Genomic DNA, 144,179 nt, shown 5'->3' on the forward strand with positions numbered 1-144,179 from the left:
AAAAGAAACTTAAATATTTTATGACTTCTTAAAAAGTACCTTGACCTAAGGCATTGTGTTTACTGGACAAACAGATGAGTTAGCCCTGCCTCTACCTTCCTGCTTTCTCCTTTATCTCTATACCCTGCTGCCATTCTCTTCTCCTAGCCAAAGAGGCACATCTCCCCTTGTTCTGGATCTGTTTCCTTATATATATTCTTGCATAATGTGTATTTGTATATTGTTTTATGTATTTAAAAAATTAAAAAAAGTTAGAACAGTTTCAGATTGATAGATTTTAGATTGAAGATTGCAAAGATATTAGATAATTTCTAAATATCCTACATCTATTTGCCCTATTAACATATTACCTTGGTGTGATACATCAGACACAATTAATCATCCATTATTGATATGTTATTAACTAAAATCCATAATGCATTCAATATCCTTATTTTTAAAAATAGGATGTACCTTTTCTGTTTAAGGATTCCATCCAAGATACTACATTGAATGTAGTTATCATGCCTCCTTAGACTCCTCTGGTTCTGACAATTTCTTAGACTGTTTTTAATGACTTTGACAGTTTTGAGGAGCACTGGTTAAGTACTTTGTAGAATGTCCTTCAAATGAGATTTATTGGATGTTTTTCTCATGATTAGATTGGAGGTACAGTTTTAGGGAGGAAGATGACAGAGGTAAAGTCATTCTCATTACATCACATCAAGGGTCCACACCATCACATAACTTGTCACTGTTGATGTTAACCTTGATTCCTGCCTGAGGTAGCATTTGGTTTCTTCACTATCAAGTTACTCTCTCCCCACCTCCATTTACTTCCAGACTGTAGTCTTTGAAGACAGGTCATTCTGTATAGCCCACACTTAAGGAATGAGAAGTTGTGCTCCCTTTCCTTGAGGGTGGAGTAGCTACAAAATTATTTGGAATTCTTTTCAGGAGAGATTTGTCTCTTCTCCTCACCTTTATTTATTTGTTTAATCATTTATTTATAACATGGATATTTGTATTATACCTGAGTAATAATCCAATACCACTTTATCTTATTTCTCAAATTGTTTCAGCTTTGGCCTCTGGGAATGCTTTCAGCTGGCTTCTTGTCCTTTTAATATACCACCATCTCTCTCTCTCTCTCTTTCTTTCTCCCTCTCTGTCTCTTTAACACTTCCTTCCTTCTGGAACTACAAGATGCTCCAAGTTCATTTTGTAGATTCCCTGCTTCTATCCTAGAATCAGCCATTTTTATAAGGATTCCTGTTTTGTTTTGTTTTGTTTTAAATTGAGAATAGTATTAAAAGCCGAAATCTTGGCCCTATGTGTATGTGTTGCTCCTGGGCTGTTGTTCCTTCTAGGCCTTCTCAGTTGGCAAAGCAAGGAAATACATATGTGTATGAATTTACACACATTTAATATTTTTGTAAATATGTAAATATAAACATTATGTATATGTAACCGTCTATATCTCTATTAACCTCAATATGTGCTCTACTCAATTGATGTCTCCAACTACAATCTGCTATTATATGGATCATTCAGGCTGCCTCCTCTTGTCTATAACTTCCCACTTAATGATGAGAAACCTGGCCTCTACCATCTACTCTTTACTTATTTAACTGTCCTATTCCAATATACCTGTATTGCAGTATCACAATTATTAATAATCACTCCCATGGAAAACAACTTTATCAACTAGAGTACAGTATTTATATGTGGTTTCTTTTTGCCATTAACCTTATAGGCTTCATTTCCAGAGTTACTTATGTTAGTACCTTTTTCTCCCGATCCCTTCAGGGAGATTCTTTAATCGTCTCATAACACGGTTAGCATTCTTTGTCACAGTGTGCATTCTATCCTGGGATGCCCTGATGTCCTAAAGAATTTTCCAGATTTGTAAACATTAAGATTCTCTCTTTGTGCTATAAAGTTCTATACAAATGTGTAGTGTCTTTTATCCACTGCAATAGTTTCACTGTCCTAAAAAATCTTCTGTGATTCACCTATTCTTACCTTCCCCAACCCCCTGATCCACCTGGCAATTATTGATATTTTTACCACCTCTATCGTTTTGCCTTTTCCAGAGTACCATATAATTAGAATTATACGGTATGTAGCCTTTTCACACTGACTTCTTTCACTTAGCAATGTGCATTTAAAATCTAAAATTCATCCATGTCTTTCCATCGCTTGATACTCATTTTTTTTTATCATTGAATAATATTCTAGTGTGTGGATGCGCTAGTTTCTTTATCCATGCATGTATTGGAGGATACCTTGTGCTTCCAGCTTTTGGTGACTATGAATAAAGCTGCTATAAACATTCATGTGAATTTTTTGTGTGCGGTTGTAAGTTTTCAAAGAAGTTAGATAAATACCTAGGAGTGTGAATGTTGTATCATGTGGTAAGTCTGTGTTTAGCTTTGTAAGAACTGGTAATCTGTCTTCTAAAGTGGCTGTACCATTTTGTATTCCTACTCACAATGAATGAGAATTCCTTTTGTTTTGCATCCATTTCTGCAACTGGTATTGTTAGTTTTTAGATTTTAGCCATGCCAATAAACATGTAGCAGTATCTCATCGTTATTTTAATTTCTAATCCCATAATGACATGGTTTGTATGAATGTTTAATCTGTGTAAATTGATTTGTGCTGTATATCTCATTCTGTCACATTTTTCACTAAGCACTCCATATTTAGGATTCACTTATGTTACTGTCTAATCCATTGCTTTTAATTGCTGTGTAACACTCAGGTACATCCACCACATATCCCAATTCACTCTCTCAGTTTCAGACATCCCAGTTGCCTCCTACTTTCTACCTCCACAGATAGTACTGCATTGAACATCAGTGTTTACATCCCCTTATGAACCTATGAGGAAATTTCTTGGAGAATATACACACAGGTCAATTACTCAGTCATTCTATATGCACATTTTCAGTGTGACCAAGAGCAATGCTAGTTGGCTCTCCAGAGTGGCTACACCAGCTGAAGCTCCCACCTGTGATGTATGGGATTCTACATCATGTACTTGACATTTTCCAAATTTCTTTTTCTTTTTCCCTTTTAATTCTTTCTTTCTCTCTCTCTCTCTTTTTTTTTTTTTAGGCATAAGATCTCACTCTGTTGCCCAGGGTGGAATGCACTGGTGCAGTTCTAGCTCACTGCAGCCTCAAACTTGTGGGCTCCAGGGATTCTCTTGCCTCAGCTTCCAAAGTAGCTAAGACTACAGGTGTGCAGAATTTCACCAAGCTGATATATTTTTATTTTATTTTTTGCAGAGATGGGGTCTTGCTCTGTTGTCCAGGCTGTTCTTGAACTCCTGACCTCAAGAAATCCTCCCGCCTTACCCTCCCAAAGTGTTGAGATTATGGGTGTGAACCACTGTGCCCAGCCTAGCTTTCTAATTTTTGACATTCTAATAGGTGTAAGTGGTATCTCAGTACTGTTTGAATGTGCATGTCTCTATTACTGTAATCACTAATGATTTTGAGCATCTCTTTGAGTGCTTAGGTAGTCTTTTGCATTTATTTTCCTCTTCAAATTGCATGTTCGTATTCTTTGCCCATTTTTCTATTGGGGTTGCTATCTTTTTCCTATTGATTTTTAGGCATTCCTTGTGTATTATGGATATTTCTATTTATTTTGTCCATGCTGTTCTCCTTAGTTTTGATGTAATGACATTTATGAATTTTGTCTTAAGTTTTGTGCATTTGAACTCTTGTTTACAAATGCATTTCCCTGCTCTGAGGTCACAAAGATATTCTCCCGCATTTTTTCGTATTAATTATCTTCACATTTAGATCTTTAATTCATTTGGAGTCTACCATTTAATGAGGTATAGGAGGAATTAAATTTTATTTTTCTCTATATTGGGAGCTAGCTTTCCCCAAACCATCTTCTAAATGGTCCATCATTTTCCTATGGATCTGTAGAGACTTTTTTATGTTATATTTATGTTCCATTGTATTCATAGATCTATTCATTTTGTTTCATTGGCATGAGTCTTGCACCAGTTTCATGATGTTTTTATTAATTTTTTATTATGATAGTTTTACAACCTGTCTTGATATCTAGTCAGCCAGGTCCTTCTTCTTTATCATTCTTTTTAAAGGTCAAATGATGACCTCATTGAATTGACTTAATGGTTCATGGACCTCCCATCTAGAGGTTGCTTTAGTCACTAACTTCCAAGAGCATCCTGAGCTGGCCACTCTGCCAGAGTTCCCCAGACTTCTTATAGTACTAATGATGCACATGTTTGATCTCCCTCTGATTTCTCCAGTTTCAAACAGTGAATCTCTAAAGACCATAATGCTAATCTTAGTGTTGTTTCCATGATTTTCGCTAAGCATGAAAAAGAATTTTGAGGGCCAGCACTGGCCACAAATGATCAGCCTGTCCTGTGCTGTTGGGCAGCTGTAACAAGGGTACACTCTTGGCTCAGTTCTGGGCTGAGGATTTACTCTTGAGTAGTAGCATGGTAATATGTCTCGGTTCAGAATTACTGGAAGACCTCCGAATGTAATTCTGATACTATTGGAGCCACTCTGTATCCTGAAGATTTTGATGACTTTAGCTCAAATGTCCAATTTTCTCTGCTTGGCCAATTTCAAAGACTTCACCTACTTTTTTTTTTCTGAATTCCAACTCATCTTTCCTTACGTTTTTCTTGCTTTGAAGAAGTTAGTCTGCAACTTAAGGTAAAAAAAATAGAATAGTTTCCAAGATGATCCCTTTTGAATATCTTGGGAAGTCAGGGTGATATACTAACATGAGTGAAAAACTGAGATTCCAGTTCTGGTTCTACCACAGGTTATAATTTTAGGAGAGAGACTTTATGTGACATCTCTATTTGTCCCCATGCAGTTCAAAACACAGATCTCAGTCCCTTCTCTACTTTTCCTGAAGGAATCTATTCACAAATAAGGTTTTGTGGATTCAACAGCTTTACTGAAGATATGTAGATTGTTGTTAGCGCTTCCTACCTTGCACAGCCTCTTGTCCCCTCACTGGCTCCATGCATCTTCCTCTGCTGCCTTCAAGAAGCTCCAGATCCTGCCACAGATGTGCACACTCAGAGGACTGGAGTCCAATCCCCCGACAGTGCTTTTCTCTTTGGGAAGCACCCCCTCCCCCACTGCCATTAAACTTTTGGAATTCTATGGAATAAAGTAAACCTTAACTTATGACATTCTTATTTGTATTGACATTGTTATCATTATTATAACCATCACCCTGATAGCTAACACATACATTTAGAGCTTCCTTTGGAATAGTGAATAAAAAATACAGTCAAATGATGACCTCATTTGAATTCCTATGCTGGGACTTTGTTGTAGTGTCTATTACAGAGATCATGCTGTGGGACTATATAATAGGTGATATAATTAGTAATTAAAATAAAATTGACAATAATAAAATGAAAGTTACCTTCACTGAGCACTTAGCATGTGCTAGGAGCCATCTAGGTATGTAATATATTATTTTTGATTCTTGTGACAAGTTATTGATGTAGATATTATTATCTTCATTTGATGGGCTAAAAACTGTGTCTGAGCAAAATCACCAACTGGGCCATGCCTCTGACTGATTCACAAACTTCGTCAATTATAGTTCCCATTTGAGAAAAACACCATAATCAGGGCTCTTGGGGCTGTGATGATAATGATGCTAGAGCATTTTGTGAACAGCCAGGGCACTCAGTGATGGGAGCAGGCACATGCAATTCTTCCCTCTCCCACTTTCTTTTGACCAAAACATATGCTTCAATCTCCTGACCCGGAACTGACTCTACTCACAGGCAAGTAAGGGTTTGTGGGAACCACTTGCTCGGGACGGATAAAGCTATAAAGTGCAGGGGCATGTGGTTGTGGGCACGTCCTCCAGAGGACAGTCTTAAATGCAGTGTAGCCTTTCCCTTCACCACTTGCACATGGGGCAATGGAGACCCAAAGGGAGAAGGCACTCGTGGAGTCACAGCTGGTTACTGGCAGAGCTAAGACAGGAACTTTGCTTTAGCGGTCGTTGGACTCCTGTTACAGTGCTCTTTCCTTACTTTATATCACATTGCATTTTAAAATGCAGAATTTATTTCTCTGGGAAAATGTGCACATTTTTGATGATATTTATGTAGGTTATTTTGCTCATCTAGTTTGGAGGGGATGAGATGGAGGAAGGGCAGAAACAATTACTATTACTCTAAATTTTCCTTCACCCATCTTACTATTTAATATCTGTCCAACATGTATCATCTGGCACTGCTAATTACCATAAGGTGACATTTTTTGATTGTATAAAAGTAGATATATGTACATGTGGTCAGAGGAAAACAAGCCTGGTTTAAAGACACCATTTAGAACAGTGGTTGGCAAATTGTTATCTGTCAGCCAAATCTGACTCATCACCTGTTTTAATAAATAAAGTTTTACTGGAATATAATCACATCCATTCCTGACATATTTTCTATGACTCTTTTTGTGCTATAAAGAGCTGAGTTGCTGTAATTGTGATAGAAATCACATCACCTGCAAAGCTTGAGATAGTTACTATCTGGCCCTTTAATGAAAAAGTGTGTTGACATCTGACATTGAAGAATTAGCCTATTTTCAAGACCCATTTCCATGATCACATCTGTTGGTTTTATTTTTGGGGAGATAGAACATAATTATGGAGGCTTATAACTTTGGACCCAGAAAGGCCTGGATTCAAAACCCATTGTGACCATTTATTGGCCATAAGACCTTGGCCAAGATACCAAACCTCTCTATGCTTAAGTTTCTTAATTTGAAAAATAAGAGTAATAACATCAACCACTCTCTGCAGATATGAGAGGTGAATGAAACTATACATCAAAAGCACTAAGAACAGTGTCTGACACATGGTGATTACTAAATAAATGGGAGTGTTTACTCCATTGAGCCTTTGTTTGCTGACTTTTGTTACTACTGATGTTCTCTTGACATGAGGCTACTGCTTTTTTAGTCATTCATTTCCAGCAGATCTCCATATCCCAACCTTGACTTTTGGACCAGATGTTGAACCTTTGTCCACCCTCTTGTTTCCAGTGCTGCTGATAAATACCTCCAAGGTTTTGTCACTTCCCCCACAGGACCAGTACCCGTTTTGTATAGAACCTGCTATTCCTATTCAAAATGGTGAACTCAGTAGAGAGAATTTGAGACTTTTTTTTAGGTAGAAGTGACAAGTGCTATCTGATAGCACTTGAGATAGCAACTGAGATGTACGTAAGGAAGGAACAGTTGTTGAGAATGACTTGGAATTCCAACTGGGATAACTGGGCAAATTGTGACATCATTAATAAGGATTGAGAATACCAGAGGCAGGCATGTTTTTGCCTTGCAGGAAAAATATATCCAGAAGAGGTACAATCACCCTTGTAATATTGTTTAGCAATGTAAATATAATTTATATTCATCTTCACCTAAAAGTTTGTTATTCTAGGCTCATAATTGGTTGTCCCCACAAATAATGCATTTTTTTACACACTGATATAGCTCTCACCACACTAGGCAGTCTTCTAAGAGCTTTTTTTTTTTTTTTTGATGGAGGCTCACTCTGTCACTAGGCTGGAATGCAATCACAGCTCACTGCAACCTTTGCCTCGGGTTCAAGCAATTGTCCTGCCTCAGCCTCCCAAGTAGCTGGGACTACAGGTGTGTGCCACCACGCCCAGCTAATTTTTTGTATTTTTAGTAGAGACAGGTTTCACCATGTTGGCCAAGATGGTCTCGATTTCTTGACCATGTGATCTGCCCGCCTCAGCCTCCCAAAGTGCTGGGATTACAGGCGTGAGCCACTGTGCCCGGCCTCTAAGCCCTTTATAATATAATTATAATTTAATCCTCCTGACATTTCTATGAGATAGATGTTATTATTATTCTTATATTAAAGAGAAGGAAACTGAGGCAAAGAAAGTTTAAATGACTTGCTAAGGTGACATCCCTAGTATGTGTTTATCATCCAAGGAAGGCACTTATTGCAAACATGGCCATTTTTTTGGAGGTTCATATCACAGTGGGAACTGGCTGAAGCTGAACAGATCTCGGAGATATCCTGTGCTGATGACCCATAGCAAGGTTGTGCTTGGTGGTAGACGGCTGCAAGTATAGAGCAAGCAAGTGCCAAGAGAAATGCTTTGAACAGTTTCCTTCAGCGGTTGTAAGACTGATAAAATAGAATAATTTATGGTTGCTTTACTGAATAATTTACCAACCAAATCATTCACAAAAGCAGTAAGATGTGAAATAGGAAAACATGAGAGACATGAATTTGAACTAGGAAAGAATCAATAAGAACCAGTGGGGCCAAAAACTTCCTGTGAGGGCTGGGGCACCTTGGCGCTCACAGAGGGAAGGCAGGTCTCTGTTGGATTCAGCTCTGACTTCAGGAGGCAAAACAGAGCTTGCTGTTTCCCATGCACAGTGCAGCCTGAGTGTCTACATCAGCTTTTAGTGGACTCAGTTTGTTTTTTTCTCACTCATCTGCTCTTTCTGAATGGTTGTGTAACCTAGCTTTGTCTAGGGTGCAGAGTAGATCTTTGTATTAGGATTCACATTTGCATCATAGATTTCACTGGATCCTTGTTGCAAATTGCATGACTTCTAAAAATGATCCTTTGGAGAGTGCTATGCAGTTGATGAAGGATTTTGCATGTTATCTTGTCTAATCCACATAACTACTCTTATGATCAAGGTTGTGTTGTATCTCATAGATGGGCACCAAGGCATAAAGAGGGTAAACTGTCTTGCTCAGGGTCTCAAGTGTAGACTCTGACTCCTAGTCCCCTCTCTTTCCACTCTACCCCCATTGCCTTAGTCTCATTGGCCACAGGGAAAGATCAGATCCAATGTCAAAGAGCTGGGTCTCTGTGATAACCACTTCATTAATTGTAGTCCTTTCTGCTTTCTTTACCCCATCTATTATCCATGTAGACATCTGTGTAATATCACTTGGGAATCAAAAACATTTTCTTTGTAGTGTAACTGCAGTATTAAATGGCCATTCTGAACACTCATTTTTCTAATCTTGTTTAGTGCCTGTGCCATGGGCACCTTTGCTGCCCTCTAGGCTTTTGAGGTAACTTATCTTAATTAACTGAGAAGTCATGGTGACTGGCTAAAGAGAAATGATGTCAGCTTTAGAATCAACTCTGATAAATAAATAAAGGGAACCAATTTTTCTGAAATAATCTTGTAAATGGTCTTACTGTCTTGTTTAGAGAATCTTAGAGAATTCTCCTAAAGAAATTGTCAAGCCTGGTTTTCCATTTCTCACAGTTGAAACTCCGGATGATTATTGTACAGTAACAGTAACAACTACAAATTTTATATAGTGATTTACAACTCAAAAAATGCTTGAGTCAGAATGTGAATGCTGATTAGAAAGCTCCAACTTCCTCCCATCCTTATGCCATGTGCTGAGAGCTTGACTAGCTAGCAGTCTTGTCACTGTACCTAAATAAATGGGCCACGATTAAGTGCGTTAGATTTCTTTGCCCATTTTAGCAATTGAGTGGAATTTACCTTCAGTTGATCTATGTGTTGCAGCAATATTTGAACGTCATAAAATTTCCTATCAATGTGTTATGGCTCATTCAGTTATATTGTAATGACCGCCTAGCTGGATTGCAAACAAATTGGTTTGGGACCAATAGCCTTGAGATATGAATATTGACAAAGTAAAGAACAGTCTCATGAGAGTTACAAGAAGGAGAAATTTTGTTTTAAGATAACCAGATCCACTGTGCAAATCATGGGGTCTTGATTTGTTTATAGTTTCCCAATGAGATTAGTGCTGAAAAGAAAAACTTCCCTGATTTCTGTTACACATGTTCAGAATTCTGCTAATCAAAGTTTCAGCAAATGGTCAGAGGTCAGGTCCATTGTGGGCCATTTTTCTCATGTATTTTCCATAGATAATTGGCCATGATTATGAACCTATTGCCTTTGACCCTTTGACTTTTTGCTCTGGAGATGAGAGCTTAGCAAAGGTGGGGAGTGGTTGTTCACAACTGTTCCCATTGCCTATTGGAGGCACCACGGGGGAAAGAGCAGTTCTGTGTGTTTGATATCCTTTATCCCCTTTCTGGGCAGCTAATATTCATCTATTAAAATCCCCAGAAATTAAAGAGTTTGGGTGGGAAATAGGATTATTGCTTATTTAAGAAGCGATTCTTAGGAAGTTATTCTTTCAATCGCTTAGATTATCAACATCCTTTATTTCTGTAAAGCACTGTTTTATTATAAACTACATTGTGAAAAATTAAACTCAGAAGATGGAATTATTATAGTAACATGCAAGTACTCTCCTCCTGTTATCTTCTTTTGCCCTTAATTAACCTTTAGTAAGGACTTTTTAAAAGAAGGAGTGCATAAAGGCATTTTTTCTGAAATATTCAAGCACATAAGAGAATATGGAATTTTAAAGATAACTGGTAAAAATCCACTTTATTTCTCAGTCTAGACCAAATTATGTCACAGTAATAACCTGGCTTAATGACATACAGGGTAAAAGGTTTATTTGTCTCTCATGTTACACATCCATTGTGGGTTGACTGGGAGCTCGGCACCATTCTTGCTGAGGTACGCAGGGTGTCAGGGCTGTCAATGACAGTCACTAGATGAGACAGACAGAGAACATGGTGCATGATGCCTGGAGTCTTAAAGCTTCTTATCTGGAAATTACACAGGTCCCTTGTATTAACATTTCACTGGCAAAAGTAAGTCATGTGATCACACCTAACCTTAAGGCAGGTGGGGCAATGCACTGGTGCCCCATACAGAAGAGGCATAATAGAAATATTTGTTGGACAGCGCCAGTGACTATGGTATAGACTTTTATGTTTCAAACTGCAACACTCCTCTCTCCATTTATAGATAAACCTATCCAACATTATTTCAATTATAAGACTTCTCAGTACTTTTTGACATCTGGTAGAAAGGATCCTTCTCATCACTTAAAAATATTGGGAAGATACTTGTATATTGATAAAAGTTAGAATAATTATCTCAAGTTACATAAAAAAATCCTTTGAGGACCATGATTGGAATCGCTTTATATTTAGGAATTAATATTTGGAGAATCTATATCTTTCTAAGGTCTTCAGAAACATGAGGTTGCTGAATTTTTCCAGTTCTCTTTTAGATACCAATTTGGAGTTTGTAATATCTACACATTTCCCTGTAATTTTGCTTTAGCTCTGTCCCATGTATTTGTAATGTAGCATTTGTATTAGCATTCTATTTGTTACTTATTTTTAATTTATTGAATAAAATCAGAGAACATAGTATGTGTGATGTCTATTCTTTGAAGTTTATTGAGGTTTCCTTTTCTTACTTATTACATGTCCTATTTTTGTTTAGCTGGTTTTACTTAAATTTTAAATTTATTGTTGAAATATTGTACTTGCTATTTTTCATATTTTAAAAAATCTTCAGATTTTTCATATTTATTTATGTTTTCATGTTTAATTTCTTTGTATCTTCTCTCTTTTTTACTTAACATATGTGCCAAAGATTTATTCATTTTGAGGGGCAAAAGGGAGAAATTTTCCAAAGAAGAAGTTCTTAGTTTTAGTAAACAAGTGTTTCTGTTTCCTATTTAATTAAACTAAATTTTAATAATTATTAATTTATTTCTTTTACTATCCTTAGGTTCAACTTACTGTTCATTTTTCTAGCTGCTTGTGTTGAATATGTAATTCTTATTTTTATCTTACTCGTTTTATAACAATTAGTTCAAGGTTATAATAATTACTCTATTTTTTTTTTTTGTTTTAAGATCTACAACAGAGCACACATATGATGTGTGTACGCTAACATAGTTACTCTGAATAACACTTCGGCCACATCCGATAGGTTTATAACTGCACTGCCTTCATAGTCATTTATTTCTAAGTATGTCATTTTATTCCTGTTTTCCTGTTTTACCAAAAGGCTTATTATATGTTTTCTTTGTTTGTTTCTAATTTTTAAATGACCTGATGCATTTTTGGTTATCCCCTTATTGTTATTAACTTTGGATCCAGTGAATGTAGCCCTTTGGGATTTTTGAGACTCTTCTTTGGGACCTAATTATCAGAAGTTAGGAATGTCCATGTGTGGTAAAGCCAGCAGTTTTGTTTATTATGTCAAAAGTTTTATAAACATTTTTCCCTCTTGTATATATATCTATACACACACACATGCACACATTTAGATCACGCTTCTTGATGACATATAGCATAAAGAAAATAAGCTATATATAAATAAAGAAGTACATCTGACCCATGAAAAGAATGAAATCATGTCTTGCAGCAACATGGATGGAACTGGAGGATGTTACCTTAAGTAAAACAACTCAGAAACAGAAAATCAAATACTGTAGGTTCTCACTTAAAAGTGGGAGCTAAATGGCTGGGCGCGGTGGCTCACGCCTGTAATCCCAGCACTTTGGGAGGCCGAGGTGGGTGGATCACGAGGTCAGGAGATCAAGACCATCCTGGCTAACACGGTGAAACCCCGTCTCTACTATAAATACAAAAAAAACTAGCCGGGCATGGTGGTGGACGCCTGTAGTCCCAGCTACTCCAGAGGCTGAGGCAGGAGAATGGCGTGAACCCGGGAGGAGGAGTTTGCAGTGAGCCGAGATCGCGTCTCCGCACTCCAGCCTGGGCAACAGAGTGAGACTCCATCTCAAAAAAAAAAAGAAAAAGTGGGAACTAAATAATGTGTACACATGGGTATAGAGTGTGGAGTGATAGACATTGGAGACTCAGAAGGGTACAGGGGTGGCAGGAAGAGCTGGATGATGAGAAATTAGTTAATGGGTACAATGTACATTATTTGGGTGATGGATACACTAAAAGCCTAGACCACTACACAATATATCCATGTAACAAAATTGCACTTGTGCTACTTAAATTTATACAAATTTAAAAAGAGAAAGAAATATGTTCTAAAAAATTAAACTTTCTTATATTTATATATTTTTAAATTTATTTTTACAGAGGGAAGAATTTTCAAATCTAGATTTTTCAGTTTCTCTTTCACTTCAAAATTTTTACCTTAAATATTTTGATTTTGTATTGCTAATTACGTAGAGTTCAAGGATATTATAACATTGTTTTGGATTTTACACTTTATCATTACAAAATATCTCTTTGCTCCAGATTTTGCTTTTGACTTTATACCAATTTGGGTCTACATGAAGTTTTGCCATTTCTATTTTCCTTTTGTTCAATTTTTCAATTTACTTGGTTCATCTTCTTCCATCTTTATAATTTTTAATTTTTGTATGTTATTCTATTTTAGATATGTCTCCCATTAAGATCATAAAACTATGTTTTAATTTAACCCTTTTAAAACATTTTCTGATAGTTCATTGTTAATAAGAAAGTTTAAACCATTTATATTTATTATTACCGACCTCAAATTTTATGCTTGGTCTATGCAATGCTTTCTTATTTTCTTTTCTCATATTTATTGGTCTTCGTGTGTGTGTTTGTGTTTTGAAGTTAAGTGAGTTTTCTTAGTTCTAACTTTCTCTTCTAGCTTGAAATTATGAGTCAATATCTATTTTTGGTGCTATGTTTAAATGCATAATGCACAGTTAAAAACTCGTATTTTTCTATAATCATTTAGTCATTGTACTTCTCTTAAACCACTGAAAGAATTTTAAAATACCATCTCTTTTATTCTCACTAACATGTTGTGAAAAATATTTTCATCAATTGTTAAAGAGAATGTATTAACTATTGTTTAGAAATAACCATCATTACTTTTTGTGAGTATTCGTCATCTGTATTCTGTGATTAATTTTTTATATTTCTGTAGTGTATCATTGAGTGATTCAGAGAAGGTCTGGTTTGGTAAGCCATCTACATTCTTGTATGACCAAAATATATTTTCTTTTCTTTTTCTTTTTTTTTTTTTGAGACAGAGTCTTGCTCTGTTGCCAGGCTGGAGTGCAGTGGCACGATCTTGGCTCACTGCAATCTCTGCCTCCCGGGTTCAAGTGGTTCTTCTGCCTCAGCCTCCCAAGTAGCTGGGACTACAGGCGTGTGCCACCGCACCCGGCTAATTTTTGTATTTGTAGTAGAGAGGGGGTTTCACCCTGTTGGCCAGGATGGTCTTGATCTCCTGACCTCGTGATCCTCTGCCTCCGCCTCCCAAAGTGCTGGGATTACAGGCGTGAGCCACCGCACCTGGCCCTATTTTCTTTTTAAAAATCTTTCACATACATGGTAGTTTACATATAGAATTCATGGGTCCAACAATTTACCCTTGAAACTTCAAATATATTTGTAGTAATTGTGTAGTGATGTTGATGGAAAGCTGAGTGTAAATTGATTTCTTTTGAAGGGGCTTCTGTTTATCTTTGAAAATTGTATGCTTTTATTGTTACCCATGGAATTCCAAAGTTTTACTAGGATGTTTTTCATATGAGCTACTTATAAATCTGTTTACTTATTACTCATTGTGCTTTTCAGTATAAAGAGCCATGACTTTCTTCCCATCAAGGACATTTTTAATGACATTAATTGATTAATATATGCTTTAGAACTCTAACTCCATGGAAACTGAGCTTTCTAGATGAATCCTCCAATATTTAGCACAATACCTTAATGCATTGGGTGCATTATAAAATCACATTGAATTATAAATGCCCTCAGAAAAGAACACAATGCCTAATTCCTGACGGAGTTCATTTAGGAAGAGGTCATAGATTATGTAGCAGTTGAATACACCTTGAAGACAGAGCCAGATTATGAAAATTGGAAAAAAGTTTTAAAGTGTAAAAGTAATAGCCAGGGCTAAGGTGTGGCTTTGGAAAGGTTCAGGCAGCAGAAATAGCTTTGCTAGAATAAAGGGAATTTATGCTGAGAGGTAGTAAAATATGTGGCTAGAAAAATAGCCACCAGATTTTGCAGGGTTTTTTATCCCAGATGAAGACATTTATGTGTTTTATGAAGTGAACAGTGAGTAGCCACAGGAGTGACAGCATTCATGTAATGTACATGAATTTTTTTTTTTTTTTTTTTGACACGGAGTCTCGCTCTGTTACCCAGGCTGGAGTGCAGTGGTGTGATCTCGGTTTACGCAAGCTCTGCCTCCCGGGTTCATGCCATTCTCCTGCCTCAGCCTCCGGAGTAGCTGGGACTACAGGCGCCCACCACCAAGCCTGGCTAATTTTTTTTTTTTTGTATTTTTAGTAGAGATGGGGTTTCACCATGTTAGCTAGGATGGTCTCGATCTCCTGACCTCGTGATCCGTGCGCCTCGGCTTCCCAAAGTCCTGGGATTACAGGCGTGAGCCACCGTGGCTGGCCGATGTACATGAATTTTAATATGACTGAGTTGCATGAGTGCCTGGATTTGAACGGGAAGGGTTAAGTGGAGAGTAATTAGAAGGTTCTGTGGTTGTCTTGATGGGAGATTACAAGGGTCAGAACCAATGTAATGGCATTAATCATAGAAAGGAAGAAATGAATGTGAGAGATGGGAGGAGAGAGAGAAAGAGATAATGATGTGACTTATGTCAGCACGGGCAGGCTAACAGAAAGAAAAGTCAGAATTTCAAAGAAATAAGGCAGCCAATAAAGAGGACTTTGGGTTGAAAGATGATTTCAACTTTAGGTGTATTTAGATTATGGTTTTCTTTGAACATCTGTCTGGGGAACTCCAATGGCCAGATAGAAACAGGGCATGTACGTTTATTGCGGCACTGTTCACAATAGCAGAGACTTGGAACCAACCCAAATGCCCATCAATGATAGAATAAAGAAAATGTGGCACATGTACACCATGGAACACTATGCAGCCATAAAAAGGATGAGTTCATGTCCTTTGCAGGGACATGGATGAAGCTGGAAACCATCATTCTCAGCAAACTAACACGGGAACAGAAAACCAAACACCGCATGTTCTCACTCATAAGTGGGAGTTGAACAATGAGAACACTTGGACACAGGGAAGGGAACATCACACACTGGGGCCCGTCGTGGGGTTGGGGGGACACTGGGGGGCTAGGGGAGGGATAGTATTAGGAGAAATACGTAATGTAGATGATGGGTTGATGGGTGCAGCAAACCACCATGGCACGTGTATACCTATGTAACAAACCTGCACGTTCTGCACATGTATCCCAGAACTTAAAGTATAAAAAAAAAAAAAAGAAAAGCAATAGGGCATTATCAATCAGAAGGTGGAAATGCTTAATAGGTACAAAAAATAGTGAGAAAGAATGAATAAGACCTAGTATTTGATAGTACAACAGGGTGACAGTAGTCAATAATAATTTAATTTTATATTTTTAAATAAAAGAGTATAATTAGATTGTTTGTAACACAAAGCATAAATACTTGAGGGAATGGATACCCTATTCTCCATAATGTGATTATTATGTATTACATTCCTATATCAAAACATCTCATATACCCCATACATATATATACCTATTATGTACCCACAAATATTAAAAATAAAAAAATTTTAAAAAGAAATAAGGAAGAACAACTCTTAATAGCATGTGGTATATAGATGCTTTATAAAATATAGTTTTGTTTTTGTTTGCTCGGGGGCTTCAAATGTATTTGTGAGGTAAAGGTGACACCTTATAGGCAACAGTAATATAGGGAATATAATTTAGAGCTGACTTCGCATGACACATTTCCGGTGTTGTGAGCATTTAGGAAAAAAGGAGATTAAGGACTTGTTGAGGGTGGTTGTGGTGGCTCAGGCCTGTAATCCCAGCACTTTCGGAGGCCGAGGTGGGTGGATCACAAGGTCAGGAGGTCAAGACCATCCTAGCCAACATGGTGAAACCTTGTCTCTACTAAAAATACAAAAATTAGCTTGGCGTGGTGGTGCGCACCTATAGTCCCAGCTACTCGAGAGGCTGAGGCAGGACAATTGCTTGAACCCAGGAGGCGGAGGTTTCAGTGAGCCGAGATCTCCCTGCTGCATTCCAGCCTGGGTGACAGAGCGAGACTCTGTCTAAAAAAAAAAAAAAAAAAAAAAAAGGACTTGTTAAAGAGAATTTAAATTGGCCTTTGATGGATGGAAGGGTTTAGCTGGGTGCAAGCACAGGGAAGTTTGACATTGATGCCATCTTTTAGAATTAAGAGGTACCCATATGTTATGGTCATTATGAGTAAATATCTTGATAACCAATTAGGTCTGATGAAGGCAAGGAATTCCCATGTATTTCTGGGTTTCTGTACTCTGCATGGCAGTTTGCTGCTGCATATCTGTCATCCACACTAAATCTGAAGTAGATCTGTGTCTGTTTAGAACTGTAGCTGGCACAGGGTAGTGAATTTAATAACAGATGCAAAATGTAGGACTGACAGGATGTATGCCCCTGTAAACAGGATGGGGCTTAATCCCTTGGAAAGTAATGTAATGCAATTCAATGCAAGATTTCACAGGGACTTAGGTGATTTTGTTTCCCAGGAAAGCCTAACAGAATTATGCAGCTGTACATCCTTGGGATGGGCACCAATAGACCAAAAAAAAAAAGTATTATTTTTCAAAGAGCAGACTAAATCTCACTTCATTTCCCCCATGATATTTGCTCTCCGCTTTCTAGGAAGAAGAAGCAAAGCACACCATTGATGTGTGTGGGTGTGATGTAGCATCTTCTAAGAGGTCTAAAAAGAGACATTGCAAAGCCAGGGCTCTAAATGATTCCTCTGTGAAACATTGGGCCAAACATTCCGTAGCCCCTTCCCTCTCTGGTGATCACGTAAGTAGATATTCTGGAAGCACTTGCTCTACAGATGGAGAATTGTCACCATCTGCCAGGACAGCTCCTGCTCATCTTTCATGACTCAGCTCAAATGTTATAACTTCAAGGGGCCTTCAGCTCTCTGGCCCTACCTGCCCCAGGAAGGCTCTACCTGGTGCCCCCAACTTTGCTCCTTCGGCTGCATTTGAAGCACTTACCTCTGCTTGTTAATTGTTGGTGGAATTGTCTGTAGACTGTGACCTTGAGTATGCAGAGTCTGGTAGAGTCATCTCTGGATTCTTCACTCTGAGAACCATGCTTGGCCATTGCAGGCTCTCAACAAAGGCTTGCTGAGGGGATGAATGAATGAATGGATGACATGAATGTATGGGCTTTGGTGAATTTTTTGCCCACATTTTGCTGGCCAGCAGCTGCACTGGGTCTGCAAACTGAACACTTTGGCTCAAGGTATCAGAGCTGCTCTCCTTCCAGTGAAGACTTGGATGGAAGACTTGAGATGCAGGTTATGGGGATATGTGTCACCTCTACTCCTCATTCAGAAGGATACATACCTCACTGGACCATAAAAAATGAGAACTGAATTCTCTGAGTGTTTGAATAAACTCTCACCTTGTTACTCCACTACGGTCTGAGAAAACTTCACTGCACAAATAGAGGCAGTGTACACCCCTCACAGACACTTTCCTTTCTCCTGTTGAGAGGTGAAGCCAGCTAGACTTCTGGGTCGGGTGAAGACTTGAAGAACTTTTTTGTCTTACAAGAGGTTTGTAAAATGCACCAATCAGTGCTCTGTAAAAACGCACCAATCAGCACCCTGTGGCTAGCTAGAGGTTTGTAAAATATGCCAATCAGTGCTCTGTAAAAACGCAGCAATCAGCACTCTGTGGCTAGCTAGAGGTTTGTAAAATGGACCAATCAGCACTCTGTAAAACAGACCAATTGGCACTCTGTAAAATGGACCAATCAGCAGGACATGGGTGGGGACAAATAAGGGAATAAAAGCTGGCCACCCCAGCCAGCAGCAGCAACAACAGGGTCGCGTCCGTTTCCACGTTTGGAAGCTTTGTTCTTTCGCTCTTTCCAATAAATCTTGCTACCCCTCACTCTTTGGGTCCATGCCACCTTTGAGAGCTGTAACACTCACTGCGAAGGTCCGTGGCTCCATTCTTGAAGTCAGTGAGACCTTGAACCCACCGGAAGGAACAAACTCCAGACACAGCGTGTTTGAAAAAAATACCATGTGAAACCATGAGATACCATTGGCTCCCTTCTCTAAAGAGACTGAATCCTGCCTTCAATATCAAAGGTTTGGTGCACTGGCAATATCTTTGCATGCAAATTACCCCATTGCTGCTGTTATTTGCTGCTCTTGAGTAATTCCAGTTTTGCTTTCCTGGGAATGAAGTTCAGTAAAATGAGAAATGTGGATGCCCATGAACATTTCTGCTGTATCCTTGAGACAAATGATGGAACAAATTGTTCTCTGTGGGGTTCCATTCAGGAACCTGGAGGCATGGCATTGTTAGTGTTATTATCATTAGCAGCGTGGCGACTTAGTCTATTTTCATACTGGCAGCAAAAAAAGTAATATTTATCTACTTGGCCATCCAGAGAAGTGTTATGGGTTTGCAATTTTGCACTTTAGTGGGGTAATAGAACAGGTACAGAAATGGAAGCTGTCTTAAATTTTCATGCAAGAGTAGAAACACACAAGATCTGTGAATAGATTGAAGCTTTGGTTAAGAAATGGAGGTTGTATGTTTGATTTGAAGGTCTTGAGTTCTCCTCAGGCTAATTGTGGACGGTCTTTTCTTGACGAGCACGAATCTATCAGCCAGCTGGATTTTATATTATAGAATCAGCCTTTCAAAAAGGACAATGCATTGTTAGCTTAGTTACTATATAGTAGTGCAATGAGATGATGTATGAGGATGTATTTTGAAAACTGCCAAGTGCTGTGCATGGGAAGGATGACAGTGGCGGTGATGATCATGATGATCATGATGATTTATCAGCAGACATTCTAATCCAGATATATTTTTCCCCAATCAGTCCTGTGGGGAAATGAAGGTCTCTAGCCTCATACGTCACAGCAAATCAGTCCCCTGAGTCCCAGCAAAGGAGACACAGGTGTGGAATTCCACATGTAGCTGGGGTTCAGGAGCTCCAGGGGACTGAATGCTAAGAGCTTTGTATCTCTGTAAGAAGTTCTTTGTAAGAAGTCATCTCTGCAAGAAGTCACTCTTGCATTGAAGGTGCTGCACTAAAGGAAAAGCTTGATTTGCTATTCAGAGAATCTCACATGTCACTTTGATTGTGCAGACACTCCGCCCAGCTTTTATACACCATACCCACATACAGTCCCTAAACACATATCCTCACATTATACATGTACCCCATGTGCACACATAGACAGCTCCATGCACACACCTCCCATCTGATGTGCACACACCTGCGTCTACCACCCTGATAAATATATCCCCTCTGTATTTTACACACAGAGCCCATATACCCCCATACATGTTCTCTCTCTAATTTCTCTCCATGGCCACAGCCTCCACCCCTTATTCATGTACCCCTCACATCCTTCATAAATACACATCTTGCACATCTGTACACACCCCCACATACCCCACTCTTATGTGCTATTACATGTGCTCCCTCATCCTGCATACATACCACTACATGCAGACCCATAGGATGTACTCAGACACTCATATATAGTCATGCATGCTTGCAGGTGGTCACAGTGTTGTCTGGGGTAGAGAGAGGTACAATTCTAGAGGGACAAGTTAACCTGTGCATATTTATTACACTTAATGTGTCATTCTCTTCCCCTTTTTCTGCCCTTCCCTCCTGGCTGCCTCCCTGACAATTGTTTGTAGAGCAACTCTTTTCAGTTTTCATAAACATCCTTTGCCTAAAATGTAAGTATATGGCCTGAATTACTATCTATTAACCTTTTCAAAAAATTAATGAATTAATTTTTGTTTTATTTTTATAGATTTAGAGAGTACAAGTAGTTTTGCTATGTGGATATATTGTATTTTGGTGAAATCTGGGCTTTTAGTGTAACCATCACCTGAATAGTGTACATGGTACCCATTAATTTCTCATCTACCACCCCCCTGACACCCTCCCACCTTTCTGAGTCTCCAGTGCCTATCTTTCTACTTTCTAGGTCCATGTATACACATTATTTAGCTCCCAATTCTATGTGAGAACATGTGGTATTTGGCTTTTTGTTTCTGAGTTATTTCACTTAAGAAAATGACCTCTGGTTCCATCAATGTTGCTGTAAAAGATACAGTTTCATTATTTTTTATGGCTGAGTAGTATTCCAGAGTATATGGGTAGGTAGGTAGACAGATATCACATTTTCTTTATTCAATAATCTGTTGTTGAACACTCACAAATCTTTGCTATTGTGAATAGTGCTGTAATAAACGTACAAGTACAGGTATCCTTATTATATAGTGATTTCTTTTCCTTTGGGTAGATACCCAGTAGTGGGATTGCTGGATCAAATGGTAGATCTACTTTTAGTTATTTGAGAAATTGTCATACTGTTTTCCACAGAGGTTGTACTAATTTACATTCCTATTTTTTGATGAACTCAGATGAAGAAAGTTTCTTAAGAAGAATTCATTTGGGGGTATGTTTGTATTTATTCAGCTGCTCCCATTACCAGATCATTGAACCATTCTAGAGACTTCAAATGCATTGACTAATGCCTTTGCCTGCTCAGGCAGAGGACAGAATGACCATTGCAAGTGTTCATCAGCATTTTCCTGCTCTTAGATGGAAAGGCCGAGGCCACCCCAAGCATGCTGAAATTAATGGGCCGTCGTCAGGAAGGAGTTCACAACTGCATATGGAGCCAGGTAACTGCTTTTCATTTTCCCTTAGCTGAAAAAACTACTAGTTCAAAGACATTGATGTAAGTGGCACAAGGGGCATACATTCTGCAGTTTGTCTTTAGCAGCCTAGCAAGATGAGATTTTAAAAACTTTGTGGCATCTTCTCTGTCATCTAGAAGAGTTCTTTGATTTTTGCACAGCTGTCAAATGTTCAGTTGCTTGCCTTCTTATGCTAACCACATCTGGAGCTCTCTGAGACTACCAAAGGGCCTCCTGCTTCTTTGGTTTCTCCAGTCAAGAGCTTAACCCTGAACTGATTATTGTGGATGCCTGTGGAACCATTGCAAATTTCATATGATGAAGGTGAACTCATACCTCTAGAAGACAGAAAAGCCTTGGAAATAAAGCCATTGACCTCAAACAGGAAATTCTGTTGTATTTTCCCAGAAGGTTTAACAAGGAGGGAGCACTTTCTCAGAATCACTGCCTCACTAGTTCATGCCCACAGTTAGACTCATTGTGGACTAACCCAGCATTGCCAGACATGTAAGGATACCAGAGGTGGAGGGAGAGGAGAAAATGTGATCTATTTACAAGTGGGGCTCAGAAAGGCAAATGGAGATGCTTCAAATGCATAGCGTTTTGCTTCCTGTTTTTTGTTTTTGTCTAATTTTGTACTCTATTCCAGTTTTCCATTGAGCTAGAGAGGCTAATGCGTATGATCTAAAAGTGGAGCGTATCTAGAAACACATGCCACTTCAATTGCAGTGGAATGAAAGCTGCATGCAAGGACCTAGGACTGAGATCCACCAATAATATTGTATCACTGGAGTACTTGTAAGAATCAAATCACATTAGGGAGGTTAGAAGGATGAGAAAACTCATTGCAAACTGTGAGGAGATAGACAACTGTTCATTATTCTTCATCTGCCAATAGGCTTCCTTAAAATATGAAGGCTTTTTTCTGCAAATTTTATAAAGTTTATGGATCTGCAATTAATTCAAGGCTTCTGTGAAGATGGGGGAAATAAATTTGTCTTTACAACATCTCCAAGAGGAGACCAACAGTCCAGTAGATGATTAGAAAATCAGAAATTAATAGGTTGAACATTTTTATTCCCCTTGGGCATTTGGGCCCAGAAAAGGGAGGCAAAGAGACCTTCAGAGTGAGCAAAATGAGAAATGAGAGAGAAGGGAGAGACAGAGGAGAGGTCTGAGAAAAGGACAAGGGTTGTGAGCCAGAAGCTTCCTCTGTGCTAAGTCACTTAATTCTTGCTGTCACCTTGTGAGGAGTGTCACTCAGCTGTCCTCAAGTTCTGTACCCTTTAATATCCCAAAGTGGGCTTGGCAGCTCATCTACACAGAGATTCCAGCATTCTCTTTAATACCAGCATGGATTTGGGGTGTTTGTTTTGGTGGTGAGAGTGATGGGTTATTCCATCAACCACACAAAGTAGAAATGCCTGCAGTTAGGTTTTTGTATTAAGTAGCAATGGTTTTTTTTGGGGGGTTTGGTTTTTCTGCAGTTGTATTTGAATAGTCCATTTTACAAAAAAAGGCTCAATAAATCTAAATAACCTTCTCAGTTAATTATGATACTAATTACCAATAAAATACAGACCTAAAATACAGAACTGGAATTGAAACTCAGGGCTGTGGGCTTCAAGTCCTCTTATTTTCTGATTTGCTGCATGGTCTGTAGGAAGAGACCAGCTTTGGGCCAATTGATACCCTGGGACAGTGCTCCCTAGGCTTCATGAGCAAAAGATTGTTGCTTGTGCAATCCTGCCCTCAGCAGGTGGACACTTGGGACACATTAGGGATGGATTTCAATGGCTTCCTGCTTCCTAGAGGAGAAATGATGAGCAGAAGCCTTAGCTCCATGCAAAATATCAGCTACTTCTGACATTGCTGGTTCCCTGTCTCCCTACCCTGGGTTTGCAATAGATAAGGAAAGGGCGATGGTACTCAGAGGAACTTCCAATCAGCAACATGCCTTAAATCTTAGTAGCCTTGTGGCATTCGTGGCTAAACGTTGTCACAGGGAAACACTCATTTCAATAACTGTAAAGAAGTGTGCCTGAGGAATACTGAGCTCAAAACACATTTGAAAAAGGAATTTGAGAAGGGAAAGCAATGAAAGGAAGACAGTTTTTTTATTTTTATTTTTTTTAGTATTTTCAAGACTCTGATATTTAGTACGAATAGTAAATAATAAAAAATAAATTTAAAGTTCTTGAGGGCATAGAACAAAAGCTTTTGAGCTGGGATGAAATTCTAGCTGTTTTTATTAAAAGTTTTTGTAGAAATCCACAGGGACACTATTGAGACCATTTTAATTTTGGTTCTCCTCAAAAGGCCACTCTTCTCATCATTCACTGATTAGTAGATTTCTTGAGCTGTGAAAATGATTTCTTCTCATTGATATGATACGCACGGATGGAACTCTCAAAAGAACAGGGCACGTGAGTGACACCGCAAAGCACCTTGGAACTCACACCTAATATACTCTTTGATGAACAAGACTATAATAAGATTGAGACAGATGCGTTTTTAAGACCCAAACATAGGCTGGGGGTGGTAGCTCATGCCTATAATCCCAGTACTTTGGAAGGCCACAGCGGGCAGATTGCTTGAGCCCAGGAGTTCAAGACCAGCCTGGTGAGACCTTGTCTTTACAGAAATATAAACATTAGCTCAGCACAGTGGCGCATGACTATGGTCTATAGTCTTAGCTAATGGGGAGGTTGAGGTGGAATGATCACTTTGAGTCCAGAAGGTGGAGGCTGCAGTGAGCTGTGATTGTAATACTGCACTCCAGCCTGGGCAACTGAGCAAGACACTGTCTAAGAAAGGAAAAAAAAAAAAAGATCCTAACATAATGAGTAGTTTTTTTGTTTTATTTTTATATAGAGCATTTTAATTGATTTTTATCCTCCTATAACCTTAATACTCTTACCTATTGATATGGTTTGGCTGTGTCCCCACCCAAATTTCATCTTGAATTGTAGCTCCCATAATTCCCACATGTCGTGGGAGGGACCCAGTGGGAGGTAATTGAATCATGGGGGCAGGTTTTTCCTGGCTATTCTTGTGATAGAGAATAAGTCTCATGAGATCCAATGGCTTTACAAAGGGCAGTTCCCATGGACACGCTCTCTTGCCTGCCGCCATGTAAGACATGCCTTTGCTCTTCCTTCTCCTTCCACCATGATTGTGAGGTCTCCCCAGCCATGTGGAGCTGTGAATCCATTAAACCTCTTTCCTTTATAAATTACCCATTCTCGGGTATGCCTTTGTTAATAGCATGAGAATAGACTAATATACTTATTTTGTAATATTTTTAATTCTCTAGGAATGCAAATAATTTAAACTTTGGTGATCAATACATAGTTGTAAATATTTATTATGGAAAAGGAAAAAGGGGCTGGGCGTGATAGCTCCCACCTGTAATCTCAGCACTTTGGGAGGCCTAAGTGGGCGGCTCACTTGAGGTCAGGAGTTTGAGACCAGCCTGGCCAACATGGTGAAACCCCTATCTCTACTAAAAATACAAAAATTAGCCGGGTGTGGTGGTGGGCGCCCGTAGTCCCAGCTACTTGGGAGGCTGAGGCAGGAGAATCACTTGAACCTGGGAGGCGGAGGTTGCAGTGAGCTGAGATTGCGCTACTGCACTCCGGCCTGGGTGACAGAGTGAGACTCTGTCAAAAAAAAAAAAAAAAAAAAAATAGGAAAAGGATAGGGTTGTGGAATCAAACAGCCAAGGATATGGACATTACAAACATGGAATTACAATCACACAATTGTTCTGTTTAATTTCTTAACTAACTTGAACTTTTGTTTTCTCAATTGTGAGATCGGGATGACAACACCTCTCTAGTAGGATTGTTTTGAGGATTAAAATTGAGAGCTTATATAAAAAGAGTCTTGAATGCTGCCTAGCATGTAGTATTAAAATGGTCATTTTCTTCCCCCTTTCCTACACTGAAGTGCTCATAATTATGATCACTGCCAATTTGTTTTTCAACATAACATTTTGAGAACATCAGAGGCAACCAGATGAGTATTTAATGAAATTAACTGATCATCTCATTTATTTATTCAATTAATATTTAATTTTAGATATGATAAATGGAATAAGCTAGCATAAAACATATTTACTTGCTAGGGTAATTTCTTCCTGGAACTTAAGTGCGTTTGACTTTTAGTCAAAGAACTCTCTTTGAGAGTCAACTAAATCAAACTTATGGAGAAAAAAACCATCAACATAAGATTCTGTTACTTGGGGGGTTGATGTGGGAGGATGCCTTGAGTCTAGGAGGCTGAAGCTGCAGTGACCTGTGATCTTACCACTGCACCCCAGCCTGGCCAACAAAGTGAGACCCTGTCTCAAAAAAAAAAAAAAGTTTCTGTTGTCAGTTGACTGATATATTTTATTTCTACCTCCAGTGAACATATATTTGTAAACATAAATTGAACACATATTGCCTGTCTCATATATACATGTGCATATATATACACACACACACATATAACATATATTGCATATATGATGCAAGGTGCTTATCCCAGCAGGAAAGGTTTGCAGGCTGATCTTTGGAACTACATTGATAAGAGGTAGAGTGAACATGCATTTTAGTTTTTCTCTTTTAGGTTTAATTTGTATCTGTTGATGTGATTCAATTATTAATAAAACCTTCTTGTACCCTCCAAAGAGTTCCAGGAGATGGTAAGAAGTGTTTGGATGATATAGTACACGGTCATCCTAGTAACAGGTATCTCCTCCCAGGAATAGGGGCTTTGGCTCCTTTTGAAAGATCCTGGGAAGTAGTTGCCTTGAGCATTTCTTGCTCAGGGTCGGGGTTTCATTGTGAAGGCCTCTGGTGCAGCAACAGCTGGGCTATCCAAGGGGTTGCTATGATGAATGGAAACATGCAGGGCAGCGAAGGCTGGAGGGCCAGATAATGGATGTCCAGTTTTACAGGATGTGCTCATGTTAACAGTTGCATTGCTAACTAGTTAAAGATCAGCCTTATGAAAAATGACTTCCCACTTCCAGCCTCTAATGAACATAAAACTGTGCAAAGACAGATGAGATGATGCTTTGAGTAATCCTTAATGAAACTGATTTGAGAAATAAAACCATTTGTCTCTCCCATTCGACTGCCTCTTGTTATATAAAATCGCTGTGTAATCATCTTAAACCAGAATGGACTGGAGAGACTGAGGGACAGAAACTTCTGAGTCTTATGTTTCTGTCATCCACAGCTGCTCATCAATAAGGAAGAAGCAAATGTTGCAACAAGCCCTTTCTCATGACAATACTGAGCATTCATGCATAACTTGAGAAAAATCTTTCCACGGATTTGTGAGCACTTGTGCAATGCGTTTGGCCCAGTGATTTCACCTTGATCTAAAAAGTCAGGAGGCAAGTCTTTGGCAGAAACCTGTTGTTACCCTGAATAAAGTAACTCTGGAGCTCAGCTCATTTCCAACTGTTTACTCTTCAGATTCTTGGTGGTCTTAACTCCTGGCACCTGTGCTGTTGAATTTGCCAGTTTGACAATTCAGTCGGTTCTTAACACAGCCTAAACGACTGAAGATTTTAAACGTGGCCTGCTAGAGAAAACCCTGGATAAGGAGTCTGGCAGCATTATTTTCTAGTTCTCTTTGTGACTTGGAAAATTCACTTCACTTCCTTATGCCCCACTTTAATCACCTGGAAACAAGACTCACGTGGCTCACAGAAGTGCTTTGATCCAGAACACCAGCTGTTCCTTCTGCATGCCCTGTTCCTCCCTGCGTGCCTGACTGTACTCCCGGCCTGTCCTCTCTGCACCACGCTTTCTACAAAAGTCAATAGCATTTCGAGAGGCAGCACAGGTGCCAGTTTTGCCATATGAAAATTCCTGTTTTTCTCCCAGGTTCTTTGAAGGAAATGGTTTGTCTCCTTCAAGCTTGTTAACGTGTTCTCTCTATTCTTTCGTGGCAATATCCATGCTACTGCTTTGCACATTTTATTATTGTTCTCAAGAGCATACTAGCTGTGGGCTGGCTCTGTTGCACCTTCATTTACCTGGTTGCCAGAGAAAGAACCTTGCAAGTGTTCTTTTTCCTGTCCATTTTTAGAGCCATGTTACAAGTGTTCTATGTGATTCATTTCACTTGCACCTGGTTTCCTGTCTGCTGTCCTTCCTTTTCCTCTGCTCTTAACTTTCCTCCCAAATCCCCGATCACAGTGCAATTTGCATAACGATTCCTAATTCCTTTGTTTTCTCTTGGACCCTTCTGTACCTCTCCAGCTCTATTGCTACTGACTGGTTTGTTCAGGCTCTTCTAATCATTATGGCTAGTGCAATTTTCTTCTAAGAGGCTTTCCCAGGCCTCCTGCTAACAGTGATCTATAATGCGTCTGTAGATATTTTTATTTATTTATTTATTTTTATTATTATTATTTTTTTGAAACAGGGTCTCACTCTGTCACCCAGGCTAGAGTGCAGTGGCACCATCACAGCTCACTGTGGCCTCTAACTCCTGGACAAAAGCGATCCTCCCACCTCTGTCTCCTGAGTAGTGGAACTATAGGCACATGCCGCCACACCTGGCTTATTATTTTTTAGGAGAGACAAAACTTTGCCGTGTTGCCTAGGCTGGTCTTGAACTCCTGAGTTCAAGCAATCCTCCTGCTTTAGCCTCCCAAAGTGCTAGGATTATAGGCGTGAGCCACCATGTCCAGCCTGCAGTGATTTTTCTTAAAGACCTTTCTTAAATCTCATCAGCTTGTTCCTGTTTAAAGTCTATCAGGGACCCTTTAGTGCCTGTCTGCAGGGCTGGCTCCACAGGCATGTAACGTGAGCACTTGTATAGGACCCCTGTGCTTAGAAGGGCCCCATACCTGGTTTGTCATTCTGTAGTCACTGTTTTGCACTGAGATCTGCAGATTATGGAGTCAGTCCTGTATTTGGTGTAGAATCTGAGTCACATAAAGAGCCTTTACAACCATGTGGCCACCTCCCGTCATGCCCTAGTCACTGTTCTCTGACCCTAAGCCCTATGCTTTCCTGTTCCTTCCCGTGTAGCTCTCCCCCAATCATGCCATTTGGTCTAGTTGGTGTTGTTCATGCAACAACAGTTTAGTCCATGTTTCCTGTGTGCCAGACATTGTCACCCGGTAGTGGAAATACAGAGATGAGGGCAGAAACTTGATTTCACAGAAAAAACCAACTATATACACATAACTCCAATACAATATGGGAAATGCAATAAAAGACAAATAACTGATAAGCCAGTTCCACAAACATACACAATATATGGCTTCTGTTTGTTTGATGTTTACCAAAATAGAATTGTATTTTACGTATTGCCCGGAACTGGTACCTATCTTTTACAATCTTTCTACTTACTTTTGTAGGTTTTTCTCATTGTTTGCTTTTTAAAAATGACACACATTTTTATCTGCTTCTTTTCTCACTCAACAATTCCTTGTGCAAATTTCTCCTAAACCAATGATTAAAACAAAGTTTGGGATTATTTTAAGAATCTTCTTTTAATCATTTGTTTCTGTCATTAGCACAGCAAGCTTGAAGTTCATTTTCATTCGACTGCTTTAGAAAGGAACATTATATAGCAGCTGTTTTCCAACTTGAGCCTTTTGTGTATTAAAATTAAACATTCAGTTCTACCCTTGTATTTATTCTTTCAGTTAAGCAAACTAGCATATTATTTGGAAATTTTGTTATAAATGCTGGCTTTCCTTTACAATTTTTTTCTCAAAACATCTGTTTAGGGGAGGAAACATGTAAATCATAAGATAATTCCACAAATGATGTTCAGATGAAAACTTTTCCAGCTCGGCCTAATTTTAGAGCCCTGCTACAAATATTCTGTTTAATTAATTTCACTTGCGTTTGGCTTCCTTTCTCCTGTCCTTATTTTCCTCTGCCCAGCGGGAGTCAGATTTTTCCTAATGTTTCCTCTCCTTCATCTGTGTACCATAGGTCACTGCAGACTCCATGGTTCTCTCTCTGTGTTCGCCTGGATCTGCCTGCAAAAGTGCACTGTCCTCTCCTTTCCTCCTTAGGCAGGATGGCAGTTGGCAAATTGAGCCTGACATTTTCCTAGAGATGTGCAGAGGATGGCAGTTTGAATTTCATTTACATTTTAGGAATTAAAAGTCCTTATTTTTCCCAGTCTGAGTTATTAATATCTTGGGTAAAACCTTATTTCTACTGGGAGCCTGGGGATGTATCAGGGGCAGGATGAATCAGACAGCAGAATCTGTTTGAGGTTGAAAACAAAGCAGAGACTGAAAAGCCCGGAGAAATTCTGGACCCTTATTTTCTGTTGCTCTTTCTTCTTCTGTCTGCGTGTTGAATGCCTTTATCCCGATCCCATCCTGCACCATGCCACAGATACACACATTCTAGTGGGAAGTGATTCTTTCAGATTCTTCAGGCCTTCTCTCTAACCTCACTCCTCAACGCAGTTGTCTGGGATTATGTAGGCAAGAAAAATACTTGATGCTGTATTCTCTCCAAGAACCCAGGCCTTCCTTTGTAGCACTATCCCAAACTGTTATTGCTGATTTATTTGAGAGAGTTCTTGGTTAATGTCTGTCTCTCTACTGGGCTTCATGCTTCTAGAAGACAGAGCCCACCATAGAGACCAAAATACATAAGGTCTCAGGAAATCAGTACTGCCTGACAGAACCTTCTGCAGTGATGGGCATGTTCTGTATTTGTGCTGTCCATTATCATAGCCATGGGTGACAAGTGGCTGTTGAGTATTCAAAATATGGTCAGTATGACTGAAGAATAGAATTTTAAATTCTACTTAATTTTAATCCATTTAAATTTACATAGCCTCGTGTTACTAGTGGCTTCCATATTGGGCAGGGCAGACTGAACTAGGTTAGTAGATGTGCGGATGGAGGAAATCCAAGGAAGTAAGTACCTGGGTATGGGATTAAAGGAGAGTCAAAGTCATCACTGGGACTATTTTTGCATTTTTTTATTCTCACCATACACCACCACCCCTCCCCGCCCCCCTTCCCCCAACACACACACACCAGCTTGCTCCACTGGCTGGATTGGGTTGAATTCAAGAGGTGGAAATTTGTAGCCTCCCATATTGGTTCTGATGTCTTTGCTCTCACCAGAGAAAACACTATTGCAGTTGTACAGGGTGTAGTCATTCACAGCCCTGTTTCACCCTTACACGTGATCCTGTCTTCCTCTGGGTGCAACGAGGTTGTCATCAGTCTAAGCATGTTGGTGTGGTCCCCTGAGTCAACAGGAAGTGGCAAATCCTTGCTGAGTGAGTTCCCTGAACTGGGAGGATATCCTGAACATGCTATAACCTGAGAAAGCACATGTTTATCTTGCAGCATAAAAGCCCTCTGTTGGCCATACAGTGCTTGTTAATCCAGGGCTCTCTGTAAGCCTGACTCAGTAGGTGGTAAGTAAAGAAATGAATTTACCGTCCCTGTTCCTGTAACTCATGCTGACTGTGCACATGCCTCAACTGGAGGCTGGTTTTTGCTTTTCCAAGGGGTGTGTTTCTAAGGAGACATTTATCTGTGTGTGTCAAAGAATCACTTGCCTTGGATGACATCACTGGTCACAGCCCATTCTGCTCAGTTCCTTATTTAAAGGAGCCAAGTCTGAAAGGCCTGGCTTAGAAAGTTTCTACCTTCAAAAGTTGTGTCAACGGGAGAGCCTCAGCATGCTGTTCCGAATGGAGGGCCAGGTGCAACATGTACAAGCAGACCCAGAAGATAAAAGTTGGGCCTACAAATGCACCTCTTCCGCAGATGAGATGCCAATCTCACCAGGCCAACTGGGAGCGAAAGGGTTTTCTGACCTTCATGAAAACCCAACACAAATATCTCAAGAACTTTTTCAAAATATCTGTTTTCCTGCTGCTCTCCTGCTGGTTCAATCTGGGGAGCTTAAGTAGTTGTGATTGTCTCTGGGAAATCTGCCTTTTAGTATAACTTATTTGGACAGAAAAAAAGCCATCATCTATTTAAAGTTTAGATGCACTTGCCCCTTTGATCCAGCAATTCTACTTCTAATAATTATAGAAATACTTGCATATTTAAGAATATATATATATATATGGTTATTCATTGGTGTGAAAAATTTGAACCAAGAAAAATGCCATTAATAAATCAGGATGTAATAAATCAAGGTGTGCAGATGGAAATGGCAGAAGTTCCTGCTCACTTCCATTTCCCTTTCTACTTTTTATTTTCTAATCTTAATTTCTTATTTTTATTCATAATAAAATATGGCTTTATTCAAACAAAGATTGATAAGCATCGTGGTGAATAATATCAATAATATTTGAAATATAATCAAATTTATTTTTCATTTATTGATGTAAAGGCTCTGATATGGTTTTGCTCTGTGTCCTCACCCAAATCTCGTCTTGAATTGTAATCCCCACATGTCGAGAGAGAGAGGTGATTGGATCAAGGAGGTGGTTTCCCCTCTGCTGTTCTTGTGATGGTGAGTTCTCGTGAAATTTGGTGGTTTTATAAGGGGCTTTCCCCGATTTGCTGTCACTTCTGTCTCCTGCCATCATGTGAAGAAAGTCCTTGCTTCCCCTTCGCCTTCACCATGATTGTAAAGTTTCCTGAGGCCTCCCCAGCCATGTGGAACTGTGAATCAATTAAACCTCTCCTTTATAAATGACCCAGTTTTGGGTAGTATGTTAACAGCAGTGTGAAAACAGACTAATACAGGGTTTACGCTGGGGACCAGGTTAAAGGAATGACCATCACTAATGCTAACCAAGGCAGGGTTTAATGAGTAAGGCAAGATGATTGAGGCCCCTCAAGAAAAACACAGTATATTTTCTGTACCAGCAGACCGGACTGAGAAAAGGGGACTGGAAGAATCTGTAACAGACCACATTTTAAACTTGAATTTGACTTAGTAATTAGAACTGATTACTAAGAATGAGATTGTTTGAACTGGAAAGGGCTGATACTTTAAATTCTTGAGTAAGGAGGGTTTCATTTTGGTTTCGATTTTGCCCTCAGCAAAACTGGGGATCCAGGGCTAATTGAGTTCACTTTTTAAAAAATAATGTGACATTTCGGCATACTAAGTGTCTACTGCCATGGGTGACAGCAAAGGCAGAGAGGACATCTATGCAGTGGCCACCCTGGATTGCCACGAGATTCTGCCTTTTCACTTTCTCAGCCCAGGGCACCTCCAGGCAGTGAAATCACTGGTAACAAGACAGCAGGAACATGAGCACACAGATAGGGGCAGATAAGGGATTCTTTATACACCTGTGGCCATGGAACCAGAGGAAGAAAGAGCAGGTCTGCTCTTGGTCATGTGCAATCTCGATTCAATAATTTTATACAAAACACAGATTCTTTCCCTCATGAGCTCATTCTTTGCGTGGCATGATTTCTGGACTCCTCCGAGGTAGACGAGCCATGTGACAAATGTCTCTACAATGCTGATTCTTTCATTTTCATGCAGTTCACACCTTTTATAATATTACCATCAAAAGGTGAGGGTAGGAGTGTCTGGGCCACTGGGAAATCTTAAGGCTACTTGATCAAAACCTCATTGTGTGCTAGGTGTCCCTTCTACCACCAGGAGTTGAAATTATGCCAATTGTTTCTTATGTCCGCAGCTTTGTCTTTCTCTTACGATCTGTACATTTGTCTACATTTTGTTTCTATTAACATATTTTGTTACACTTCCTCCATCTTTTTCAACAGATGCCCTCTTCTGAACAATCCTGCCAACCTAATATTGTACATTTGCATTGTAACTAAGATTTTGACCCCCTTACTTTCAGAACAAATGGAGAGACCTCATTTAGTTGATTGATGGTAGCAACAAGGAAGAAAGCAAATGGAGAAATGACATCTCATGACCCAGGTAATTTATGGGATTACATGATATTGCAAGAATTAATGCTGGAAAGGACCTTGCAGATTACCTGCTCCAACTCTCACATTTTCATTTGAATAAATTAAGAATCTTAAGTGACCTTCCCAATACCACATAGGTAGAGTTGAAACTCAAGTGAAACCAACAGAACTCATTTCTAGAAAGTTCAAACAAGATGTTCACAGCAATCTTTGGAATCGACGATAAAATAAGCCTCTGAACTGAAATTTGAAATGAAGTCAGGGCATTGGGCTTCTTTGCATACTATTAGGAATGCAAAATACTAAAATTAATTTAGGCAAAATCATAGCAGCATTTTAATTTTACAAGCTGATTTATCCAAGCATTTTGGTGTAAATCCTCATTTATTATTCACGACAACTTTATGAAGCCTGAATTATTATTCTGATTTTGCAGTTTAATTATTCTAGGTGCAGAGAGGTTAACTGGCTTTTGCATCAACAGAGGTGGTAAATGTTAAAATAAGGACTCAGATACAAGTCACATCACTCCAAAGGCAGCACCAACCAGTGCCCAAACAGTAAAGGCACTTCTAATTCATATCAGAGATGTATCTCCTAATGTTTCCAGAAGAATCAAATCACTGACCACCTTCCTGCTTTGGTGAGGCTTATTTCAGGGTTCACTGGCCCTCATTATTGGTGTGATCCCAGTTATTAAAGGGACCAGAGAGCTATCATGGCACAGCATGCTTCCCCCAACAGTTATACTTGAAGTGTCAAAAATGGTAAAGGAAGCTAAGCATAGGGTGATACTGTATTAGTGTTTTTTTTTTTTTTTAAATAGCCCCTCTTTCTGGCATCTTTATTTATAATAATTAAATTTGAATTGGATTTTGACTGCTCATTCAGCCAGAATTACAGAATTGATTATGCATTTGAAAAGGGAAGGTATAAATAATGCAAAAATTATTCTGTAATTATAGGCAATTGACAAGGATTCGGGGGATGTGTTTAAACCCCTTTACCCAGCATCCAGAAGCAGCTACTGCCCCTTTTTTTCTCCTTTTAGGGTATTTCTATAATCTTTTTTTCCCAAGTCAGAATGATTTAATTTTGCATGCATTTTTGCTCATGATGTTTCTGGGTTGATGCCAACCATGTATGCCAGAGACAAAAAGAAATGTGCTTCTTTTGCTGGAGTTGTATAGGTTGTTCCTCAAAATGTTAGATTCCTGTAAAATTGGAAACGTAACGGTGATTTGTTGTGGTTTATGGTTTTATGGGTACAGAGCCAGAAGAGACCCTGGAGGCCATCCAGTGGTACCATTTTATGTCGTAGTGGATGGAACGAAGACTCCAAGAGAGTAATTGAGATAGCCTGGAGTTTCCTGGCAATTTCCTTGAGAAACAATGATACTTAGTGGCAGAAGTGAGTCCAGCACACATTTGTGCAGGTCCAAATTGTGCAGTTTTCCCCACCATGCCCCACTGCCTCTGGTTACAAGTTTTCATGTGCCCTCTATTGCTGACATGCTGTCATATCTGGGGCAGGTCCATCCTTCTCTGCCTGGCTCTCCTTATCTATAGATCTAATGTATGACTTCTCTTTGTAAGGGTGTCACAAATTTTCTTTCAAGATTATACTTCTGTACGCTTATTTTTAAAATGGCACTTTTCTATTTCAGCTCCTCTTGCAAATAAAGTAGACCCTTGAACAACGTGTTTGAACTGCACAGGCCATTTATAAAGAGATGTTTTTCAATCAATAGAGCCAGCCCTTTGTATCTGGGAGTTTTGCATCTGCAACCAACAGCAGATTATATAGTAGTATTCCCTCAGTGCACAACCTGCGGATATGAAGGGCTGACTTTTTGTGATACATGGATTTTGTGGAGCCAACTCTGAAGCTTGAGTATGTGTGGGTTTTTGTATCTGCAGAGGGTCCTGAAATCAATCCCCTACAGACACCGAGCAACTGTAGTTATTGTTTACAGGGATAAACTTGGCAATCATTCCTTCAAATTGATTACTGACTGATGTGTTTTCCTCACTTCCAGAGCGCATACCATATGGTACTGTAGTTGGGGATTTTCTTTCTCTCTAACTGCACCACGTCCACACATGGGAGAAACTCACAGAACGTCGGTTGAATCTTCCCAGCATTGCTTGTATCTGCATGATGCAGACAAACTGAATTGCTTCATATTGCCTTCATTTATTTCTAAATAATAGTAATAGCAAACATTATTAGGTTCTGACAGTGCCAGGCTCAAGGTAAGCAGGTGATATTTATCATCTTATTTAAAGAAGCTCACAACCCTGTGAGATAAGTACTGTCACTATTTCCTTTAAACAGATGAAACTGAAGCTGAAAGTAGTTAGCCCGGATCTCCTGGGCTGAGTGGTGGAACCAGGATTTGAACAAGCTGATTTTCACTCACTGTGGTATTCTGCCTCTGATATGAAGTCAGGGTATCCCAGTAAGAGCAAGGAATGCCTTGGCATCTAAATCTTATGCTTCGATTCCTTCTTCAACATTCCCACCAAGTAGCCGTGTACTCTCTGAACATTTTCTGGTTTAATTTGTGCAGTTCCATCTTTACCTGTTAGAAGGGCTGTCTCTATGTTAAGGCCAAACCTGCCTCCTGGTCCTTCATAAATATTGCCCCTGCCATCTGGAGTCATGGAGAAGAATCTTCTGAGTATTCTCCCATAGCACAGACTTCAGAAACTCTGAGACTTCTGCTTTCCTTGATTGATGTCCAGTTAGTGCATCTAGTCTTTGCTTGTTGGAATTTTAAGCTCCTTCGTAAACCTGCACATTTGCATCTGACACCCTCGGTTTGTCTGTGTGCCTCGTAATGACAGCATTGACACCCACCTCCCACTCAGTTGGGTTTGGTCCCCTTCCAAAAGTTAACCGTGTTCTCTTTGTCATAGCACATAGTTCCTGTTAATTCAACTACTAGCTCCTGTTAATTCAACTACTAGTTGTGCTCAGGGAGGTCAGAGTCATTGGTTTATGCTGGAGAAGGAGAAGAATAGGGAGCCCCTTGTCTGAAGCAGGTGTTGCCTGTGTTTCCAGATTCCCTTTATCTCTCAACTGGCGTGTCTGCTGCCCCTCTCCAGCCCTTTCCTGGCGCTCCAATACTACCCTGTTTCTCCTCTGGCTCTGGGTGGTCCTTGCCTACTTGCTGCTGGTCTGGCTTTGCCCTGTGTTCCTTGGGTTACTTAATATTTCAACATGCTCCCATCCCAGTGTTTTCTTTTTGATAATGATAGTGCTTGAGGGATTTTCAGAAATACCCAGAGGAGCTACTTTCCTCCCTCCCTTCCTCCCTCCCTTCCTTCCTCCCTTCCTCCCTTCTTTCTCTTCCTCCATCCATCCCTTTCCTCCTTCTTTCCTCCTCCCTTCCTTTCTCCCTCCCTCCCTCTCTTTCTTTCTTTGTGGAGTGTAGATAAGGAGCAAGAACTTGTAGAAAAATATCCCCAGGTAATTATGATATATAACATTTTATATCATTTCTTTATTTATACTCATTGTCTGTTACTTGAAGAAAGAAAGTATTAAGCAATGAAATGTCTGGAAGTCTCTTAATAATATCTGGTACAATATTCCCTATATTCTTTTTTTTTTTTTGAGACCAAGTCTCGCTCTGTCACCCAGGCTGGAGTGCAGTGGCGCAATTTCAGCTCTCTGCAACATCCACCTCCTGGGTTCAAGCAATTCTTGGGCCTCAGCCTCCCGAGTAGTTGGGATTACAGGTGTGTGCCATCATGCCCAACTAATTTTTGTATTTTTAGCAGAGGTGAGGTTTCTCCATGTTGGCCAGGCTGGTCTCCAATTCCTGACCTCAGGTGATCCACCTGCCTCAGCCTCCCAAAATGCTGGGATTACAGGTGTGAACCACCGTGCCTGGCCAATATTCCTATATTGTTTTCATGAAAACAAACAAAAAAATATTTAAGAGATTCGATGCTATTTCAAAAATGTAAAACTTCACTGAACTCTAGGCTAATGAATGAAGGAATGTCATAAAAGCATTGTCAGTATTTTAAAATCTTTGATGTGATTATCTCACTTTAGGAGTTATAAATTTCCTTTTTAGCATTTTGCTCACAATTATAGTATGCTGCCAACATATAATTGAGTTTCTTTGGTGATGTCATATTTTTATGCTAAACTTCACATCCAGTACTTATTAGACATCCTCATTCAATTTTAGTTATTCCTTTTTTCATAATTCAAGTAGTACTCTCTTTTAAAAATGAATCATATCATTTCATTAAATATCCAGCACAGAAACATTAAACAATACCACATTTATATATATTTTTAGAGTAGTAATAGTAAAAATAATAGTAAGAAGAAACTGTTAGGTTTCCCCACTAATCAAACTATCACTGATCAATTCTTCATAAAATTTGCTTAATTCCCAAATTTGAGGATAGTCTCTCAGACTCAGTATACATCTTTATCATAAAGTAAGAACATTTCATAATTTCCCTGTAGATAATTATTAAAAATCTTCAGATTTCTTCCATAACTCTCTTAGCTTCCTTTTGTAGGCAACTGAGGAGTTTATTTATCTTGCCTTGCTGTGCAAACACATTAAATGGAGAACCTGACTTTTTCCTCCAATGCACCACTCACCTCTCTCGTGATCCTTTTCTTGCATTCAGCTGCAGTGAAAGCGAGACAGGCCATCCAGGAAACCATGCAAAGACTCCCCAACTTGTCTCTGAGAAGTAGAGATGTTTCCTGCACTCAACTTGAATTTGAACAAGTTTCTGTTATCTTAAATTTGTATACTAATGCTTATTTGACAACTCTTATACAGTATTAAATACATTTTACTTAAGGAAATATTTTATTATAAGTTATAGCAATTTAACACCGTTTCTGTTTACTGAAAGAGATTGGTATGATTTCTTCTTTAAATATTTGGTAGAATTCACCAGTAAAACAAGTTGGGCCAGATTCCTTGTTTTTAGAAATGTTTTAAATTGTTGATTCAATTTCATTAATAGATGTAGGATTATTTAAGTTAGCTCTTTCTCCTTTTGTAACTTGGTAGTTTGTATCTTTCAAAGGGTTGGTCCATTTCATTTAAGTTATCAAATATGTGTGCGTTGAGTTATTGGTAGTATTTCTTTCTTATTCCTCGAATATCCACGGGATTGGTAATGATGAATGCTCTCTCATTTCTGATACTGATAATTTGTCACTTCTCCTTTTTTTCTTGGTCAGTCTGGCAAAAGGTTTTTCAATGCTATTTATCTTTTTAAAGAATGAGTCTTTGATTTTATTGCTTTCTCTATTATTTTCTTGTTTATAATTTTATTGATTTCTGTTATAGTTTTTATCATTTCCTTCTTTCCTGCTTACTTTAGGTATAATGGGCTCTTCTTCCTCTAGTTTACTAAGGGAGGAGCTTAGGTTACTGAATTTCTTCTTTTCTAGTATATGCATTGAGTGCCATGCATTTTCCTGTAAGCACAGCTTTCACTGCATTCCATAAATTTTCTTTTCATTTTTGTTTAGTTCAAAATATTTTTAAATTTCTCTTGAGAGTTCTTCTTTGACCCCCATGTTATTAGAAGTGTTGTTTAATCCAAACAGTTGGGAATGTTTTAGCTGTCATTCTGTTATTGATTTTTATTGTGTTCTGAGAGCATTCTTCATATAATTTATATTTTTAAAAATTCATTGTGTTTTACGGGCTAGAATGTGGTTTATCTTGGTGAATGTTCTTGTGAACCTGAGAAGAATGTGTATTCTGCTGTTGCTGGAGTACCCTATAAATGTTTATTAGTTTCAATTGATTGATAATGCTGTTCAAACCATTTATGCCCTTATTGACTAACCATTACTGAAAGTGTAGTGGATTTGTCTATTTCTCATTGCAGTTCTATCAGTTTTTGTCTCATGCATTTGGATACTCTTTTGATAGGTGCTTATACATTTAAAATTATGTCTTAAAGAACCAACTCTTTTATTACTAAGTTATGCCTTTTTTTATGCTTTATAATCTTCTTTACCTTGAAGTTTGCTTTGTCTAAAATTAATAATCTGCCAAGCTTTATCTTGATTAGTGTTAGCATGGTATATGTTTCTCCATTCTTTTACTTTAGTCTATTAGAGGCTTTGTACTTAAAGTGAGTTTCTTGTAGACAACATAAGAATTGGGTCTTTAAAAAAATATTTACCCTGACAATCTTTGTATTTTATTTGGTATATTTAGTCCATTCACATTTAAAGTGATTATAGCTATAGTTACATTGATATCTACCATCTTTGGACCTTTTATTTATTACATTTATCATTTATTTATTTTATTCTGACTTTTTCTATCCTTTCTAGTCTTATTGAGTATTTTTTATTTTATCTCCTCTCTATTTTATCTCCTCTCTTAGGAAAGCAATTATACTCTATCCTAAGTATTTTATCTATTCTATTTTATCTCCTCTCTTAGGATAGCAATTATACTTCTTTTAAAACTGTTAATATGTTTGCTTTAAACAGTTATCTTTTAGCTTATTTGAGAATAGGAAAATAAAGATTTTACTTTGCCTTCATATATTTCATAGATACTCTTTATGTTGATCTAAGTTTCTGCCCTATATTATTTTCCTTATCACTGAAAAACTTCTTTTTATATTTATTAAATTTTCGGCAGGGAAGTTCTCCCGTTAATGAATTCCCTCAGTTTTTGTTTGCCTGAGAAATTATTTTTCCTTTACTTTTGAAGGTTAATGTTCCTAGTTATTAGGTTTGAATTCTGAGTTGATTTTTTTTTTCTTTCAACATTACCTAAGTAATATCTGTTATTAACTTTGGCAAATTGTCGGCCAATATTACATCAAATATTTTTTCTTCTTTGCTCTTACTTTCTTTACCTTCTGGCATTCTAATTATGTGTATGTTACATCTTTGGAAATTGTCCCACAGTTCTTGGATATTCTGTTCTATTTTTAAATTTCCAGTCTTTTATTTTTATTTTGGTTCAAGAAGTTTCTACTGGCCTGTCAACAAGTTTATCTATTCTTTCCTCAGTTGTGCTAAGTATACTAATGAGCCTATAATTAGTGTATATTAGTATTCTTCATTTTTGTTATTGTGTTTTTTTATTTCTAGCATTTCATTTTGATTTTTTCTTAAAGCTTTTGCTTAGGCTACTTTTACCATTAGCACTCTTAACATATTATTCATAGTTATTTTAAATGCTCTGTCTGATAATTCCAACACCTGTGTCATATGTCTTATTCTAATGCTTGCTTTATCTTTTCAGATTGTGTATGTTCTTCTTCTGGCAGGTCTTCTGCTTTTTTATATTGAGTAATGGGGAAACAGGTAAATTGAGGACTTAGGTTATTCTGGTTAGGAGTTGGGTTGTGTTTAGTGTTGCTCATAGATGTAGGTACCAAACATTTCAATCTCCTCTAGCATCCTTGTTTTTGTTTCACTTCCTGATTTTGGGTTTTTCTATGTACTATTCCTTAAAGAACATTTTTCTCCTGCAGTTCTTACAGCTGCAAGCACAGTTATTACACTGGCCCCCTGTATAATCTTCTGATTAAGTCTCAGCCTTCTATTACCTCAATGTTTGAGGCTGTGATCTTCGCCAGTGTTTCTCCAGTGGTGTAGCTTTTGTCTCCTTGTCCCTCCTACCTTTCTGGCTGCAATATTCCTAATCTATTTATTTGAACTCTAATCTCTGTGAACTAGTGTGTTTTCTACTGCCTTAGGTGACATAGGAAAGCTGGAGACTTGAGCTGGAAGAATTTCTCTTCTCTTTCTGGAATAAGGGTTCAGAATTGAGTGCTGGCCATCTTCTTTTTCCTGGCAAGTGGGCTTTTTTTTTCCTTTAGAAACAGCTGGCATATTTTACACTGGCTGTTCTTCCACTCCACTTAAAGAGCCATGAGGACATATTTTTGAGATACATACAATGTCAACCTAGTGGAACTACTGAAGAGAAGGACCACAAAAGTGTGGGAGCTCCTTCTCAATCTCATGCTAGTAAACACTTAGCCTCCAGAAATTCATCAAAGTCACCATTTAAGTGTTTATACCAGTTTATGTCTCTAGAAGCTTCTGCTCCAAGTAAGTAGATATTCGTTGCTATATCTTTCTGCATGTACCTGTCTCTATATTTGGGAATTGGTTTGCCCCATGACCTCAATTCTCTTGGTGGGTCCAAGAAAAGTCTTTGATTTTTAGTTTGTTCAGATTTCCCTTGTAAGGATGGAGGTGATGACTTCCAGGCTATTTACATGTTCAAGCAGAAACCATAACTCCCCACATTAATTATTTTACCTCTAGTAGAAAAAGGTCCCACTGTGGTTGGCAAATCCTAAGAAGATATCTGTAATCTAGTGGATCAGAGTCACTGGGAAGTCAAAAGGAAGTGGAAGTCTGGTAAGTCCCTCTTTTGGGGAATTACTGGTACCTTGAGGCTGATGGTGTCTCTTTAGGCTTCCTATTTCAGATAAAGAACATACTGAAACAAAATAGTTTTCCAGAATAAGGGAAAAAAAGAGGGGGAAAAAAGAGGGAGAAAAACCCTGTTTTTCACTGTAGAAACTGAATATAGCAATTCTGACCTCTGAATTATGAAACCACTTTGCCTCCCTTTCCCTACTTCTAAAACTCCTCTCCACATGGAATTTCCTGGTGTTGTGAATGTCCACATTCCTGGTATTGCAAAAATCCGATAATAATAATAATAATACAAACATAAGAAACCAGCACCTGTGTAAAGTTATTATAAGAAAATGTAAAGTAGTATCAAAACCTTTAGCATATTAAAATGTTGCCAAAAAGTCATGAAAATGAAGAACATTGTAACAAATACTGTTTATGAATTAAATATCGTTAAATGAGCAATTGCATATGTGAAAGCATACATGACTCAGAGTAGAAAAAATAAAAAACAGGGAGGTATAAGACAAAAGTTGGTAGAGCTCAGAAAGGAAATGGAAGAAAAAGACAAAAACCATTTAAGAATAAAAGATAAATTATGAGGAAAGCAAGGATGAATAGATGCAATGGAGAGGACAATAGAGAGACAAAGATAAATGTAAAACTGAAATGTGGAAGAGGCTAAAAGAATTAGATAGACTACCTGTTCCTTCCTTGATGGAGTGATAGTTATAGGGTAATCTCCTGCTATAAACAATTATAGAACTGGATTAAATATTCGAAGCAACTGGTTTCAGATATTGAACAATAGGTAGTGCAAGGCTTTGATCCTTGAGCAAATGGAAATACTCAAGGAGAGCTCAACATTCACCCTGGATTTCTGGCTCATGCTTGTTCCAAACAATTGCACAGGGAATTGGAACAAGCAGAAAGTAACTGTCCTTCTGGGTAGAAGAAACAGAGATCAGAGTTTGGGGATGCTGCAAGGCTGAAATGTACAGATTATGGTACTGGAGAAAACATATATTCAGAGAAGGAATTTTATAAATCTGCATAGGTACCCCTTAACCCTTGGCTTAATACTAAACTATACTGGTACGGCATGCAATTTCTTCAGTTGTGGCAGAGAAATGCTGCAGGGGCACCACAAGCTGAACTAGTATTTTAGATATCATTCAGTTTTGAGAGATGTTAAATTTCTGATCAGGCAGCTTTGGGCATCTCAGCCACACATTTAGCTGAGATGCCAAAAACTCTGTCTTTGAGTAGGGTTACACCTTATTTTAGAATAAGGGTTACTCTGGACCTATACTAAGAAGTACTAACAATAAGCCATGGCAAGATCAAGCTTATCTTCCAGTCAATTACCTGCCAGAATAAACCTTAACATTCTTTAATGGAACACACAAAAAATTAGGTTCTCAACTATATAACATATACAATGTCTAGTATACAAAGAAAAATTACTAGATATGGGAAGAAATAAGAAAACGTGAGCTACAATCAGAAGAAAAACCTGACAAACAGGAAAAGGCTGGGATAGAAGGTATGTTGGAATTAGCAGGCAAGGACTTTTAAAAAAGTTATAGTATGCCTGAAATTTAAAGAAAAAGATAACACAATGAGCAAACTGGGGAATATTGATGACATTAACAGCAGATTGGATTATGTGAAAAAACCAATGGACTTAAAGATGTAGCAACAAAAACTATAAAGCATAGCACACGGAGAGAAACTTGCTGAAAAAAAATATGAGAGAGTGCATTGGTGACCCATGGGACAAAAATAAGCTGTTTAATAGGATTGTACTTGGGGTCCAGGAAGAATAGGGGAGACATTAGGACAAAAAGAATTTGAAGAGATAATGGCCAAGAATTTTCCAAATTTGATGAAAAAGAGCAACTCACAAGTCTGAGAAGTTCAACAAACACCAAGAAGGATAAACTCTAAGAAAACCATCTCTAACCATAAAATAATCAAAATGCTAAAACAGTAAATACGTAGAAGATTTTAATTCTTATGAATTACTTTTAGTACTTTCATAGTCCATTTAGTGTTGCTAAGGAACACTTAAGGCTGAGTAATTTAATTTATTAAAAAAAGAGGTTTATTTGTATTACAGTTCTGCAGGCTGTACAGCAAGCTTGACCAGCCTGCAGCCTGCAGGCCACGTGCAGCTCAGGATGGCTTTGAATGCAGCCCAACAGAAATTCATAAGCTTTCTTAAAACATTATGAGTTTTTTTTTTTTTGCAATTTTTAAAAACTCATTAGCAATCATTAGTGTATTTCCTGTATGGCCCAAGACAATCCTTCTTCCAGTGTGGCCCAGGGAAGCCAAAAGATTGGACACCCCTGCTATACAAGAAACATGGCACCAGTGTCTGCTTCTGTTAAGGGCTACAGGCTGGTTCCACACATGGGGAAGGTGAAATCAAGCTGGTGTGTACAAGAAAGGTGGAAGATGCTAAGATATTTTTTAACAATGAGCTGTCATGAAGATGAATAGAGCGAGAACTGACTATTGTAAGAATGGCAGCAAGCCATTTACGTGGGATTTGCCCCATGATCCAAACACCTCCCAATAGGCCCCACCTCCACCATTGTGGATCAGATTTCAATATGAGGTTTGGAGGGGTCAAATATCCAAACTATAGCAAGTACTATTTTTTTCATATTATATTTATTTATACTACATGCATTAATATTAATCACTATGCTTTGTAGTATGTATTAATATCATATTCCTATGCTTTGTATTTCTTCTGCAAAATTAATCTTAAGTTATTTTTGGCCTTTGCTGTTTCATATCAATGATATGAAAATGCCAAAAATAAGATTAATTTTGCAGAAGAAATATAACTCATCAAAGCTTGTCAAGTTCCACAGAAATTTTGTTATTATTCAGTTAGTGGTGTTTAGGAAGAGTATGAAGTTTTGTATATTAATCTTATTCTCTGTAATTGGTCATAATATTTTGCCAATAGATTAACAGCATCTAAATAAGGCGAATAAATAGAAATCTTTCAAATTCTTAAAATGTATTTCCTTTTCATATTGTTGTATTGGCTGGTAACAATACCTGTTTGTATTTGTACTCATCATGGCTTCTTTGGGTAGACACTTACATAATTCTAGCTTCTAAAACCATCCCTAAAATGTGAAGCAAAAAACCTGAATAACAACAACAAAAAAACCTGGAAGGCCGTAATGATCATAAAGAAAAGTCTTGGAATTAATGAACAGTTGAAAAACTGGGAACCTTCGTCTTGTCCTTCACTGCATTAAAGATCATTCTAAAGTTTCATCCTTTAGTTTGGTGATATCTGTAGGTTTTGATAGAAATGCGTAATCCAGCTGCTTTTGGGATTTTGTCTTTGTCTTCAGTTTGAGCTGTTTTACTATAAAGTTTCTAGGTTTGTTTGTCTTTAGGTTAATCCTGATTGGCTTCAACGGAGTTTCCTGAGTCTATGGCTTGATGCCTTATTTTTGTTTTAGAAATTTCTTAGGTGTTATGTATTCAAATATTGCTTCATACTTCTCCATCTTTCTGGTTCTTTAATTACATGTACATTAGAACTTTGCACTGTGTCTCATACATTTTAATACTCAGTGTAATTCATCTCTTGATTTGAATATACTAGTTCTTTATTCTTTTGTTAAACTCATCTTCTGAATTAATTTAGTTTTAGCCAATATTTTCTCAGTTCTGAAATTCCTTTGATTCTTTCTTATAAATACCAGTTCCCAGGTAAAATTCTGCACCTACTTCTTGATTGTCTTAATTATATTAATTACAGATTTTTTGGTGTCCTTGTCTAATTGTTTGATATCTGGTTCACATTTGAGTCTATTTCTGTTGTCTGTTTTTGCTCATGTGTTCTTGTTCTTTTCATGTTTGGTAAATTTCATTGAATGCCAGGCATTGCTTATAAAACATTTTAGAGTCTCTGGATGACGTTATCTTCTCACATTGAGAATTTAACATATTTCTGTTGGCCAAGCAGGATATTGGCCAATAACCAGGATTTAATCAAAGCTGAGTTTCAGGACTTATTAGGCCTTATCTATTTTCGATTTGACCTTAGTCCTGTATGATGTACTAAGATTTTATTTCCATTTTTTCCCAGACTGGTGAAAGATAGTAAGCTAGTCTTAGAGTGACAGTCTAACACTTTTCCCCAGAAATATAAAGTCTAGTTGTATTTGTATTGATTGTAGTCCCTGAAACTAAGATTCTTAAGTATTTTATAAACTATGGTGACTGATATCGTTTGGCTGTGTCCCCACCAAATCTCAACTTGAATTGTAGCTCACATAATTCTCACATGTTGTGGGAGGGACGAGGTGGGAGATAATTGAATCATGGGGGTGGTTTCCCCCGTACTGTTCTTGTGGCATCTGATTGTTTTATAAGGGGAAACCCCTTTCGCTTGGCTCTCATTCTTTCTTGTCTGCTGCCATGTAAGATGTGCCGTATGCCTTCCGCCATGATTGTAAGGCCTCCCCAGCTACGTGGAACTGTGAGTCCATTAAGCCTCTTTTCCTCAGTAAATTACCCAGTCTCAGGTATGTCTTTATCAGCAGCGTGAAAATGGATTAATAGAGTGCCCCAGTAACTTCACAGATCATGTACCAAATGTGAGAATAAGCAAACTTGGAAGGCCGTAATGACCATAAAGAAATGACGTTGAAACCTGGACTTCTTGGAATTTATGGACCAACAATGTAATAATTTGGATGGTTATGATCTCAACTTGGGGCTATTTCCTGTATCTAGAGTCACTATTTTTTGATTACATATATTAATGTCACAGCACAGTAAAATAAATGAACTAACTGTACAGTTGACCCTTGAACAACACAGGTTTGAACTATGCAGGTCTGCTTATATGTGGATTTTCTTCTGCCTCTGCCGCCCCTTAAAGAACAAGATAAATCCCTCTTCTTCCTCCTCCTCAACCTGCTAAATGTGAAGACCATGAGGATGAAGAACTTTATGATGATCCACTTCCATTTGGTGAATAGTAAATGTATCTTCTCTTTCTTGTAATTTAAAAATAACATTATTTTTCTCTAGCTTACTTTATTGCAAGAATACAGTAAATAATTCATACAACATATGAAGTATGTGTTAATTGACTGTTCATATTATCAGTAAGGTTTCCAGTCAATAGCAGGCTGTTAGTATTAGGTTGGTGCAAAAGCAACTGCAGTTTTTGCCATTACTTTTAATTACTTTTAATGGCAAAAACTGCAGTTACTTTTGCACTAACCTAATAGTCAAGTTTTTTGGGAGTCAAAAGTTGTATACACGTTTTTGCCTGTGTGGCAGATCTGCACCCCTTATCTTCACATTATTCAAGAGTCAACTGTATATTATAAAACCTTGGGACAACATAGGTATCCGATTTAAGTACTTTTCCTCAGACAAGCTTTAGAATGCTCACATTAGATACACATTTGCACATTTCTGAAGTTACTAGTTCATCTTTTGGCTCTCAGAGACAGCCTCTAGCAAAGACTCGTTTCAGTGTTTCTTGGTGGCATACAGTCCAGATGTGACCCACCACCAGCTGAACATCCTGAGGGATATAAAGCGCACTGTGTTTGTTTCGTTTTGTTTTTTGTTTGTTCCTAATTCTTGTTAATGGTTTTGCCAAGGCGTGATCTAAGCAATCTTTTTCAGCCACAAAATTGCTGTTGTGTTTCCTCTATAATATGAATAATTTGACTGCAGGCATGCATGCTGTCTGTTTATGGTTAATTTCAGTCTCTGACTGTTGAAGATGCTCTGCCCTAGTGTGGCAGTCTCTTCTCATGAATTCTCAGACACTTGTTTCATAGGAGGTGAAAATTCCAAGCCCCCAGCCAGAAAGCTGAAGAATAATGGAGAAGATGAGATGACACAGACCAGCATACATCCAGGGAAACAACTCTGGCTGGGCTGGAGTGTTAAGGTGGTGAGCTACTTAGAGAACAAAGTATATCAACTCCCTGATTTTATCCAGCTGCTCGCCAGCTCCAGATGGGCGGAAAGAGTTTGATCTCTCCCTTCTCCATTTAGACAAACAATACATTATTATAAATAAACGATTATTCTGAAATGTGCATAACAGCTGCAGGTTGGATGCAATTCTGATAAGCAGAAGAAAAAAAAGCCTGAAATGAAGCCTTAAAAGAAACCTAGAGAATATTCAGGTTCCACAAAATAGAGACGATTCACAAACTAGAGACAATTCACTTTGGCAGCATCCTTTGAGCTGCTTGGCAGTTTTGATGCTAAATCCTTATCTTTATAAGCATATTTTTGCCATTGCTATTACTTTATAATCTCTCTTCTCAAGAAATTTTATATGCTTTGTTCTGGAGATCATAGTTTGTAACAAGCCATGAGGGAGAAGCTCATGGAGGGGTGTGTGTGTGTGTGTGTGTGTGTGTGTGTGAGAGAGAGCTATCACGTCCTCTTTTGTTAATTCTCAACTCCTTTTCTATTAGTACTTGAAAAACTTAGCCACATGAACAAATGAGTTAAAGTAATTTTTCTTGTTCTTGAGAAAACAAACTCACCTATTACACTATGAATTTAATTTCTCTTTTTTTTCATTTTAAAAAGGCAGACTTCTGAGAGACCTTGCTTGGAAGAAACTAGAAAGTCTAATTTTTATTTCAAATTTGCATGAACCACATGGAGAATATATTAATTCTGTTGAAATCACTTTCTTTTTGGATCTGTCTGGGATAAATGAACTTGATTTAGAGAGCCAGGGGCACTGGATGACTTTCAGATGTATTGCATGACTTTCCCAAGGCAATTTCCCGGGTTAGATAGAACCCATGGATTCTCTTTTCTGTTGGTTCCCAATCTAAGGTCGTTGAATGCTTCCCCTCCGCTCTTTATTTTATTCCAGCAGAGCCACAAATGAGAAACCCAACCCATTCAATAGCTCTGAATGAGGTCACTCTGCTCACTTTGCTTTTTAAAATAAATAGATGTCGTCTCCCTACCCTAAGGTGGGGCTGAGCTGTCCTCAGTTTAGGGAGACAGTTTCTCTAGGGCAAAGATTTTTTAGACTTTTTTGTTAGTTGACCTAACCATCCATTGAGAATTGGACGGATAAATGGATTATCTCCCTTCCCCCCAACAAATACACACATTCCAAAACTAGCATGCAATATTGCAGAAGTTATGAAGCATCTTGGAGATATTTCATGTACACCAAGTAAAGAATCCCTGTGTTAGTGGCATGTGGAGTAAATGTTCAAAGCAGGCTTTGGAGACATACAAACATGGGTTTAAAACCCAAGTTCTGCTACTTAGTAACTGTGAGACTGTAGACAAAAATACTTAAAATCTTGTTGCATCAGTTTTCTCATCAATAAAATGAAGATTATAGTACATACCTAATGGATTTGTTATGGGGGATATCCAAGTGCCATATAAACCATGAGAAATGAAAACAGGAATCACAATCTGTAATCCTGCACTATGACTCACAAAACAGATAAAATGCTTCAAATGATGACATGCAACAGAACTATCAAAACTCCAGTTGTTGGAATACCAGTACCTTCAGACCCATATGTTCTAAGATTAGAGCATAAAAAAACTGTTTTAACAGTAACTCTGCAGGAATCCATGTGTTTCAAAGATAGAACCATTGCTCGTTCCAGCAAATCATCTGATTTATAAGTTCTGAACAGTCCCTGCCCAGGTCTTGATGAATAATTATCCTAAAACCAGTCTATAACTTCCCTTTCTTAATTCCTCATTTGAGATCCTATCATAGTTTACAACCATCCGTGGATTTCTTTAGTGGTCTTGGTATGTGGGCTTCCGCTACCCCATATACCATATCTTCTATCTGAAAATAGAGCAGAGATTGTCTATTTTCTTCCTTCACCTAAAGCATGTTGAATTTGTTTACAGTTATCTTGGTTAGGGCCACCATCCAGAGAATAAAAAGCAAGACTGAATGTGAGGCTGTCTAACGGTGGGCAAGAACAGCCTTGTTCTGCGAATTATACGTTAATATATTTTTGCTTATTTTCTGTTGAGTTGTTGGTCTTTTTATCTCTAGGAACTCCTTGTACATCAGCATTATTAGCCCATCATCAATGATATGAGTTGCAGAATGTTTATTGAAAAGATGCACTGTCTTTTGACTTTGACTCCGTTTATGGATTTTTATTTGTTTTAGTTCATCTTTCAGAAGAACCTAATTTCATGTAGACAAACATATCGTGGTATTAATGATTTCTGCATTTTGAGTGGCATTACAAAGGTCTTCCCCACGAAGGATAAAGTTCATTGTGAAAAAAATAGGTGAATAAAAATGGCAAGAATCGACTTTTAAAATAAGAGCTAACAGTGCGGATAGTACTACCAGGTATAAAAACAATTTTAAAGATGTGGCAATGGCACATAAAGAGAGATTGATGGAATATAAAGAAATAGGAAACTAAAAGCAAAAACGTATAGGAATTCACTGTTCAATAAAGGTGGCATCTCAAACCAATAGGAAAAATATGTCCATTTCATAAAGTAAACTAAAACAATTGGGTCACATCTGGAAAAAAGTTGTAGCTTTACTGTGGATAAATTTCAAATGGACCAAAGATTTAAATGTGAAAAATCCCTTACAAGTCTAAAAGGAAGGAGGGGAGAATTTGTTTATAAACTTAATTTTTCTTTACCTGGAATAGTGGATACTTGTTCGTTACCTGCCTTCCCAGCATAATTCCATTTGTATAAAATGCTCAAATTGTATATAAATATATAAACACAGAAAGTACATTAGTGGTTGTATGAGACTGGCAGTGGGAACTCCGATTGACTAAATGTAAGTGGGCATGAGGCATCTTTCGGGGGTGATGAAAATATTCCAAAACTGTACTGTGGTGATATTATAATTATTGAATTGTATATTCTAAATGAGTGAATTTTATGATATGCAAATTATACTTTAAGTTGTTAAAATCAAGTACGATTTAGTGACAGCTATTCTTGGGCAGAATAAACCTAGAACCATGCTCACACCAAGGTCTCTCAATATGACAAATGACCGATTCTCCCCAGGATTAGGACTTGGGAAGAATAGAGGTGACCCTGATGAATGAATAAAGAAGACAGAACTAGAAGAAAGGGAACATTTTCTTCTGAAGGTCTAGTTTCCTTCCATTTGTTATCTTGCTTCCTGCAGGAACTGGCAACCTCTATTGAAAACGGCATCCTAGCTTTCTTCCACAGATGGTGACCAGAACAGCCCGTCTCATTGCTGAACAATCACCAACATCCCTTATTGACCTCAGCCCAGTTGTTGCCTCTCTTGTTTAATTGGCCTTACATGGAAGCACTTCAACTGAAAGCATGTCATTTTTTAGGGAATTGTGCCAAAAAGCAATTAATTTCAAATACACAGCTTTTATATTTGATGCTGCAGTTTCTGTCTGAGGCAACATTTATTTATGTTCCTGTCGGAGGGAGATAACACACCAGCTGAAGGAACAAGCAGATGCAGACCCATGGGAATCGCATTGTTGTTGGTCTAACTCTCCTCTTGGCTTTGGCATCCTACAGCTGTGGCTGCCTTTACAAAATGGTAGCAATCAGCTCTACCCAGGGACTGTGGCTCTTGTTTCTTTCTTTTTAAAAATTTAATTTATTATACTGGTTTATAATCTGGATAGAACTCTAACAACTGTGGGAGTATTCCCATGAAAGCCTACATGCAAAGGGATATTATTCCAATTCCATGGGGATTTTGCTACCCATCTCAACCACGGCTCTGCAAAAAACCATGCTATTTGTTCTGTTTATATCTCTCAGGAGCCTACTAAAGTTTCATGTACTCCAATATGTTTCTAAATCTATGTTTCATTATGCTCTACTAGGATTCTGTTGCTTTCACTGAAAGTTGTAAGGATATCACAGAGAAAGAGTGTCCCAGAGGGATAGCCACACAGCTGGGTGGGAGCTGAGACACTTGGGGCATTTGATATACCATTTGAGTGGTGGGGGTGGGCAGCACCAGGGAAGTGCATCTAATACAGCAGCACTGTCCCTTGCTGTCACTCCTTATGGCTCGTGTGAGAGCTGGTGGTGGAGGTCCAGAAGGGGCTAAAGGGTCCTTGTCCTGTGAGCATGCAATATGCAGAGTTTTACAGTTCTGCTTAGAAGAGAGCAACTCTTATATTGGTTTGGCCAGTGTCCTTCTCCTGGTCACCTATCTTTCACTTTTCTCCTTTGTGCAGGTGAAGCCTGCTATTACTATTTGGCTAAAATAAGCCACATAGCTTGTGTTAAAGAATCTTTTTTATTTCTTTAAGAAGAATTTGGTGCCCATGAAAGTGATCGAAGCTTTTTGTTCTCCAGTGACGTCAAGCAGGAGAAAAGGATATACTGTCCATTCGTGAGTCCTTAAATAGTCTAATCTCATTTCAACAAATTCCTTCCTTCCCACTTCTATTCTTCCCTCCCTTCTTTCTTTTTTTCCTTCCTTACCTTAGAAACCTAAGCAGTAAATAAAAAATCACAACCAGCAAGAAAACAAACCAGAAGAGCAATCCTTCCTTACCTTAGACAACCCTAAGGAGTAAATAGAAAACCACAACCAACCAAAAAACAAACCAGAAAAGCAATATGTAAGATCACAATACAGGTGGCCCACAGGCTTGAATTGAAAATTTGGCTTTGAGCTTCTTAGGTCCAAGCAAAAGAGAATAATCACAGTTGTATGGGTCCCTTTGACCACATAGAAAAGTAAAACTATTCTTGGCACTTATGCTGAAAATTCCCATCTGTGACTCTATAGGTTATAAGAGCCCAGGCAGCATGTAGGGTATGTAAGGCAATGACTGTATTTAAAAAAGACACTGGTTTTAACGACTTTGATTCTGTAGTATTCTCAGGAAACATTGAGGATACATGTAACCTAGTAGGAGTACTGTGAGAGCCTGGGCAGTTTTCTGCAAGTTAATGTGGCTTGTTGATGGCCTAGTTCAATCTACAGGTGTAACACAGTTATTTCAAACTCTCCAGTGTAAATATGGATTATCTTGGCAAAATCTTTTTTTTTTAATCAGGCAGCAGATAGCTCAGAGATATGTCTTCTGTTAAATACCATTGTGGCATAATTTCTCTTCTCCCCAACCTCCTACCAATTTGCTGTGGAATCTAAGTACATAATAAGCCTGAAACTAGAAGATGTGCTATAAAGTTCTTAAATGGTAAGAAGTAAAACATCATTGAAAAGTTGGCTTTACCTTAGAAAAAATGAGGAGGTGCTGGGATTTCTGGGTGTCTTCGATGAATGCTGGTTGCCTCTTTGTGACAAATGCAGTTGGGAGTCTGGCTCTGCACGGCTTTCATTGATTTTGTGGAGGGGTGACTGCTGTTTGCCACTTCAGAGCCCAGGTGAACCATCTATATTCATTAAGCCTGCTGGCATGGTGGAGAAAATGGATACATCATACTTTCTTAGGTCAAAAGATCTGGGATCGGAATTTTAAGTGTTCTAGAAAACTCTGGCTAATACCTGCACTTCTTGTCTTCTGTAACCAGTATTCAATATGGGCCATCCAGCTTTTTTATTGAGATTTGATCACTTAGCTTTCCATCAGTAACTCATTTTGACATATGATTGAAGAAGTTACCTTGCCAAATATCATCCAGAATCAATTTTCAGCAACCTGGGACATTTTTCAGCCTGGTCATGAATTAAGACTCATGCTCTTTTGTCTGACCATAAACTTTACTCAACACATGGAAGCTGCTCTCCAATTTCTTAGTACATAGTCGAGTTTCCCTCCTCCGCTATACCTGAGCATGGAGCCAGCTGTGTTTGAGACTGATTAATGAAGATTAAAATAGAAGAATCTTATCCAGTGTGAGTCAGTAGAGCAAGAGATTGAGCACACGGTGAGGGGTATTAGAATCAGAAGGGTAGAGGGGAAAGAAAGAGCTAGGGACAGTTAGGACAAAGCAAGCAAAGAAGAGCGTTCGAGTAAGAAGTGTCTTGAAGGAATAGTAGCTGTTGCTCATGATTATGTTTTACCTGTGAAATTCAGATAATAGTTTTGAGATATTAAAGCAATGACTTTTTGCTCCCACCAAATCTCTAATGAGTAGTGTCCCACACATTTCCTGACCAATTGACTCAGTAATGTTCATTATTTGAAGGAATGGGCCATACTGCTTAGAACAAGTTCAGAATTTCATGTGATATTTTGAGACTCATTGATGCCAAAGCTAAGCACAAAATTCACGTTTTATTAGTTTAAAAAGTTTTCCAAATTCTAGAAGCTTCCCTTTACCTATTGAGTAAAGGCTTGGGGATCTGTGCTGGTGAGGTTGAGGAGATATAAAGACATTGAGTTTATGATTTAAGTGAAGTCTCTACTACACAGGAAGGGAAAACAGAAAGGCCTTCTAGCCAGTTTTGGGTAGAACGGTAGCTTAAGGGAGAACAGGAGAACAAGGAAGTCAGACTGAACAAAAGCGTGATTCTGAAGAGCCTGGACAGGCAGAGAGACCCAGTCTATTACCAAAAATAAAAGAATCCCTCCTTACTTAAAATTACCCAGCAGTCCAGAAAGTATGCTTTTTATATTAGTATAGATACATGCAGAAACATCTGTATAAAATATGTATGCGGCCAGGCGCGGTGGCTCACGCCTGTAATCCCAGCACTTTGGGAGGCCGAGGTGGGAGGATCACAAAGTCAGGAGATCGAGACCATCCTGGCTAACACGGTGAAACCCCATCTCTACTAAAAATACGAAAAATTACCCGGGCGTGATGGTGGGTGCCTGTAGTCCCAGCTACTCGGGAGGCTGAGGCAGGAGACTGGCGTGAACCCGGGAGGCGGAGCTTGCAGTGAGCTGAGATCATGCCACTGCACTCCAGCCTGGGCGACAGAGCGAGACTCCATCTCAAAAAAAAGAAAAAAAAAAATATATATGCACATAAATATGCAAATATGTTAAAATGTAATATTTTATCTGAAACACAAATCTACACCTTTTTCTTTTTTTTTCTTTATTATTATTATTATTATTATTATACTTTAGGTTTTATGGTACATGTGCACAATGTGCAGGTAAGTTACATATGTATACATGTGCCATGCTGGTGCGCTGCACCCACCAACTGGTCATCTAGCATTAGGTATATCTCCCAATGCTATCCCTCCCCCCTCCCCCCACCCCACAACAGTCCCCAAAGTGTGATGTTCCCCTTCCTGTGTCCACGTGTTCTCATTGTTCAATTCCCACCTATGAGTGAGAATATGCGGTGTTTGGTTTTTTGTTCTTGCGATAGTTTACTGAGAATGATGATTTCCAATTTCATCCATGTCCCTACAAAGGACATGAACTCATCATTTTTTATGGCTGCATAGTATTCCATGGTGTATATGTGCCACATTTTCGTAATCCAGTCTATCATTGTTGGACATTTGGGTTGGTTCCAAGTCTTTGCTATTGTGAATAATGCGGCAATAAACGTACGTGTGCATGTGTCTTTATAGCAGCATGATTTATAGTCCTTTGGGTATATACCCAGTAATGGGATGGCTGGGTCGAATGGAATTTCTAGTTCTAGATCCCTGAGGAATCGCCACACTGACTTCCACAAGGGTTGAACTAGTTTACAGTCCCACCAACAGTGTAAAAGTGTTCCTATTTCTCCACATCCTCTCCAGCACCTGTTGTTTCCTGACTTTTTAATGATTGCCATTCTAACTGGAATCTACACCTTTTTCTTATTTTTCTTTCTTTCTTTTTTTTTTTTCTTTTTTTAACGAAGTCTCACTCTGTCGCCCAGGCTGGAGTGTGGTGGCGCAATCTCGGCTCACTGCAAGCTCTGCCTCCCGGGTTCACGCCATTCTCCTGCCTCAGCCTCCCGAGTAGCTGGGACTACAGGCGCCCGCCACCACGCCTGGCTAATTTTTTTTTTGTATTTTTAGTAGAGACGGGGTTTCACTGCATTAGCCAGGATGGTGTCGATCTCCTGACCTCGTGATCCGCCTGCCTCGGCCTCCCAAAGTGCTGGGATTACAGGCATGAGCCACCGCGCCCGGCTACAAATCTACACCTTTTTCTAGCTCAGTGTTCGTTTCCCTTGTACCTATACAAAGGGACTGCTCTCAGGTAATGTGCACCCGTCTCTCTATGCTCACACAGCAGCTCCCTCCAGAAAGCTACTAGACATTTGGTACCAAAGCTGATGGTAGGCCACATACACCAGAATAAGGAAACAGTCAGAAGCATGTATATTATTTGACAAGCATCTAGAGCATACATAAATAAATTATATTGGGAAAAACAGGCATTGAGTGGTTAGCAAAGATTCTCAACCCTTGTACTGTATACTTGGGGAGTTTTAAAACACTGATATATAGTCCCCACTCAGAGATTTGAGTTTAACTGGTCTGGCCAGGCACTGATACATATGGTTAAAAATATTTTACTTTGTACTTTAAATAATTCCAGACTTACAGAAAAATTGTAAGAATAATACCAAAGACTTCCGATTATCCTTCATCCACATTCCCCAGTAGTTATTATTATTATTTTTTTTAATTTTTAAGACAGAGTCTCACTCTGTTGCTTAGGCTGGAGTGCAATGGCACAATCTCTGCTCACTGCAACCAACCTCCGCCTCCCGGGTTCAAGCTATTCTCCTGCCTCAACCTCCTGAGTAGCTGGGATTACAGACATGCACCACCACGCCCGGCTGATTTTTTGTATTTTTAGTAGAGATGGGGTTTCACCATGTTGGTCAGGCTGGACTCGAACTCCTGACCTCAAATGATCTGCCTGCCTCAGCCTCCCAAAGTGCTGGGATTACAGGCGTCAGCCACTGCGCCTGGCGAGTTGTGAAAATCTTAACACATTTGCTTTTAAAAAAATTCTTTTTTTCACTCTATATGTGTTTGAGTACATTATTTTTTATGAAACATTTGAGAGTAAATTGCAAGTATGTTGTCCCTTTTCTCTTAAATACTTTATATTTCCTATGAATGAGGACATCTTCCTACATAACAACAGTACAATTATCAAAATCAAGAAATTAACATTGATACTGTTGAATCAAAGAACCAATGTAACCAGTGAACCAATATATGCATATTTGGGACTGTCTCTGCTTAGACAGAAACAGCTCTACAAATGCTTGCAGGTGATGCTGAAACCAGTTGCACTGGCAGCTGAGCTTAATTACTATTCATTGCCCATAGTAGCGTACCAGCTGAAGGCAATGGTGACTCTTCTGTTTAAGGGTAAACGCTTTCCAATAGGATTGCTTTTTCTACATCGTGGCAAACCTGCCCACTCAAAGTCTTTCTTTTTGGAGTATAAAATCTGGATGACAAGCAAGAACATCACTGAAGCTTAGCGCAAGGTCAAAATAAAGCTATAGGAGACCCCGAGGCCAAAGAGCTGCAAATGAGACCACATCTATCCCATATCCTGTTTTCCTGCATCTTCCTTACTGAGAGGAATAAGTACTTTCCTCCCTGCAATTCTGAGGAATTTGTCTCCTACAAAGCTGTAGAGTAAAAGTTTATTTTTTGATAAATCCAATATCACTGACAAAAAACCTGCTTCTGGACTGAAACATGTTTCAAAAGCTGTTTACAAGAACAATAGCCTTCTGTTCTGAATTAGTGGTAAGTAACTTAATGAAAAGCTGTATTAAATGGGGTTTATTTTAGCCTTTTGCTATTAAAAGTGTGGTCTGTGGACTGGCAGCATCATTATGGATGAGAAATGAAAAACGTGGGGTCTTCCCTTACATGGATCGGTATCTGCAGTCTAACAAGCTCCCGAGGGGTGAGTGTACATGAAGGATTGAGAAGTATTGTTCCAAATAACCAGACCAACAAGGTAAGTGTGGTGCTTTTTGGTTTTACCCGATTACAGGTGTCTACTTAGTTGTGATACAGCAACAGACATATTCATTCCTTCTTGGCTAAATCTTATTGATTGGCAAGATATCTGTATTTATGCACATTACTCTGGTACAGTGGTTCTCAAAGTGTGGTCCACGGACTGGAAGTATCAGCCTCACTTGGGAATCTGTTAGAGATGCAAATTCTCTGACCACATCCCAGACCTACTGAATCAGAAACTGTGGGACTGGGGCTCAAAATCTGTGTTTTGACCAGTGTTCCAGATAATTCTGATGGGCTATGGTAGTGAGACCCACTACTGTAGTACCTAGCTGCTCCAATAAGCAGACAATCTTGTCATTATAAAGCAATCTACCAGAATTTGAAGCAGTAGAAAATCAATGAGTAATGGAGAACAGAAATGATAATCCAGCTCAGTTTCATTTTTATCTTAGAATTAATTGGAAAATGTATAGGTCGAGTGTTTCTTTTTTAATCTTTTCTTTTAAATGCTCGGCCAGTGCCTGGATTTTTGCCTTTAATTCTAATGTCCTCCTTGCTCAGGGAGGATGCCTTTGGTGGACATCAAAGTTACTGCCTAAAAGACCAGTTTACTACAAATATGTAAGAAGAAACCTGCCTAAAATCAATCACCTACTTCAGGTTAATCAGATGTTCTAAGTGGATGATTTAAATGATTCACAAAGGGCATTTCAAAAAAGTTGCTGTGGACCCAGCTTCAGCAGTGAATTTTGTGTTCTAGATAAATAGAAAGGAAAGTTTTGCAAGCAAATGCTGATTTGCAGATGGGCAGGTACTGTAGAGTTCATGAACAGGAGGCACACCTGCTCTGAAGTTCTGCAGCCAACAAAGCTGTTTAAAGAGAATGGGAGAAGCAATCAGTATTACCCACTGGTGCCTCCAAGAAGTCCCAAAGGAGGTACTTCCCATTTTAAACAAGTCGAATAATGAGGTGCAGATTAGAATCAAATGTGTAGGCAGTCCTTTCTCCTGGGCAGCACTGCCTCCACTCAGAGCCGGTCACAGATGAGCAAAATTGACTTCTCGGCTTATCTCATTTTCAGTTGAAAATATTATTGATGCATTTGCTTCTGTGAAAGCCAGGAAAGTAAAATTATAGTAGATCCAATTTTAGGTATGAAGAAATACTTCAACATAAAATAATGTGAGCTTTAATACACTGGTCTTTCAATTTTTTAATAATTTCTCAACTTCTTTAATGGCCCGGAAGAAAAGAACTACAAAAATATTTATAAAGATATATGTATATCAGGTAGACATTTTCAGTTTTGCCTCAGACTCCAATAGAGATTGACAAAGTATTGTTGGGCTACATCATTTATGTAAAAATCTCGATATTTTGTTCATGAACATTTTTCCATTAAGTTTTTAAAAATTTGTTAAAATATTATTTATCTTCATTACTGATTTTTGGCACCCTCTTAAATTAGCCCAAGGCTAGTGCCTCCCTTGTCTCTACAAAGGACATGAACTCATCATTTTTTATGGCTGCATGGTATTCCATGGTGTATATGTGCCACATTTTCTTAATCCAGTCTATCATTGATGGACATTTGGGTTGGTTCCAAGTCTTTGCTATTGTGAATAGTGCCACAGTAAACATAAGTGTGCATGTGTCTTTATAGCAGCATGATTTATAATCCTTTGGGTATATGCCCAGTAATGAGATGGCTGGGTCAAATGGTATTTCTAGTTCTAGATCCTTGAGGAATTGCCACACTGACTTCCACAATGGTTGAACTAGTTTACAGTCCCACCAACAGTGTAAAAGTGTTCCTATTTCTCCACATCCTCTCCAGCACCTGTTGTTTCCCGACTTTTTAATGATCGCCATTCCAACTGGTGTGAGATGGTATCTCATTGTGGTTTTGATTTGCATTGCTCTGATGGCCAGTGATGATGAGCATTTTTTCATGTGTCTGTTGGCTGCATAAATGTCTTCTTTTGAGGAGTGTCTGTTCATATCCTTTGCCCACTTTTTGATGGGGTTGTTTGATTTATTCTTGTAGATTTGTTTAAGTTCTTTGTAGATTCTGGATATTAGCCCTTTGTCAGATGGGTAAATTGTAAAATTTTTCTCCCATTCTGTAGGTTGCCTGTTCACTCTGATGGTAGTTTCTTTTGCTGTGCAGAAGCTCTTGAGTTTAATTAGATCCCATTTGTCAATTTTGGCTTTTGTTGCCATTGCTTTTGGTGTTTTAGACATGAAGTCCTTGCTCATGCCTATGTCCTGAAGGGTATTGCCTAGGTTTTCTTCTAGGGTTTTATGGTTTTAGGTCTAACATTTAAGTCTTTAATCCATCTTGAATTAATTTTTGTATAAGGTGTAAGGAAGGGATCCAGTTTCAGCTTTCTACATATGGCGAGCCAGTTTTTGCAGCACCATTTATTAAATAGGGAGTCGTTTCCTCATTTCTTGTTTTTGTCAGGTTTGTCAAAGATCAGATGGTTGTAGATATGCGGCATTATTTCTGAGGGCTCTATTCTGTTCCATTGGTCTATATCTCTGTTTTGGTACCAGTACCATGCTGTTTTGGTTACTGTAGCCTTGTAGTATAGAAAGAAAATTCTTTTCTTTAAGAATGTTGAATATTGGCTCCCACTCTCTTCTGGCTTGTAGAGTTTCTGCCGAGAGATCAGCTGTTAGTCTGATGGGCTTCCCTTTGTGGGTAACCCGACCTTTCTCTCTGGCTGCCCTTAACATTTTTTCCTTTGTTTCAACTTTGGTGAATCTGACAATTATGTGTCTTGGAACCAAAAAAGAGCCCGCATTGCCAAGACAATCCTAAGCCAAAAGAACAAAGCTGGGGGCATCACGCTACCTGACTTCAAACTATACTGCAAGGCTACAGTAACCAAAACAGCATGGTACTTCTTTCCCCATTTCTTGTTTTTGTCAGGTTTGTCAAATATCAGATGGTTGTAGATGTGTGGTATTATTTCTGAGGGCTCTATTGTCTCTCTGGAATCAGTGAGTTCTTGCTCTTTTGGAAATAGATTAGTTCCCACCAAAGCAGGTTGTTATAAGTAAGACTGCCTCTTGCGTTGGGTGTTTTTGCACATGCTCACTTGCTTTTTTTTTTTTTTTTTTTTTTTTGAGATGGAGTCTCGCTCTGTCACCGAGGCTGGAGTGCAGTGCACATCTTGGCTCACTGCAAGCTTTGCCTCCTGGGTTCATGCCATTCTCCTGCCTCAGCCTCCTGAGTAGCTGGGACTACAGGTGTCTGCCACCACGCCCGGCTAATTTTTTTTGTATTTTTAGTAGAGACGGGGTTTCACCATGTTAGCCAAGATGGTCTCGATCTCCTGACCTCATGAACTGCCTGACTCAGCCTCCCAAAGTGCTGGGATTACAGGCATGAGCCACCGCACCCAGCTGCTCACTTGCTTTTATGCTTCTCTGCCATGTTGCGAGACAGCATGAGGCCCTTACCAGAGCCTGAGCAGATGCTGGTGCCATTCTCTTGAACTTTCCAGCCACCAGAATCATGAGCCCAATAAGCCTCTTTTTAAAATAAATTATCTGGTGTCAGGTATTCTGTTACAGCAACACAAAATGGACTGACACTTTGATAGAGTCAAACTCACCAATTTTTCCCATATAGTATATGCTTTGAAGAAGATATTGAAATTTCTACTTTTATCATCCAGTACTCCTACCTTTACTCTTTCTGACCTCCCTTAATCTTATGTGCTTTTAGAGGTTTTCCTTATGAAATCCTTTCCTTCTGAGATAAAAAAAAGTCATTTTTAATTAGTTTTATAGTGTATGTTTCATAATTAGGACTCTAATCCAAGTTGATTTTCTCTGTTGGATGATTTCATTACAACTTCTTTTAAATATATTACTCCATATGGTCTGAGTCAAATATTCTAACACTTTGTTAAAATCAGTTTTTTCTTTTTTTCTACTGATTTGTGATGCAAACCCTCTCATATGTTATGTTCCCACATATACATGAGTGGTTAACCTCTCTATCATGTTCAGTTGCTTTCCTTGAATGTTCCTATGCCACAGTGATACCTTTTTAATTACTATGGTTTTGTAGGGAATTTTACAGCTGAATTAATGTCCTTAGTTAGTTGGCTTTGAGTCACTCAAAAGGGAGATTATCTTGGATGGACCTGATCTATCAGATGAGCTTTTGCAAAGAGCATCTAGACATTAGAATCTTGAAGCAGCAGAGACTCTCTTTATTGCTGGCTTTGAAGAAGAAAGTTTCCATGAATATTACTGCTACAAAGCCATTAATTCTGCCAACAACCAGAGATTGCTTAAAGACAGATACTTTCTGAGTCAAGCCTCCAGCTGAGAATGCAGCTTGGGTGACACCTTGATTTCAGCCTTGTGAAACCCTGAGGAGAGAACCTGACAGAGCTCTGCCTAAGCTCTGACCTTTAGAGGTCAGACTCACTTATTATCGCAAATGATAAATTATACTGTTTTAAGCTATTAAGTTTGTGACTATTCGTTATATAGAATAGAAAGCTGGTATGCTATCTAGGGCTAATCAGTATTTAAAACTTTCTACTAAGATGTGCATATTATTTTCTTTCTCTTCCTCATCTTCCTCATCTCCACTGTGTTGGTATCATATATTTAGTTCATGATTGCTGTAAAAATTTTAAAAAATGGATAATTCAGACACTTAAGTTTTTTTTTTTTTTTTTACAATTAATACCTGTAGCTGACATTATTTATTGCTCAATAGCCAAATATCACTTCCATCTTATCTGGATGTCCTGGCTTGCCAACAGAGACCTAATTTTGTTCAGTTGGCAGGTGCAGAGCCCTTGGAAAGTAGGTTCGTCTACCAGCTTCACAGGTAAAATACGATTGATGTAAGTTAATAAGGACTCATTCCTATATTATATGGGGCAGTTCCGGCCAATGAGATATAAAGTAGCACTGGGAAAATATGTTTTCTTATTGATACTGTTTGGCTCCCTTTGTGCCCTTTCAGTCTAAGATCTTGAATCTTTTTAAGCTCTGGGATGTAATTAAATATAATTTCTTCAAGTGTAGCCCACACTCATTTTACCTTTTCTTTTTACCCTATAATTGCACTTAGTTGGATATTGAAATTTCTACTTTTATCATCCAGTACTCCTACTTTTACTCTTTCTGACCTCCCTTAATCTTATTCAATGTCCTATGGGGAGTTTCTGAAAATCCCCTAGCTCTCTAGTTCTTTCTTCAGTTGAGTCCATTCTGTTATTAAAATCATCCTCTGAGTTCTTTATTTCAGCAATTATATTTTGAATGTCATATGTCTCTGGTTGGTTCATCCTAATGCTTGTTCATGCTTCATATTGGTAAGAATTCTCGTTGAATACCTCAACCCTATTTATTAAGCTTATTTTGAGTTACTATTTTCTTATATCATTAACCCTGCTTCTGCTGTGTTACATTGCGATTTTTATTGTCTTTTTCTTGTAACTCTTGGCCCTTTAAGTGTCATATAATTTTTCCATGGGAGGTCATTTATATTGCCTGGAGCTTTCCTTACTGTTACAACTACCTTTGGGGAGGACAGAAAGCTTGGATGCTGCTCAGGGAGTTTAAGGGTTGGAGACTTGGAGGTTGTAAGGGTATAAAGCCTCCCTTTGCATTCTGGAATCTACTACCATCTGCCTCCTGCACCCCTTCCCTTTTCAATAGCATCCTTTGCCTCTCCAGGAAAACTCCCAGTATCTCTGTCCTAGGTACTGCTCTTATGAAATTGTAATTTCTTAGCCATAAACTGAAAAATATGAAGAGAAGTCTCAGAATCTGATCAGGCTGCCTTCATGTTTTGGTGTTGGTCTCCAATCCATTCAGGCTCGAGAGCTGCCCCATGGCAACTGTGGCCTTTGACTGGAGCATCTGCTCTACTGATCTTCAGACTTAGAGCAGGTGGGACTTCACCCAGAGCAATATAAGGAGAGAGGGGTCCCCCCAGGAAGCTCTCTCCTAGTCTAGCTCCTTGTCCATACACCGAGGATGCGTCTTTTCAGTCCCTGGGGTAAGATTCCAAAATGGAATACTGCGTCCTGGTCATGAGTAGAGAGAAGGAAATGATAAGGTGGACTGGATACACTGAAAACAAATTGTATCAGACTAGTCTCATTCAGTGCTTTTGAGATCTACTTTGCTGAAGATTCAGAAAATGAGGTACCTCTAGGAGAAATGAGAAAGGCATGATATCTTTTGAAGCCTTGTCGACTAGATGAAAAAGTACAAGAAAGATCAATGAGTTGTAGGTATTTTTAGATGGCGGTTGACTGGCCCCAGCTAAGTCAGTTAATTGATTAATGTCTACCTAAAGAGGATTCTAGTAGTGTGCTTCAGGGAGTTGACCTTAGCCCTATCCTGATAGTTCAATATTATTATATTAATGACGTGGTGAAATATAAAGGCATATTCATATTTATAAATGTTCGAAAGCTAGGAGGGGGGACTTTGCCTATGTTGTATTTGAGAATCTGGTTCTAAATAAACATCAAAAAGATTAGACAGACTAATGTAATAGAAATTAATAGGAATAAATATACAGTTCTAAAATTTTCCTCCAAATATACAGGATTAGCACCAGTTAATGTTGAGAATTTTAGTTCACGGTAAGTAAACTTAATACTTTGTCAGCCACATTACCCTTATTAATATTATTGCCAAAAGTTGCATGTAGAGGAATATATTAGAAAAAGGGAGGTAAGATCTTGCTCTTCTCTGTTCTGGTCAAACTATACCAAGACAACTTAGTTCAAGTCTGAGTATCAAGCTTTAAGAGGCAGAATGATGCATTCTGGAATCTGCTACCCAAAATCCAGCCTCTGCAGTGAAACAGAGTATATTCATGGCATTATCAGAGCAGTGAAAATGCTCACAACTACGTCACATAAGGACTCATTTAAGGAACTTGTGATTTTCATCCTGTAAAAGAGGATGACTGGGAAGGAGATGAGCATCCTCAACTAAGCGATGTTGGGAGAAAAAAAGAGGAATCAGCTGCATTTTATATGAATCTTCCAAAGGGTAGGGTTAAGAGCAGTGAGTGGAAGTTGCAGAAAGACAGATTTCAGCTCAATGTATGGAAAACATTCGAACAGAGCTTAGCCATTGGACACTTCATCTTTGGAAAACGGTTGACTGATAAAGGAGACATTTAAACATAAGCCATATGGTTCACGAAAACCACACGATGGGCAACAGGAGAAGGGATCATCAAATGTGCCTATAACTCAAAATTGCTTAGCTTATTTGAGGAAACTTCATGGGGGAGATAAAAATGGAGCTGTGCCAGGAAGGATGGACAAATAGGACTTAGTTCGTGCATTTTCAACGTGGTGACATTGCCCTAAGGGAATGAAATCGGTTCTTGGAGGGTGAAAAAGATCTTGGCTATTCAAATTGTGACCCTTCTCAGCCACAGTACATAGACAGACATACAATATATCTTTGATATTAATATTTCATGCTGGAAGGAGAGTGGTTAGGGAAATGCTCTAAAAAGTTTCCTTGGCCAGGGACGGTGGCTCACATCTCTAATCCCAGCACTTTGGGAGGCTGAGACGGGCGGATCACTTGAGGTCAGGAGTTCGAGACCAGCCTGGCCAACATGGTAAAACCCTGTCTCTACTAAAAATACAAAAACTAGCTTGTTGTGGTGGTGGGTACCTGTAATCCCAGCTACTGGGGAGGCTGAGGCAGGAGAATCGCTTGTACCTGGGAGATGGAGGTTGCAGTGAGCTGAGATGGCACCACTGCATTCCACTCTGGGTGACAGTGTGAGACTCTGTCTCAAAAAAAAATTTTTTTTTTCCCTTAAGGAGGCCATAGTGAAAAAAATGGCATATATATGTTTTCTTTTCTTTTTTTTTTTTTTTTTTGAGATGGGGTCTTGCTTTGTCCCCATCCACAGCATGGAGTGCAGTGGCTCAATCACAGCTCATGGCAGCCTTGAACTCCTAGACTCAAGTGATCCTCCTACCTCAGCCTCCCCAGTAGCTAGGACTACAGGGCATTGTTGCATAAAAAATTGCCACAAACTTCTCACTTGAAGCAACACACATTTATTATCTTATGGTTCTGGAGGGTCAGAAGCCTGAATGAGTTGGCAGAGCTGCAGCCCTTCTGGAGGTTTTAAGGGAGAATTCATTTCCTGGCCCTTTCCACCTTCTAGAAGCTGCCACAGTTCTTGGATCAGAACTTTGCATTATTCTAATTTCTGCTTCAGTTGTACATCTCCTGTTTCTCTGTTTCTTTAGAAAGCTCCGTAATTACATTAGTGCTACTAGTGTTACATTAGTGGATAATGCAGGATAATTTCTCCCATCTCAAAGTCTTACATAGGCAACATTCTTTTGCCATAACAGGTAACACAGTCACAGGTTCTGGGGATGAGGATGTAGATATGTGGGGAGGAGGATATGCATTCTTTTGCCTATCAGTTGGGAAACACTGACCAATGATGTATCATTAGTCACGTGTTAGGAGGATCATTAGTCACATGTTAGGAGGATCAAAGAGAACACATATGGTTCTGCACAATCATAACTGTGAAAAAATGGCTCAGGACAGAGATAGATCCAGAAGCATGCTAAGCCCAAATATGGGCACCATTATTATAATTTGAACTGTTGTTGTCATTCACCACTGTTATCATTGTCATCATTTAGACAGGGCTAATTTTTAAGTATCATTTGCACATGTAAATCCAAAAGCCCCAGTCATTCCCTGTGGTAGTTTTGTAGGGCTGCCATAACAAATTAATATAGACTGGGGGCTTATAACAGAAACATATCCTCCCACGGTTCTGGAAGGCAGAAGTTCAAAATCATCGTGTCGGCAGGGCCATCTTCCCTTTGCAGCCTCTACGAGAGAATCCTTCCCTCCCTCTTCCAGCTTCTGGGGGCTCCAGGTGTTCTTTGGCTTGTGGCTGCGTAACTCTAAGCTGAGTTCTGCCTCCACCCTCATGTGGCTTCCTTCTTTTCTCCCTCTATGTTCATGTCTTCTTTTCTGTCTTTTACAAGGACACCTCTTTTCTATCTTTTATAAGAATACTTCTTTTCTATCTTTTATTTATTCATTTATTTATTTTTCTATCTTTTATAAGGACACTTGTTTTCTGTCTTTCATCAGGACACGTCATTGGATTCAGGATTCATCTTATAATCCGGGATAATTACATCTACAAAGACCTGTTTTCCAAGTAAGGTTACATACATAGTTTCCAGGGTTAGCACGTGGACTTATCTTTCTGGGAGACACCATTCAACCCACTAAGTTCCTAAATCAGTGTTGCCTCAAGGGAAAGAAATGGTAATTTTATCCTTAAAGATAAACACCAGTATGCTGGGCTTAACCATTAATCATTCTCTCAGTAGTGTTCCTAGGTGTTAGTGGGCAGCAGCTTATTTGGTGGGTAGGTCCAGGGGGCACCTAAGGATCTATACTATTTGCAGACTCCCTGAGTGGGGAGTAGATTATAATGCTATTTCAAAGTGCTTGTCTTGATGCTTCTCATTTCTCTCCTGACTTCCCTTCTCCCCTCCTTCACACAGTAGCTGGGGTTGCACTTTTAAAGCACAGCCCTGAACGCAGCATTTCTTCCTCAAAACGGTCACTGATTTTTTTCCTTATTTCTTCAGACTAAGTCCAGATTGCCAGCTGGGCATTCAACCCATTTAATGAACCTGTCTCATACTCATCTCAGTCTCGACCCTAAGCTCCAGTTCTTTCAGACGTTTCCCTGCTCTCTGTAACCATCTGCTATTTCCCTGGGATCACGTCACTGCTTTTGGGGTTCCTTCATCCTTCATCCTTCAGGAAGGCTCCTCCCTGCTAGCATGTATTCTTCCTTCCCTGTGCAAGCACGTTGATTTCCCATTTTCTGTGCTTCTCAGACTTTACAGTGAACAGGAATCACCTGCGGAGCGTGTTGAAATGCAGATTCTGACTCACTCTATCTGGGGTGGGCTGGAGACGGTGCATATCTAACAAGCATCCAAATGATGCTGATGCTGTCCTTTAGTAGGCATCTTTAGTAGAAAAATTCTATAGCCCGCCACTGTCTGCCTTAACTGGTTAATTATGGGTATGTGTGGAGGGGAAGGTGTCCCTCTTCCTCTCCCCAACAGGCTCTGATCTCTCAGGGATGAAGAACAGTGGTTTGTTTGTTGAAGCTGATGAATGTGAGTGGAGGTAAATTACATTTGAGTAAAAATGGAGAGTAATTGCTGTAATTCGGCTTGGCTGTATTCCTTCTGCTGTTGCACGGTGGGCTCTGGAGAGAGAGGGATGTCCAGTGCCCTTAGCTAGCTAAGGAGATGGCCATCACCACTGGTTTTCAAGAATCAAAAGCCTATCTGAAGTGTCTTTATGCACCCAATCAAACTCTCCTTCCGGCAAAAGTAACTGTTTAAGCAGATAACATCAGCAGCAGATCCAGGCCACAGCAGCTATTCAGAGAGAAACATTTCCCATCATGTTTGGAGCATCAGGAGAAAGCATATTTTCTCCTAAAAACAGTGTCCATTGGGAGCATGTGGAAAGAAATGGTAAAACTCTCATTTTGGGGTGGGCTGGCTTGTTCTGCTACTTTCCTTTAGAAGTAAACTGGAGAAAAGCTTAATAAAAATAAAATATTTCTATAGGCGCCAGCGAACTACTAAGAAACAGAGGTCACTTGGTTCTTCCTATCCCTCTGCATGCTTGGTGGAAACATTAGACAAGTGAAAAAGATGGAACAGCTTTAAAAAGAGAGAAGACAAAGTGTAGTTTGGTAGAGAAATACCACCACACCCCAAGAATGAAGGGTACAGGGATTTCACCAACAGGAGCGGGGTAGGTATAGTAGGCTGACCAATTCATCTTGGCTGCCTGGAACTGTCCCGGTTTTAGTATTGAAAATTCCAGGTCCCAGAAAACCCCTCGGGTCTGGGAAAACTGGGAAGTTTGATCGCTGTACATATAGGGAAAGCCACCATAAGGAAGGTTTTAAAGCACTTCATTTGGCTCCTTCTTGTCTAAATTCTTCAGCTGCATTCTTTCCTCCTGGTGGTCCCCATCTGCCTTCCCACCTCCCCAAAAAGAGGTGACTTTGAGGGTCCTTCTGAATCTGTCCCAAGTGTTTAACACTGAAGAACACTTGAAGCCTTTTGCCTTCCAGGAACGTTGTAGCTGTGAGCCCCTGAGGCTTCCTCCAGTCTCCATGCATTTTTACACGCTTGTCTTCATGTTTTCATTTGTAACAAAACAGCACATTTGCATACAATTTTGTTTTGCAGAATGTTTTCTGATATTATCACATTTGCTAATCATTACAAATCCCTGTGGAATCTGTTGGGAAAGGTGTTGGTGTGTCTAAGTTTCACTTAAAAACAATAGGCTGGGAAAGCTGCACAGGTGGCCTAAAGTGACACAGGTAATCAGAGATAGAGCTGAGCTCTCAAACTCAGGAGTCCTGACTCTAAACATAGGACACATTCCACTGTCACCTTATTAAAAATATTTTGTTTCTATCTGTACAATGGTGGTATTTTCATTCTCATGTTATCTCTATGTGAAAGTCAAGTTCTGAATTAGGCCATCACCAACTACTGAAAAATGCCACATCTCATCTCCGGTGGAGGAAAGATGACTGGGCTTTATAATTTTTTATTTTCATCTTCAGTAGCCTCAGCGCTCTCAGGCCAGTTGGGAGAATTTCTTGTGTGTGATAACTCCAGTTTCAGGCCAGAGGCAGATGTCTGCTCCTGCAGCCAGGACCAGATAGAAAGAAGAGCAAGATAGCCCAAAGCCCACCCACTAGGCCGGTTTAGATCCTGGGTAAAAGGATTCAGATACAGGCTCATCATAGCCTTCCAGTGAGGCTGGCAAAAGCCAATGTTTAAGCAGAGGACCAGATCCAGTTGTAATTGTGGTCACATTTGGTCCAAGGATCTGTTATACCTGTGGTGGGGAAGGCAATCATATGTCTTACAAGAAGTTAGGGTGTCTTCATCCAAATGGTCTGTGCAACATTGAAGGGTCCCTGTTTGACCCTTCTAGGGACACTTGCTGACAATATTTGATAACAAGTAAAGTACAGATGTATGTTATATTTACTGAGTAACATGGATTTTAGCATGCAAACAGCTAGACAGTAACCCAGACGAAAGTAGAAATGATTCATTTGATTGCTCTCCTACATACAGTTGTTACTGGACTGCAGGATGTTTTGTTTATATTTTAAGAATTTTATTTAACTGTAATAGGTAAATCATAAATGAGGAATTATAAAGGGGAAATTGACAGTAATTGACAGTTGGCTTTAAAATTCTTTTGTTATTTTAAATTAAGGCTGGGCATGGTGGCACATGTCTGTAAACTCAGCACTTTGGGAGGCCGAGGTGGGCAGATTGCTTGAGCCCGGGAGTTCGAGACCATCCTGGGCAATGTGGTGAAACCCTGTCTCTACAAAAAATACAAAAATTAGCCAGGCATGGTGCTGTTCCCCTGTAGTCCCAGCTACTCTGGAGGTGGTGGTGGGAGGATGGCTTGAGCCTAGGAGGTCAAGGCTGCAGTAAGCTGTGATCGTGCCACTGCACTCCAGCCTGGGTGACAGAGTGAGACCCTGTCTCAAAATAAATACATAAATAAAATAAATAAATTACACCTCTGACATGTATTAGCCAACAGAATATTCTTAGAGTGTGTATTGTTCAGGTGTCCAGAAGAAGCAGATGGTACATTCAAATTAGGATGATTTGAGTAGTGTTTAATAAAAGGCCTCTTAAGATGGTGTGAGCAGGATATGGAAAAACCACAAAGGATGAAGCAGGACCCTGAGCTAGTCATAAAGTGGGGGACACCATTATCATCCTCAGGCAAAAAGGGCTCAGGGGAGGTAACAGTTCCTGGAAACCGCCATAGAGGGTAGGTGGATTTGGTGACCTGCAGGTGCTACCACCTCAGGGCAAAGGACATAGCTAGCCTGGGATGAGCTTGCCAGGTGGGAGCCAAAGAAATACACTCCCAGCCCTACTCTCGCTCCTCCTTTTGTTCTCCTGCTAGTGCTCTTCATTGCCAAATCTAACCTGAAGTCACAGTGAATGGAGCCCAGTGGATGTGGAATCTATCCAGGTATCCAGGTGGGTACCTCAGGGCAGAGAGGAAGCTGGGGAAGTGTACAGAGGGGATCACGGGGCAGAGGGAAGCAACTCAGCAGACAATTTCCATAATCATTCCAACTTTTGAACCTTACAGTGATCTTATGAAAAAGCTGTACAGTTACTATCTGCATTTGTAAATAAGGAAACTGAGGCTAAGAGATAATCCCGTCATGTCAAAAACATCAGACTCATATCTTTTTTTCTACAAGCGCTGTGCTGTCTCCTCTGCTTCAGAACAATGAGTTGGTGGGCTACTTCATTACAATACCATGCCCGATGGTGCATAGCCCAGAGAGGAATCATTAAAAACTCAACTAGCTCCCAAGATTTTAAAATATCTCTAAATCACCACCTTATTTTCTTTGGTATCAGGGCTGAATCACTATAGTGTCTGCCTTTGGTGAGTTTCAGTATCAATCTGACCTCTAGTGAGCATCTCCGAGGCGGTTTAAACTCTGGCATCATATTTTATAAACTCTTTTGGGGCTGGTTAAAAACGTTTCACAATGTGGGGCTTGTTTTATTTAATGGCTTAATGTGCCCATTTAAAAAAGATTCTCCTGTCCAAAGACCTCTCTGAGTTGCCCACACTCCAAGTCCTGTAAAATGCAAGAAAACTATTCCATTGCCTGTATTTCCCAAGGCAAAGCGACTTTTCTTCCTGCCTGGACAAAATGTTCCATAAATTACCCAGACCAAGATGCTTCCATTGTGACAAAGAAGTCAGCTAGTATTTATGCAAAGGTGAGAAGGCATAGTTTTCCTTCCTCATCAGGTATATGCAATTTGCATATCCTATTATCTGCTTATTAACCAGAGTGTCTTATAACAATGGCAGGTTGTGAGATGTGCACACATGGGCAGTTAAGCAACAAGCTCTCAGGGATTCATACTTCGATTACATCCCTGTAATGAAGAGGCAAAAGGCAAGGTTGTAACGATGGGATACTTGGCAATGAAATGAAATCAGAATTTGATCTAACGCAACATGACTTGCTCATGGCACAGATAGAATATCAAATGATTCGTGTGAAATTCAATCCTTGGAATAATCTTCCTATTACATCCATTGTTCTCTCATTCCCCTGAATGCTATACAAAACAGTATGTAAATTAGGATGGCATTAACACATTTTCCTTTATTTTAATTCAGTTTAATTGGGACTTCTACGTTTTAGCTCAGTTTACTCTGGGTATATGTATGCCGTGGTAAACTTAGTAATACGATGGGAAGGCAAAAAATGATGCTCCCTGTCATCTAGGTCATGCCCACTGGAGGTGGATATAGAAAAGCTGTTTCTTTGAAAGCAGGTGTACTCAGAGTTAAGGCATGTAAAATGCAGCATGGTTTTTGGAGTTTGCCGTGTATTATTCTTAGGAACTTCTCAGAAATTAATTGTTTGGACTTTATCTGATGTTAAAATAACAGAAGGTATACAATGATATTTTGCAAGGAAGAGAACTAACAGTTAAGTAGTCACTTGGGGCTACGTACTCCGATAGATACTCAGAGTATCTATCGGACATACACTATCTGACTGGATTTCCATGAGAACTCATGAGGAGACAATTACTGTGTCTGTTTCTGCTCTTTCAGAGCCCTTCTCAGCCAAATCAAGATGCTCACAGTGGGGGATAAGGCAGTCTATGGGAAGGGTTATTCAGCAAGTATCCTTTCTACTTTGAGCTGCCAGAACAAAGGCTCTAGAAGTTAGGATCCTGTTATTTGGGGCATTCAGACCCAATCCAAATCTCTACCTCCGGGCTTTGGTTCCTCTGCCAAAGCTGCACATGCTGCTCAGCAAAAAATAGCTCTTGTTTCTTTCCGGCACCTGGATTATCATTGCCAGCTTCATCCTCAGCTTGAGTGGCCTGGGTACCTCTCCAGCCTTGCTGCTTGTCTGCCCCCCGACTCCTTGTGTCCTTGTGATAGGATGATGGGATGTAGACCTTGCTCCAGGATTATCAGGCACGTCATCCCTTTCTCAGTCCTCTCCCAGGAGAGGAACACATTGTACATGTTGTATTAATTCTAGAGTTAAGTCTCTATCTCTGGAGTGTTTTTGATCAGACATTTAGAACATTAGTTAGCTTCTCTTTTTTAAAATGCAGAAATATTAAATGGGCAAAATAAAACCAGAGTAATTTAGCCAATCTATTGATTGTCCTAGAGAAGACATTTAAGGCCAATAAAATTCAAATCGATTTCTTTGCTTAAAAAGAAATTTAAGCACAAACAAATGAGCTTTTTTTTTTTTTTGAGAAAAACAAGGCTGTCAGCTTCTCTTGCCATTGTAGTGTGGCTGCGTTGCCAGGTCCTGCTTTAAATTTGAAGGTCATATAGTTAACTTATGATAAATGATACTACATTGAGGTTTGAGCCAAGGCAAAGAGTGTGGGAAAGCTTATAAGAAAACCATTAAGCCTCCAAATTTGCTGACCTGTGAGGACTCTGAACTGAAAATGTAGAGATTCTTGTGGTAAGTACGTACTTGTGAAGAAGCCAGAGCGGGTATTACTGGCTGAACCAAGGTCAGAGGAAAACAGGGTATCAGAACCTGACAATAACCCCATTGAAGATTTTTACAAACTTGTATTTACAAACCTGTCTTCTGAAATTTCAGATTTGCCTTTTTCTTTTTTTTTTTTCTTCTCTAATTGGATAGAAGACCTGCTATAAACTGCAAGCTTAAGTGAGCTTTTGAAAAGCACTTTCTAATATTGCTTTTTCTGTACAATATTTTGTTTATGTTTGATAGGGCTTTGCAGCCAAGCTGATTCTAAAGAGCTGACTATTGGCTTTCTACTCATTTAGTCCTCAGTTTTAATATTACCAGCATACTTTTTTGTTGTTGTTTGTTTTGCCTTGTTTTGATCTTAAAATTTGTAGGCTCAAGAATAAACAGTTTAAGTTAGAGATAACTACCAGCTATTTAAGATGAATCCTATCCTAAACTTGAGTAATTCACATCATTTCTCATGTCCTTAGATTTCTTGCCTGTATAATGAAGGTGTATCCCCCTTTTGTCAACTATGAGAATTTCATAAAGGCTTTCTGTGTGTCAAGAATGACCAAAATACTCTACATCCATATATACATTGTCTCATTCAATCTCCAAGTCATCCTACGAGCCAGTTACTACAATTATTTCCAATTCTTTAGAGGACGATGCTCAGGCTCAGAGATGTTAAATAACCTGGAAGGCATGGAGGGCAAATTTGGGCAGTATATTAAGGCACTGTACTAAAATGTTTAAGTACCTTCCTGCCTGAACAGTCTTTGACTTTGTTTTTTAATATAAAGATTCACATTGGTTTAGCTATACTAAAATATTAACTCTAATGATATCCTCTGAATAACAAAGGAATACTTGATTTCTTCAAAATTTAATGTGGCTTGTACGTTGATGATGGCTGCCGAATATATTTTCCTACAGATGAAGTCTTTCTGTGAAAGAGAAAGGCTGAGTAGAGACATCCCAAGCTGCTTGGCATCCGTTTTCAGGGAAGATACTTAGTAATAATGGAAGTAATTGTATTTCTTCACTCCATAAGCAGAAGTAGAAATAAAAACAACACTTAAAAATATATATAGCATATTTTGAATTTTAAACCATCAACGGTGGTTTTTTATTCTTATGACAATACAACCATAGAAGCAACATTTTTACATTTGAGGAGATTGCTGCTTTGATTTTATTTGGATTTTTATTTTGGGGTCTCAAATTGTTACACCTCTTACCTAAGGTGTCCAGGAGAACACACCTCTAAGGTGCAGGGGAAACGGGGGAATGGAAGGACCTTGAACATATTTGACACAGTACATTATAAGACAACGGCCACTTTACTGTCAGAGGCAGATGGAGACTGGCTTGGAAATAGATATAGTAGCTTTGCTATCATCCGTCTGTCTATTCATTAATTCAGTTCTTTAATAAATATGTGTTAAGTGTTTACTGTATGCCACGGACAGGGCAAGCTTTACCATTACCAAAATACCAAAATGTATGACAAAGGTCTTAGTCTCAGGAACCTGCCAGTCTAGTGAAGCAGACAGATAAGGGAAACAATAACAATAACCACAATGAAACCACCTTTGCAAAAATTATTACAGTGAAAATTATTACAGTGAAAGAGATCTGACCTAACTGACACCATATTGTTTGTAACCTCCAAACTCTCCTTGTCCATTCCTAGGCATAGGTTAAACTAACTTTGGGAGGAACTTAGCTTGTAGTTTAGCTTTGAAACAAAGACAATGACAGCCCTTTCTCAAAACAAACCTCCTTCCTGCCTGGGGACTAGACTGCCTTTGCAGGACTAACAAATTAGCCACAAGATTAGAAACTATGGTTTAGGAGTCACGCAGCTGGAGGCTGCAAGATTCTAAACCTCTCCAAATTGCTTCTAGGGATAACATTATTATTGTAACACCTAAGATCGGTGCTTGAGATATTTTGCAGACCCTGCACTCGAAGGATCAGCTGGCACCACCTAGATTGATAAAGTGGCTCATCTGGTCTTATGGCCCCCACCCAGGATCTGGCTTAGCACAAGAGGACAGCTTTGATTCCCTATGATTTCATCTCCGACCTGACTAATCAGCACTGTCAACTCACTGGCCCCCTGCCTACCAAATTATCCTTAAAAACTCCAGTCTTCAAGTTTTCAGGGAGACTGATTTGAGGAATAACAAAACTCTGGTCTCCCGCATGAATTAGTCTTTCTCTATTGCAATTCCACTGTCTTGAGAAATCGGCTCTGTCTAGGCAGTGGGCAAGGTGAATCCACTGAGTGGTTACAATGACAGATTACTAGAAAGTGTAAATAGAAGTAAGAGAGAAGATGGTGCCAAATATGGGGATACTTATTTCAACCCCTGTGATGGCCAGGGCATGCTACCTAAATCAGTCTTAAAAATTGGGTAGGTATAATATTTTCCAAGTGATGAAGTGGAGGGAAACTGTTCTAGACATGAGCAAAGAGATAAGGATTTGGGTAATGGCAACAAACTTAATTGAATAGAGCTAGAACTTAGGGTGTGCATGAGAGAATAGGGAGAGCTAGGAGAGGTGGCATACGGGAGCCAAGTCAAAAAGGGCTTTGCATGCTGTGCTGAATACCTTGAACCCTTTCTTAGAACTAGCAAAGAATATTAAGGCAAAGGATGTCATAATATGATTTTTAAAAAGGCAACATTGGTGGATAGTGTAGAGAAAGAAACGCTTAATTTTTCAACTCAACGATTAGACTTTGTATGTGGAACTCTTGTTAATCAGCAAGGACTTTTGAGAGGCTTCTAAAAACCACTGTCCTTCAATTGGGAGGCCAGCCGTACCCAATCTGGGGGAATGCAGAAAGCAGGAAATGGGCAATTGACCGACAGCTTGGAGGTGAGAACACTTGTTTGCATAATTTGGAAATGAAATATAAAAAGTGCATGACCATAATGGAAGCAATCATGAGAAATCATTTGTTGTCTGATTTTGGCCAATAAAATATCAATGGAAACTTAAATTTGGTTCTACTTTGCTAATCTTCATCCTGTTCTTAGAGACATTAATTATAGATTTTTTTTTTTTTTGAGAGTCTTGCTCTGTCGCCCAGGCTGAAGTACAGTGGCGCGATCTCTGCTCACTGCAAGCTCCGCCTCCCGGGTTCATGCCATTCTCCTGCCTCAGCCTCCCAAGTAGCTGGGACCACAGGCGCCCACTACCATGCCTGACTGATTTTTTGTATTTTTAGTAGAGACGGGATTTCACCGTGTTAGTCAGGATGGTCTCGATCTCCTGACCTTATGATCCGCCTGCCTCGGCCTCCCAAAGTGCTGGGATTACAGTCATGAACCACCGCGCCCGGCCAATTATAGATTTTTTTTTTTTTTTAAATGTCAGCACCATATGGCAGGGCCCAGAAGCCAGGTTGTTCATCACCAGCCCATTTTTATGATATTTCCTCATTTAAAATTTGAGCTGAGGAATTGGCAAGGGAATGGGGGAGTGGAGAGGGTAGGTACTTGGCAAGTTGCTTTAGTTTGGGGGTGTTGAGATGAAAACAAATTGGCAAATACTTCATTATTTAAGTCACCACAGCTATTTGTACAGTTATAGTCCTAATTATATGTTTGTCTGTGCTACTGGATTTAGTTTAAATTGCATTATTCTGGAGAGAAGGAACTAGATTTATTCAACATGACTTTAGCCTAATTATGGATAGATGCAAAAAGGTAATATTTAAACACAACTTGTCATTCCTGTTAATAGATTTCTTTTCTAAATCTCCTAAACACTAGTGATTGAATAATAACTTCAATAATGAGTAAATAATTTAAACCATCTTGTATAATAAAAATGCCCTAGAGTTCTATAATAATGTATTATTTTAATATTATTCTTACATATGTTGTTTTATATGATTCTCTGAGACCTCTACATCAGTAGACTTGATTTTTAATGTAGAAAACTGTAGGGTAAGGGCTTTGAAGAGTCTCTGGGCTCGTCCTCTTTTTTCAAGGGCCTTGTGCATCTTATTTCTTCTATCAAAACAAACCTTTGATGCACAGTTGTTCTAAGAGCATGACTTTGCAGCCACAAAATACTGCACTTGCAAATGCATCTTTTGCTCTGACTTGTGAATTACTCAGCCCATGCATAAAATGTCATGTTTGAATTTTTATGGATTCCAGGAGAAATCTGGCCAGTTGGAATCCCTTAATCAGTTCCCTTCAACTTGGCTGAATGGGGCTAGGCAATATTCTCTAACTGGTCTGCTGCATATGTGCCAATATTTCCCATCATGTGCCCTCCCCAGTCCCATGTTCCCTATTCCCATTTAAAAATATGCTATTTATGATTACAGTTGATTTATCCCAAAGGAGTACAGTGGTCATAATATAAAATGGAATAGAGAGAGAGAAAAAAATAAAGCCAGTGTAAGCTGGTTTCTCAGTTTCTGCCTATGGTGGGGGAGATGCGAGAGAAAACTACTTCAATCTGGAATCAATTATGTAGCATGATACATGACAAGAAAGGAACTAAACAGATGGAAAAAGGGGTGAATAAAGAGGACAACCCACCTGATCCTAATTATGTGCACCTACACTTGGAAGTCTTTTTGCCAGACATCTTGAATAGTTCAGGACTAGGTGGAGGAGATTTCCCAAGGATTCAATGTAAAAATGCAAACCTCAATGGTGAACAAAGAGTTCACATAAAAAGAATAGGAAAATCATTCCTCGATGGACAGCTGGAATGGAACATTTAAGTCCTTAAGTTTTATACTCATATATATCCTACAGATCTTGGCACCTTCTGAGAGCTAATACATTTTAGATACTACTTTAAAAAAGGAATATTGGAAGGCTTTGAAAACATGGTTTCCATTATTTAAAAGGCAAATTTAGAGGGCATGGTGTATTTAAGAATTGTTTTATTGGAGCATTTAGCAAGATTCTATGTGTTTAGCAGGTCATTGGTGGAGACCAGGGATGACACTTGGCCGAAAAATTAATATTAGTCTCCGAAGCACAAGGGCTGGAGGAGAGGAGGGAGGTGGAAGAGAGGGTGGGCAACATTAGTTGAGTATCTGTTGTCTACCGGGAGCTTTGGCTCATAATTTCTCATGTGATTTGCAGGATTCTTTGTGGTATGATTTATTATTCTTCATTTATAAATTAGGAAATTGTGTCTCATAGAAGTTAAGTAAAATTTGCCTGACATTATGCAGTTAAATGCTGATAAAGACTCAACTTCTGGAACTAGCATAATTCCCATTAGATTGGAGTGTTTTAATAAAGAGAAGAAAGAAATGTGGAGGCTGGGTTTCCCCAAGACCGGGCCCCTGGGTGTCCCTGCCACGCTCCCCCTTTCCTCTGCCTATTGTATGTTATTTGTACCATGGCTACAGTGCACGGTATAACTGGTTGTACTGCAGTTTTATTGTCAACACAGTTACACTAGGGTGGGACCATTGTTTCCCAGAATCTCTTTCCTTGTTTTGTTCCAAGTTAGAATTGGCCAAAAGAGGGATTTGTAATGGATTTGGGAGGTGGGAAGAGAGCAGCTGTTATTATTCTCTGAATATCTTGGTAAAATGTGGTGACCAGACCGAGGCTGAGATTTGCGGGTTCCAGTTTGTCCTTGCTCTCCACTGCTGTGAACTTGGCTTTCTTCCTGACTACCAAGCTTGCTGACCAACAGTGACCCCAGGCTCACCACCACATGCTTAGTGATGGATCTGCAGAGCCCACGGTTCCCCAGAGGCCACAGCTTCCCAGTGCCTTCTTCATAAATGCTCCCTTCACGGGCCCATATACCCTCACATACACCAGTTCTGATTTGCCCACCCTTCTAAGGCTTCAGGCAGACTGCTTAGTGATGTTTTCTCTGATCCTCCAAATGTCTGCTCCAGACCTTCTTTTCCCTTGGCAGCTCCCACAGTTGTGAAGGTGTAAGTCCTGCCACGAACCGCTCAGCCTGTAGCACTTCTAGTGGCTGTCCTTCCCTGACTGATTCCCGACTCATACTATTGCAGAGAACTATGCATTTGCTCATCTCGTTCAGTTCCTTGTTTGGGGGAGGAGCTCTGTTGTTCCACATGAGGTCCTGCACTGTTCTTTACATGTAGTAAGTGTTCAGTAAAGGTGTCTTAAATGTTCAGAATGGCCCATTTTAAGAGTTAGTGAAAGCTCTTCTGTTGAACTTAGGATATTGAGAAAATTTATCTCCAGAATTAGAAGATTTTATTCTCTCAGTCTGGCTTAATCACACCTGTGAGATTAATGTTTATAACATCATAAACTCTACATCCCTAAGTTTCTCACACCTTGTGAGTCTTGTGAGAAATGCTGAGAGTAACCATATTCCCTGGAACCCTTGCGGAAGTGCAAGGTAAGGTGGGGAAATGATGGCATTTGCAGTCAGAAGATCTAGATTGGGGTCTCAGTGCTCTTACTTGCTGGTAGCAGGATCTTAGTCAAGCCAATCTCAGGTGTGGTTTCTTCACATTTTGTTTGTGGATAATAATACCTAGTTTATAGTTTTTCTGTGTGGCTAAAAAAATATAAAAAGTTCATAAGTTACAAATGTTTGTGAACATGAGTTACTACTTTACCTATATACATATTTGGAAAAGTACGTAAAGCATTTGGGGGTTAGCGAGTTGTTTAACTAGTCCATTACTGCTATATAGTTTATGTCATCAAAATGCAGTTATTAATAATTTCTAACTTCATACACATCCACAGGAGTTCACAAAAGGGACTGTATCACCACATACCATGTAATCCCTCACCCCCTGCTCCATTGGGTTGACTTAACATGTAGTTATTTCATTATAGAATTTTTGGCCAGGATAATCATGAAGCTAAGCAGTCTATTATTTTCAGAATTCATTTTCTTCCTTTTGGGAATGGAAACAACATCTCTTCACTTAAAATAATTGCAGATATATTGGGGCTTAAGTCTGTTTATTGTTTTCCATTTCCTCTGTTTCTTGTTTCTGTATCTTTTTTCTTGCCTTCCTGTGGGCTACTCAAAAAAAGTTTGAGTTCTATTTTATTTTTTAATAATATTTTCACAATATTACCTTGTACAGCTTTCTCAGTGATTGCTCTAGGTATTAACATATATATATCTCAGTACGGGCTACTGGTATTGATGTTTTATCCATTTCAAGTATAGAAAATGTACTTTTATTTAGGTCTCTGTATGTCCCCACTTTTTCATATAATTGTCTCAAGTATTCCTTCTACCCTTCTACATACATTGAGCACATACTCTATATTGTTATAAGTAATAGGAATGTAAAATATAACTCAAGAAACTCATTAAGTGAAGGATATCCTACTATGTTTACCTTTATTTTTAATCCTTTTTATTCTGAATGCCGTAGCCTACTTAATGTTATCATTATCTTTCTGTTGGCGAGCTTCTTCAAGGGTAGGTGTGCTAGCAATAAATTCTCTTAGTTTTCCTTAATTTGAGAATATCTTAATTTCCCTCTTCCCAAAGGACAGTTTTGACAGGCATTGAATGCAGAGTTGACAATTCTTTTCGTTCTTCAGCTGAAAAAAAAAGTTTTGCCTCTTCCCTCTTAACTCCGTGATTTTAGATGATAAATCTGCTGTCATTTGAATTAAATTCTGTATAATATGTCTTTTCTCTCTGGCTGTTTTTAAGATTTTTTTCTTTAGTTTTCAGAAGTTTATGTTGGGTCTTGCTATAAATTTCTTTAGTTTTAATTTGTTTGGGATTCATCTGGCTTCTTGAACCTGTAGGTTATGCCTTTGCTTCTTTTGGGAAATTTTTAGCCCCCTTTTTTTTTTTTTCTTAATCTTTTCCATTTTATACCCTTTCTCTTCTCTTCTCCTTCTGGGATCTTTCGTTATTGTCCCGCAGATCTCCGAAGCTCTGTTCATTTTTTATTTCCAGTCTATTTTCTCTGTTCAGATTGAGTAAATTCTATTAATCTCTCTGATTTGAGTTCACTAATTCTAACTTTTATTATCTTCATTCTATTAAGTCCATTCAGCAAGTTTAAATTTTGAAATTTTTTAGTTCTATAATTTTCATTTGATTCCTTTTTATAATTTCTATTTCTTTTCTGAGATTTGCTATATTTTTTCCTTTTTCCCAGGATAATTTGTAATTGATTGTTGAAATCTTTTTACAGTGGGTACTTTTAGCAGATAATTTTAACATCTGATCTCCGTATAGCTATCAATTGACTGTTTTTGCTAATTCAAATTGTGGTATTCCAGGTTCCTGGCACAACTGATTTTTATTTTATCTTGAACACTTCATTATGTTAGGAGGCTCTTGATCCTATTTAAATCTTTGATTTCAGCAAGCAATGGCTTTGTTTAGGTTTATCACAGGTTCTAGGCTCATTCTGTGTGCTTTAATTCCAATGATAATAGTGTTCAGAGCCCTGGCAATGCTCTTCTGGGGTGCTTTGTTTTTCTGGTGCAGCTGGAACTTCTGCACAACCCCCATTGATGACAACTACAAGAGTGGAAGGCACTTCCCTGGGTGGCCTGGAGTCACTGTTCCACTTTCTGTAGAAGGGCAGGGGTCAGGAGACACCAAGCCTAAGACTCATGTCACTGGGTGGAGAGCAGGGAGATACTGGGTTTCACTGCTGCTGCTACTGTCAGCAGAGCGGGCTGCCCACCAGTGCCCTAATTGTGCAAGAGGTTTGCTGCTCTGGGGCAGGTGAGTGAGACCACCTGCTGGTTGTGGAGCAGAAGTTGAGCTTCCCTGACTTCCCAGTCCTTTAGCCCTAGAGACTAGGCTTTTCTTGTTTGCTTCATATTTTGCTTGTTTGTTTTTGTCTGTGCTTTTTGGTGGTTTGGGGTTGCAGATCTCTCCAGAGCCTAGTCTGGGGCGTGTGGGAGGTAAGACAATAACCAGAAACCTTACAACATCACTCTTCCTCAAGTCCTAAGATCTCTAACAAGTCTGCCTTCTTTCCAGTTCCCACAGTCCTTTTATTGTTACCTGTTGAATAATTTCCAGTGTATTTAGTTGTACTTAGGTGAAGGAAAAGCAAATCTGTGTTATCTTTTTCTAGAACTGAAGTTCTATCTACTTTTGATAAGGAGAAATGTTCATTATATATTATGTGAACTTCTAAAGTTTGAAACAGTATATATAGCATGAACCCATTTTTAAACATGCAGATTATATTTACATAGGCATAAAAATTAGTTTAAAGAAATATATAACAAAATATTAGCAATGGTAATTTTCTGGATAATGGTAATTTTTAAAGTTTTCATATTAATATTTGGATTTTAAACTTATTTTTGTAAGAACTTATATTGATTTTATAATGTAAAAATAAGGGCTAGATCTTTTCTAATTTTGACAAGAAAAGGCTTAGGGTGGGTAATATGCTTGTGGTTTTTAAATCCTTGAAGAACTGTCAAAGTAAAGAGGGATTAAACTTGTAATATGCTCTTCCCAAAGGCAAAATTCGGAATGAGAAATATTGCACAGAGGGACCTTTTGGCTTAATTTACTAGACAATTTTTGTGTAACAAATTTTGAATGACAAAAATTGCAGAGAGGGACCTTTTGGCTTAATTTACTGGAGAATTTTTTATGAAACAAATTTTGTTCAACAATGGCACAATCACTTTTCAGGTTTATTATAGAGAGAGTTTTGTGCAATGAAAAGGTCCTCCAAGGTGACAGTGTATCTGTCTGCCAAGTGCACCCCTGGCATCCCAATTATCAATTTGACAGGTGAGAATGCCTTACTGAAACTTACCATGCACTGGAAAATACATTTGTCCTGGTTGGAGAAAGTTAAAGTCTAAGACAGCGAACATTTAACATTACTGCTTTCTGGTTTATCTTTCCTTTGAAAGCAAAAAATATTACTTTGATTCTCTCCTGGTGCCAATCATGGGGATCTGATCTCCATTTTGGAGGTGAAGAATGGTAGGAAACCTTCTTTTCTTACCTTCTCCTTGTTGTGAAAGAAAGACAATATTCATCAACACATTATCTGGCTCCTGTCTTGTCCAGATCTTTATCCTTTTGGCAAATAGATGAGGAGTCTTTCCTGGAACTTTGTCCTTTATGTTGAACAGTTTGAAGCGGCTTAAGGTACCCTGGATTTCAGAGGTGTGGAAGAGACATAGGGACTGGAAATGGCACCACATAAGAGGGCAAGGGCCCCGGGTACAAATGTTTGTGCTGTAACCCATGTAGCGTACAACACTGAGTTACCTAGTAGATAACCAGTATATGAAGCATTCAGCAGATGTTTGCTGAAGTAACAAATAAGTGTGTGCATCTGTCAAATACTGTGGTTGATTTATGTCACTAGCTTTCAGATTGTGGTTAGAGTGAATGTAAGGATCCTGCAAATTGCTTCAAGACCCTTTTGTACGACAGCAAAGGAATTGCGTGAAAATTTTGGTTTTAGTGCTTTGCCTAAACCAACACACAGACAAAACTATGCAGCAGGGGTCAGCTTTGGAGGGGAATTCTGTGTAGAGTAAGAATCAGCTTCTTTGGGGAATTCCAAATAGAGCTTTAGCAACTCAACCTGTAGAGTTTTCCATTTTGCAGCTGAACAATTTAAAATGCCTCCTTTGAGAGCAAGACAAAACCAAGGCCATATTTCAGTATCAACAGAAAGAACCACATGCCTCCGTCAGTACAGAACTTGAAAGGAGCTTTGAACAGAAAGACTTTGCCTGCACCAAATAAAAATATCAAGTGTTGCTTAAGGAACACGTGGAGCTTAAAATCCTTTAGTCTTGTGATGAGCTTAAAGCCTGCTCTTTCTATCCGCTGGGAGCTCCAAGAGAGAGCCAGCATGGGAGCCCATAGATGAACAGACCTGCAAATGCGGAAGGTCCCTGGGCTTTCCTTTCGGTTTCAGTTCTCACAGAATCCAGCCTGCATTCCGTCCTGTGTTTCCATGGGTTTTTATCCCTATTTTCATTTTCCTGAAAAATTAAAAAAAATTTTATTGACATATAATGTCATCAACAAATTTTCACAAAGTGAACTCACCCATGTAATCTGTCTGTACCTAGACCGAGACAGAGATTGAGAGAGAGAGAGAGAAAGAGCGCGCTTTCACCTGGACCAGAACACTCCACAGGTCCCCTCCCTTCCCAGCGGTTGCCGTATGTAGTAATACTTCGTGTCCTCTCATTGCTCTGCGGAGCTCCATTGTATGAATGTACCACAGCCTATTTAACATTCTACAGTTGATGCACATTTGAGTTGTTTCCACTTTTTGGCTATTATGAATAAAACAGATACGAATGTTTATTTACATGTTTTTAAGTGAAGATGTTGATGCATTTCTGTTGGGTACATACCTAGGAGTGGAATTGCTGGGTCCTAAGGTATGTTTAGCTTGAATAGATTCTGCTAACAAATTTGCCAAAGTGGTTGAAACAATTTGCACTCCCATCAGCAGAGTATAAAGCTCCTGCTTCTTCATATCACTCCAAGCACTAGATATAGTGTCTTTTTAAATTAGGCATTCTGATGTGTATAAAGTAGTACTCCCTATGGTTTTAACTTGTATTTTCCTAACGATTAATAAATCTGATTCCTTTTTACATATTTATTGACTACCTCAATATAGTAAAGTACCTGTTCAAGCTCTTTTTCCATTTTTTTCAATGAGTTTATTTATCTTTTCAAAAATTGTTTAATTGGCAATCTTATATTTTTTGGATATGAGTCCTTTGTCAGATATATGTATTTCAATGTATGCATATATTCAATATATGTAAATATATGCATTTCAATTATCCTGTCTGGCTCTATGATTTGCCTTTTCAATCCCTTAATAATGTTTTGTTCTGAACATAAATTTCTAGTCCAATTTATCTTATTTTTTCTATGATTAGGGTTTTTATATCATGCTTAGAAATGTTTACCTACCCTATGGTCATAAACATGTTTTCCTCTGAAAATTCTATTGCTTTTGTTTTCATATTTAGGTCTATAATTTATTGTGAATTGACTTTTGTGTCTAGTATTAGGTCAGGTTCAAGATTCACTGTCTTCCTCATGGAAGTACCGTGTATAAAAAAGATCACCTCTTACCCACAGCACGGCAGTGTCTCCTTTGTACTAAATCGAGTTACTGTAAATGTTTGTATTGATTTCTGGGATCTCTGTTCTGCTCCACTATTCTATTTATCACCCTCCAGTTTTTTTTTGTTTTTTTTGAGACAGAGTCTCCCTCTGTCTCCCAGGCTGGAGTGCAGTGGAGCCATCATGGCTCACTGCAAGCTCCGCCTCCCGGGTTCATGTTGTCTCCTGCCTCAGCCTCCCAAATAGCTGGGACTACAGGTGCCCGCCACCATGTCCAGCTAATTTTTTTGTATTTTTAGTAGAGACGGGGTTTCACCGTGTTAGCCAGGATGGCCTCGATCTCCTGTCCTCATGATCCGCCCGCCTCGGCCTCCCAAAGTGCTGGGATTACAGGCGTGAGCCACAGTGCCCAGCCAATTTTTTTAAATGAGAGAAAATATTACAGATGCGGTTAAAATCTCTTGTCCCCATATTAACTAATTTCTTACCTTCTCTTTTAATAGTTGTCCATGATCCTGAACTTTATTCCCATGGGTAATTACATTTTTACCATACATATATATGTATCCATACAAATATCATATTGTTTTATATGATTTAAAGTTTGTAATGTGGTATTATGTATGTAATATCTTTTTTGACTTGCTATTTTATGTCAACATAATCGTTTGAGATGTAACTATGTTGATAGATGAAGCTCTTTTTCATTCATTTCAATTTTAACTCATATATACTGCAGTAAATGAATATAGCACTTATTGTCTCTTTAGCTTTTCTCTCTCTTTTTTTTTTTTTTGTTTGAGACGGAGTCTCACTCTGTCACCCCGGCTAGAGTGCAGTGGCACAATCTTGGCTCACTGCAACCTCTGCCTCCTAGGTTCAAGCAATTCTCGTGCTTCAGCCTCCCAAGTAGCTGGGATTATAGGCGCCCACCACCACACCTGGCTAATTTTTGTATTTTTAGTAGAGACAGGGTTTCACCATGTTGGCCAGGCTTTTCTTGAACTCCTGACCTCAGGTGATCCGCCCACCTCCGTCTCCCAAAGTGCTGGAATTTTAGGAGTGCGCTATCGCGCCTGGCCAGCTTTTCTATTCTTAATAAACAATTAGTGTGTTTTAACTATGTTTGACTATTACAGACAATGCTGTACTAAAAATTATCATATGCATCCCCTTATATATGAGCTCTTTCAAAGGTGGTATCTAGAAAGAAAAATGGCAGCCTGAAGTGTATTTGAACCGTCAACTTTTATAGATATTGCAAATTACTCTCCAAATTAGATGTACCAATTTGTGCTCATCAGTATAGTATGGGACTTCCCCTAGTCACATCTTCACCAATGCCTGTTTTTGTTAGATGCTTTAATTTTTTCTGATCTGATGTGTGTGAAATGAAACCCTATTATTTTAAATTGCATTTCCTTGTTGAAGAATGAGATTTAGCAAGTTTTCATATATTTGCTGATGATTTGGGTTTTCTCTTTGCATTGTCACTTCATATATGTTTCTCTCCTGGAAGGTTGTCTCTTATCAATTTGAGGATGTTGAAGAATAAACAAAAGTTCGTTTTGAATTATAGACTTAACAATTTTCAGAAGCATTTTTGTTCAAAACTGCAGAGTGGAAACAAAAGTACAGGCTTTTATTTAAACACAATTATGTTGATTATAGCAATTATCTTGTCTATGGAGTTTTGTTTTTTATTTTGATTACTATAGTTTCTAGTTCAAAGAGTTCTAATTATTTCTGTGTGATTGTCTTTGTTTAATAATTTCTGTTTTTTTTTTTTTGGATATTATCCCTTCATTTTTCTCTTTGATCAGATTAAAATACTTATTTTAAACTCTTTGGTAGAGCATTTAACTTTGAATTGGTTCATATTCCATTAGTTGTTTCTGTTAAATATATTTTCTTGTATATTTTATATATTTTGTAATTTTGGAGTGTCAACTCATTTGAGTAGTAGGATCATTTTGTTTTTCTCTCTCTCCTTTCTTCCCCTTGCACGATTCCTCCTTCCCATAGGGAGAAATGGAAAGTTATTCAATGAAAAATGTATATGTAAAGAATCCATGATGGCAATTAGAAAAGAGACACTGATATTACAGAAATCAGTACACAAAAATCTATTTGTGTTATAGAAATCAGGCTGGAGTAAATGTTAAAATTTGTAGTATTGGGGGAAATTTGGAATCTCTCCTAGTTTTCTTTTCAGTGAACTTCCAGTGTTTTCAACAAAGGAAGAACATGACAATAATTTGAGTACCACGTTATAAATAATTTACAGATATACAGTGCTTCTCCACTTAACTCCTCAGCCACTATCCTTCCCTACTCTGAGAAGGGAGAGGCAACTTAGAGATTTTTTAAATGTCCTGGCCCAAGATGAAGAAGCCAAGAAGCTCCTATGCAGCAGGATGGACAAGGTTTTGGCGTCACCACACTGTGTTTGACTCTGCTATTTACTGACTTTTAACCTTCAAATGTATAGCAGGAATTTGTATAATAACTTATACTTTTAAAATTAAATTACATATTATATAATATATAATTTTCATTATAAAGACATAAAAATCTAATATATAATATAATGTATATTATCTATAAAATTATAATTTTTTATTTACAATAACTTGTAACTTTATAATTTTAACAATAACTTCAAACCTAAGGCAGGAATTTTTAAGAGAAGAAGCAGACTGAAACATCATGTGAAGACTGTATGAGATGGTATTTGTAAAGCACTCACGCTGGGCGATTCTGTAAACTTCTCTAGGTCTTCTCACTTTTAAAAGTATAAACAGGATCTAAATTACATTATGTTTTAAAGGTGAAGTGAAATAACCAAGTCTATGGAAGTGCATCATAAACTGAGAAATGATTCAAATATAAGAGAAAGTTTTCCTCGTCTAAACTAGCATGAATATTGCTCTCCTACCCTGCTTTATTTTTATTCATAGTATTTATCACTACGGAAATTGATTTATGCATGTTTATTATCTTCCTCCCAGAGGGAAAAAATTTATTTACTTTTAGAGTCTCTGGTTATGTAGTAAGTATTCAACAAAAATTTACAGAATGAATGAATTGTAGGTGGTCCTTATTGTTATGTTGTTATTGCATGAACTGAATTATTTCAATTCTCATGTCTTTACACTAATAACCTCAACTCTTTCTTCTTCTCAGAGCCTAATACATACATTTCTGTCTCCTTCAAGCACTGTGTTGTTAGATTCACTAATTTCTGCATTCATTCAATATACATCGAGTGGGTGTTGCAAGATTCTCGTAAGTCCTTTTACTCCTGTGATGTCAGTATCCCTGAGATATTTTCTTAGCATCAGGCAATCACACAGGCTTGGAAACCCAGGCTACTTGTCAAACTAACTACCTTTCTGCATAATGAACTCAACTGGAGAATTAAATATGGCAACTTTCACATTTAACTGTATAAGAAAGGCACTGTTATCTGTGGATTTGCATGGAGGTGTTTACTTTTTCTTCTATTCCCTGAACTGTAGTTATCAGTTCCGAGCCATTTCCAATTCTAGGCTTTTACTGATTTGCAGTGTCTTCTGCTGACTCAGTAACCTTTTTGATAATCACATCAAATGTTATCAAGCATTGCAGCCAATGGTTTTTTAAATCACCATTATAATTCTTGCACTGAATGTTTCTTAGAACAAGTTTTGTCTTTTATCTACAATGAACTACAACTTCATAAATATTTACCTTCTTTGGAAAATTGCCATTGCTAAATAAGATAACATGGTACATTAATAAACTTACTGTGAAATCTGCATTCATTTATTCCTTGAGAGGAAAAAAATTAAATTGAAGAAAACACATAGAAATTGCTATTAGAGTCAAGACTACTCACTGTTTCCCAAGCATGATATGCCATTTCTTACCTCCATAATATTGTCTTGGTTTATTATTTGCTCACACACTTCCCTGGACCTCAAAATGCTCTTTTTCTTTATGTTGTCTATTGGCTGTTCATAGTTCAATTCAAATGTCACCTTCTCCAGAAATTTTTCTTCAGTACTTCAACTGGAATTAGTTTCTTTTTCTCTTAAAATTATATAGCTCTTCCAAGAACTAAAAAAAAAAAAAAAAATTCACTGAAGAATCTTTTCTGGGCAAAAACATGTAGGAAGTTTGTGTTGCCTAAACACATCATACATTTCAGGTACAGTTGACCCTTTTACAACGTGGGGGTTAAGGCACTGATCCCTTATGTAGCCAAAAATATGTGTCTAACTTTTGACTCTCCAAAAACTTAATTACTAATAGCCTACTGTTGAGTGAACGCCTTCCTGATAACCTAAACAGTCGATTGACACATATTTTGTATGTTATATGTATTGTATACTGTATTTTTACAATAAAGGAAGCAAAAGAAATGAAAATGTTAAGAAAATCATAAGGAATAGAAAATATATTTACTATTTACTAAGCAGAAGTGGATCATCATAAAGGTCTTTATCCGTATCATCTTCATGTTGAGTAGGCTGAGGGGGAGAAAGAGGAATGGTTGGTTTTATCTTAGGAGAGGCAGAAGTAGGAGAGGAGGTAGAAGGGGACACAGGATTGGGAGGCTGAAGCAGGTGGATTACAAGGTCAGGAGTTCAAGACCAGGCTGGCCAAGATGGTGAAACTCCATCTCTACTAAAAATACAAAAATTAGCTGGGCGTGGTAGTGAGTGCCTGTAATCCCAGCTACTTGGGAGGCTGAGGCAGAGAATTGCTTGAACCTGGGAGGCGGAGGTTGCAGTGAGCCAAGATCTTGACACTGCACTCCAGCCTGGGTGACAGAGTGAGACTGTGTCTCAAAACAAACAAACAAACAAAACAGAAGGGGACACAGGAGAGGCAAGCATGCCTGACATACTTTAAAGAAATACATAGCAATTTCTGTCTGACTTTTTTGCTTTTTCGTATCTCTAAAAATGTTTCTATATGATACCAATTCTTCTTCCACAGTTTGCTGCAGTTATAGTCCCTGTATCATTGAAGGGTTCATGTAGTAAAAGAAACCAAAAGCAGTATTGCATAATCAGTACCCTTCGGCCAGACTGTCTAATGTCAATGTGTTTTCCGGCACTGCTTCTTCTACGTCTTCCTCCTCATCGTCTGGCACTGGTTCTGAAGCACTTATCTCTCTCAAGTCCTTTTCTGTAAATTCCTCTGGTTTGGTGTCTGTTAGCTCTTAAATTTCTCCAAGATCTATATCTTGAAACTCTTCACTCCCCACTTTTTTTTTTATCATAGCCACAATCTCTTTCATGATTTTCTTGATTGGCTTTGTCATAAATCCTGTGAGGTCATGTACAACATCTGGAAAATACTTTTCTCTAGCAGGGATTTATAGTTTTGGGCTTGATGACTTTCATGATTTTCTTTAACAATGTCATCTTCAATGGTGCAATCCTTTCAGACTTGCATGATGTTCTCTCTATCAGCGTTCTTTTTCATAGTATTGACAATCTTTTCCATAGAGTTTCATATGTTATAAACCTTAAAAGTCTTTATGGTCTCCTGATATAGAGGCTGAATTAGATACATTGTGTTTGGGAGCAAGTATACCACTTCAGTGCTTTCAGTGTTGAACTCATGAGGTTCTGGGTGGCCAGGGGTATTGTCCAATATCAAAAGAACTTTAAAAGGCAATCTCTTACTGCTAAGGTACTTCCTGACTTCAGCGACAAAGCATCAATGGAACTAATCCAGAAAAAGGATTCTAATTGTCCAGTCCTTCTTATTGTACAACCAAAAGATGGGCAGCTGTTGTTCATCTTTTTCCTTCAATGCTCAGGGGTTAGCAGCTTTATATAAGAGATAAAGGCAGTCCTGATCATCAACCCTATTGCGTTTTCACAAAACAGTAGAGAGCCTATCCTTTCCTGCCTTAAATCCTGGAATTTGTTTCTCTTCCTGTTGAGTGTCCATTGTGGCATTTTGTTTTTTCCAGATAGGGTACCTTCATCTGTATTAAAAACCTGTTCAGACAGATATCATTTCACCTCAATGATTTTCTTAATGACTTCTAGAAGCTCATCTAATGACTTTTGGTTGGCAGAAGCTCATCTTGACATTTTTTTAAAGGCAAATGTCTTTCTAAAATTATCAAACCATCCTTTGCTGGCATCAGAGTCTCCAGCTTTAGATAAAATAGGCTAGTGTCTACCTGCATTTCATTCATTCATGACATATCTAACTTTTTATTACTTTTTTGATATTTCTAGGCTATGCAATGAATCTGAATTTTTTAAAATTGCCACAAACCTACAAAATATTTTTCAATATAGCTGTTGAAAAAAATCCACACATAAGCGGACTCATCCAGTTCAAACTCATGTGGTTCAACGGTCAACTGTACAGCATTATGAGTCTCCAAGGTACCCATGATAGCAATACTCAGGATAGCAAAAATCTAAAGTTTTTGAAATGACCATGGGGATTTGTTTGTGAAGCATTTTGCTAATCATGAGGTGACCACGTGTTCCTATTTGTTTCCTATCACCCTTGAAATTGTCCTGGGTTGCAGCTGTGTCACACGGTCACTTTCCTGATGCATGAGCTATAGCCTTTATTTTACAGTATTGTTTAGTTGGTAAGTTGCGTATTGTAGAGTTAGAAGTTATGTCATTCCATAGGCTCTCTCGGTGTGAGATTTTCATGATTCACCTCTGTGGGCCACACAGCAAGGCCCTTATTCTCTCTGTATTACAAATTACAGAAGCCCGCAGCTATTCAGTTGCATATTTCAGCACCCTTGAGGTAAACTTTGATGCTTCCATCTCTGGACTCTTTCCCAGAGATACCCACCCTGGATCTCTCTAATAGTTTATCCTATTGACAGAGTGGAGCTTTTTGAATTGTACATTGATCACGTTCTTCATTTTTGGTACATTACATCATCATGGCCATTTTTCACTTCCTTCCTGTTACAGAATTACACAGCCACATCCTTGGCCCTGGAGCTTTGTAGGAACTTCCCCTAGAGTTAGCTCATTTACTGGCTCCATTGATGTTGATTTCCTCCATGTATCTTGCTGGGGTTCGTGTAACACTAGTGTGCCTAAGCATGTTGATTCACCATGCTTGTGTGGTTTGCTTGCCTTTTCCACTCTTAAGAAATGCCGTGAGGAAAGCCTACCTACCTCTCCACTCTGGACCCAGAATAAAAACACTAAAGCTGATTTGAAACCAACTAGTTCAGCCTAAGTCAGCTGAACTGCAACCAACCTTATAGGCATGTGAGCATGAAAATTAAGTTTTCAGTTTTAAGTCACTGAGAGTTTGAGGTTGTCTTGCAACAAAATATTGACTAACCATTCCTTATTTCCCAGTCTCTTGCTTAAAACGTTCACTAATTTCTCCTTGCTTAAAAGGTTGTGGCTCACAGGACTGATATGGTTTGGCCCCAAACTCTCTCTTCTCTGCAGACACTGGCTTCCTTTCAGCTCCTTGTACTCTCTACCTTTCTTCCTACCACTTGCCTTCTGAATTTCTGCCACTGGATATTTACACATCTGTCCTCTCTACCTAGAACTTTGTCCCTTCTCATCTTTTCCCAATTAATTTTTCATCCTCCTGTTTTTAGTTTGAGTCAAGAATCTTAAGAACCTTTTCTTGGCCCACCCAAAAACAGTAAAATATTTCTGTTGTCGGTGCTTGTGGTTGCAAGCACCCCTCCTCTGTACCCTTGTTAGTGGTGCCACAAGCTGTATGACTATTGATTAGTGTAGATCGTCCTCACTAGTCTGTAACTTGCTGAGGTCAGAGGTCTGGGTATTTTTTATAACTCTTCTATCGCTAGTGCTGAGCACAGTGCCTGGTGTAGACAAAGAGCCCAATTAACATTTGCTGAATGGATTGAGTCGATGAATTATGCTCCCTGGTAGGCATATTGTCTCATTCATGTCCGCACTCAGCCTTAGCCTCATTGCCTAGAGATAGGATTGAGAGTAGATTTGGCATTGGTGATTTTGAATGGTAATAAAGTTTTCCTACCAGCTGATTCAAAATGCTCAATTTACCATCACTTATCAAATTGTTATTAATTCCTGTAAGTATATTTTACCTTAAATGACCACGAAGAGGTAGAACCTTTGAAGCACTATGAAAATTAAAGATCTTAGATGCAGCATATCTGTCTTTTAAAGCCCACTCCTCCATTCATTAGCAAGAAAAATTAGCAAGAGTTGTTTATCTCTCCTAGCCTCAGTTTCCAATGAAGCCCGCTTCTCAAGGCCACTGGAAGTGTTTCATGGGAGAGAATGCAAATGAAAGAACACAATGTGAACTGTGAAATGCTGTCTGGTGTAAGCTATCTGCAGTAGCCTAGGGTGTTCTGGTGAGATTACACCTTTCTCCCAATCTCAGTTAAACTTTCTGTTTAATTGGCATTTTTAAGATGATTGAATCTTACTTTTGATGCCAGCCTTTATTTATTTATTTATTTATTTATTTATTTATTTTAGAAGAACAAGTGGATTAAGAGAATATTGGAGGGAATAGGAGCTTAGGGACGGAGAGCCAGTTGTGTTGCTGCTGTTCTGTCGCAGGAGCCCTGCTTGTCGCTGGGCCTTGGAGTGAGTTAGCCCAGCACAGAGAACTTATCTTTCTTTCTTTCCTTTTTTTTTTTTTTTTTACATTTCCTGCTTCAGCTCCACGTGGAGAGAAGGTGCACCTAGGGTCTGTGTGATGTCTCCCATATCTCTGGCAAGGTGAGCTGCCCTCTGACTCACATGATTCACTGATTAGTGCCACTGGGTGGCTAAGACTTGGCAACCAGCTTCAGTCTCTGCAGTCAGCTTTTAAAAAAGTTTTCTCCTCCTCACTTGGATGGTCTTAATACCCAGGACAAAAGTTGCCACTGAACCTTTAATTACTGAAGGATATTTTCCTCTCTGACTGGGAAGAAAGCATAGACCTCCAAATTTAATCCTCTGTTTGGCAGCCGGTGCACAAGCTTCTCTGTTAATTAATCTTTCATGTCATTAATCGGCTGTCTGTGTGATGACAGGGAAAGGAGGTAAACACTGTTTGAAAATCAATTGAATTCTCATCTGAACCAGCATTTAGTTTTCTGAGAAGATAAAAACAATTACAAGCCTTTCACTGGCTGGGCTTCCAGGGTCCAGCTGATAAGCTTATTGAACCAAGATAATATTCAGGCAACAGTCTCTGCAGATGTGCTAATTGGAGATTTTCTTCACCGTCACCATTGGTGTCCCCTTTGAAATTGGCTCATTGGTTCGATGTGGATCTGGGGTGAGATCAGAAAGCCAGTATCATAGGGCCACAGTTTTCTTCCCCATACGAATTTATTTCTGTTCATATTGATTTTGCCACCGTGGTCTATTTGATCGGCATCTCTAAGAGATGATGTCTTTTCTTAAATATGATCCAGATATACTCTTCTTCTAAACTCCCATTCCAAGCAGACTGAAGGTGGAGCCATTTTGGGGCTACTTGTTGTGCCTACAATCACGGTAGGGACTTAGTGTGGTATAGAGTAGTGGTTTGCAAAGTGGGGGTCCTGGGCCAGCCGGGTCAGCACTCCCTGGAAGCCTGTTAGAAACGTACACCCTTGGCTGGGCATGGTGGCTCACGCCTATAATCCCAGCACTTTGGGAGGCCAAGGCAGGCAGATCACAAGGTCAGGAGATCGAGGCCATCCTGGCTAACACGGTGAAACCTCGTCTCTACTAAAAATACCAAAAATTAGCCGGGCATGGTGGCGGGCGCCTGTAGTCCCAGCTACTTGGGAGGCTGAGGCAGGAGAATGGAGTGAACCCGGGAGGCGGAGCTTGCAGTGAGCAGAGATTGCGCCACTGCACTCCAGCCTGGGTAACAGAGTGAGACTCCGTCTCAAAACAAACAAACAAAAAAATGCACACCCTTAGGTTTTCCCCTAATTACTGAATCAGAGGTTCAGAAGTTGGGGCCCAGGATTTGCATTTTAAGAATCTTTCCAGGAGATTCTAAGATGGGCCATTTGGGGACCACTCTTACAGAGCAAGGCTGTGTTCACTGAGGAGATCAGCTCGATGAGGAAAAGTGTAACAGGTGACTTGCTTTCATGGGGTGACTCCACTTGACTCCCCGATAAAATGTTGTGAGAAGTAAATTACTTTCTCCTGGCCTCACATGCCCCGGGAACATTTGGCTTCGAGCAGCTTCTGAACTCTGACAGTAGAAACGGTTACCTTAATTTCTTCAATTTCTGATGTCATTCTTAGTTTAGTGAGGTAAATAATGAGGGCCAGGGAGCTAGTCTCTAAAGAAAGAGGACGTAGAGGGCGAGACGAGTTGCTTCACGTGAGGGAGAGAATTCTCCCAGGTTGAAAATGGCACTGTGCTGAGGAAAGGGGAGGGAGTTAGGGTCAATCCTGGAAAATGGTAATATTCCCCAGCCTATGTGAAAGGCCCACGAAGAAGCGATGGCTGTTCTGCTGACTGACAATGGAGAGCTACTGCCCTCTGGATGGGAGATGCAAACACCCAAGTCTTCCTCTGTCTGTGGGGGCCACAGAAACTTGGCAAAGTCATTCTGGAAGGGAACGGACAGAAAGTCTAGGAGAACTAACTGTTCTCTCAGATGAGGAAACCAAAACTCAGAGTTAACTTCAATGTTGTTACAGTTCTCCCTAAAATCCTTCTCTAGGCTTGCTGAACCATGTTTACATTTGAGTCTTTGTGAACGTCTCAGGACCCAATGCCAATGTTGCGTTTGCAGTCCTTAACCAGCTAGGACATAATGCTTCAGGCTCCCAACAGGCAGGGGCAAGAGCCATGTAGCTCTCTGTTACAGGTTGATGATGGAGAAGTTTCGGCACAGGCAATAATTTCAGCATTTACCTACTTTGGGCAAATTGTTAGAGAGCTAAGGACTGTTGGGTTTTCTGGGACAGACTGTTGAATGGGATAAGTTAGTAGCAAATGAGAATAGGCATCTTTTAAAAAAAATTATTTTACGTTCCAGGGTACACGTGCGGGACATGCAGGTTTGTTACATAGGTAAATATGTGCCATGGTGGTTTGCTGCACCTATCAACCCCTCACCTAGGTATTAAGCCCTGCATGTATTAGCTGTTATTCCTGATGCTCTCCCTCCCCCTACCCCACACCTGACTGCCCCCAGTGTGTGTTGTTCCCCTCCCCGTGTCTGTGTGTTCTCATTGTTCAGCTCCCACTTACAAGCAAGAACAAGTGATGTTTGGTTTTCTCTTCCTGTGTTAGTTTGCGGAGGATAATGGTTTCCCCCTCCATCCATGTTCCTGCAAAGGACATGATCTTGTTCCTTTTTATGGCTGCATAGTATTCCATGGTGTGTATGTACCACATTTTGTTTGTTCAGTCTATCATTGGTGCGCATTTGGGTTGATTCCATGTCTTTGCTCTTGTGAATAGTGCTGCAATGAACATATGTGTGCATGTATCTTTATAATAGAATGGTCATATTCTTCTGGGTATATACCCAGTAAGGGGATTGCTGGGTCAAGTAGTATTTCCGGTTTAGGTCTTTGAGGAATCATCACACTGTCTTCCACAATAGTTGAACTGATTTACAATCCCACCAACAGTGTAAAGGTGTTCCTGTCTCTCCGCAGCCTCATCAGCATCTGTTGTTTCTTGACTTTTTCATAATTGTCATTCTGCCTTCTTATATGCTGCTAAACTTAGAATCTTGAGGTTGTTCTTATTATACCCCTCCTCTTTCTCCTCCTCCTTATCTTGATTTTCTCCCTCTTCTTTTTTCTCCTCCTCTTTCTTCTTTTTTTAATTGCAAAAGATTTTCTTGGATACAAATAGAGAAGAATAAGATCTCTATATAACCTCCTTCCCAGGAAATAAATTATTCTTGCCTTATGTTTACATAACTCGTGAAAATTTTTGCATGAAAGCTCACTTAAATACAGGAGTCCTGTGGCAAATTATTTTCTTAAAGCTAAGAAAAAAACAAATTTATAAACATCCATGTATGTTACAGAGAGTGTTTGCTTTGTTTGCACAGTACATGTTAACTGAAATATGTAACTATCAGAACCATGTCCTCAATTTGCATGGTCTCGTGGTACTTGATGGCAGCTCTGAAGCTGGGGTGATCTTTCAGACATAGGCGTTTGCGCCCCCACATTGACTAGTTGCTGGGAAAGGCTATCTTTGAGACAGAGCATAATGTGACAAGAGCAAGATCTAGAGGGCTGAGAGCAACTCCTGGAGAAATCACAGGTGAGCTGTCAGCAGGAAATAGACCTGGGCTGCTGGCGGTACAAAGACCCATGTCTGAAAGATCAAACAGAGCTTAGAGTTTAATGGGACTCTGCTGCATCCTCACGTAGGAGCGTCCTTCCTCAGGGAACCAGGACTTTTAGGCCCAAGAGCATTTATTTGTGAATATGGAAGGGAAAAACTCCTCACATAGCTCACTGGGAGTGATGATAAGTAAATTTGTTCCTTCTATTTTTTAGTTCTCAGACTTACTCTGCCTATTGGAACACAGAACCATACAATGGATTTAGAGTGCATACTAGGTCTTGGAGTGCAGTGCCCATTTTTGTGGGTATCATTTCCAAACCATTTGCTATGCCTTCAAAAGGTTTTTCGATAGCTCTATCATGCTAGTGTTTTCTAGGTGGTGTGGCGTAAGATGCATAGGTACTGTGACTACGCATCAACTGCCTTGCCTCCTTTGCTATAAAATGGGGCTCTTGGTTTCATAAAACCTTGATGAAGATCCTGTATTTGTGGGCCAAATACTGAATTAGCCCTCCATGTACTGATGCTGCTGAGACCCTGCAGTTTAGAAGGACAAACCCATACTCAGAATGTGTCACCTTCACTTAACATAAACTGCTGTCCCTTCTAGAATGAAAGAGGCCCAATGTCATCAGCTTGCTACCGAGTGGCTAGTTGGTCTCTTTGAGTAATTGTGCCATCATGGGAGCTCAGCATTGGTCTCTGTAGCCAGCAGATTAAACATTCCACAGTAACTGTAGCAAGAATAGCAGTAGTGAGTGGCGGCCCATGCTGGTGGACCCATGCAGTTTCCATTCCTGCCATTTTGACTGCTGTCTTCATTTAGCCATTGTGCCAGCACAGGGATAGTTGGTTGATGACTGAAGCTAGCTTACATCAACTCGCATCAAATCAACTGGCTTACATCAAATGGACAATTTTTGCCCATTTGGTTGTTTAGCCTCTTCCATGATGGATGGATTTTGCTGAGAATTAATCTGCAATACAAAGATCTCACTCTGTGTCCAATCCCATAGGTTCATTCACATGTCTGTGGGTTCCCAACCAACTAGCCCAGGCATTTGCCACTGCCATATTCATACAAGCTTCCCCTAGCATTTAAAAAGAAGGTGTAAATTCCAGGGTCTTACTCCTTTCCAATCAGTGTTCTGGATTTAGTTTAACAGGCTTTCCGGGATTGGGTTTCAACCTTCTCTGGAGCGCCACTGCAATTGTAATTGATTTGAGCCTGATCCTCAGCGTTTCCTTCCCTATGGCTATAGGAGATGAGCATCTCTTTATATGCTGCCAAGAGGGCCCTTAGGCTTCCATAATTTGTCATAAATTAGGAATTAAATTATTGTCAGCTTTTTCTTGTCTTACTCTGATGCATCAGGAGTCTCAGCAACAATTTTCAACTTTGTTGTCTTTATGTTTGCTATTTTTCCTGAAACCCTCAAATACCTGTGTTAATATGCCCACTGGTAATTCCTTTCCATCTGTGCTCTATTCCAATTTACCACCAGTGAAAGTTTTTTGTTTTTTGTTGTTTTTTTTTTTTTCCGTGACAGAGTCTCACTCTGTTGCCCAGGCTGGAGTGCAATGGCGTGATCTCGGCTCACTGCAACCTCTGCCTCCCAGGTTCAAGCGATTCTCCTGCTTAGCCTCCTGAGTAGCTGGGATTACAGGCACCTGCCACCATGCCCAGCTAATTTTTGTATTTTTAGTAGAGACAGGGTTTCACCATGTTGGCCAGGCTGGTCTCGAACTCCTGACCTCAAGTGATCTGTCCACCTTGGCCTCCCAAAGTGCTGAGATTACAGGCATGAGCCACCTTGCCCAGCCCCGGTGAAAGTTTTAACAGTTATCCTGCCATAGTGTATAGGGGGCTACAAGTTCCACCCCAACTACCAGTATGTGATCCTCGTTGTCAGCTAGCTGGCAAGCGATGCAACTCTAAAATCCCATTTTAGATTCTGCTTCCTAGGACTGATCTTGGCACCAATGGTATATTGGCTTCCCTGGGAAAAGGACTCTTCCCTAAGACTCTGAAATGAACATTTGTGTGTGGTTGAATTATGGGGGGTCCTCCCAGCAATGTTACCTGCAAGGAAGTGAGGGAAGTAGCATTGAGTGAGGAGAGAGGTTGGAACTGCAATGCAGGTGCAACAGGTAGTACCCCAGAAGGAAAATCAGGGTAGCATCACCAGAAGAAAGTGGGATGATTGCTGGACGGCCAAAAGTAACAAGTGTCTAACACTTCAGTCTTCCCTAGGGAGTATTTTCTTTTCTCTTCTTGAGAAGCATATTTTCTGTACATGAGATATTATGAATATATATCAACTCTTCCATATATCCTAGTCCAGGCAACTCTTCCATAAATCTCATAAACTCTTAGGATGGTTCACATTTAACAACTACTATTATGTTTGTTTGTGAGTGTCTCTCTCTCTCTCTTTTTCTTCTTATTTACATATGGAGCCACTCTTTGGATTTCAATAGAAGTAAACCACTTTGCATTGGAATTTTTCTATTTACTTGTTTTTGCTTATGGAGGAAGACGCTGTAAGTTAATTATGCTTGCTTTTCCAAGAGAATAATATGCTCTCGTCTGGGATAATTAGGCAGTCTAATTAACCTTAAAAAAAGGAAAACATAGCTTTAGAGTGGCTATATTCCCTTCATTAAGTTAGTTTGGCTTGTCTTAACTGGCATAGTTAATATTGCTTATTTGCATGTCATTTCCCATGGTATTTAGCACCATAACTTGTAATGAAAACACATTTTAGAGTACACTGGAGATTGACTTAATGGAATTGACTACATTACAAGCCGAGATTCTTCCAATGGGCCATAGCTCTATGTTCATATTTACTGCAAGGCACTTAAAGGTACAATTTAAAGTGGGAAAAGCTTTTCGTGTAATCATTTTTTAATAATTAGCTTAGGAATAATTTGGAAGCTATCACTTGCAGCACTTTAATAATGTAAAGTAAGCTATTTCTGGAAATGTTAATGGAAAGCAAGCTCCTTGGAGATTGTGGAGAGTTAAAAGATCTGTAAGAATGGCTATTAATTATGGCCCAAAGCCCTCTTTCTGTTATTAGGGAACACAGTTATAAAGCAAGATAACGCTGTATTCAGATTTCATAGCACATCTTCCATTAGACACAGGGATATTCTCAGCTGGCATGAAATTTAGGCATTGGTAAAAGCAGGCATCTCTACCTATATCCCTGTTGTGACTGCCTGCAATTTTCTATGACTTAATGAGGGGATATGCAACAAATACTTAGAATTAAATTAGCAAATATATCATATTCAAGCATGCCAGTATTGAAACAACTAAAATAACTATATTTTTTGAGACCTGATTTTTCTTCTACTATATGAAAGAAGAACACACATTTCACAGTATCAGTGCAGAAATGCGCAGACCGGAATCCATGTTAACACTTCGGTGTCACCTGCCGACTTATGGCAGGACTGAGTGTTCTCAGCCTCAACCCTGCCCTCTTCTCAACACTTCCCATCTCAACCCATCCAATCATTTTGAGAGCTACATTTGACATGCCTTGTAAATGTGCCCACTACATCCTGTCTTTTCTTTCCAGGGCATTTCCTGTATATGTACATTTGTGCTAGAACAGCAGTTTCCAGAAAATGGACGGCTTTCTTTGCATCTCGTTTTACCTGGAAGCAGGAGAGTGTATTCTGCTGGTGGCACAGTGTCTCCAGCCTTGGTTTTTCTGTATTTTGGCTCTGACATCATCAGGATCACAGATAGTATATAATAGGGCTTTTTTTTTTTTTTTTTTTTTTTTTGAGACAGAGTCTCGTTCTGTTGCCCAGGCTGGAGTGTAGTGGTGTGATCTTGGCTCACTGCAACCTCTGCCTCCCAGGTTCAAGCGATTCTCCTGCCTCAGCCTTCTGAGTAGCTGGGACTACAGGTGCATGCTGCCACACCCGGCTAATTTTTTGTATTTTTAGTAGAGACAGGATTTCACCATGTTAGCCAGGATGGTCTCGATCTCCTGACCTTGTGATCCGCCTGCCTCAGCCTCCCAAAGTGCTGGGATTACAGGCGTGAGCCGCCGCGCCCGGCCTAACAGACCTATTTTTATTCAGTGCTTCCTGTCCTAAGTCAGGCTTGCTTGTGTCAGAAAAATACACCAAGCATTAGCTGGAGGTTTAACATTTTGCCTGAAAAATACATTATGGTTTAATAGAGAGCTTACAAGAAACTTACAGTTTTCCTTTTAATTGGGAAGACAGAAAGGAGAAAGGGATTGACAACAGCTTTCGGACTATTTTGCTTACCTCCTCCTCCAGCTATTTTTGTATGAAATTACTGCGAATCCTTCTTTCATACATGTTTTGATCTGATATTTGTCTGCTTCATGGTTTATGCTTTTTGAAAGAACAGAGCTCCTTCAGAATCAACTCATATTTGTTCTTTCTTTCATCTACTTAGTTGCACCGAAGACACACCAAAAACTAATTAGAGTTTGTTATTTGAAAAAAGTTCTAACAAGCTTGCCAACAACGGCATTGTCTAGTCTTATTGCAGACATGTCAGTGGCTGTGCATGTGTGAAATTAAGTCGATTGGGCTGGATTCCTCCCTGTCTGCCTATTCTTATCTTTGGACCACATTCCCCGTCATACAACACACTAAAAGCCACTATCAAGGGCTTACTGTAATACCTGTGACACTTTCAGTGTCCCTTTGATGGTTCTTCAAATGCTCTGTAAGTGGGGATCAGAAAATCAGATTTAATAGCCTATGAGATTTATCCCAAGCAAGTGAAATTTGACTGAAAAAAATCCTCATCTTGGCTGTGAAGAATGAATGTGTGGCTGTGGGACACAGATTTTGCTAGGAGAAAGGGGCCCTGCGATATCGTACCCAGAGCAGTTACAGCATGTGCTGCAGGAGCACGCATCAGTGTGCAGTCTATATTAGAACGAAGAGTGGCTTAGAAGAGAAATGAGACGTAAAAAACTGAAAACGCCGGTCCATCAATTACTATCAAGAAAGGGCTAATTTCAGAGTACTTCCAAACATTTTTTTTTTGGTAGTTGTTGTTATTTTAAAACCAATAGGTATTACTCCTTGGTATTGTTTGACTAAAGTAAAAATAGGTGAAAAATACCAAAAAAAAAAAAAATCAGTTGTTGAGATTGTAGATACATATTTACACATTCATCCATTCAGTACTGGTATATTTAACACCTGCTATTTCCAGGTGCTGAAGGTCTTATAGTGAGTAAGACAGACAGGTCTCTACTTTCATGGAGATGAGTCCACTGAGGAAGAAAAACAATGAGGGACAAATATACAATATTTGTTCAACCAATATTTATAAATTAAATAAATATAAATTTTAGCATCAACTAGGGTGCTCTAAATTATCTTATTTATACGTTTATTTATATGTTGGTTGAACATACAATAAAAGGTTGGCTGAACATACAAGTAAACGTATAAGTAAGATAATTTAGAGCACCTAGTAAATGCTAAATAAATAATTGTGAACTAAATGCTATAAGAAATAAAACCTTGATGTGATAAAGAAATGTAAGAGTAGGGAACAGATGTCACTCTCCAGAGCAGGTAGCTGCTGCCAAGGTGTCCATTACTCATGTGCGTTTGTGGAACACCAACTATAAAATGAAAATAAAAAACTGGGAAAAAGCCTATATTTCTGAAGAGCCCTTGATTAGCTGTAATCTCTTTTCAAAGATTAAGAACTTTCCTCTAACAAATGTCTTCATTCTTTTCTCAAGAAAGACAGTAAGAAATTTCATTAAACACAGTCATGCACATCAGGTTCTGCACATGTAAGAAGACTATGACCTGGTCCCTGTCTTCTGGGAGTTGAATCAGCTACACAAAATCATAATTGCAAAATAACAAATGAGAGCTGTACACAGGAGATACAAAAAGAATTGAACACTCTCAAAAATTATAAATGTAGAACTGGGGTATATGTGAACTGTTGTTACAACCAACTTGTCAGGAAGGAATTACAGCTACTGGCGTAATAGTATAAATGCACCGTGCTCATAATCACATTAATCCAGAAGCCTAATGCATCTTTCCTAAAATATCAGGGAACTTCTGTAGCTCATGACAGTCAACAGCATCATAATGTACAAATTCATTTCCTCAAGGCAATAAAGAAAACATGGTCCAAACTTGAGTATCCTGATATTTCTTCATAACAATAAGTTGATATAGCTGATATCTGGTTCTCAAGGTGCAGGGTTGGCCAGAACATTGGGGGCAAGAAGATAGAGTCCCACAATCCATATGTCTGATTATCAACAAGTTATATATTACAGTAACAAATTTGACAAATATGCCATCATTTTGATGAAATATGTGCACAGCTATGTTTTTATTTGACTCAAAGTTGACAAAATATCCAATACAACTAAACTTAATTATTGCATATATGTAGGCATTGTTTTGATGGGCTAGTGATGTTTGCATAAGCAATTGTTTTATTTTGCAAAAAGTTGCTCAGCCAACATGTACAACTGTTGTGAACACTACATTAATTTGTAAAAGCTGCTGGAATAAAACATCAAGACCAAAAAGAAGCAAAAAATTGGACATGGCATTATTAGAAAATGACAACTCATATATATGCAAGAGCCCATTGCATTCATATCTGAGAAGACAGATGAGACAAGTTAATTATTTTGTCTTTCCCTTTACCCAAGTGTTCCTGCCTGTCAAATCTTCTCCATACTCCAAAGCAGTGCATCTCCAGCTTCAGGAATGATGTAACCCAAAAAGTTTCACAGCGTTTATAAGCAGGTCCTTTTTGTCCAGGACATGGAATAAGAGACATGAAAAAGCATTTTTCTTGAACCCAAATGGTGTAAGTCATTTGTGAGTGGATCTTAGGGTTATGAGTTTGTCTGTGCAAATGCTGAGTGCCAGATCCAAGTGGCAGAGATGACTGTGTATTTTGTGACAAATATGGCTTTGGGTGTGTTTGTAACATGTGGATCCCTCTGAAGAACAGGCTATAGAGCAGAGGTCCCTCTTTCATGATTTAAGGGGCCTAAGGGGATACTGTCTGACTGGGCACTATGTCAAGGCAGTCTCGTGCTATAGTTATTAAGAAAATTGAGAGATATCAGGGTCACTACAATTTGCTGTATGCTAAATTCATATATAACCCAGTTATTGAGTAACATATTTTGACAAGTGTTCAATTCTCTTTGAATCATTCTGTATAAAGAAGGATCCAGTCCGGAGGAGGCAATGATGACATGTCCGTGGGAAGGTAGGGAGCTTTCCTAGAGGGCATGATCCTTGCCCTTTAGGGCACGGCTTTTTGAAAGAGTAGAAGTTAGTCAGGTGGGACAAGTTCAGAAGGGCTTTCTTGGCAAAAGAAGAAAAGAACATGCAAGGCACTGAGGTATGCTGATATTGTATGTCCAAGCAACTGCAGGTAGTTTGGTATGGTTGGGTATAGGAGAAGGGGCTGGGAGAGAAAGATGAAGGCTAACTTTATTGTCCAAGGGAAAGAAGATGAATCCTGAACGAAATCAGAGGCCAGGGAAATGCAGCAGAGGGGACCGAGTGAGAGGTGTTAGATGTAAGAGGCTCTGGGGTTCTGGCTGGAAAAGTCTGTTCTATAGTGTAATGTGCCGTGGCCTTTGGTGAAGGCAGTATGGGTTTAGCAAGATTGCGGTTAACAGATGTTTCGGTGCATGCAAGTGTGACCTTGCCTTAAGCCCTTGCCAGTAAGGTCCAGTACGACTCAGCACCTTAATCAGGAGAATATACAGTTCATTCATGGCACAGACGCAAGGCATGAATGGAATTTTTCAAAGACAGCAGAACCTCCTACTAGGCCGCCTTCATGTGCTCATTCTGGAATGAAAAATTAGTAACCTCCTGGAATCATTCATTACAAGATTTGAGTAAAGAAAAGATAATTAAATCCTCAAGTGATGGCCTTGCTGATTCCTCTGGTGCGGCATGATTAAGATCAGCTGGTCAAGGGCGTAGGAAGGGCTCCCACCTCCCCAGAGGGGAAGCTCCATTCTGCCTCCGCCACCTGAGTGCTCAGCTTAGGATGGCTTTCGGGAGACCTGGAGGGAATTATCAGACCCGAAGTGCTGCCAGTGGGGGTGATTTTAACCACAGTGCTGCTCCAATGCCCTGCAGCCTGGGTTCCCAGCAGTACCGAGGGCCTTAGCTTCCCTTTAGAGCTTTGAGTAACTCACTCTCTTTTCATATCTCATTCACTATGTCACATTTGAATGATTTTCTATACCTTTTTCAAATCTAAAGTATAATCAAGGCAAGTTGAGAACTGCATAAACCACAGTGGCTATGACTCTGAATACAAAAAGGATAGAAAGAAAGAAAAGGAAATAGTAGAATGTCAAAAGAGGAACTACTGGAAAGACTTACCCATCAAATCTTGATATTCTTCTTCTAGATTCTTTCCCATCTGTGCCAAGGATTTTTGTGAAGACTTTAACAACCTTTCTTTTATTCCATAAATCCCAATAGATGGTTCATTCCGAGGAGTGGGGTGGCCCTTTGTGTGTTGTGTTTGCGAGCTGCTTTTACTGCTCTTGTTGAGCAATTTGTAGGGATAGAAGAGAGAGAGGGTACCTCCTTCCTCGTTTCCCAGAAACTCCCTCTCTTATCTCCCCACAGACAGATTTGCTGAAAACCCTCTGACTCCTTTTACTTTTTCAGTCAATCCCCTTAGGGCTGGGTGCATGTTATAAAACACTCTCCCTATCCCAGAGAAGTGTGGGGCTTAGAAGAAAAATATGTATTCTTTTGTTAGGGCAGCCCTAACAGAGTACCACAGCCTGAGTGGCTTCAACAACAGATTTATTTTCTCACATATCTGGGGGCTGGAATTCCAAGATGAAAGGGTCAGTACCAGACGGGTATGGTGGCTCACACCTGTAATCCCAACACTTTGAGAGGCCGAGGTGGGCAGATCTCCTGAGGTCAGGAGTTTGAGACCAGCCTGGCCTACATGGTGAAACCTTCTCTCTACCCAAAATACAAAAATTAGCTGGGCATGGTGGCATGCACCTGTAATCCCAGCTACTCAGGAGGCTGAGGCAGGAAAATTGCTTGAACCCGGGAAACGGAGGTTACATCGAGCCAAGATCACACCAGTGCACTCCAGCCTGGGCGACAGAATGAGACTCCGTGTCAAAACAAATAATAATAGAAAAGAAAGTTTGAAAGGGACAGTGCGGTGGATTTCTTCTGAGACCTCTCTCCTTGGCTTGTAGATGGCTCCTTCTCCCTATGTCTTTACATAGTCTTCCCTTGGTATCCATCTGTGTCCTCATCACCCCTCCTTATAAGGATACTAGTCATATTGGATGAGGGCCCAACTTAGCGATTTCATTTTAGCTTAATTACCTTTTTAGAGATTCTATCTCAAAATATAGTCACATCCTGAGGCACTAGGGGTTAGGACTTCAACAAATGAATTTTGGAAGAGATGCAGTTCAGCCTCAAACAATACCTATTGGTCCTCTTCTTTTCTCCCTCTCTCTCAAGTCTGTGTTGATATAAGGAGTTGGGCTTGGTCGTTTGGGATAATTCCACAGCCCTCACTTTATCCTTGAGACACAACTATCACTGTGTTTCTCCCCATACCAGCTCAACTCTCTCCCTACAACTGAGCTTTTATCTCATGGTCTTGTCTGGGGGCAAGTTTCCTCTTTTGAGGCCCCAGTCATTTTGTGGGGGGTTTCTAGTGGCCAATTAATGCTCACTATTACCTTTTTGGGGCTTATTCCTATGTTCTCAGCCTCTTTTACCTCCCATGGCCAAGTCATCCCGATAGCAACCACCAGTCAATACTCCCACGTTGGGAGCCTTGGCTTCCTCAGTGTCCTGATAAGCCCACACACTCTTGGCTGGACCAGGGCTAGGTTCTAGATCTAGCAATCTTCTTCAGGGCTCACTGTCTGTGGAGGAACAAATTTCCTCTACCTGCCAGCCTCTTCCCATGCCTCAGGGAGTCGATACTGGCTTGCCATTTGGCTTCCAGGATCCTAGTTCTAAAGTATAAGCCAAGAAATCAGAAAGTTGTCAGGGGAGTTTGGATCAAAAAATGTTTGCTTTTAAATATAAACTTATCTTCTGTTCTCTGCTTCATTATACCCTCTCCACTGTTTTTTACTAAAGAAGCAAAGAGAGGCTGCATGCAGTGGCTTGCACCTGTAATCCCAGCACTTTGGATTGCTTGAGCCCCAAAGTTTGAGGCTGCAGAGAGCCGAGATCACGCCACTGCACTCCAGCCTGGGCGACAGAGTGAGACTCTATCTCAATAATAATAATAATAATAAGCCAGGCATGGGTGACACAGGCCTGTATGTAGTCCCAGCTACAAGGGAGGCTGAAGTGGGAGGATCACTTGAAGCCAGAAGCTCGAGGCTGCAGTGAGCTGAGATGGCTCCATTGTGCTCTAGCCTGGGCGACAGAGTGAGACCCTGTCTCAAAAACAAACAAAAAAGCAAGGCAGGCAAACTGTCACATGCATTTCCTTGTTGGTGAATAACAATGTGGGGATGGCATTCTGCCTGTGTGGGTCCAATATCTGAGAACTATCTGGCAACTTGAAGAATAGAAAATAACAGTAAGGGTAGGGCATAGTGGCTCACGTCTGTAATCCCAGCACTTTGGGAGGCCGAGGCTGGTGGATCACGAGGTCAGGAGATTGAGACCATCCTGGCCAACATGGTGAAACCCCGTTTCTACTAAAAATACAAAAATCATCTGGGTGTGGTGGCGTGTGCCTGTAGTCCCAGCTACTCAGGAGGCTGAGGCAGGAGAATCATTTGAACCTGGGAGGCGGAGGTTGCAGTAATCTGAGATGGTGCCGTTGCACTCCAGCTTGGATGACAGAGACTCCATCTCAAAAAATAAATAAAAGTACAGTAAGAAGACCTGGCCAGGCATGGTGGCTCTTGCCTGTAATCCCAGCACTTTGGGAAGCCGAGGCAGCTGATCATGAGTCAGGAGTTCAAGACCAGCCTGACCAACATGGTGAAACCCTGTCTCACTAAAAATACAAAAATTAGCCGGGCATGGTGGCAGGCACCTGTGATCCCAGCTACTTGGGAGGCTGAGGCAGGAGAATCACTTGAACCCGGGAGGCGGAGGTTGCGGTGAGCCAAGATCATGCCACTGTATTCCAGCTTGGGCGACAGAGTGAGACTCTGTCTCAAAAAAAAAAAAAAAAAATGACCTGTGTCCCAGCCCCAGCTTTGCCCCTTACTGGTTACGTGACTTGGGATAGTTCCCTTTGCCTTGATGATCCTATACCTCCTCACCTATAAAATAGAATCAGTAATGCTTGCCTTTTCTCAGTTGTTTTGAGTCCCCAAAAATCTTTTCTAACCGAAAGTACTAATGGACTAATAAAACTCTATGTTTTTAAAATATATATTTACAATGGAACCAACTGTCACAATATAGTATGGGAAGAAGGAAAGGGCCGAAAGGGAAACACTGAATTATTATCTTAAGAAATTCTTACCTTTGCAAGAAACAAGCTTTAGAAATTACAAGGGCAGACAGATTGAATCAGGAGTCCCTACAAAAGCAATCAAGATCAAATGAACTGTAATTATGGTAATCAGTTCTTGAACTTTAATGCCATGTTCCTAATTTCAAATATTATGAAGTCCTGTATAGTGAATCAATCTGTCATTGCAAAGATAATAAAATTTTCATGTCTGATGGGATGTATTCTGTTGGACAGAAAATTTGTCATCCTTTTTCATCAGCAGCCTCTTTAGGGTCACCATTTTAAAATTTTAATTAAAGCAAATGAATCCTGTGAATACTAATATGTATGTTTTAAAATAATAGATTAATATAACAAGTTATGCTTCTATAACTTCCCTTGGAATTTCTCCATGAACGCTGCTTCCTCCAAGAAGCCGTCCTTACCCCCATGTTAAATCAGGTTTTCTGGTTCTAGAGACCCACGGTGAGCTGGAGCTTTTGCGCTGCAACCTGTCTCAATCTATGTTTGATTTTGTGGCTGTTTACTGTTTGTGTCCTGTAGCTTAGCCTGGAAGTCTCAGGAGGGCAGAGAGTGTGACTGTGTCATCCACACGGTCTGCTATATGGCACTTAGAGTTAAATCCATACTCCTGCCCGGGTCCTCTGAGGCGCCATGTAAATTGGCCCATCCTTTCCACCCCATCCCTCTTTCTGTGCCTCAATCCCTGGCATATTTTCACTTCTGGCCGTTTCTACTTGATGTTTTCTCTGCTGGGAACTCTTCCTCCAGATTTTGACTGGCTGTTTTCCATGCAAAATGTCATCCAAATGTCACTGCCTTAGCAAGGCTTTCTCTGATCTAACATATTGGAATTAGTATTCCCCTTCCCAGACACTCTTAATCTCATTTCTCTCATTTCTCTCTTGTATTTTCTTTAGTGCACTTGTCACTGTATGAATTATCTTTCTTATGTATATATGTATGTTATTATGTGTGTGTATATTTGTATATTTTTTACTTGTGTTCCCTCTAAGATCTAAGATCTCTGAGTTTAGAGCACTATCTTTTTTTTTTTTTTTTTTTTTTTTTTTTGTGAGATGGAGTCTCGCTCTGTCACCCAGGCTGGAGTGCAGTGGCGCGATCCCGGCTCACTGCAAGCTCCACCTCCCGGGTTCACGCCGTTCTCCTGCCTCAGCTTCCCGAGTAGCTGGGACTACAGGTGCCCGCCACCATGCCCGGCTATTTCTTCTGTATTTTTTAGTAGAGACGGGGTTTCACCATGTTAGCCAGGATGGTCTCGATCTCCTGACCTCGTGATCCGCCCGCCTTGGCCTCCCAAAGTGCTGGGATTACAGGCGTGAGCCACCGCGCCGGGCCTAGAACACCATCTTATTTGGCTTGTTTACTTCTGTATCACCAAAGACTAAAATGCAGCCAATAAATACCTGTTATATGAATGAATAAATAAATGGTCAGGAGATGTTCAAAGGTGTATACGTTGGATAAACAATCAACTTTATTATAACATTTATTTAATGTATATATTTTTAAATTATGATCCTTGTTTTGGCATCGCATAAAAACAGGGTTCTTCTAATTTCCTAACTGAAGTTTGTCTTCAGAAGTTCTGTCCTTGGGAAGGGTCTACTGTAAGCCATTGTTCTAGGATGTTCCTCACATGGCTTATTTGTGTGGTGAAACAAAGGTTAACATCAATGCCTTTGGAGCCATGCAATGGTTGCAAATGGATTCATTGCAGTTGTGGGTTTCATGTTGAGCCCCTGAGCCATGCCCTCTACATTCCTCTTTTCTTATGACATCTGGGGCCCCTTGGTCCTCAGCTGAAGACATGGTCCTGCCTAGACTCTGAGATAAATCCTTTCTGTGAGGAGTGGAAGTATAAAGAGCTCTAATCCATCACTCTGGACCCCAGAACTAAGTCAAGCTTTCCATTTGGAGTTTCTTGACATTGAGGTCCAGTGTGGTCTTGGCTTCTTCAAAGATTTCATTACTTTGCTGTGTTCACAGAATTCACCACTGCACTCCATAGAAACTTCCTGAAGTTAGTGCTTTCTAGGAGCGTCTCTTGATGTTCTTCTGTAGTGCCTGCGTGTCTTACCTGTTCCACAGTTGCCCGTATTTACTTCCATCACAGCACTTCCACAGCAAATTCCATTTTATTCCCAGGTATTTAAAATTTCCTTTGTTTTGGCATTATTTCAATACCAGTAATCATATTTAAACATATTACCCTTCTAACAAATCTGGCTAAAAATGTTTAATATGACTTAAATTTCTATATTTATTTTATATACATGTAGGGAGTATCATGCATTGGATTCAATATTCTGAGGGTTTTTTGTTTGTTTGTTTGTTTCTTTAGTAACAGCTTTATTGAGATACAATTTTGTGTAGTAAGGAATTTGGCCTCACCTAAAGGAAGGTCTGAATTTTGTCCTGGGCCCTGGGGGGTACTGTCTAAAACCGAAGTGATAAGTCTATTCGTGGTGGGTCTGATGGTTTATACTAAGGTGAAATGTGACTCAGGGTGAAGTGTGGTCATGCCAGAAAGTCCTACCAAGTGATGAGAGGGTCAAGGATCTGAACTGTGTGATATTATCCCCATCTCTGGAAAGGAAGCATATGAAAAATGATTCAATCAATTATGCTGACATAATAAAGCTCCAATAAAAATTCTGGACACCAAATCTTGGGTGAACTTCTCAGGCTGGCAATACAACATGTGTGTGGTAACACATCGAAGGTAGGAAGGTAACACATTTCTGAGGACAATGAAAACACCACCTTTAGAAGTCTCCCAGATATCATCGTGCTTCTTCTCTTCCTTTGGCTGGTTCTAATTTGTATTCATTTATTATAATAAAACAATAAGTACAATGCTTTCTTCAGTTCTGTGAGTCATTCTAGTGAATTACCAAACCTGAGGATAATCACAGGAAACCCCCTAATTTGTAGCCAGCTGCTCTGTGAGGGCAGCCGTGGGGACCCCCAAATTTGTGGCTGGTGTCTGAAGTGAGAACAATCCTTGGGGGACTGTTTCCTTAGACTGTGTAGTTTGTCTAAATTCCTTTGCATATTCATATACCACAAAGTTCACCTTTGAAAAGTATTATTTGGTGATTTTTATATATGCACGAAGTTGTGTGTGAATTACTACTATTTAATTTCAGAACTTTTTAATCACCCCTGAGAGGATCTGTGTATCCCCTCCCCATTCCCTCTTCCCTCTCTGCAGCTCCTGGCAACCACTAATACATTTTCTGTCTCTATGAAATTGCCTATTCTGGACATTTTATATAAATGGAATCAAACAATATGGGGTTCTTTGTGCCTGGCTTCTTTCACATAGCATAACGCTTCCAAGGTTCATCCATGTGGTATCATGGATCAGAACTTCATTCCTTTTTGTGGCTGAATATTCCATTGTGTGGATACATACTATTTTGTTTATCTGTTAATCAGCTGATAAGCATTTAGACTGTTTCCACAATCAGCTATTATGAATAGCGCTACTATGAACATTCATGCATAAGTTTTTGAGTGGACATATGTTTTTAATTCTCTTGGATATATACCAAGTAGTGGATCATAAGTGGTAATTCTATGTTTAACCTTTTGAGGAGTCAACAAACTGCTTACTAAAGTGGCTTCCTTATTTTCCATTCTCACCAGCAATGTATGAGGGTTCCAATTTCTCCATAGTTCCATCAACCCTTGTTATTATCTGCCTTTTTTAGTCTAGCCCTCCCAGTGAGTGAAGTGGTATCTCATGGTCATTTTAATTTGCATTTCCTTAATGACAAATGATGTTAAGCATCTTTTCATGTGTTTATTTTCCGTGTGTGTATCTTCTTTGGCAAAATCACTCTGCAGCTCCTTTATCCATAATTGTGAAGGTGAATTTCTGGATTGTCAATTCTGTTCTATTCACCTGTATATCTGCTTCATGCTAACACCAGGCTGGCTTGATTATTATAGCTTTATAGTAAATTTTGAAATAGCAATGGATGAGTTGTTCAACTTTGTTTTTCTTTTTCTAGATTGTTTTGGCTGTTTTTCATTTCTTGAATTCCCAAATGAATTTTAGGATCAGCTTGTCAATTTCTGAAAAAAAGGATTCTGTTATAGGGATTATGTTGAATCAGCAGATCAATTTGGTGATTATTGCCATCTTAACAATATTAAGTTGTCTGATTCATGAACAAGAAAGTTCTCTTCATGTACGTATATCTTTAGTTTTTTTCTTCAAAATATTTTTTATTTTCCAGATTACAAGCCTTATACTTTTTTGCTTAAATTTATTCCTAAGTATTTTCTTGTTTTTGATAATATTGTAAATAATTTTTAAAATTCTATTTTTATTTATTTTAGTGTGTAGAAATATAACTGATTTTTGTATTTTGCTCTTGTACCTACAGCGAATTTTAACGATATATTTATTGTTTGGAAAGCCCATATAGGCCGTAAGCCCCTTGAAGCAGAGACTATTTTGTTTGTGATATACATTTAGAACATAGATCAGTGACAAGGATGTAGTTAGTGAAAAATTGTACATATTAAATGAATAAGCATTCATCGAATCTTTTACATCTTTAAGGGACCCTATGAGAGGCTGTGGGGAATCAAAGGGATATAAATGCATAGCTTAAAACTTGTAAATTATATTTTGCTTAGTAAGAACACTGAATAAAATTATGATGACCACTTGTCTCCTTTTTATGACGCATTACTCATAATGTCATGCTACTTCTGTTGGACTGCATTTGCTATGCCTCTCCTGAGGCATCTAATAATTTTATGTACTTGGGTTTTCTGGTTCTAGGTGTGCACTAATTAAAACACTATTGTCTTGATTTGCTGCCAGTCTTGGTATCATCTGCATTTTTAAATAGAAAGACTTATAAAGGGTAATGCTTAACCCAAAAGGTTGAGAATAGGATTGGACTGCTATATTAGTCCATTTTGCATTGATGTAAAGGAATATGAGACTGGGTAATTGATCAAGAAAAGAGGGAGAGTGTGACAAGAGGGAAGTGTGACGCCAGCATCTACTTCTAGTTTGAGGCTCAGGAAACTTCCAACATGGCAGAAAACAAAAGAGAACAGGCATTGCCTGGTGAGAGAGGGAGCAAGAGATAATGGGGAAGTGTCATGCTCTTTTAAATGACCAGCTCTCGTGTGAACTAACCGAGTGGGAACTCACTCATTACTGAGGGAAAGACGCCAAGCCACTCATGAGAGATCTGCCGCTGTGTGACCCAAACACCTCCCATTAGGCTCTACCTCCAACATTGTGGATCACATTTCAACATGGGGTTTGGAAGACACACTTAACCAAACTATATCAACTGCTAAGATCCCTTTAACTCTAACATTCCAAGAATATTAAAAGACTGGAACATCAGATATGGTTGCACTTCAGTCCAGAGTGCATTTTTTTCAGGGGGGCTATATCACTTTTGGAATCATGCAGTGTAATAAACCATCTGCTTTATCTGTAAACCTGACTATTGACTGTACTTGTCCTTGGTATACCTGTCATTCTGCAACCTTCCGAGGGCCAACACAGTGGGGATTATGTTGGCCTGTCCTGAGCATCATATTGAAAACTTCTCAGTAATAGCAGAAAATGTGTCTCTATAAACATAGCGTATTTTCTTTAATGCTTGTAGAAGCTGTATGTGTGACAGATGTTTCTCATCAAACAATTAATTTGTTATATTTAGATATCTTAATACCTTTCAGTAAAAATGAATTAGTATTTGAAGAAAAAACTTGGACAGTAAAGCCAGCTTCATCAAATTTTTTTAAAATAAGAGGCAGAGCATTGGCTTGATGAGATCTTTCATACATTCTAGAATTACTGGGCCTAATTTTCAATTTTCCCTTTCTGGTCGTGAGTACCAAATCTTTAAGCCAAATGTGACATAATTTGCCATAGAAAATAAAGTCACTGCGTTAACTCAAATCAGACAGCATTTTATTTCATGGTGTCCGCAGGGGTGTCCTTGAGAACTTACCAATGTCAGCACCCTCTGAACATTATATTGGCAAAAGTCTTTGTATCATAAGTGAGGAGATATACAGTGATGTGCATGAATATGTGTTGAAGGAGGAGTGATATGGTTTGGCCCAAATCTCATCTTGAATTTTAGCTTTCATAATTCCCATATGTCATGGGAGGGGCCTGGTGGGAGGTAATTGAATCACGGGGGCAGGTCATTCCCATGCTATTCTCGTGATAGTAAGTCTCACAAGATCTGATGTTTTATAAAGGGCAGTTCCCCTGCACACGCTCTCTTGGCTGCCGCCATGTAAATAAGATGTGCCTTTGCTTCTCCTTTGCCTTCTGCCATGATTGTGAAGCCTCCCCACCCATGTGGAACTGTGAGTCAATTAAATCTCTTTCCTTTATAAATTACCCAGTCTCGGGTATGGCTTTATTAGCAATGTGAGAACAGACTAATACAAGGGGGCAATATTCAAAACTGTAATCAAGGTTTTCTGGAAGTTGTCTCACAGAGGCAGTATGGAGTGGATACAAATGCAATTTAGCCATCCAAAATCTCATTACTTGTGTGTACTCTGTTTGGAGAAAACCTGTGGAAATAGACGGTTTCAGTCATGAAAGCACAAAATAAGAAGAGTACTAGGTCATGGGCAGTATTATATGTCTACACCTAGCAGTTAGCTGAGCTCAGTCCAGCAACGTAATCAGCATGTTCTCCTTGACTAAATTATTTCCACAAAATGTGGAAGTTTCTCAAGTATCCTTAATTAATTTTTTGGAATTCTGGAATCCTGTTTAAATATGACCTTGTTTCTGAGAGATGAAGCCACTCTCAGTGTTCCAACGAGTTCTACATGATAGCTAGATTTGGGACTGTGGTGAGTCACCTTGCATGTTCTGTCTGAGCCACTGTCTGTCTGTCTTGCATTAGGTGATATTTGATCTGATTTTATTCACCTGTAATCTACATCAAAGCACAGGACACTGTTAGAAAAAAATTGAGTGGCCAGGCAAGTTTGTCTTCTATACTTCTAACATGTAAGTTCTATGACAATTCCTCATCCCGAGGCTCTTTTCCGCACCTGAAAATGGATTTCTGCCAGTTTGCAAAATCTTCCTTGGGAAAAGATGCTTAAGTGGCTTTGTCAAGGTGTAAATGACTGATATCTTACAATATCATTTTGCCATGTTCACATTGTTATACTATGGCCTAGAATGAATAACACTGGAAGTTTTGACATCAACAGGCTATGCACATTGTAGTAGACACTTTGGGTGTGCACTCGTGTTTACTCTGACCCATCTTCTGAAGCATGGGAGAGTGACATTTTCTGTCCCCTTTGCAGTTGGAGTTTTGTGACAAGTTCTGACAATGGCCTGAGTAAAAATGATATCTGTACCTTCTGAGACAAAATATTTTGTGCTAGAGCAAAATCCTGCAGAACTCCCTTCCTCTTCGGGGGCAACAGAGGAACTTTCATTTTCATTTATCTCATCAAAATGGCCATCTCTCCAACATCCTAGTTCCCTGAGAGATTTTCTGGAGCAGAGCCCCTCACTGAGATTGTATATGTACCATTTTGTACCATTTTTTATATGGACCATGACTAAGAAATTCGTCTTTCTTGTATTATTTACTGCTGAGTATTCAGAGTTTGTTACCACAATATAATTTGGAGAAGTGCCATCTAATAAAAATATAATGTGAATCATTTAAGTAATTATAAATTGTCTAGTAGCCACATTACAAAAGTGAAGAGAACCAGGTGACATTAATTTTAATATTTAATGTCACATATCCAAAATATTATCATTTAAACATGTGATTGATATAATCACTAATGAGATATCTTAAGTTCTTTTTCATTATACTAAGTCTTTGAAGCCAGATGTGTATTTCATCCTTACACCTCATCTCATTTTGCATCAGACACATTTCCAGGGCTCACACTCTACAGGTGACTATTTGGGTGGTGCTGTACTGGACAATGCAGATCTACACCATCCTTACTAAATGTATAAATTGTATAAGTGTAAATTTATAAATAAATTATGAATCAGGTATTATTTAATAATAGGATTATTCAATAAATAAATAATTAAATAATAATTAATATTTAATTAAATAAATAATAATTAATTAAATATTTAATTAAATAAATAATCAGAGATTATTTAATAATAATCCAGGATTGCTTTTATAAAAATTAAGGATGCGTTCTTTTCTTTTCTTTTCTTTTTTTTTTTTTTTTTTTTTTTGAGACGGAGTCTCGCTCTGTTGCCCAGGCTGGAGTGCAGTGGTGTGATCTTGGCTCACTGCAAGCTACGTCTCCCAGGTACACGCCATTCTCCTGCCTCAGCTTCCCGAGTAGCTGGGACTACAGGCGCCCGCCACCACGCCCGGCTAATTTTTTGTATTTTTAGTAGAGATGGGGTTTCACCGTGTTAGCCAGGATGGTCGCGATCTCCTGACCTTGTGATCTGCCCGCCTTGGCCTCCCAAAGTGCTGGGATTACAGGCGTGAGCCACTGCACCCGGCTGGATGCGTTCTTTCATTATTATTATTAATCTCTGGATATTTCTCTTTGCTTTGTATTTCTTCCCAACTATTTAGGAGCTGTAAGGCTGCCTTTGCTGTGTTAATCACAAACTGCAGCTTTTCTGAGGGCGTCTGGAATTACATCACACTGTGATGTGAACACAGAGAGAGAACATTTTGTTGGTTGCACGGGGCAGCGTCAGGATTAGATAGTTTTACACACTGCTGTGTTAGGCTGTTTACCCTGCAGGGAAGGCAGCCAGGTAATAACATCCAATTCATGTAGGCACCTCCTACGATAGTGACTCTTCATCCCTTCTACTCTCTGGAGGTTAAGAGAGCAAACAGAAAAACACTCAAATTCTTGAAACATTACTTTTAATTTAGTTCAATATATATGTATGTTAGTTCAGATTCCCCTAAAAGCAGACCCTGAGACATAATTTAGGTACAAATAATTTATTGGGGCTGTGTAGAGCGTGGGGAGTGATCCAGGGAAGAAAAGGCAGAAAATAGAGTGTGCTCTTTAAAGTTAGCTGCCACTGTGGGCTTCTGGTAGTTGATCCTGAAAGGAGAGTATAGAACATGGTGTTGAACCCAAGACTTGGACTTGAAATGAACCCAGCTGAGGGCAAGAGGACTGGGGAATTTGTACTCCAACTCTTGAGAGTCATTGGTTGGTTGTGGGCTGCTCCTATAAGGTGTCAGTTCCCTGACACTCCTGGCCAACAGCACACACAGCCACAGAGATGTCAGCACTCACATTTGGAACTCCTCCAGACACATGAAGCAATATGTTTGATGGATACAGGTGAGGCTCTCTGATAGGACTTTCTTTCAATATTGGGTGAAATCAAAATCATAGAATTATAGATTCACATTTGACTGACCTCCAAAGGAAGAGTTTCAGACAAAAGATTTAATGCAATGTCACAAATTTAGGCTGTAAGGGGTGGGGGGGCATGGTTTTGAGTGTAACTGCTATTTTGCAATGAGGAAACAGGAGCTTTATGGATAAACATGGCCCGAGGTCATAACACTTGAGAAAAAGAAAGGCAGGAGGCATCATTGCACATAGGGAATGATTTTGCAGCTGCACAGACATGAAGAGGAGCTGGCAGCTGCTTCTGGGCGTCATGGTGGCTTGGCTTCTTAATGGATATAGTCCCTGTGCTCTACAGAGGCTACTCAGAGATGATTGAACTCCAGAGACTGACTCACACTATGCACAGAACATCTACTTGGCTGGAGAGCCAGCCTGCTAATTTGCAAAGGACATTTCCTCCTTGATGAAGTTTACAGCATCATTCTAGTCATTTTTTTTCCCTAAAAGGACTCCATAATTAGATTAGTGTTAACACCTTGACTTTATAGATGGAGGGCTGGGAAACACCCTAGTCCTACATTGGCACATCTGAAAACTATCTTTCTGGTGGGGGCCACTTTGTCAAAACTCATTCATTTTATATTTAAGACTTAAGTATTGAAAGCATGTTAATTAATGTCTTTGTTCCTAAATTCTAAAGATATATCCTGTTTGGAATTGTAGCTCCCTATGTAAGGTATATGAATATCTTTATGTTGTCAGTCCAATGGAAAAGCAAATCAGTGTTTTTCTGTGTATGTGTCAGATCCAGAGAAATAAATAGAATTCTGTTATCAATTATTTATTTAGTACCTGCCATTTGTAAGTTTCACACAAAAGGAAGACTGTGGAGGTAAAACAAAAATGAATGAGGAAAGACTCTTGTAACTCAAACTTCAGAAGATCTTAAAGTCATTCATTCAAAAATATGTATTGTGAGTATTCTGTGTCAGATATGAGGCTAGATGCTGGGGATATCATGATGAACAAGATAGACATGAGCCCTGAGCTGGTGGGGAACAGAGTTATGTATAAAATAAATTACAGTACAGTATAGTACCCGAGGTAACAAGGCAGCTAGATATGCCCTGGAGCTCGGAGGTTTTCTCTCTTTGCTTTTAACCACCCCATGGCCAGATTGGGTGGGGATTTTAGTGTTATCACCCTGCAGAAAACAAGAGAAATATCCTTCAGTATTTATAGAATGGTACTTTAGCATGTGGCTGAGAGCTACAATTTAAAAGCCCAAGATTGCAAATTAGTTCTTGCATTAGCACTGGATTCTATTTACTCAGATGCCCAGAAACATCCTATGAGGCCAGTTCTCTAGAATTAGGGAGTGTTCCAGTAATTGCAACCCTGAGCTGTGCTGCAGTACAAAAGGATTAATAGAGAATAATGTGGACGTATGTTTAAAAAGATAAACATGCTAGGTGGATGTGAAGACTTGTTCTTGCTAGTGTTTGTCGTGGAATCCCTGGTTGGGTCTATGTTGTCTTTACACCTGAATACTAGGCTGGGCAAGTCTGATGGACTAGTGGAGCAGGTCCATCAGGAATTTGCATCAGAGTATCCCAGATAAGAACTTATTTTAAGGGAAAAGAGAGTCAAGCACAACACCCCTTACAGCCAGAGGGCAGGAGCAGAGTGATGAGAGCACTGAGTGATACGTAACACTTGAGTTAGACTCCAGCTCAGCAACCAAAGAATGACCCTTGTCTTGGTCATAAGCTGACAAAAGACTTAAAATAAAATATGGCAATACTATTTCACCAAAAACATGTAAGTTAGGGTAAGCCGATACTGCCTTATCAGAGGGTAAAGAGGAAGAAGAAAAATTTTCCCCTAAATCACTGTCCAGCTTCGGCATCATGGGGACCTGATCATTGGGGCGCTATCGAGGAGGAGGTGGTGGAAGTGGCAGCTACATGTAATGCAATTCTTGTTTTAAAAATTTTTATTGATATGTAGCTGTTGTAAATATTCTTGGAGTGCATGTGATATTTTGATATATGCATATAATGTGTAATGATCAAATCAGGGTAATTAGGATATCCATCACCTCGAACATTTATCTTTTCTTTGTGTTGGGAACATTGAAACTCTTCTCTTTTAGCTATTTTGAAATATACTATAAATTATTGTAAACTATAATTTTTCTATCATACTATGGAATAGTAGAACTTATTTCTTCTATCGAACTATATTTTTGTATCCCTTAACCAACTTTTCTTCATCCTCCCCTTCCCTTTTCCCTTCCCAGACTGCAATAACCACCAGTCTACCCTCTACCTCCATGAGATCCACTTTGTTATCTCCCACATGTGAGTGAGAACATGTGATATTTCTGTGCCTGGCTTCCTTCACTGAACAGAATGACATCCAGTTCCATCCACGTCATTCAATGAAATTCTGCAACATGTGCAGGAAGATGGCAGAAATTTCTCAGCACTAATGGCAAAAGCCCATAGCAGTGGCTGTGTGTGGTAGATGTTGTGGCCAAAATTGGTGGTAGATGGATGACAGTAGCAGTGGTACCTAGCAGAGATGTGCGTTCCCTGTGGATTTGGCAGTGATAATCCAAGCATGCTGTTAGCCATGTCTAAGAGGACATGAGAGGCACCCACTGGGAACTCCTAAAAACTATAGGTGACAGAGGGGAGGTTTAACAGAGAGCAGAGTTCCCTATATGAGCAGGAGGAAGCAAGAGCCAGCAAAGTCTGGATGAGAAACCCAGTTCCCATATGAGCTTTCAGGTGGATAGACTCAAGAAACTCCAGGCAATTTTTCTCCTCTCTCATCCCTTTCTTAAAAATTATTATTATCCCAGCACTTTGGGAGGCCGAGGCGGGCGGATCACGAGGTCAGGAGATCGAGACCATCCTGGCTAACACGGTGAAACCCTGGGCGTGGTGGCGGGTGCCTGTAGTCCCAGCTACTTGGGAGGCTGAGGCAGGAGAATGGTGTGAACCCGGGAGGCAGAGCTTGCAGTGAGCCGAGATCACGCCACTGCACTCCAGCCTGGGAGACACAGCGAGACTCCCATCTCAAAAAAAAAAATTATTATATTTTGGTATTAGTATTTTCAACATACAGGGAGCTTTTCACTTGGTGCTATTGTCCAGCAGATGAAGGACGGTTTTACTTATATTTATTTGGAATGTCAAGATGGCGGCTTTGACAACATCAAAAATGTTGAGTCAAAAATGAGTGACTCTTGCTTTGAAAGAAACTTTGTCACTCATATATATATATATTTATTTATTTATTTTCTATCTGTATTCACATTCTAAGAAGTGTCGAAGCTTTGACTTAGTAGAAAATGATGATAGTTGTCAAGCCCCTTCAGAGAGTCTTGGGTAAAATTACTGATAAATCTGTTTCTGTTTCCCTGTAATTATGGTGCCATCATCGGGGAGAAAATCTCCTGAGGCTGCAGGGGAGATACTATAGGACCTTCCCATAGTTGTAGTTGACTCCCTGTGACTCTTTAATCCTGTAACACTTCATTTTCTTTTCTTCCTCTCCACCAGAGTTCATGATTAATTTTGCTATTTTCTGTCAATCTTTTTCCCTAAAATTTGTTGTTTGATTCCCCATCTCCACCTTCAAGGATTCCAGATAAATACTGTTTGTTTCATCTTGGAATTGGGACATTTTTCTTTCCTCCCTTAGTCCCTTAATTATAGCATCTAACTCCTTCTTTGGAATAACTTTACCTAGACTAATTCATTGAAGAGCAATGCAAATGGCTGTGCAGTTTAGCCATCCCCAGTAGAAAGTGAAAATAACTACATCTGGCTGTTGAATTCAAGAGGGACAAATGTGGGCCTCAGGAGGTGTGAGTGTAGGAGAGGGTTAAAATGGAAGCATATCTGAATCCCCCTGGCTGGCAATTGCTCTGAATCCTTGTAGTTGAAAGAGCTACAAAATATGGATTCAACAGCATGGGAAATTGAGGAATTTTCTAGAGAAAAAAAAATAAGTCCCTTTAGCTTGGCAATTGTTAACAATTTACTTTGGTAGTTCTGATTATAATCATGAGTAAAAATTCATGAAATAAACAGCTCTTTCAAAACTTGGGAGTGAGGATGAGAATTTTTTTTGTTTCGCTGAGTGACTGATATTAGACATTCAAATCACTCTTCTCCACATTCATTATGTGGGGTTCGAATAGATTCACATAATCCTAACCTGCTGTGTTCTTCACTTGCTAATCTATTCCAACACCAGTGGAATATTAATGACGATGAAGCCATACACTTTCCATAACCTCTCTATTTGTGCTGTGACAAAATTAAGTACAGTCTGCATTTAATTACCCAGCACTGGACTTCAGCAAGAAAGAATTCAATTTTGTAAAATAACAAATTTTGGGGTAATTGCATGCATAATCAATTCATATTTTATCCATTCCATGGTGATCTTTAGGGCAGGTCATTATTTTGTCTCCTTATTTAAAGAGATGTTACACTTTTAAGGTCACTGTTCTGATAGCCTTAATTAACAGCAAGAAAAATAAATTAAGACAGTTTTTTTTCTGGGTGGGGGGTGGGGTTTGAGGTTGCCTTTTTGCATTTAGCATTGAGGTCACATAGTTTTGAGGCCAAAGCAGGGTTTTCCCTAGATATCGTTCTTGGCTCACTTCTCTAGATGAAGTTTGCATTCTGGTAAAAGGTGGTGCATTTTCTGTTTGTCAGAAAAATAATATTATAAAATGGTTTTATTATCCAGAGCTGAGACCAAAATGAGGGCTCGGATGACAAAGGACAACTTCTCTTTGACCCCAGAATATACCTCTACAATAATAAGGTTACCAGTAGTCATAGGGGAACCAGCTGGTTCCTCACAGGCATTTATCTGGTAGGGAAAATAAAGACAGAGAATTTTGCCTTTGGCTCTCAGATATTGGTATAGTCTGATGTGGCTGATTTTTCCTCTAAATTACTAAGTGAGTTTTAGCTGTAGCCCGCCGGGTGCAATACTATAGCATTAACCCCAGAATCTTTTCTTTTATTCACTTTTCATCATTCTTCATTCCCTCCTTCTCTAACTGCTCTCAAAATAGAGTACGCACACAGGATTCCTCTGAAGTTAGAGGAGGACCCTGAAGATAATGTCTTTTTAGTGTGGTTCATTCTGATTCAGAGTCTCTTGAGTAGACTACCATTCCCAGTGTTGAAGCTGAGGAATTTTGTAAGACACAAAGCCTGTGAATCCTGGGAAGAGGGACAAGGGCCAGTGAGAAGCCAACCATGGAGCTGGAAAAAGAGCTGGCTCTATGTCCGTCCCGATTTCCTAAGCCTGGTATTTTGGGAATTAGGAAAAGAGCTGGCTCTATGTCCATCCCGATTTCCTAGGCCTGGTATTTTGGGAATTAGGAGAAGAGCTGGCTCTATGTTTGTCCCGATTTCCTAGGCCTGGTATTTTGGGAATTAGGAAAAGAGCTGGCTCTATGTTTGTCCCGATTTCCTAGGTCTGGTATTTTGGGAAATGAGACCAGGAAAAATATCTAGAAATTCCCAATTCTACCAAGTTAGGAAAATGAGAGTTTTGGTATCTCCTTGCCTGTCCATCTTATCTGCCGCTGCCCCCACTTCAGTCTAAATAGCCTTGCTTTGACCTATACTGTGTGTGTGACTTGCGGGAAATGTTTTGTTTGAATAAAGTGCTCTGCATCTGAAAAGAACTTGAAAACACTGAAGAGGTTTAAAATGCATCATTTTTCAGAGGAGGAATCTGCAGCTCAGATATGGTAGAGAACATTCTGGGAGTCACAGAGCTAAGAGGAAGGTGAGCTGGGAGTGGACATAGGCTCTCTTGGGTCCTACATTCAAGTGCCAGTTGCACACTTCCCCATCTCCAAATAGTCAGTCAACCTCAAGGTCATTGCAGGGGCAGCCAAAACCAGCTATATTTACAATCAGAAGATAGGCAATTCACTTATTGTTTTTTACCTTTGCATAGAGTACACAACTTGTCAAAAATAAACAGTAGATACCATAAGACTTGGTATTGTCAGCTATTGGCCAGTTGTTTAGTTTCAAGGTTTATTGATTTAAATTCCTATAAAATTAGATTCAGCCCCCACCCTTGTCCACCCTTACCCTCCTCTAACTGCTAACCCTGTTCAAGAATGCAGTCTGTGTTCACAGCTGGCTACATTTTCCTCTTGTCCCCACCTTCCTCAGTGTTAAGCAAGAAATGCAAAACACATGGATATTCATGAATAATTCAAGTCCCCTAGAGAAGGCCATTTGATCCCGACCCAACACTAGCCCTCCCCATCAATCTGCATTTATAAAACTAACCCTGGGAAAGTCAAGCTCCTTCAGACTTGCGAATAGCAGGCAGTTCTGATTTGCAAGCCTAAGAGGTCCTCAAATAAAAAAAAATCAATTCAAACCCAAAGTGACATTTCAGTTTTAATAAGTCAGCATTGTCTGGCCTGTATTATTTAATGGGCTATATTTATTGCGCCCTCTGAAGTGTTAAATCTCATGAACAGTGGGACAGAATGCTATCTATTATAATTTCAATTTTCATGATTGGAAACACAGAATTTATTATTCTGCTGAAAGGAGGCTCTAAAATATTTTCATTTCAGATCATCCATCAGAAGGGAGTGTGCCTCCAAAGATGTTACAGACCTCATTTCAGTCTCATGACCCATTTGTTTAAGCATTTAGAACTGATACCCCAAAGCAACAAGACTGGGAGCCTTCTAACCAGCCCTGGTTTCCAGGTAGAAGGTGACACCTTCAGATATGCAAGGACTTAGCTTGTGTCCGAAGACAAGAAGCTAAAAGCCTCAGTGAAACACCACCTGTCTTAAGGAATCATTTTCTAGACTGGGAAGATTAGTATACAACAAGAAATACAGGTGTGAAGAGCTGTTTGCTTGAAAGCTGTGATGTGACATTCACCACCACACTAAATCTCTTGGTCATTACATTTAAGGGCACTGTAGTCACTGGAAAAACTCAAAATTCAAATTCAGCTTTGGGATTCAACTTATGTCTGCCCACTTTACAGGTTTCTTTTTTCCCAAAAACCCTATTAGTTGATTGATTGGATTATCTAAACATATTATTTTATTTTATTGAGACGGAGTCTTACTCTGTCACCCAGGCTGGAGTGCAATGGTGCAATCTCGGCTCACTGGAACCTCTGTCTCCTGGGTTCAAGCAGTTCTCCTGCCTTAGCCTCCCAAGTAGCTGAGATTGCAGGCATGCACCACCACTCCTAGCTAATTTTTTTTTTTTTTTTGCATTTTTAATAGAGACAGGGTTTTGCCATGTTGGCCAGGGTGGTCTTGAACTCCTGGCCTTAAGTGATCCACCCATCTTGGCCTCACAAATTGCTGGGATTATAGGCATGAGTCACCATGCCCAGCCTAAACATATAATTTATTTAGACATAAGAGAAACAGCTCCATTTCCTTCACTTACAAAGTGGCTGTAAGAGAAGATGAAACTTCTGCACAGATTCTTGTAAAACCTGAGTTGGGACATCTAAAGACAAGTGAGATCAGGGTTTGACAAACTATGGCCCACGGGTCAAATCCAGCCCCTCTCCTGATTTTGTCAGTAAAGCTTTATGTTGTATTATTGCTGACATATGAGGTGGGTTGCTGCCATTGGCCTGGTTTGCTGTTGGTATACCGGCAGCTTCTGGTACATTCCTTAATGTGGCCAGCTTGTTAAAGAAACATCTTTTCGACCATGTGATTGTGGGAGAAACTATTTTAGAGCAGGCAGTATTTTCCTCAACTAGTACTCACTTTGGGAGAATGTCTTGCCTAAATTTAGATATTTTTTATTGCATTGAGAAAATATTTAAGAATATAAACAAAATCTTAGTTTAATTTCTGGGGGCTTAGGCTATTGAGTTATAACTACCTCTTTCTAGCTTTACTGTTATTTTCCAGCCCTTTTGTTGTCCTCACTCATGTATTGGGGAATTTGGCACCTGACTCAAAATCTTTCTTCCCTAGTCCCTGCCATGATAATTAAGTGGGTAACTCCACGTCGTGGTCTCTCATGTCTTTGACCTTCTGCGTTGCACCTGTACCCCCATCATGCCTTGGCCCTCATCATCCACAGCTGTCTCCCCTCCGTGGGCAACATTCAATGAGCCCATGCTTGGCCCACAGCTCCCTTTGTCCCATGTATCTTCTTTTCTTTTTTTTGAGGTGGAGTTTCACTCTTTTTGCCCAGGCTGGAGTGCAATGGTGCAATCTCAGCTCACTGCAACCTCCGCCTCCTGGGTTCAAGTGATTCTCCTGCCTCAGCCTCCCAAGTAGCTGGGATTACAGGCATGCACCACCACGCCCAGCTAATTTTGTATTTTTATTAAAGGCGGGGTTTCTCCACATTGGTCAGGCTGGTGGTCTCGAACTCTCGACCTCAGGTGATCCGCCCGCCTTGACCTCCCAAACTGCTGGGATTACAGGCGTGAGTCACTGCGCCTGGCTGGTATCTTCTTCAACCTCCTATACTACAGCCATTGTTTAGCTTCATCAGGAATCCCCGTCCTTGCATAGCTCTATTTTCTCCCAATTATTGAACCTTTGTATTTCTCATTTATCCCTTATGAAGCTTATTTTTATTTATTTCTTCAACTTCTTTAACAAAAGACAATTTATTAAAATTTCTTTGGTCCTAAAGGCCCACCGAATTCCTATTTGTCAATAATGTTCATATTCTGCCTCTTTAATCAATTGCTTTTGGATTTTTGGCACATTTTAAAGTAGTAGGGCATGACAAAAGAAATGATTTTTGAAAATTTCTCATTTTAGAAATGTCCCTTGTAGTTACTTATTTATGCTCCGTGCTTTATCTAAAGAAACCAGCTACATTTTGAGCATTCAAGATCTAACTAGTAATATTAAATCAAGCATTCAGGATCTAAATAGTAATATTAAATTTTCTACAAATTTTCTCAGGTAAAATCTGGCTTGTATAATTACTATTTTGCTCAGAAATAATCACAGAAATGGAATTGCCCTTTTGATGTTGAAAATCTGAATCAAAAAACCTAAGCCAAGAAGGAAAATAAATATAGTAGGATTCCTCCTAACCCCTTGAGTATGTTTACGCTTATTATTGGACTACTCTGCTCTTCATATAAAAGCAACGTGTCATTTGACTTAACTATAGGGCATAACAATGAATATTTTTGAGAAATAAAATCAGACCATATCCCATGCCTGTTAAGTTGGTAAACAAACCAAAAAATTTTATATGTATTTATGTGTGTGTATACATTTACACACACCCACATACATTGTGTATATACACACTGTATATATAGACACTGTATATATACACATTCTATATATACACTATATACACACACACAGAAAGATCATTATATAATGTGTGCATATAATACATTTTATATGTATGTGTGTGTATATATATCAAATGACACTATGTGTGTGTGTGTATCTATACATATTATATACACAAACAGAGAGAGAGGGAGGGAGAGGAGAGAGAGGGAGAGAGAGATTGAATCACTGGCTCTATACCCAAATGTATATGAATAACAATTTTAATTTGGAACAATTACTCTTTTATTAATTGATATTTATTTTTATTAACAGTAGTTTTATGTTTTTATTGATTAAAATAACATGTCACAAACTAGCAAAAATGATTTCCTTTTATGTAATGATTTTTCCTTTTAATCTATTGTAAATAGTACAGAAACTGATTTAAAAGTTTTGACTTCATTCTCCATTTTTTTCCACCCATCTCCCATTTCAACAAACTTTAGACCTAAGGGAGAATTTAACTTTAAGAGTAGTTTAATGAGAAGAACCTTTCTGTGTTTACGTTTGAAATGTTTTGTGTTGAAAAACTTGATATTAATTTTAGCAATAAAAGGTTAGATAATTCAGATTAACCATCTTACTGAGGGCAAGCAGAAAAGCTATATAATGCTTTAAAAAAAGTTTATTGGAAGGAATTGATAAACACTGACAAACAATGGCAGCGAGGGCCAGGACTTGGAGAAAGATGGAAGCCCAGAGAACTGAGCCTAGTATTTGGGACCTCTTTCAGAGCTACAGTTAGGAGGTTCCTTGCTGGGGACAGTGGGTGGTGTGAAAGAATTTAATAAGATTAATAACTGAGCTGAGCACATTTGCTAAATGAAAGGCCAATAAAGAAATTGCATTTCTATATTATAACAACAGAAAATGCAAAAATTTAAAAGATGCATTCTACACGTATCAAAAGATTATCTACCTTGGAGTGAATCGAACATACAGCCAACATCACTACACAGAAAACTATAAAACATTTCTGACAGAAATTAAAGAGTGATGAACTTGCCAGGAAGTTCCAGGTTCTAATAGTCCCTAAACTAATTCTGGATAGTTGATCCTAGATCAATGCAATCCCACTCAAAATTTTATCAGATTTTATTTGGTTTTACTTTTCAGTGGCACTTGATAAGACAGTTCTTGCAAAGGGCTATGAATAGTCAAAGCTTAAAGGATAAAAACAAGTAGGGAGATTTGCTCTACCACTTATCAAAGGTCATTATAATTATATAGTAAATGAAACACTGAGATATCGATGCAATAATAGGAGGATAGACAAGTCAGCCAATGGTATATAAAAGAAATCCCAGGGATAGACCCATATGTATATGGACAAATGGTTCATAGTAAAGGTATCACTTTAGAACAGTGGAGAAAGGATCTTTTCAATAAATGCTGTCAAAGTAATTGGATGTTTATAAGAAATAAATGGAAATTTATCTCTATCTTAGGACATATACAACAATTAATTTCAGGTGGATCATAGGCATCCAAATGGCCAGCAAATACATAAAAAGTTTCTCAACTTCATTAGTTTTCAGGAAAATGCTTATTTAAAGCATAGTATGTCACTACACAGCTGCCAGAATGGTGAACATGCAAAAGATAGATAACACCATGTATTGGGCATGTGGAACAAGGAGAACTTTCAATCATTCATTGTCAGTAGGAGTTAAGTTGGTATTGAAAATGTTTTGGCAGTCTTTATTAAAGTTAAGATATGTAAATCCTATGACCTAGCAATTTTACTTTTAGATATGCATACCAAGGTACGCATACCAAGGTACGCAAGAGAAACATACCAGACTGCTTATTGAAACATTATTATAAAAGCCCAATGTACAAATAACTCCAATGTTTATCAACAGTAGAGAGGTATATTTGGTTTATTTATGCATATAGTATATATACATACAATGTAACAGTACAGAGAAATGAAAATGAACAAAATACAGCATCATACAACATGGGTAAATATCACAAACACATTTTTTATTAAAGAGTTCAGGTATAAAAGAATATATACTATATAAGCCCATTTATATGAAGTTCACGAAAACAGGGAATGGCACCCTTTGGGCAGTAAAGTTGGTAGTAAATGTTACTTTAAAAAGAAAATACATTGGTTACTTTTGGAGGGCACGGAGGGGCTATTTACTGGGGTTAAGTATATGGAGGCTTCAAGAATGTTGGTAGTGTTCCATTTATTTCCTATTCTGTGTGGTGGTTTTAGAAATTATAGACCTGAACATTTTTGGGGTACTTTTCTGTATGTGTTGTTTCACCAGAGTAAAGGCATAAGAAATAAGTAAAGAAAGAAACTGATATTTTGTTATTGTTGTTTCCACATAGGCAGACAAATGCCCTACCCAAGGGTAGATCACTTCATTTTTCTTCACGTAATAGTAACTCGTTTGAATTAAATCTTTGAACAAATAATTGCTAAAAAAAACTCTCTGAAAATGAAAGTACTGATTTCTGTGTTTCTACATTAGACTTATAATTTTATTAGATATCGAATGGAATTTTAATCTGCTGTGGGGAGCCCACCAGAAAAATGTATTTTCACTGAGAGTATAGACCAAGCTCTCCATTTGCTGATTCTCAAGTTTACCTATGATCGCATTTTTCATTGAAAAAATTTCTTCATAAACACTGGTGAAACCCAGAGCTTGGTAGATATTATTCACAGCAGTGTGAGGTTCACATCGGGGATCAGTATTTTGTATTCAGAAAACCAATTATTTTTCTCCTCCCTTTTAGATGAAAGTATAACATTTTTCTCTACTTCAGTTTTTCTTGTGCCTATGTTTTGGCAGAGTTTAAAGTACACCCTGTTAACTTGCATTCTCTGAGCCCTGAGTGCCAAGGAAAGATTAGCTATGGCGGTGGTTGACAATGAGATAATAAACTTGTCTAGGATCTCTGAGTCAGTAACTGAGCTATAGATGGAACTCAGCCTTGTGACCTGTAACTAACTTCAGCCACTTACAAATTTTACCCCAAGATTCATAGTCTGTAAAAGAGTGTAGGCTGTCTGTTTGGAAGTGTATGAATGGGCTTTGGAGTCATATATCACCACCATCTTCACTGTTTGGCCTTAGGTGCAACATTCATGTTTTCTGATGTGTGATGACTGTATTCATACAGTCTACACAATTCCATCCACCTTGCAGAGTTTTCATGCAGACATTTGGCATGTAGTAACGTAACTCAATAAATGAAAAAGTATTATTCACACTAATATGTTCAAACCATTAATTTTATTGTCAAGGGACCAACACCCATGGAGAGGAGGAAACTTGTTCAAGATCACATAACAGAATTGGAATAAAACCTAGGTCTTCTGTCCCCCAGCTAGTTGTTCTTTCCACCAGCTTTCCAGATCGTAATCAGTCCTGGTCCAACAACTTAAAATAGAGAAAAAGAAAGAAAGAAAGAAAAGCAGCTACATTGCAGCCCACTTTTCTAAAATTTCCAGGCTAATTTTATAGATTTAATTAGATTGGCATGGACAAGATTTGTCTTAATAAGAGAACAAATTCATTAGGTTGTAAAGTACAACCTCGAGCAGGAGACAGCATGTGACAAATTACAGAAATAACAAGGCTCCAAATGGCCGAGCACGTGCACCTACAGCCGTCCCACCTGGGGCTGTAATTTCATTACCCTCATAAACCAAGGCAAGGTCAGGCTTAGTCAGACTTCGATTAAGAGGCCCCCAAGGAGATCCCAGGTGCAAAAGGAACTGGCATCGATGCAATGAGAGATATGTGAGAACTTCTTTTTCCTGTCCTGAAGTGGACCTTGTTGGAGCGGCTAAATGATGAGGTTAGAGAACGAGGTGCAAGGAGCTGTCACATGGAGCAGTGGGCCAAAGCCAGAAAACCTGGCTTAGATTTGTCTTCAGCCTTTGTTAGGAGTGGGAGTCGGGGAAGGTTTTCGTAAACCACATGCAAACCTAACCTTGCAAGTTTGTTCAGGTGCAGCTGTTCCTCTTAGGGGGCAGGAAGAATAAATCTGTTCCTTTATTTGCTGGTAAGTGGCCTGTCCTCTGTGAGCTGGTGCCAGTTGGACGAGAATGAAGCCAGCGTTCTTGAGCCTTGGGAATGGCACAGTTGACCTGGCCACATATCAGGTCTCCCAATTAGATCTGCTTTCCTAAGTGGCTCCTGCAGTTTCAAATTTTCCTTCTCAGAGTTGACCATGCAAAGCAATTCCTGGTTGTGGAATACCTTTTCCAGCACCACTTGGCAAGATGCCTTGGACTAGATTTGAAGCAGAGGTGGCATAAAATAGTTGGTGCCATGCCTTCCAAATGTATTCAGTGTAAGGTGTTCTTGGGGTTTCTTGAAAGACAGTGTGATTAATGCAGCCATGGCTGATTTAGTGGATAAATGTTCTGTGGCTTCTAGGCTATACACATATCCTAGAAAAACCTGAGTTTTCCACGATGTTCAGAAATTACAATGGACATTTAGTGGGAACAAACAGGAGGTAGTTCTTGGCTGAGAACAGAATCCAAATGCTAAGTCTGAATAAGCCATTATCTTATTGTGCCACATTAATCATTCACATAGCCCCCAATACCTTAGGTCTAGAATATTTTAAGCAGCTTTATTCATCCCCTATTATGGGTAAGTTGTAAACTAAGGCTGGAATATGGCTTGACAATAGCTTGATAGAGGAACACTGATGGAGGAGGTGATCCCCCTGGAGATTCCTGGGATCGAAGGGAGTGAGGTCACATCAAGGGGTGGGGGTGGGGGGCGGGGGGTTACTGGGAATAACTACAGACTTGAAAATTCGGAAAATTTGTAAAATTTCTATGTAAAGAACATCAAAGGCCAAAACTGGGAACACCACCTTTGTGTCTTCAAGTAGAAAAACCAAGTTTATGACAGAGAATGAGAGGGAGATCTAAGGAAGTCAGAAACTATGTAGATACTGCTGTGAGGCAGGAAAGATAGGACAGACATGCACCAGAATCCTAAGATGTTTGCCTTTGTTGGAGCTGGAGTTCTTGTTCCTTTATCTTACTCTGTTTCATCTGCCTTTTTATTTTTGGTTGTGGTTGGTTCCATGGTGCATGGATATGCCCGCTTTGAGTTCTTTATTAACTTCTCTGAGATCTGTTTGGATTTTGTTGTTTTTGTTAGAATTACCCAGACAAATGATCCCAAAGCATACCTTGAGTCTCAGTTACTGATTGATTTGGCAAGGTCCAAAGCCTATTTTTCACACCTCAATTATCTAGCTGATTTATGTCCACAAATGCAAGTGCTGATTTTCACCAGTGCAGAATATTATAAAAGCAATATAAAATATGATTTTATAAAGGGGGTAACTGTGCTAGATACCTTTCTGGTCCGTAGCTTGACAACATTTAACCCTGAATAAACTCTAAGGATGACAATTATATCTGCACTGATGTTGACTTAATGGGGGAAGCGATTGGTTGAGCTTTCTTCAGATGAATGAATTTTCTCTAAGTATCTAGCAAGCAAATGTCAGACTCTGCTTATTAAGTGATTGCCCCCTTCCCCAAATAAAAGTCTAATGAAGAAAGCTAGTGACCTGTAATCCCAGTGACTCAGGAGGCCTAGGTAGGAGGATTGCTTGAACTCAGGAGTTTTAGGCTGCAGTGAGCCATCATTTTGCCACTGCACTCCTCCTTCCTTCCCTTTTCCTTCCCCTTCCTCCTCTTCTCCTTCTTCTTGTTTCTTTTCCTCCTCGTCTTCCTTCTTCTTGTCTTCCTCCTCCTCCTTCTCCTTCTCCATCTCTCTCTCCATCTCTCTCTCTGTCTCTCATAGCAAACTGGTATTAATGTAGCCATCAGTTCAAGAGGGAGAGTATTTATTGATGTCAAGAGGAACCTGAAGGATACATGTCTGTAGAAACTTCCTGTCACCTGGCCAATTTGAGGTACTGTGACAACTAGAAAATAGAATAATAGCAGTTGGGAGTCTATCACAGATCAGCTGCACTCTGGGTTATACTCCTGAGCCCATAGCAAACATTATGTAAGTATCTAGGAGAGTTCTTGGAGAAAGATGTGAGACTTGTTTTAAAAAAAACAAACAAAAAACAGTCACTTTTGGAAAGCCCTCCATGGGAGAAGGAGGGGTTCTAAGCAGATTGATTGCTATGACTGGGGTGATCTGAAGGGGGAAAACTGGGTCTTGACCAGCTGGATCTGGGCCATGGAAGATGCTGGGGGGCTAGAGGGGAATCTTGGTCTCCTGAGTACTTAGGTGGTCAGAGCAAGGTCAGAGCTTGTTGAGATCTTGAGGTGGGTGCTACCAGGTTGCCGGCAGTGTGGGAATTGCCATTTGCTTAGTGGGAGGAACGTGGATGTGTCAACCTTATTTAAAGCTTTGGAGTAAGAGAGGTCTCTATTGCAGCTGAGTAATAATGTACAAGCCTTTTATTTTCTGGGTCTTTTTTTTTTCTCATTTATAAAAGGAGACAACTAATACCTGCCCCATAGGATTGTATGAGACTTAGGTAAATTGATAAATGTAAAATTGTTGGGCTCAGCATCTGTCACTATCTGATAACCAGAATCAGTTTTTATAGGTAGGAAATATTTACCAGTCTTTCATCTACACACTTATGTCCTGAAATATGCTATACTTTATTACATCTTTTTAGATAGACACAGAAACAATTTGCATTTTTCATTCTTCAAGATTTCATAAGTAAATATATTTTCTTTTTAGTTTAATAATTTGATAAAATGATGCTAGGCAAATAATTTTCATGTCCTACTTTTTATCCATACCTATAAAGATACCAAGAACATTTCTTATAGGAGCAAACAGTTCTGCAGAGTATAACTTTTAATGACAGAGTAAGTATTTCTTTGAACTAACACTCTAGAGTTTATTCAAAATATTAAGTTACTTCTGATTCAAGAAGGTAATCAAGGTTCTAATCATTCATATGAAATTAATTATAACTATTAAAAATCCCTGTACGCACCTAGACAAAACCATCAATTCGATGTATGGCCTTAAACTCATCATTTCACAGAAATAAAAACCAGAAGTCATGAATTAGCATTGTGTTAGTGAAGGCACATTTTATTACGAGTGCCTGTGTATGTATTTGCATATGCGTGTGCGTGTAAAAAAGAAGAAAAGACAAAGCTATGATTTGAGTGTCCTATCATTGGCAAGAGGTCAGGCCTGGCAGCTCCAAATTCCAGGTCTGCTTTGATATTTTAATTGTACATCAGGGACCCTTTAAGGAAGCCAGAAAAAGCCAAGTCATTCAAAATATAGCCTGGGGTGAGGTGTCAGACTGCTGGGGTTTCTATTCTGGATTCAGCACTAACAAGCCTCGTTTGTACTTTTCTTAAGTTGCTAACTTTTTAATGTCTTAGTTTCCTTCCCTATAAAATGGACATAATAATAATACTTATCTGTAGGAATACTGTGAAGATTAAATAAGGTAACATGTAAAATTCTAATAGTGCTCGGTGTGTGCTAATTGTGGGGTAAATGTTGGCAATTATTATTAGTTAAGATTCTGATGCAAAGTGTGGAAACTCAGCCCATGAAAACGCAAATATTTATGTACAATGAATTTTGCATACAACATGCCCATGCAGTACATGTAAGAATACTGGCAGTATATGTGTCTCCTGTCTTTTCAGGAGACAAGATGAAAAAAATAACTGCAAGAAAATGTCAGGATGAGGCTGCAGCTGCCGCGAGCCACGGAAGCAGAGGCAGGGGTTGAAAAGCAACTGTAAAGTGAATTTTGATTATGTTGGTGCTTTTTCTGTGGATCAATGACTTTCAAGAGAAAAAAAAAATCTTCTATCTCTTTTTGCTATATATAGCATCAAACACAATGTGAATTTTCTATGAGAGACCGGCACTGGAAAACTCAAAGAGAAAGTAACAGTGGTACTTCATGTTCATTTATCATGCAATCTTACAGCACGTTTTTGCTAAAAAATACCAGTTTTTTCATAATAATATCGATTCACTCACACTTAAAGGTTTTTAAAATTTTTTAAAATCTTATCCAATTCTAATACTTCTTTCATTGCTAATAGCATAGCCAAATTCCAAAGAAGAAATAAGTTGACATAGAAATTATAAGAATAACTATTGCCTCTAAGAAAGCTATGGTGTTTACTTGATTACACATGTGTCCTAGAGAGAGATTTACTTCTCGTAATTATATCGATATATAAATTATCAAAATAGCTCCTCTTCTATTAAAGCACAGGGAAGATATCCTTTAGTTCTCACTTTAATTAGAAGACAAATGACTCTGGGGTGTGTTGAGACCTGTAGTTGCCTCTTCTGACCCTGAGGAGGTGTAAACCCCTCATTGCAACTGAATTAAGCCGCAAAGACACTACTGAGCACTATGCTGGTCTTGACGTGAAACGGACTTAATAGCTGTGTTCAGGCTGCTCATAATCTGGTTGAAAACCATGGAGGAGGAGCGTTTACCTAAACTGGGTGCTAACATTTTCAGGAAAAGGTGTTTGTAGCTGAACAGTGAGTACACCCTAGGGAATGGCTGCCACTTTAAAACGTAGTAGGGGATGCTTTCGTGGAGAGAAAGAAGAAATACAAAACCTGGTTGAGCCAAAGGGAAATATAATTGGAAGTGCAAGGCTGTCTTGTGGCAGACAGTTTAGTCAGGTGTGTCAATTTCTGCTATCTTTGCTTTTTTCTGGGTTCACTTCTCTGGGGTCTCTTATCTATTATTCTTTTGGCACAACATCTTCAACTTTCTTCTCTGCATAATAATCCATCCACTTTTTGGTGTGTGTGTGTGTGTGTAAGAATGTGGCTACTTCAGGCCTCCCAGCAGGTTTCCTTAGTTCAGGTAGCAACAGGTACAGGCTAACATCAATCTCAATTCTAGATAGCTGAAAGAGGGGACTCAGTCAGCTTAATCAGTGCCTCACGGTCAACTTCTGCTCCAGTCCACTAGTGAGAGTAGTGAGAGACAGGATGTAGGGTCCATCCTGAGGGTAGGGAATGGGGAGCTACCTAAAGAGGTATTTCCTGAAGAAACAACTGTCTGCACAAATGATGAGGTGGAGATGTGTTCCTTCCCTGATTCCTTAGGGAAACATCTTCCAATTCCAAATACTGTAACATTAACCTTATTTTTGAAACTGAACTGGTTTAAAGTTTTCTTGAGAAATTTAACCAGGGAGATTTTCCTCAGTTCCTGGGAAGCTTTTTAATTTTATCTCTCTTTTCTCTCCTTCTCCCTTTCTGTCTCCTCCTCCTCTCCTCTTCTTCCTCCTTTTTTTTTCTTCCTCCTTCTTATGATGTGTGAGTGAGAAGATGCTGTCAAGAACAGCATAAGCTGGTCAAGGGCGAAAACAGATCACAGTTCCAAAAGAGATCATCCTTATGTTAAAAGCTAACATCTGCAAGAGGGAAGAGAGGTTAGAAAGTTCAGGGCAGGTTATTGATTTCAGGATCACTTTTTTTTTTGCCAAAGCTCAAAACTGAGGATGTGTTGGCTCCAGAAACAGTTACAGGTTAGATGTTACATTAAGAAGGCTGTGTGGTGGCAGGGGGCTGGAGGACCCTGAATACATACAGTAAATAGTGCAGTGAGCTCCATGGCTACCGCAAATGCTCCTGGCCTCTCCAGAAGTTGGGTTTTGGAGGCAGTGTCTTTGAAAGAAGGGCATAAACAGAAGTTTATATAATTAAAAAATTTACTTGATGATAAAGATAAGGATAATATAGAAAGATGCCTGTATTGCTACTGAGTGTCTCTGTTATCTTAAAGATACATCTTTTTAGAGATCCCTGCATGCAGTCAGCTAACATATACTTTCAATACCTAGATTAGTCATTGTGAAAAATGCCTGCCTATAGGACCATCCCTTGGCTTTGCTGGTCTGTTTTATTCCAGAGTGTCCTCTAATCATCTCCATAACACCTACTCCATCCCAGGCTCTCCACCTCTCTGATGGGTCTATTTTTCTATGTTTTCTTTGGCTCAAAGACTAGCTTTCCTCAGCTCTGCTGGCTACCAGAGAGAGGCAGAGAGTCTCCCTCTGTGACTCACCTTTTCACTGGGGATCCTGGCAACCCAGGCTGAGGGAGAGCACTTTGTGTCTCCCAATCCCTGGGGAGATGTCGAAGACACTGTGAAGGAAAGATACCAGGAAAGGCTGCAGACACTTATCCAGATGCAGAACCAAGAGCAGGATTCCATTTTTAGTGGGGGTACATATAAAGTTGGCCATTGTTCAGCGACCTGGCAGGGTGGCTACACAGGCATTTTAGTCTTGGGCCAGAGACTGGAGCACTCATTCTGGAGTCAGGTAGAGACCTTCACAGTCAGAACTGTGGAAAGCATCTCAGCAGTAGGTGCTGGAATTGTGCTCTTCCCCCATCGCAGGCCTAGGGCAGGAGGAGAACTGCTACAGCTGCAGTTTCTTCTGCGCTGTGAGACCTGCAGCCAAGGTCAGCTTGGTGAACTGGAACTGGTCTGCAGGTGCCATTGTAGAGTGCCTCATCCTGCTCCTCTGAGATTCCAGTGTAGTGGGACCCTCTCTGCTCCATACCAAGGCAGATCTCCAGGCATATCTCCAGGCATTTAGAGAACCCATTCACCAGATTCAGCAGCCTGAGCTGCTCAACCCTTCCTGGGCATAGATTCTGGTGCAGTGGGGCTCTCTCCACACCATGCTGAGGCTGATCTCCAGGAATTCAGAGCACCTGCTTTTTTGGTTCAGCAGCCTGAGTTACCTCACTCTTCCTGTGCAGAGATCTTGGTGCAGGGGGGTCTCTCATCTTCACACCCAGGCAGATCTCTGGGCATCTGGAGTACTCACTCTCCTGGATTAGTAGTTTAGGCTGCTCCATCCTTATGGAGAGAACTTGGGGCTGGGGAGGTGTCCCAGCTTCATGCCTAGGCACACTTCTGAGAGCTTAGTTGCCACCTACTGGATTCTCCCTTTGTATAGGTGCTTGCACCTGCCACTGAGGGAGCTGTAAGTGGGCCTGCCTGGTCCAGCCCTGCCCATGATGTCCCCCTCACCCCTGGGGCTGAGTGTGGAGCACAGACTACTGTGCAGTCCATGAATCAGCCAGTTTCCCGAGGCAATGGAGAGCTTCTGCCAGTAAACAAGGATCAAGTATATACCTAGCCACATTGGCTGCAGCTGGCTCCTAACTCTATGCATCATTTACTGGCTTGTAGGTCAAACTGCACAGCCCAATGTAAAACCTGCCAAAAGAAGTGCATAGGGATATAAAAGCAAAGCCACAAAATTCTACCCAAGCTTCTCTGCAATCACACCCTCTGGGGAGAGGCGGAAAGGGAAAGAAAACAAAAATCCAATAATATTGTAGGGGAAGAAAGCAAAAAAATCTTTCCTGTACAAAAGTAATTACAAAAATTAGAAGTACAACCATCTTCAGATGAGAAGGAAGCAGCACAAAAATTCTGGCACCATGAAAAATCTATAGTGATGCTACCAAAAGATCACACTAGCTCTCTAGCAATGGTCCCAAAACAAAATGGAAACTGAAAAATGACAGATGAAGAATTCAAAGCATTGATTGCAAGGAAGCATAGCAAGATCCAAAACAAGGTTGAAAATCTACACAAAGAAACTTCTAAAGCAATCCAGGAAATGAAGGAAGAGATAAACATTTTAAAAAGAAATCAATCAGAACTTCTAGAATTGACAAACTGACTTTAAAGAATTTCAAAATACACTTGAAAGTTTTATCAATAGACCAGACCAAGCAGAAGGAAAAATTTCAGAGCTTGAAGACTGACCTTTTGAACTAACCCAGTCAGACAAAAATAAAGAAAAAGGAATTTTAAAAAATGAACAGTTAAAAAATGAACAGTCTTCAAGAAATATAGAATTATGCAAAGTGAAAAAACCTATAAAGGATTGATGCTCCTGAGAAAGAGAAAAAGCAAACAATCTTGAAAACATATTTGAGAGAATAATTTAAGAAAACTTCCCTAGTTTTGCTAGAGAGGTGGAGATCAGATACAGGAAATCCAGGGAACACTTGTGAGATGCTGTAGAAAATGAACATCACCAAGACATATAGTCACCAGAATGTCCAAAGTCAGTGCTAAAAACAATCTTAATGGCAGCTAGAGAAAAAGGTGAGATCACATGCAAAGGGAACTCTATCAGGCTAATAGTGGACTACTCAGGAGAAACCTTAAAAGCAAAGAGAGACTGGGGGTCTACTTTCAGCATTCTTAAATAATTTCTTAAAGAATTCAAAGCAAGAATTTTTATCCCAAATTAATCACTTATGAACCAAACTAAGCTTCATAAGTGAAGGGAAATAAGATCTTTTCCGGACAAGCAAGCACTAAGGGAATTTATTATCCCTAGACCAGTCTTACAAGAGATGCTCAAGGGAGTCCCAAACATGGAAACAGAAGAGCAATATCTGCTACCACAAAAAACACCTAAGTATATAGCCCACAGACCTTTTAAAGCAACCACACAATAGAAACCACAAAGCAACCAGCTGACAACTTCATGAAAGAATCAACACCTCCCATGTCAATATAAGCCTTGAAGGCACAGAGTTGCAAGTTGGATGGAAAAAAAAAAAGACCCATCTATTTGCTGTCTTCAAGAGACCCACCTCCCATGTAACAACACTCATGGGTTCAAAGTAAAATGTTGGAGAAAGATCTACCACATAAATGGAAAGCGAAAAAGAGCAGGGGTTGCTATTTTTATATCAGATAAGACCAACTTGCTCCCGAGTGACTTTTGGGTAAGCAATGAAATTAAGGCAGAAATAAAAAATTCTTTGAAATAAATAAAAACAGAGATAAACATACTAAAATATCTGGGATGCAGAAAAAGCAGTGGTAAGAAGAAAGTTATAGCATTGAATGCCTACTTCAAAAAGATAGAAAGATATTAAATTAATGATTTAACATCACACTTAGAGGAACTAGAAAAACAAGAACAAACCAACTCCAAAGCTAGCAGAAGAAAAGACATAACTAAAACCTGAGTTAGGAACAGAACAAAATTGAGAACCAAAAATCCAGGCAAAGAATAAACAAAAGCAAAAGTTGGTTCTTTATGAGGCTAAGCAAGATCTGTAGACCACTACCGAAATTAACAAAGGATAAAGGAGAGAAGATCCAAATAAGCACAATCAGAAATGACAAAGTTGACGTTACAATTTCATGGAAATACAGAAAATCCTCAGAGACTGTTATAAACACCTCTATGCATACCAACTAGAAAATCTAGAGGAAATGGATAAATTCCTGGAAACACAATGTCTTAAGGTTGAATTAGGAAGATATCAAAACCCTGAAGAGACCAATATCAAGTTCTTGGACCAATACTGGTCCAAGACTGTGCTTGGTATGATTTTAGTTGTTGTAGATTTATTGAGACTAGCTTTATGGTTGAGCATGTGGTTGATCGTGGAGTATGTTCCATCAGTCCAGTAAATTGTGAATCAGTAATAAGAAAATCTACCACCAAAAAAAGCCCTGGACCAGATATATTCACAGCTGAATTCTACCAGATGTACAAAGAAAAGTTGGTACCAATTCTGCTCAAACTGCTCCAAAAAACTGGGAAGGAGTTAATCCTCCTGTGAACATCATAGAACTCATTCTATGAAGCCAGTATAACACTGATATCAAAACCTGGCAAAGACGTAACAACAACAAAAACTACAGGCCAATATCCCTAATGAACATAGACACAAAAGTCCCTGACAAAATACTAGCAAACAGAATCCAGCAGCACATCAAAAAGCTAATTTGCCACAATCAAGTCGACTTCATTCCTGGGATGCAGGATTGGTTCAACCTATACAAATTTATAAGTATGATTCAACACATAAAACAATTAAAAATAAAAAAATCATATGATCATCTCAATGGATGCAGAAAAAGCTCTTGATAGAATCCAAACATTCCTTCATGATAAAAACCCTCAAGAAACGAGGCATCGAAGGAACATACCTCAAAATAATAACATCCATCTATCGCAAACCCACAGACAACGCCATACTGAATGGGCAAAAACTGGAAGCATTCCCCATGAGAACTGGAATAAGACAAGCATGCTTACTCACACAATTCCTGTTCAACATAATCCTGGAAGCTAGCTGGAGCAATTGGGCAAGAGAAAGAAACAAAACACATCCAAATAGGAAAATAAGTCAAACTATTTATCTTCATTGATGATGTTATTCTATACCTAGAAAACCCCAAAGATTCCACCAAAAGGCTTCTGGAACATATAAATGGCGTCAGTAACTTTCACAATACAAAACCAATGAACAAAAATCAGTAGCATTTCTATATGCCAATAACTTTCAAGCTGAGAGACAAATAAACTCAATCCCACTTACAATAGCCACAAAAATAATAAAATACTAGGAATACATCTAACCAAAGAGGTAAAAGATCTCTATAAGGAGAACTACAAAATGCTGCTGAAAGGAATCATAGATGATACAAACAAATGGAAAAATATTTCATGCTCATGGAGTGAAAGAATTAATATCATTAAAATGGCCATACTGCCCAAAGCAATCTACAAACAATGCTGTTCCTATCAAGCTACCAATGTTATTTTTCACAGAACTAGAAAAACTATTTGAAAATTTCACAGAACCAAAAAAGAGCCTGAATAGTCAAAGTAATCCTAAGCAAAAAGAACAAAGCCAGAGGCATCACATTATCTGACCTTAAACTGTACTGTAAGGTTACAATAATCAAAACAGCATGGTACTGGTACAAAAACAGACACATAGACCTGTGGAATGGAAAAGAGAACCCAGAAATAAAGCCAAATGCTTATTACAATCTGACTTTTGACAAAGTCAGCAAAAATAAACAATGGGAAAAGGACTACCTAGTCAATAAGTGGTGCTGGAATAGCTGGCCAGCCATATGCAGATGAATAAAACTGGAACTCTACCTTTTACCATATACAAAAATTAACTCAAGATGGATTAAAGATTTAAATGTAAGACCTCAAACTATAAGAATCTAGGAGAAAACCTAGGAACACCATTTTAGACATTGTCCTTAGGAAAGAATTTATGACTAAGTCCTCAAAAGCAATTGCAACAAAAACAAAAATTGATGAGTTGGACCTAATTAAACCAACGAGCTTCTGCACAGCAAAATAAGCTATCAACAGAGTAAACAGGACAGTCAACAGAATGGGAGAAAATATTCACAAACTACACATCTGACAAAGCTCTAATGTCTAGAATGTATAAGGAACTTAAACAAATAATCAAGCAAACCCCAAATGATTCCACTAAAAAATGGGCAAAAGATGTGAACAGATACTCCTCAAAAGAAGAAGAGAAGACATATAATCGGCCAACAAACATATGAAACAATGCTCCACATCACTAATCATCAAAGAAATGCAAATCAAAACCTCCATGAGATACCATTTCACACCAGTCAGAATGGCTATTATTAAAAATTCAAAAAAACAACAGATACTGGTGAGTCTGCAGAGAAAAGGGAACACTTATACACTGTTGGTGGGAATGTAAATTAATTCCGCTGCTGTGCAGTTTGGGGATTTCTCAAGGAACTAAAAACAGAACTGCCATTCAACCCGGCAATCTCATTACTGGGTATATATTCAAAAGAAAACAAATCATTCTACCAAAAAGACACCTGTATTCATATGTTCATCATAGCGCTATTTTCAATAACAAAGACATGGACTCAATCTAGGTGCCCATCAATGGTGGACTGGATAAAGAAAATATGGTACATATATACCATGGAATACCATACAGCCATAACAAAGAATGAGATCGTGTCTTTTGCAGCAACATAAATGGAGCTGGAGGCCATTATCCTAAGTGAATTAATATAGAATCAGAAAATCAAATACCGCATGTTGTCAATAAGTGGGAGCTAAATATGGGGTACTTATAGACATAAAGATGGCAACAATAGAAACTGGGGACTACTAGAGGGAAGAGAAGGGCAAGGGTTGAAAAACTAGTGGGTACTATACTTACTTGGGTAATGGGATCATTTGTAACTTGAACCTCAGCATCATAGAATATA

Source organism: Pongo pygmaeus, chromosome 16 (genome assembly GCF_028885625.2).
Source record: "Pongo pygmaeus isolate AG05252 chromosome 16, NHGRI_mPonPyg2-v2.0_pri, whole genome shotgun sequence".
Lineage (NCBI taxonomy): Eukaryota > Metazoa > Chordata > Mammalia > Primates > Hominidae > Pongo > Pongo pygmaeus.